The following is a 115,818-nucleotide window of genomic DNA, read 5'->3' as shown; positions in this document are numbered from 1 at the left end:
TTGGAGATCCAAAAGATGGGCAAGGAGAAATGATTAAAAAGGCATTAAAAAGGAACCAGAGGCATCATTACTGGAGGGTAATCATTGCTGGAGGGTAAAGGTTTCTGCCTGTTTGCGGAAGTCGACTGGCTCATTGCCTGGGCAAGCCACTCAAGTTCCCAGCCTCAGTTTCTTCATCTACCAATGGGGATAATAACAGCACCCACTCCTAGTAGTTATGAGGATTAAAGAAATTTGTGCAGATTGAATGCTTAAAATGGTGCCTGACGCACAGGCAAGAAACCTGTTGGCGGTCTTGACATTCACCTGAGTAAAATTTAAACGTTGTATTGGCTTTATTCAGCACTTCATGAACTGGGCAGCGTCCTGTCTAGCAGGTAGAAAGGAGCTCCAAAGACCTGTACAAAATAAAAGGCTTTTGGAGCGCCCGGATGGCTCAGTCAGTTGGTCATCCAACTCTCAGTTTCAGCTCAGGTCACGATCCCAGGGTCGTGGGACTGAGCCCAGTGCCAGGCTCTCTCTCTCCCTCTCTTTCTGCCCCTCTCCCCCACTTCCTCTCTCCAAAATATAGTAATCATACCGTATCATATCATATCATATCATATCAATGGATTTTATAGGGGGCGCCTGGGGGGCTCAGTCATTTAAGCACCGACTTTGGCTCAGGTCACGAACTCACGGTTCATGAGTTTGAACCCCGTGTCAGGCTCTGTGCTGACAGCTCAGAGCCTGGAGCCTGCTTCAGATTCTGTGTTTCCCTCTCTCTCTGTTCCTCCCCTGCTCACACTCTGGCTCGTGCTCTCTCTCTCTCCCTCTCTCTCTCAAAAATAAATAAAGATTAAAAAAAAAAGTAAAAAACAAATAAATAAAATGGCTTTAATAGGCAGAAGGGAGCAGGACAAGGAAGTTGCTAGCAAAGAGTGGATTATTTCCAGACAAGGTTACCTTCCTATGGAGGACACAAGGGGTGTCTTACCTTACTAGGGCTGAACAGGTAATTCCAGATTGACTGGTTAAAGTTCACATCCCTGGGAGACGCTGAAACAGCCATTAAGTTAGGTATTAAGTCTTGGTTTACTGACACCGGACTTAGCACAAGTAACTCCATTTTTGGCATTTGGGGGGCCTGTTGTTCTTTTTCTTTTCTTTCCTTTTTTGAGAGAGAGAGAGCACAAGTGGGGGAGAAGGAGAGAGAGAGAGAGAGAGAGGGAGAGAATCTTAAGCAGGCTGCACACTCAGCCTGGAGCCACACACAGCTCCATCCCAGGATCCTGGGATTATGACCTGAACCCAAATCAAGAGGCAGACATTCAACCAACTGAGCTACATGGGTGCCCCTGTTGTCTCTCTCTCTCTCTCTCTCTCTCTCTCTCTCTCTCTTTTTTTTTTTAACAGTGGTGTTGTTCATATTGTCCATTCATTCATCCACATCCGTTCATTCACATGAATGAGCTCCTGTGACATGACAGTTGTGACCCAGGGATAGAAAAGAGGGCACATTCCAATTCCTGAAGGGACCTCAGCTCACTGGGGGTGTCAGGGAAATGGATGTATAAAGAGGTCATTTCAAAATACAGTGGATGTGGTTGGAGGGAGTGTTAGCTAGTATAATCTCTTTGGAGGGCAGTTGGGTGGCACACATCCTTTTATAAAACGGGCATACCCTTTCATCCAGAAATTTCACTTTGAGTGACTGGATACCATAGAAATACTCACCGTAAGATGCTCAGGGGTATAGAGGAAGGTTTTCACTGCAGCACTGTTTATAGTCTCTTGGGGCACCAAGGTGGCTCGGTTAAGTGTCCAACTCTTGATTTTGGCTCGGGTCATGATCTCACGTGGGATCGAACCCTGCATAGGGCACCTCACTGAGCACAGAAACTGCTTAGGATTCTCTCTCCCTCTCTCTCTCTGTTCCCCCCCCCCCAAGATTAAGTAAAATGAACTTTAAAAAAATGAAGTAGATCTTTAATTTGCTGATTTTTTATTTATTATTATTTTTTTATTGCTGTATTACAATACATTAAGTGAAAATAGAAAGTTGCAGAGAAATATCCCATTGTCATATACATACATATGTATGAAAAATACATATATGTGAAAATATGAAGGTTCCTAAACCAGAGAGAGCATGGGGGGAGGGGGATTAGGGGAGACTCTCAATTTCTACTGTATACAATTCTGGGTGCTTTGAATATTATGCAACAAGCATCTATTACTTTTATAACCAGAAAAAGAACAATCAAGGTATATACTTTTTTCATTTCTAAAAGAAACTGCCACAGTAACGTGGGTGGTCTACAGTGTCCCAAGTCCTGGCACGACTCACTCTGGCTGTGTCCTTCAATATTGAGGCTTTTCCTCTGGCTTCCTTTCCACCCTTGGGGGGAAGTGAAGGGTTAATGAGGCTGGGGGAGGGGAAGAGGGAGTGAGGTCAGGAAAGAAGGGTGAGGGGCTCTCAGGCAATCCCCACCAAGGGCAGCTGGCCACTCCCCAGTGCTGAAAGCAGCCACCTGCTGGAGCAGAGCGAGTGAGCAGGGAAGGGAAGAGTGGGGGGGGGTGGGGGGGGAAGGAAGTGGCAAGGGTGGGGGGTGGAGCTGCCCCGTTCCTGGGAGCAAGGAGCACGAAAGATAAGAAGAACTTAATGTAAAGTCCGGTGGAGAGGAGAGGAGGATGTGGTTCGGTTTTCAAAGTGTGGCCCTCAGACCCAGAAGGGGGAAGGATGGGGTTATCCTGGAGGGCAAAACTGTTATCATAACGATACTGAGAAGTTACTTTCTCAGTGTTAATGTTTGCGCACCTGGAGAAAACTGCTGGCAATTTACCAGGAATCAGACACAGGCACCAAACTCTGGTAGCAGTGATTTGATTGCACACCGCATGCATTCTTTGGGTTTAAGAGGCAGTATGAAGGTATCCTTAATAAAGCAGTAAAAATTAATAACTATATTAAATATTTACTCATGGGTATACCTCTTTCAAATAGCCTAGATAATCAAAGTGGGAAGTGCGTAGAAAGGGCTGCTGGTGGAGACCCAGGTAAGATGGTTGTCTTCTGGAAAGGCATTTAAAGGCTTATTTGAGTTGCCTTTTTCATAGAACACCATTTTTTTAAAATATTTATTTATTTTTGAAAGGAGGAAGGGGCAAAGGGAGAGAGGGAGAGAAAGAATGCCAAGCAAGCTCCACAATGTCAGCACAGAGCCCCATATGGGGCTCAATCTCACGAAGCATGAGATTATGACCTGAGCCAAAATCGAAAGTCGGAAGCTTAACTGACTGAGCCACCCAGGCGCCCCCACAGATCACTATTTTATTTTATTTTATTTTTAATTTTTTTTAATGTTTATTTATTTTTGAAACAGAGAGACAGAGCATGAAGAGGGGAGGGTCAGAGAGAGGGAGACACAGAATCTGAAACAGGCTCCAGGCTCTGAGCCGTCAGCACAGAGCCCGACGCGGGGCTCGAACTCACGGACCGCGAGATCGTGACCTGAGCCGAAGTTGGACGCTCAACCGACTGAGCCACCCAGGCGCCCCAGATCACTATTTTAACTGGAAAGAACAACTGATAGAGAAACTATAGTTTTTCAGACTTCAATATCTGGCAGATGTTATCTCAAAAATGAATGAAATTAGTCATTTCAAGGAAGTAATGGACAGTATTTGTTGTCAATGATAACATATGAGCTTTTTTTTTTTTTTTTGTAATGTTTATTTTTGAGAGAGAGACGGAGCGTTAGCAGGGGAGGAGCAGAGAGAGAGGGAGACACAGAATCCGAAGCAGGCTCCAGGCTCCGAGCTGTCAGCACAGAGCCCAATGTGGGGCTCGAACCCACAACCAGCGAGATCATGACCTGAGCTGAAGTGGGATGCTCAACTAACTGAGCCACCCAGGGGCCCAACATTTAAGCTTTCAAGGTAAACTAAAATTTTGTAAAACTTGTACATATCCCCTGAACTTGAGAGCTTCCCAGTTCTTAAGGATGTTGCTAATGAGATTGGTGGCATTTCCAAATGTGATTTTTTTTTCATATTGTGTAGTGAAATGTATCAGTTTTTAGAAGATTTGTATAACTCAGCAATCCAGTATTTTCCAGGTGACCAGTAGTGATGTTAAAATGTTATGCATGGGTTAAAAAATCTGTCCAAGAATAAATTTGAGGGGCACCTAGGTGGTTCAGTCAGTTAAGCGCCCGACTCTTCGACTCTTGGTTTCTGCTCAGGTCATGATCTCATGGTTCGTGAGTTCCAGCCCTGCATCAGGCTCCACTCTGATAGCGCAGAGCGTGCTTGGGATTGTCTCTCTCCCTGTCTCTCTGCCCCTCCCCTGCTTGCTCTTTTTCTCTCTCTCAAAATAAATAAATAAGCTTAAAAATCTTTTTTAAATGAATGCATTTGAATGTAACAGATACGAATGTAACAGTAGGAGAGGCACATTGACGTTGTTCTGGAGTCCACGTTACAGTTAACTTTTAAGAAACTACCACTTGTATGTTTTGTTATAATAAAAGAATCCCCAGGTGGGGTCTCACCCAGTCTCAGGAACCAGGAAACACAGGAAACCAAGGCTGGGCAGTGGAGCGCCCAGATACGCAAAGCAGAAAGGCCACCTGGGCCTTTCTGGATCAAGGAGCCGGGTTGGCCGTGCAAGTTGGGGTGGCCCTGATGCTTGCCGTACCCACCCCCGGGGAAGGACCGTGGTGCAGGCCTAGCACAGAGGTGAGTCCCAGGATGACCCAGGGTGGCCTCACCGCCCAAGAGCCCGGTTGCTGGGTCAGTCCGGAGCCGCCATGCCAGCTCCGCGTCCTTTACTGGAAAGCTGACAAATGTGTGCATGACCCAGAATGAGAAGGGATCCAATAAGAGAAACTACTCTTGGATGCACGTGATAACCATATGCAAAGATAAACTGGAAGAAACAAAGAAAAGATGAAGGCACATGGTAAGGAGCCGTTGGGCTTGGGTGTAAGATTCACCGCCCCTCTGCTGTCAGTGGATACTTTGATGTAAGAGGTAAAGAGGACGAGGGGATCCAGGCTTTCATAGAAAATGACGACATTCCAATAACTCCTCCTGCAGGAATCTATCACTGCTTCACACAGGATGAAAACAAGCATGTGACAGTCACGAGGCTCTTGGTGGGAGGACCGGTGTGGACTCTATACAACCGGCCAGTTGACTGTTTTTCACGCTCAAGGACAGTACATAAAATTTTTGGCACAGACAACATAGCAGTGCTTCTGGGAACACTTCTTAAAAAGATCCTAAACCTGATAACTGGGCAGAAAATCTATCATTTTCTCTCTGCTTTCACGTCACAGCCTTGGAAACTAGGTTATCTTTCCTCTGCAAGATTATTTGATCAGAATGTGTTCTGGGGCACCTGGATGGCTCAGGCCACTTCGACTCAGGTCGTGATCTCACAGTTCATGAGTTCGAGCCCTACATCTGGCTCTGTGATGACGGCTCAGAGCCTGGAGCCTGCTTCAAATTCTGTGTCTCCCTCTCTCTCTGCCCCTCCCCTGCTTGCATTCTCTCTCTCTCTCTCTCAAGAATAAATAAACATTTAAAAAAAAAAAAAACATGTTTTAATGAAAGAAGCTATAAAGCTAATTTTTGACACAGAAGCAACTGTGGAAATTTGGAAAATCACAATCATTTTTCTCTAACCCAGTCAAGATCAGTGGTTGAGACACGCATTCAACTTTAACTCAAGTGGAAGTCTTATGTCCTGAAATGTAACTTCTTAGATGTTCTGTTCATGATTCTTCAACTCTAAGCCAGATGTATCCATCAATGCCTTACCTGTCTTATTAGAAAGTTGTGGTATAGAAATATTTTTGGTCTTTGTCCCCAGTCCCTGGCACAGAACTCCTAAACCCCTTGGAATTTGCTGAGTGACAGGAGTGTCTTTCATTATTTATAAACTGGGACAGAATCTCCTTTGCTCAGGACCTTCTGGACCTCACTCTAATGTACCTCTTCATCTGACTGTCCATCGGAATCCTTTAGATATCCCGTATAATAAGTCGATACATGTGAATCGGTATTTCCCTGAGATTTGTGGGCTATTCCAGCAGATGATGAACCCGAGGAGAGGGTCCTGGGAATCCCCAACTTATAGCCGATTGGTCCAAAGTGCAAGTGTCCCAGATCTGCAGCTGGCATCAGTCTGACAGGAAGGAGCCCTTCCCCCGTGGGATCTGATGCTGTCTCCAGGCAGGTGGTGTCAGAATTGAGTTAAATTGTAGGACATTCAGTCCTGCGAGGATTGCAGAATTGCTTGTGTGAAAACCAACTAGAAACGTGTACTAGTAGATACCATAACTAACTAGGTATAGCACACTTTTTTTTTCTCCCCAAATTGTACCTTCCGGTATGGAGCGGCAAGGGGGGGAAGAGCTGTCATATTAGAGGCACGCTCTCAGCTGCTGATGCCTCTTGCTGCTTTCTTGTTCAATATCAAGGACCTGCAACTGACTTAATTAAAAAAAAAAAAAAAAAAAGCCACCTGTGTCTGGTCTCCTTCCTGGTGCAGGGAAACCTGGGGAGCCTCAGACGGCATGCTGGCTCCTCTGACCTGTGTGTGCATGGCCCTGCTGTCTCATCTGTTCATTTTTTCAAACTCATGCTTTTGCTTTCTTCCACTCCATTGTCTGCTTTTGGTATTGTGGATCCTTAAAAATTTAATAGTTGGGGGGCACCCGGGTGGCTCAGTCGGTTGAGCGTCCGACTTCGGCTCAGGTCATGATCTCTCAGCTCCATGAGTTCGAGCCCCGCCTCAGACTGTGCTGACAGCTGAGAGCCTGGAGCCTGCTTCAGATTCTGTGTCTCCCTCTCTCTCTGCCCCAACCCACTCACATTCTGTCTCTGCCTCTGTCAAAAATAAATAAACATTAAAAAAAAAAAAATTAAACGGTTGGGGGATAAGTCCCTGGAATCTACTCCTGAAATCATTGTTGCACTATATGCTAACTAACTTGGATGTAAATTTTAAAATAAATAAAATTAATTTTTAAAAAATTAAAAATTAAATTAAAAATTAAACATTTGGGGTGCCTGGCTGGCTCAGTCAGAAGAGCATGTAATTCTTGATCTCTCGGTCATGAGTTCAAGCCCCATGTTGGGTGCAGTTTACTTAAAAAAATAAAATGATTTTTTAAAAATAAAGTAAGTTTAAAAAATAAAAATTAAGTGGTCTTTGATAATCGGAGGGGAGAGATTATCTGCAATATTCGAAAAGCTGTTAAAATCCTCCTTCGTGGCGTGCCTGGGTGGCTCAGTCGGTTAAGCAGCCAACTTCGGCTCAGGATATAATCTCAGGTTCATTATAATCTCAGGGCCCTGCATAGGGCTCTGTGCTGACAGCTCAGAGCCTGGAGCCTCCTTTGGATTCTGTGTCTCCCTCTCTCTCTGCCCCTCCCCTGCTGGTGCTCTTTCTCTCCAAAATAAGTAAACATTAAAAAAAAATTTTTTTTAATCCTCCTTCATTTTCCTTTTTCCAAATATAAATCTGTGTGTGGCCAGATCTCCTTCATATTCCTCAGGCAAAACATTCACAACAGACTGAATGCAGAAGCAGAGATGAGAATCCAGCTATTTCCATCAACTCAGCCAGGAAGAGATTTGCAAAAATGAAAACAAACAACCCTCCCCACTAAGTTTTTTTTTGGGGGGGGGAGGGGAATGTAGTGTTTTGTCTTTTTTTTTTTTTTAGGGAGAGAGCATGAGCAGGGGAGAGGGGGAGAGGAAGAGAGAGAGAGAGGGAATCTCAGGCAGACTCTATGCCCAGTGTGCAGAGTCCGACACAGGGCTCAATCCCACGACCCTGAGATTATGACCTGAGCTGAAATCCAGAGTCAGACACCCAACCGGCAGCCACCCAGGTGCCCCTGAATAAATAAACCTAAAAAATAAAAATAAAAAACTGCTTTAACTTTTAACTCAGTAAATGTAGTTTTGTATAACTCCTTTATATAAACAAAGCTTTTTGGAGTCCTCAACAACTCCCAAGAGTGTACAGGGTTCCGAAATCCCAAAAGTTTGAGAATTATGCTAGAGGAAAGCACCAGTGAGGCAACAAAAACGGGCACCACAGCATCATACACAAAAAATTTAACATTGATGCAATAATGCTATGTAACAGGTAGTCCATATTCCTTGTTCCAAGTTGTCTCAATTTCGTGAAATTTAGGGAGCAAGTCAGGGATCCAGAATCCAATAAAGATCATGCCTTGCTGTGGTTGTCATGCCTCATTAGTTTTCTCGAACCCAAAGCACTACCCTGTCCTTTTGTGTGTGGATGGGTGCGAGGTGTTTCTAACGCTGCTATTTTTGAAAAAGCCATGTCAGCTGTTTGGTAGAATATCCTCACAGTTACATTGTTTCTTTTGTCTGGTGGTCTCCTTATCACTGGATTCAAGTTAAACACCTTTAACAGGAATTTTACATAAATTGTGTCACTCCCAGTGCATCCCATCAGGAAGCCCGATGTTCATGCGTCCTATTTTAGTTATGACTAACTCTATGTTTGAGAATTTTTTGATTGTGATTTTATATATTTACTTTAATATTTAATTTTTTGAAGTTTATTTATTTTGAGAGGACGATCATTGGGGGAGGGGCAGAGAGAGAGCCCCAAGCAGGTTCCACACCGTCAGCGCAGAGCCCAATGTGGGGCTCGAATTCACAAACCGTGAGATCATGACCCTAGCTGAAGTTGGACGCTTAACTAACTGAGGCACCCAGGTGCCCCTTCAGACTTTATTTTTGAGAGAGAGAGTGAGAAGGGGAGAGGCAGAGAGAGAATCCCAGTCAGGCCCCACACTCAGTGCAAAGCCGGACATGGGACTCGAACTGATGAACCATGAGATCATGACCTAAGCTGAAATCAAGAGTTGGACACTTAACCGACTGAGCCACCCAGGTGCCCCTAAAAATTAAATTTTTTTTAAGTTTATTATTTATTTTTGAGAGAGAGACAGAGCATGAGCATGAGTAGGAGAGGGGCAGAGAGAGAGGGAGACACACAGAATCCGAAGCAGGCTCCAGGCTCTGAGCTGTCAGCACAGAGTCCGATGTGGGGCTTGAACTCGTGAACTGTGAGATCATGAACTGAGCCGTAGTCGGACGCTCAACCGACTGAGCCACCCAGGTGCCCCTGGAAATTAAATTCTTAACTTGACTTTACAAAGTTTAAAACTGATAATTTTTCTTTCTGGGTCTTACAAATACGAGAAACTTCTATGATTTCTCTCTAATTTCTTCTCTGCTATATTCCATGTTGTTATTCCATAGTATTTTAGTTCCAGTGAGTTTTCTAAGTTCCCTCATGTTTTTCCAATAGATTCATCAGCACGTTTTGCCAGTTTCTTAGCTCAGGGTAGTGTCTTGTATTCCATCATTGGACAGGCATCATTGAATGGGTCTTTCAACAAAGGTCTGTGAGTAATTAATATCCTCTGTCCAACTCTGTCTCTATCCTCCCTCCTTTTTTTTTTTTTTTAACTTTTTACCGGAGCATAATATATGTATTCACATATGCAGAAAAGTACACAAACTACTGATGTATAACTTATGAATGTTCCCCCAGTCACTGCCCAGCTCAGGAAACATAACATCACCAACACCCCAAAAACCCTCCTCATGCACCTCCTGGCACTGTTTTTCCCAATTTCTCCCAAAGTAACTGCCGTCCTAAATCCTACTAAAATGGACTGGTTTTTGCCTATTTTTGTTTTGATGGAAATGGAATCAGACGCATGTATTCTGCTGTGTCTTACTTCTCAACATTGCGTCTGTGAAACTCATCCATGCTTTTGCATAAAATAGTTATAATTTATTCTGTTGCTGTCTGACACTCCATTTTATGAATCTGCCACAATTTATGGATCTATTCTACTGGGGTTTTTTTTATTTTTTTTTAATGTTTATTTATTTTTCACAGAGAGAGAGAGAGAGAGAGAGAGAGACAGAGCATGAGTGGGGGAGGGGCAGAGAGAGAGGGAGACACAGAATCCGAAGCAGGCTCCAGGCTCCGAGCTGTCCGCACAGAGCCCGACACGGGGCTCGAACCCACAAACCGTGAGATCATGACCTGAGCTGAACTCGGTTGCTCAACCAACTGAGCCACCCAGGCGCCCCGGATCTGTTCTACTGTTGATGGACATTAGGGGTCTTTCTGGTTTGGGGCTATTTTAATGAGGCATGGTGAATGTTCTAGCCCTTGTCTTTTGCTCCATGTATGTATGAAATTCCGTTGGACGACACTTAGGAGTGAATTAATGGCTCACAAGTTACTGTGTAAGTGTTCATCTTTCACGAACACTGCCAAATGGTCTTCTAAGGGATTGGTTAATTTCTTTTCCACCAACAGCCTATGGGACCTTCAGTCTCTCATGTCAGTCTCGCCACATTTTCGCTAACCCTCAGCACTGTCGTTCTTTTCGATTTTGGTCATTCTTCTGGGTGTGCAGTGGTAACTCATGGAAGTTTTACCTTATGATTTTTTTAATGTTTATTTATTTATTTTTGAGAGAGAGAGAATGAGAGCATGAGCAGGGGAGGGACACAGAGAGACAGAATCTCGAGCTGGCCCCACATTGTCAGCACAGAGCCCCATGCAGGACTCGAACCCACAAACTGTGAGATCATGACCCGAGTCAAAATCAGAAGTTGACATTTAACAGCCTGAGTCACCCAGGCGCCCCTTGTGGTGGTTGTACATTTCATTTCCCTGGAAACTAAGGGGACTGCGCTCCTTATCGTATGCTTAATATTCATTTCATTATCCTCTTTTATGAAGTGCCTGTCTCAAGTCTTGTGCATTTTTTTTTTTTCCCATTGGATTCTGCCCGTTTGTGACTTGTAGGAGTTTGATATATATTCTGGTATGAGTTCCCTTTTTTGGATACATACGCTGTAAAAGTTTTCTCCTATTCAGTGGCTTTACTTTAATATTTATTTATTTATTTATTTACTTACTTACTTACTTACTTATTTATTTATTAATAGGCTCATGCCCAGTGTGAAGTCCAGTTCGAGGCTTGAACTCTGGAACCTGAGATCAAAACCTGAGCTGAGATCAAGATACGGATGCTTAACTGAGTGAGCCACCCACATGCCCCAGGGGCTTACCTTCTTATTTTCTTAATACGTCTTTTGATGCACAAAAATTCCTTAATTTTAATGTAGTCCAACTTATTGGCCTTTTATGGGTATGCTTTGTTTCCCGTTTCATTAATCTTTTCTTACCCCAAGACTATGAAGATATTCTCCTATAGTATCTTCTAGAAGCTTTATTGTTTCACCTTTCACATGAATATCTATAATTCACCTGGAATTGGTTTTTGATGTACCCTATTTCAGATGTTAAGAGGTGAAAAGCAACACGTATCCAAAATTGATAAAATACAGTAATGTGTTCACCTCCATTTTTTAACCAAATCCTTTATGGGCATTTTTCTCTGTGATTAAGTATTCTTCTATAAGAGGATTGTTTTTAAGATTATTTATTTCTTTTGAGGGGCAGGGAGAGAAGGAGAGATTGAATCCCAATCAGGCTGTGCACCATCAGCACAGAGACTAATGTGGGGCTCAATCCCATAAACCGTGAGATCATGACCTAAGCCAAAATCAAGAATCAGACACTAAACTGACCAGCTACCCAGGAGCCCCTATAAGAGTTTGCTATGTGTGTGTGTGTTGGTTTGTGGTTTTCTTTCCCCTTTATTTATTTCTTTAAAAATTTTTTTTAAGTTTATATCCAAGTTAGTTATAGTTGTTGCATATAGTGCAACAATGATTTCAGGAATAGATTTCTTGATGCCCCTTCCCCATTTAGCCCATCGCCCCCCCCCCCACAACCTCTCCAGCAACCCTCTGTTTGTTCTCCGTATTTATGAGTCTATGTTTGTCCCCCTCCCTGTTTTTATATTATTTTTGCTTCCCTTCCCTTATGTTCATCTGTTTTGTATCTTAAAGTCCTCCTATGAGTGAAGTCCTATGATATTTGTCTTTCTCTGACTAATTTCGCTTAGCATAATACCCTCCACTTCCATCCACGTAGTTGCAAATGGCAAGATTTCATTCTTTTCTATTGCTGAGTAATACTCCATTGTACATATACACCACATCTTCTTTATCCATTCATCCATCGATGGACATTTGGGCTCTTTCCATACTTTGGCTATTGTGGATAGTGCTGCTATAAACATTGGGGTGCATGTGCTCGTTCGAAAAACATGCCTATATCCCGTGGATAAATGCCTAGTGGTACAGTTCCTGGGTCGTAGGGTAGTTCTATTTTTAGTTTTTTGAGGAACCTCCATCCTGTTTTCCAGAGTGGCTGCGCCAGCTTGCATTCCCACCAACAATGCAAAAGAGATCCTCTTTCTCCGCATCCTTGCCAACACCTGTTGTTGCCTGAGTTGTTAATGTTGTTATGTGTTTTTTTAATGTTTATTTATTTATTTTTGGGAGAGAGATAGAGCGTGAGTGGAGGAGGGGCAGAGAGAGAGACGGAGAGAATCCCAAGCAGGCCCCGAGCCATCAGCTCAGAGCCCGACGTGGGGCTCCAACTCATGAACCATGAAGTCATGACCTGAGCTGAAATCAAGGCTGCTTAACCCACTGAGCCACCCAGGCGCCCCAAGAGGTGTTTTTAAATAGCTGCTGAATACTCATCACATGGCTCTCCCTGGCACAGGAGCTCTGGAATCAGACAAGCGTGGTGAATATCCTGTCCTAATCTCTTCCAAACTGTGTAACTTTCAACAAGCTATTTACACGCTCCGGGCTTTAGCTCTCATGGGAAGCGTCCAGATCTTGAACTGAGTTGGGTATGTAGTCAGATCTCAATTCCTAATTAATAATTGATTGACTTAGAAGCACGCCATCAACTGAAACAATGGATCATTAACTCTAGAACAGTCTTATTTACTCATTAAAGTCTCCTAAAGACCTGGGATGGGCCGAATTTTGTAAGTCCACTGTTTTATTGGATGTGACTAAGGACAGTACAAGTACATCAGAATCAATGCCCCGTGGTAGCTGGAAACTAAAGCCAGCATTGGCAGCTGTGAAGGAATGGTAACTGAGCCACTTAATCGCATCCCCTTATCGGCTCATTGGATTATTGTTCTTTATCTGTAGAGCTAGTGGTTGTGAGAGGGTTCCAACTTTTCTTGGCTGACGGCCTCAGGAGAGAGTTGCTTAACTTCTCTGTGGCTCACTTTGTCATCTATAAAATGGGTCAAGTCAAAGTTCAATACCAACCTGGCAGTGTTGTCAGAGTCAAGTGAACGCTTAGCTGAGGGAGGACGCAGGGAGGGCCAGGGTCCAGAGTAGCCACCAATGGTCACACCCCTGGTGGGGGACGGGTGAGACGTGGTCCTCTGGGCCGGCTGCCCCCAAACCTGGAGTCCAGAAACCCAAAAGGCTGGACTGTGTTTATCTGGCGCAGATCGAGAATGTTGGAACTGATGAGAAGACAGAATTCCTGACCCCGGTTTGTCCGGCGAGGTGCTGGCAGATGTTACTGACGACCAGCGCTATGGCGGGGGCAGTGTGTGTACGTGCCCTGATTTCCTGACGTAAATACTTCAGCCCCGGCGAATTTCAAATTCTAGATATGACAGCACTGATCAGAGTCGAATAGTGTTTCTGTTACGTGGTGTTTCTTTTTTTTTTTTAATTTTTTTTCAACGTTTTTTATTTATTTTTGGGACAGAGAGAGACAGAGCATGAACGGGGGAGGGGCAGAGAGAGAGGGAGACACAGAATCGGAAACAGGCTCCAGGCTCCGAGCCATCAGCCCAGAGCCTGACGCGGGGCTCGAACTCACGGACCGCGACTCGTGACCTGGCTGAAGTCGGACGCTTAACCGACTGTGCCACCCAGGCGCCCCTGTTACGTGGTGTTTCTATCATACAGATGTAACAGGTGTGAATGTCCTCAAGGGAATGGATACTAGTAAAATATAGGAAATTAAATAAGAAGCTATGAGTTTTGGGTTTTTTAACATAATTTTTAAAAACTTTTATGTTTATTTTTTGAGAGAGAGAGTGGGAGAGAGAGAGAGAGAGCTAGGGAGGGCCAGAGAGAGGGAGAGAGAAATCCCAAGCAGGCTTCGTGCTGTCAGCGCAGAGCCCTGATGCGGGGCTCAAACGCACAAACTGTGAGATCGTGACCGAAGCCGCAACCAAGCGTTCGGACGTTTAACTAAGCCACCCACATGCTTCCTAAATACAATTTATTTAATTATAAGTTTATATAACTTCTTTTTTTTTAATGAAGGTCTTTTTTTTGAGAGAGAGAGAGAAAGCACGAGTGAACACGAGGCAGAGAGAGAGAGAGAGAGAGAATCTCATGAAGGGCAAAGAGAGAGAGAAGGAAAGAGAGAGAATCCCACTCTGAAAGCATGGAGCCTGAATCGGGGCTCGAGCTCACCCGATGTGGGCTCGAACTCACGAACCTTGAAATTGTCACCTGAGCTGAAGTTGGATGCTTAACTAACTGAACCACCCAGGCACACCTATAACTTAATTTTATTTAAGTATATTTGAGGAATCTCTACACCCAACATGGGACTCGAACCCATGACCCTGAGATCAAGAGTCACTCACTCCTCCAACTGAACCAGCCAGGCGCCCCTGTGTAACTTAGTTTTTAACGATGGCTGTGTTTAACAACTGGCTTGCAAAATTCATGCACATTTAATAATTGACTCTCATGGGTCCGTGTAAACTGGGTCCAGCCACCACTGAACTAGTCCCCAGGGCTGGAGCCTATAATTATGGACAAAAAACATTCATGTTTAGTTCAGAACCTGGCCCTGGACAAGTGTTAAGAACAGGCTCAGTGTACTTCTTAAATACCAGTGCTCGTTCCCCTGGGAACTGTGTTCCCTCCCCCACGACACAGCCCAGTAGGTGACCTTTTGCTTCCCTGGCTCTAAGCTGTTTATCATCCCAAACCACCAGCAGCCCCCACACACACTTCAGGACAGACCGTCTCAGGAATGCCTGGGACGTGCACATAGGGCGCGATGGCAGCCATTCACTGAACCCAGGTCAGGTGCTCACAAGGTCATCCGGACGGCCGGAAGGAAAACAACAGCCTGCTCCTCGGCTCTCAGCCCATGACGTGGGTTAGGAATGCCCTCGACAAATAGACCTCACCAGTCCACTGCCCTTGTACGTTCCAAAACCTGGATCTAAACTACCATTTCTCATTTGACTCCTCTTCTCTCCATGGTGCCTCTACCCCTGCAAGTCACAGAGACCGTTGCAATGTTGACAAGTATGTGCTCTGGGAGCGTGCTCTTGAATTATCCCACGTAAGCCTCATAGCAACGCTATGAAGTAGGTACTATTCTTGTCCCAAGTCCTGTGGATGAGAAGTCAGAGCTTGGGGTGGTGTACTAACTTGCCCACGGTAGTCTGGAAAGGACCCGGTATTTTTCCTTTCTCCCTCAAATGTCTTCCTTCACATGGTATTCTCCTCAGTTCATGCACGATTATTTTACATTCTTTCACATACTGCTTACTACTAAGGATTCTCAGGCGTAGAGACAGTAGTAGGAGCCATGGGTCTGAAAAGATTGCTCAGGAGAAGGTGAGCTGCGGAATGGGGTGGGGGTGGGACCGTGATGAGACCCTGGGGGCCACCAACACTTAAGAGCCTCTGAGGAAGAGAGGACCCAGAAGGGCTGTCACAGATGTCCAGGCGATGGTCCGCGGTGGGGACCTACAAAGTGGAGGAGTAAATAGGCACCAAAATTCTGGATTTAGTGATCCAGAAACCATCGCTGATCTTGGCAGGGGACTTTTCTTTATTTCCATACCAGACGGTGAAGAGGCGGGACCAGGACAAGCAAGAACCCAATCACAGTGGGTTGAAGAAAGGCTGGGAGGTAGCAGTGAGGTCAGCCAGTATAGACCTCTCTTCCAGCAAGAACGCACGAGAGAGATGCTAGATGGAAGGAGGGCTTTTGGGGTGTGGCTTTTAGTTTGTTGTTTTTTAATGTTTATTTATTTTTGAGAGCAAGAGAGAGCAGGGGAGGGGCAGAGAATCCCAAGCAGGTTCTGCACTGTCAGCGCAGAACCCGACACGGGGCTCAAACCCACAAACTGCGAGATCATGACCTGAGCCCAAGTCAGACGCTTAACCGACTGAGCCACCCAGGCGCCCCTGTCGTTGTTGTTGTTGTTGTTGTTGTTGTTGTTGTTGTTGTTCTAAACTGGGAATATCCTTAGCAAATTTATATGCTGAACAAAAGGAGCTGGCAGAGGCGAGGCCGAAGATGCCAGCGAGAGAAGAGGGTGATGGCGGGAGATAGCGGAGGCCTCGCGCTGCAGGGTCCAGGCTGCAGATGGGGGAACATCCACCCCGGCGCCTGGGGAGGAGCAAGCTGCAGTGGGTGCTGCCTGGTGGCCTCTGGTCCTTCTGATAAGTGAGGGGGATGAATAGTTGGGGGCATCGAGGGGAGTGTTGGGGAGCACGGCGCAGGGAGGCTGCCAGGAGAGGCAGCTGAAGTAGGAAGTAATGCACATATGCAGCAGGACAGTCCCCCTAAGTGTCATTGCCCAGCAGCCCTATTCCTGGGCTTCCTTCGGGATGCTGTGTATGTCTATGGTCCGTAAGCTCATCAAACTCATTCTTCGCCTCCTTTCTGGCTGTTTTCGCCCCCAGGAGGTGACATTTTCTCCAGGTTCTAAGGACAGCTCACCACGGCCCCTCTGCAAGAATTCTTGGGCGCCTGGGTGGCTCAGTCAGTTGAGCGTCCAGCTTCCGACTTCTGCTCACGTCATGATCTCCCGGTTCTTGAGTTCGAGCCCTGCGTGGGGCTCTGGGCTGTCAGCGCAAAGCCTGCTTCAGATCCTCTGTCTCCCTCTCTCTCTCTACCTCTCACCACTCGTGCTCTCTCTCTCTCAAAAGTAAATAAACATTAAAAAAGTTAAAGAAGTGAGGATTTCTTTCCACCATGTGAGGTTACAAGAAGTTGGTGGGAGCTACCAGTCTGCAGCCTGGAAAAGGGCCCTCACTAGACACAGGATCCGTCTGTGGGCCTCCCTGCCTTCAGAACTGTGAGAAATCAATGTCTGTTGTTGCCGTCACCCAGTCTATGGTAACCCGCTGCAGCAGCCTGACCTGTAGCCCCGTGTGCACAATGAGGAAGTTAGTCGTTTTGCCCAGAACAGGGCAGGACTTCCAGCTCAAGGTCAGTGATTTTTCCACTGTGTCACGGGATGCACCACAAGGTGGTACTTGATCAAACAGAAAATACGTCCTTGGAACTGGCCTCCTGGTCTCAACCTAGATTCGGGACTTCACTTCATTGCAAGCACCGGCCCTTTTCCTCTGGAACAGATTTACCGCTTCGGTAATTTAGACCTGACTTTCAGGAAGAGGCCAAATAGGTTTCCCCCCTGATCTGTGGGGAGTGGCTACACAGGGGCCCATCTGGAAAGCGTTCTGGGATCAATTAGCCAGGTCTGCCAAGGGCAAGGCAGGGGGAGAGTTAATCCTGTATGCTAAATATTTGCCCAAACTAGTAAAGAGGTGGGGTGGGTGACAAACTGTAAAGATTAGCTTTGCAGAAAAGCCTGGGAGGGGAAGAGATTCCAGAGAAGTCTGGTTTCTGTCTCCTGGCTGAGCAGCCTGGAGGAGTATGGCTGCCGATTGAGAATAGTTATGCCTATTCAGGGAGTCAAGGCGGGGGTGGGGGTGGGGGGTCCAGAAGAGAGAAGGACATTCGGCAGCAGCTCTTGGGGTTTTATGTCCCCCACCCTGTGGAGCCCAGGGCCCAGTGAGCAGGGCAGTTACCAAGATTTCTGGGCAAGGCTTACTCTTGGCACCCAGGCCTGAGGAGATGGGGAGGGGGAGCGGGCAAGGGCCTGTCAAAATGGCTTGGCAGGAGGAATGCTGAGTTTGTCTTCCACCCAGAGGCAGGCACAGGGCGTCCCCAGTGCAGCCTAGTCCTCCGCTCTGGCTACAAAACGGACTTAGATTCCGTGAGACCTGAAGCTCGCACAGTTGGGTCAGCCAGGCAGAGGGCTCCTTTTAAGAAAAGAACACAAAATTAGGTACTGACCCTTGGAGGGGGCCCTGAAGCTTAAGCTTCAAAAAGGGGTGTGCGTGGAAAAGAGAATAAAATGGGATGTGGCGGGGCAGCGGGGGTGGGGGTCGGATACCTGGGCGGCTCAGTCGGTTGAATGTCCAGTTCTTGATTTCAGGCTCAGGTCACGATCTCACGGTTCGTGAGTTCGAGCCCCGCATCTGGCTCTGTGCTGACGGCTCAGAGCCTGGAGCCTGCTTCGGATTCTGTGTCTCCCTCTTTCTCTGCCTCTCCCCCGCTCGTGCTCTCTCTCTCTCTCAAAAATAAATAAATATTTAAAAATTTTAATAAATCAATAAACTTGAAAGAAAAAACTAGGATGAGGGGATAGAGCACAAGGGAAAGGAGAGTGCTCTAGACGGGGGTTGTCAGGGAAAGTGGACGAGCGACCAGCCATGGGGAGATCCGTGTGAAGAGCATTCTGAGCTGAAGGAACAGCAGTGCACAGGCCTCAGAGGCTGAGACAGGCTTGGGATGCGCCCGGCCCGGGAAGATCAGTGCACCTAGAGTGCAGTGAAGCCAGAGGAAAGGGAGACGTGGTGCCTCCAGTGGAATGGGCAGGGTTCACGCTGGGCCTCGAAGACCAGGTAAAGACACCATTACTCCGGGATCTGTAGGAAGTCCTCAAGGGCTTTTCCGTGAGGCTAACTATGAAAAGAGCAGTATGGTGGTATCTGGAGAATGGTTTGCACAAACTTCCAGAAAGAGCGGCAGGCGGAGGTGGGGGTGTGTCGGCAGAACCTGGTCCTGGATGAAGGACAGTCATCAGGGAAGGGCGGTGTCCCCCCGTGTCCTACAGAGCCTCCCTCGCATGAGCCTCCCGGCGTCACCCGCGCTCACCCCCCAGAGCACTTTGGGAACTAAAGGGCCAGTCCCTACTTGCGTCGCTGGGCTCCACGCATCTGGACAGCTTCAGGAGCCCCAGGTCACTGGGGCGCCTGCGTGGCTCAGTTGGTTATCAGCTAAGTGTCCAATTTCGGTTCAGGTCATGATCTCATGGTTCGTGAGTTCGAGCCCCACATCGGGCTCTCTGCTGTCAGCGCAGAGTCCCCTTTGGGTCCTAGGTCCCCCTCTCTCTGCCCCTCCCCCACCCTTGTGCATGCCTGCTCTCTTTCTCTCTCACTCTCAAAAATAAACATTAAAAGAAGGAGGAGGAGGAGTCTTCCCAGATCAAACCAACGTAGAGGATGTAGGGAACAAAGGCAGAAGGAAATGTAGATAAAATTAAATTTCTTTACAACCTGCAGCCCATTGACAAATACTTGAGGCAGGCAGAGTAGGATTTTCCTCCAGGAACTGCCAGCTGTCTTAATGTTAATGCTTGGCCGAGGGAAAAACGCCTCAGCTGGACCAGAGCTAGGCCTCGAGAATCCTCTTTGTCTTCTTAACATGTGGAACCTTTTGTTCTTTGTCTTGCCTCCGCAACTCCAAAGTGGATAACCAGTGTCTCTTCACAGCCCCAGGGCAGCTCTTTGTGCCCAGGGTCCTGTCCCTGTGCTACAATAAAAGCGCCTTGGGGCGTGGGCATCTGGGTGCCTCAGTCCATTAAGTATCTGGCTCAGATCGTGATCTCAACTTTCTGTTCCTGAGATTGAGCCCTGCGTCTCCTTGGGATTCTCTCTCTCCTTCTCTGTCTGCCTCTCCCCTGCTTGTGCATGTGCTCTCTCTCAAAACAAAACGAAACACCTACCTTTTTGCCCCGTAAACATCTCAAGAACTTTTTCTTCCTTCCTTCCTTCCTTCCTTCCTTCCTTCCTTCCTTCCTTCCTTCCTTCCTTCCTTGAGAGAGAGTGTGTGAAGGTGAGCGGAGCAGGGTCAGAGAGAGAGAGGGAGAGAGAGAATCCCAAGCAGACTTCACGCCCAGCATGGAGCCCAACTTGGGGCTCGATCTCATGACCGTGACAACCATGACCTGAGCCAAAATCAAGAGTCGGATGCTTAACCTGATGTGGGAAACAGAGGCAGAAGGAAGTGGCAGATAAGATTCAATTTCCTTATAACCTGCCGCCCATTAACAACTACTTGAGTCAGGCAGAGTAGAACGTCCCTACTGTCCCTACTGTCCAGGTTAATGCTTCGCTAGAGGGAAAAACAACCTTAGCTTGATAATAGCTGGGCCTCCAGGATCCTGGGAGTCCTCTTCAATATATGAAAATCTCTTTGGAAACTTCTTGCCTTTACTTCCCCCACCTCCCAAGTGTATAACCAGTCACTCCTCACAGCCCCAGAGCAGCTCTTTCTGCCCACGGGTCCTGTCCCCGTGCTTTCATAAACTCACTTTTCTGCACCAAGAATTCTTTCGTGGCCGTCAGCTCCAAACCCCCATCACCCCCCAAAAAACTCATCATTTTTGGCACCCCAACGTGAGGCGATGAGTCTTTTCATCTGGACTCTGAGCTTCGGTGCAAACTTGGTGAGTGCTTTCTCTTTTCTTCCTTAACTCTCATTTCAGGGGCCTTCTGAGAAGTATGGTCTTACAGGAACACTTTCATGTCTATCGCTCAGGCTGCAATCCTCTAGCCCGTGGCTCCTCTTCTGGGGAGGAGAAAGCCTGCCTTTTGGCTGGAAGTTAGGACCCCGGCCAGACCGGTAATAGGACCCAGAAACATGATGCCCTCTCTTTGTTCTGTCCTTATACCAAGCTGTTTGTCTTGGGCCTGGTAGCGGCACGGCTCCCAAATCTGACTCCCGTGTGAGGGGCGCCCGGGTGGCTGGCTCGGTTAGGGGTCACGCTTGGGCTCAGGTCATGGCCTCGCAGTTCATGGGTTCAAGCCCCATGTGGCGCCTGCTTGGGATTCTGTGTCTCCCTCTCTCTCTGTCCCTCCCCTGCTTGTGCTCTGTCTCTCCCTCAAAAATAAATAAACATTTGAAAGAAAGAAGGAAAGGAAGGAAGGAAGGAAGGAAGGAAGGAAGGAAGGAAGGAAGACAGACTTGTGAGGTTTCCTCCTGATTCGTCTACCACGATCCCCTCCACATCTCTGGTCTAGCCACTTGTGGCCGCTCGGAGCCGCCCAAGACCAGTACCAGATTGAATTAAAACTCAACTGGGGACCGTTTCCTAGGAAGGCGGCTGTAAGGACTACGTGTGTTGGAATGTTGCTTAGATCATGATGGATTTCTAGCTTTACTGTTTTCTGTCCTTGCCCTCATTTTGTAAAACTTCTCCAGTGTTTTCCATGGATTAAAAACAATGGATTTTTCGTGGCCTTCTCCGCAAGGCAAGCCACAGTGTGGCACAGCGTGGCCGCCAATGGCACAGTGCAGCTTCGAACCCCACCATCACCCCAAAACTTCACACCCACTGAGCCACCCCGGGGCCCCTAAAGAATTCTTCTTGGCCATTGGCTCCGAACCCCAACACTTCAAACCACATCAAAACCCATGGAATAGAGACAACCTCAAGATGCCCTAGCAACCCATAGGGACCTCAGGAATGAGCACTCTTGTTTCCAGAATAGCTGACAGCCACACCTGGAGTGGAAAGAAAGGTGAGTCCTCTCTGCGCCTTTCTGTGGTGTCCTTCCTCCTCAGGCTGATAAGTCCTGGGCATCCGGAAGGCTGATCTCTGTGGGAACCTTGGAGGTACCCAGTGAATAGGTCCGCCCTGTGAGGAAGGGGTGCAGGGCGGAAGGAGGTATGGAATGGTTAAGAGGGTCTTCAAGCCCAGGGAAAGGGGAGGAGGTGGGGGCCTGTGAGGGATGAGCCCCTCCACCACTCCCCACTCCCTATCCCCCCATCTCTTGCTGAATCTGAGGGAACTAAGGGCCTTCCCCTGGACAAGGCCAGGACAATAACTCTGTAGCCCCCTGGGGTCCTGTCTAAGGCAAGAAACCAATCAATACGGTGACCCACGTTCACTTCCCTGTCTGGGACCAGGGAATGGGAAGCCGGCAGATCCAGAGCTGGGTCTCCCGACAGTGCCTCCTGGTGGAGACTTTGAGCTTTAGCACTGAATTTGAGACATCAAAACAAAGGGCTTTGGGCCAAGTCATAGAAATTCCCAGGGAGGGGGAGGGGCAGGAGGAAAGAGCCCACAGTTGAGGTGAGAGAGAGAGAGAGAGAGGGAGGTAACGAACTGTAGAAGGGGAGGGAGAAAAACACCTTGACAAACTCCAGAGCCTGGTTAACCGGTCATGGGGATCCCAGCAAGCCTGCCTAGGAAGGAACAATAGTTGGGAGGTGCTGGGGATTTCTAGCAAAAACAACCCACCATCCAACAGAGAAACAATGGAGAAGGGCCTCAGCAGTGTTGTGACCCGGATGCCTCCCAGCCCAGCGGTCCCAGCCCCCCACAGTGAGGCCCTGCCCCTAATCAACTGAAAATTAAGGCAGATAAACCATCTGTGGAGAGGTAGTGAGGATTGTGTTAAGCCACCGATGGGAAGAGACCAAGGGATGACGCTTGAGACCAGCCAGACTCTAACGCAGGTGACCTGGGTGCAGCCCCAGGAGAAAAGGATTGTTAGCAGGTGAAGGCAACCTCGTTCCATCTTTTGTTTCTTGTTCAGGAGAAAGCTCTTCTTGGGATGGGGTGGGGCATTGGGTCAACAAAGAGCCAGAAGGTGGCAGTGTCTGCTCAGGGAGGGGCATGGGGGCGGGTGTACCTCACCCAACTGCAGCCAGACTCACCCGGGTACGCAGCCTCATGTGGCCTCTTGCCAAGATCCATGCTGCCCTGCCTTCCTCCCTGGGCCCCGGGCCCATGTGGTAAGGCCAGCTGGGGTGGCCCTGGCCTTTTGAGATCTAAATAGAATCTCCTCCCACTCCTGTCCCACGGGCAGTGGGACTCCCAGCTTCCTCCTTGCTGTTCCCAGGGTTCAGGAGGCCTTGTTTTCCAGTACCTCTGGCCAGAGCCGTGCGCCCCCGACCCCCTAAGACCCTGCCTCTCGCGTCCAGGTCCCTTCTCCTCCTTTCGCTGTGTGCCATCCTAGATTCGGCGTGAGTCTCAAGTTTGAGATCCCTCCTCACGCAAGATACAGCTTGGGGCAATAAAGGAGTACACCTAGTGGTACCAGTACAACCCGTTCGAAATGGAACCTAACAGACCCTGGCCTAAAAGTCCTGTAGTGCAGGTGCCTGGGCCCCTCAGTTGGTTAAGCATCCAACTCTTGATTTTGGCTCAGGTCATGATCTCACGGTTCATGAGCTTGAGCCTGAGGCCCACATTGGGCTCTGTGCTGACAGCATGGAACCTGCTTGGAATTCTCTCTCTCTCTCTCTCTCTCTCTCTCCCTCCCTCCCTCCCTCCCTCCCTCCCCCCCCTCCCCCGCTGGCGCATGAGCTCACTCTTGCTCTCTCTCTCTCTCAAAATAAATAAACATTAAAAAAAGAAAGAAAGAAAAAAACTCATCCTGGGGGGCACCTGGCTGGCTCAGTTAGTAGAGCATGTGACTCTTGATCTCAGGGTTGTAAGCTTGAGCCCTACAATGGGTATAAAGTTTATTTTAAAAAAATATTTAAGAAAAAGTAAATAAAAGGGCTGCCTGGGTGGTTAAGTTGGTTAAGTGTCTGACTTTTTTTTTTTTAATGTTTATTTATTTTGGGGGCACCTGGGTGGCTCAGTTGGTTAAGTGTACAACTTCGGTTCAGGTCATGGTCTCACAGTTCATGGGTTCGAGCCCCACGTCGAACAGCTGACAGCTGTTCTGTGCTGACAGCTCAGAGCCTGGAGCCTCTTTCGGATTCTGTGTCAACCTCTCTCTCTGCCCCTCCCCTGCTCACGCTCTGTCTCCCTCTCTCTCAAAAATAAGTAAGCATTAAAAAATAATAATAATAAATAAATAAATATTTATTTTTGAGAGAGAGAGAGCACACACATGTGCATGCTCAAGAGCAGGGGAGGGGCAGAGAGAGAGGGCGACAGAGGATCCAAAGTGGGCTCCATGATGGACCCCACTTTGGAGGGCTCAGACTCATGAATCAGGAGATCATGACCTGAGCTGATGTTGGTAAGCATCTGACTCTTGATTTTGGCTCAGCGTTCGTGAGAATGGTTCTTTCTCTCCCTCTTTCTGTCCCTTTCCTGGTCATGCTCTCTCTCTCAAAATAAATAAAAACAGTTTTAAAAAAGTAAAGAAAAGAAAAACCCATCCTAAAATTCATATGAAGTCTCAAAGGATACTGAATAGCCAAAATAATCTTGACAAAGAACAAAGTTGGAGTCTCACACTTCCTGATTTCAAAAGTTACTACAAAGCTATAGTAATCAAAACAACGTGTTACTGGCATAAAGACAGACATGTAGGCCGATGGATTAGAATAGAAAGCCTACAAATAACCCCTTGTGTGTGTGGTCAAATGATCTTCAACAAGAGTGCCAAGACCATGCAATGGGGAAAGGACAGGATTTTCAACAAATGGTGTTGGGAAAACTGGATATCCACATGCAAAAGAATGAAGTTGGACCCTTACCTCACACCATATACATAAATTAACTCAAAATGGATCAAAGACCTAAACATGAGAAGTAAAACTATAAAACTCTTTTTTTTTTTAATTTTAATGTGTATTTACTTTTTGAGAGAGAGAGAGAGAGAGAGACAGAGTGCAAGCAAGAGTGGGGCAGAGAGAGGGAGACACAGAATCCGAAGCAGTCTCCAGGCTCTGAGCTGTCAGCACAGAGCCCAATGCGGGGCTTGAACCCACGAACCCTGAGATCATGACTGGAGCCAAAGTTAGACACTTAACCAACTGAGCCACCCAGGCACCCAAAACTACTATAAAACTCGTAAAACAAACATAGCAGAGAAGGCTCATGACATTGGATTTGGTAGTGATTTCTTGGACATGACAGGACACAAAAGGAGAAATAGATAAATCAGATTACATCACAATTAAAATCTGTGCACTAAAGGAAACAATTAACAGAATGAAAAGGCACCTCACAGAATGGAATAAAATATCTAGAGATCAGAGATCTGATATGGGGTTAATAACCAGGGAACAGAAATAACTTCTACAATTCAACAGTGGGACAACAAACAACCGGTTAAAAAATGGGCAAAGGACTTGAATAGACAGTTCTCCAAAGACGATTTTTGTTCCTTGTTGAAATTGAAGTATAGACACACAACGTAACAATATTACATTAGTTTCAGGTGTACGACATAGTGATTCAGTGGCTCCATACATGATGTCGTGCTCACCACAAGTGTAGCTGTCACCCGTCCCACACAGCACTGCTACAATACCACTGACAGTATTCCCTGTGCTGTATCTTCCCTCCCGTGACCAGCTCATCCTGTAAGTGGAAGCCTGTACCTCCCGCTCCCCTTCACCCTTTAAAGATGATCTATAAGTGGCTAATAAGCAAAGAAAAAGTTGATCAACGTAAGTAGTCCCTGGGGAAATGCCACCGTGAGATAGCACTTCACAGTCATTAGAGTGGCTACAATTAGAAGAAGAAGACAGGGGCGCCTGGGGGGGGCTCAGTCGGTTAATCGTCCAGCTCTTGATTTCAGCTCAGGTCATGATCTCAAGGTTCATGAGTTCAAGTCCCACGTCGGGCTCTGCGCTGACGGTGCCTTCTTGGGATTCTCTCTCATTCTCTCTCTCTCTGCCCCTCCCCTGCCCCTGCTCACACTTGCTCTTTCTCTCTCTCTTTCTCTCTCTCAAAATAAGTAAACTTAAAATAAAAAAGAAAATTACCAAAAAAAAAAAAAAAAGAGGAAGACAAAAAACAGAAAATGACAAATGTTGGCAAGGATGTACAGAAACTAGAGTCTTCGTGTCCTGTTGGTGGGAATGTAAAACGGTGAATTATCATATGATTGAGCAGTTGCACTTTCGGCTGAATACCTAAAGGAGTTGAAGCAGGGTTTCAAAGAGATGTTCGGACGCTGTTCACAGTAGCATTGTTCCCAATAGCCGAAAGGTGGAAGCATCCAGTGTCTACCAACAGATGAACGGATACACAGAAGGCGGTATAAACATACGATGGAATATTATTCAGCCTCAAAAAGGAAGGCAACGTGGGCATCTGCTACAATATAGGTGAACCTTCAGGACACTATGCTAGGTGAAATGAACCAGATACCAAGGGACAAATACCGTATGATTCCACTTACATGACGTGCCCAGAGTTGTCAAATTCATAGAGACAGAAAGTAGAATGGTAGTTGTCAGCAGCTGGGGGGGGGGGGGGTAGAAAATGAGCAGTTAGTGTTTAATGCATACAGAGTTTCAATTTGGGAGATGAAGAAAGTTCTAGAGAAGGATGGTGGTAATGGATGCACAATAAGGAGAATGTACCTAAGGTCCCCGAAGTACACACCTAGAAATGATTAAGATGGTAAATTTTGTTATGTGTATTTTACCACAATTTTTTGAAGTTTATTTAGGAGAGGGAGAGAGAGAGAGCCTGAGTAGGGGAGGGATAGAGAGAGAGCGAGAATCCCCAGCCAACTTGGGGCTCGAACCTATGAACCATGAGATCACGACCTGAGTGGAAACTAAGAGCCGGATGCTCAACCGATTGAGCCACCCAGGTACTCCTACCACAATTAAACAAACAAAAAAAATCCTTTGGGGATTCTCAGCTGGCTCGGTCGATAAGCATGTGACTCTTGAGCTCAACGTCCTGAGCTCAGTCTCCACATTGGGTGTGGAGCCTGCTGAAAAATAAACAAATAAGGAAGTCCATCTGTCCTTCGGTGTCCCTGCCACTGGAAATTTCTCACTGGAATTCATGCCAGGCTGCGGCTCCTGCCATCTTGTTTTGTGCCCCCACCCACTTCATTTCATTTCTCTGACCTTCCCTGTCTTCTCTCTCCTTGGGGTCCCTTTTCTCTAAGCTCCCGTTATGACGCTAGTAAAGCCGTTGAGTCCCTCATGTATCTATTTAACCACGTCCCTTCAACCATGTCCCGGGCACCGCCCTCCCCTTCCTCGACCAAAGTGGCTCATCAAGATGTTTTCCTAAACAAAACTGTTCTCACCCTGCTAAATGCATGGAAAACATGCCATCTGCGGTATACGCTGGTCTCCTGAGAAATTGAGGAGTCCAAGCCCGCAGCTGAGACTCAGAGCTCCTCTCCACCAGCTGCCAGGCTGAGGCTAGACCCCGGGGTCCCAGGAGTGAATTTGTCAGAGTAAAGGCCGCTTTGGGCAGCCTCTTGGCAGCCTGCCGACAGCCCCTTCCCGAGCCACTCCGTCTCAAGCCTCAGATGTGCGGGCCCGAGGAGAAAACGGAGGATGACAGCAAGGACCGCTCGCCAAGCCGAGGTATGGTGACCTCAGTGGAACGGAGGTGCTTGGGGTCCAGAGCCACCGGGAGACGGGAGGGGTTGGAGGACTGGCTGTTGAGAAACTTTGCCTCTGCACAGAAGCCCTGCGTGTGTGTGTGCGCACGCGTGCGTGTACACGTAGGTGCACATGTGTGTGATGCGTCTAGGGAGGCCTCGGGGCTGGGGAAGATGAAAGGCAAGGCCAGGAGCTCTTGCTGTGGTTGAATAAGAATGACAAGGCAGGCGGGGAAACAGACGATGCTTTCTAGGCATAGATCTGCGTGCAGAGCCCAGAGAGGGCACAGCCAGGAGCCTTCGGGACAAAAACTGCCACCAGATAAGCACTTCCCGTGTGCCAGGCACTCGATGCTGATAGTAGTTAGTTACTCTTCCTACATGCCAGCACCCTCTAGTAAACACGACAGTGCCAGCCACATACATAATTGTGAATATTCTAGGAGCTGCGCTGTATTTTATTTGCTTATTAAAATACAGAGTATTTATTAAAATACAGATATTAACAAACAGAATGGTGCCTGGGTGCTCAGTTGGCCGAGTGGCCGACTCTTGATTTCGGCTCAGGTCATGATCCCAGAGTGGTGGGATTCAGCCCCACCTCAGGCTCCGTGCTAAGCACCGAGCATGGAACCGGCTTGAGATCCTGTCTCTCTCTCTCTCTCTCTCTCTGCTCCCCCACACACACACTCGTGTATGCTGTCTCCCAAATTAATGATGGAGGGGAGGAGGAGGAGGAGGAGAAGAAGAGAAAGAAGAAGAAGGAAATAAGATACCAACAAACACAAGTGCATTACATGTATACCTAATGTAACATGGGAGATAGTCCAGGGAGAAATGAGTAACTCCTGCATTTTAAAAAGTAAAAAAAAAATAGGGCCACCTGGGTGGCTCAGTCGGTTGAGCGTCTGACTTTTGACTTCGGTTCAGGTCATGATCTCGGGGTTCGTGAGTTCAAGCCCCGCGTCGGGCTCTGTGCTGACAGTGCAGAGCCTGCTTGGGATTTTCTGTCGCAAAATAAATAAATAAAATAAAAACCTATTAAGTAAAGTAAAAAATATACATATGTAGTGAACTTAATTATAAAATATATTCTATTTAACCTAACAGATGCAAATTTTTATTTCAACATGTAACCCATATAATTATTGGTGAGATACTTTACATTCTCCTTCCATATTAAGACTTCACAATCTGCCGTGAATTTACACTTAATGCACACCTCAGTTTGGATGAGCCACATTTCAGATGCACTCTAGGTACATGTGCCTGATGGCAATTCTATTAGAATAGTTTAGACACATTAATTCTAAATGTAAGCACTTTAGGGGAGCCTGGGTGGTTCAGTCAGTTGAGCGTCCGACTTCAGCTCAGGTCATGATCTCACAGTCTGTGAGTTCCAGCCCCGCATCAGGCTCTCTGCCGTCTCAGCACAGAACCCGCTTCCGATCTTCTGTCCCCCTCTCTCTTCCCCTCCTCCACTTGTTCTCTCTCTCTCCCTCAAATATAAACATTGAAGAAAAAGGACTAAAAACAATGTTGCACTGTATGTTAACTAGAATTTGAATAAAAATTTAAAAAATAAGGTAAATATAAGCACTTTAGATATATTAATTCAATATGCTTTTGGGTTTTTTTTAATGTTTATTGTGAGAGAGAGAGAGAGAGAGAGAGAGAGAGAGAGAGAGAGCTTGTTTGCCCATGCTTCAGCAGGGGAGGGGCAGAGAGAGAGAGAGAGAGAGAGAGAGAGAGAGAGAGAGAGAGAATCCCAAGCAGGGTCAGCACAACACGGGACTCAAACCCACAAACTGTAAGATCATGACCCGAGCTGAAATCAAGAGTCAGACGCCTAGCCGACTGAGCCCCACCACCCCCCCTCCGGGCACCCCATAACCATGCTTTTGTTATCCTCATTTTACAGATGAGAAAAATTAAACACGGAAAGAAAACGTCTGAGCTGGGGTCTGAATCACCGAGCGCAGCCAAGCGTGGGTCCGGAATCTGCTCTCCTAACCACCACTCCATGCTGCCACCACTATAGGGCTCCGCTCCCGTGAAAAATTCCACCTGCTATAGCTAACCTCTGTTTGACACAAGAGAAACTGAAGGTAAGAGAAGCTAAAAAGAACTTGCCCGGTAGATGGTCCCGCTGGGATTTGAACCCACGTGGAGTGAAAACTGGGTGGCCATCTCATACTTCAGTGAGTGCCAGGAAGGGCTGGGCATGGCTACCTGCATCCCACACTCAAGGTGAGGTCCACTTTGAAGAGTTCAAAGGAACAATGACCCCAAAGCTCGAACTGGGAGGGGAAAGAGGTGTTTGCACCATCTTCTACAACCAGCATCTTATTTTATTTATTTATTTTTTTTAAGTAGACTCTATGCCCAACGTGAGGCTTGAACTCACAACCCTGAGATCAAGAGTTGTATGCTTTACCGGCTGAGCCAGCCCGGAGCCTCTATAGTCTCTGAAACAACACATCGTAATTCATTTCAGCAGTCTCAATGCAAGGACAATGTTTCGCTATTATAAATAGCCCTGCAATGACCATTCTTGCAAATTATTGTTTCCAGTAATTCAATGTGCAGCCAAGAAGTTTTCATTCTCTGCCACTTTATTGTCTGGTGTTCAAAGAGTGTAGGAGAGGGGCGCCTGGGTGGCTCAGTCGGTTGAGCGTCTGACTTTGGCTCAGGTCATGATCTCATGGTTTACGAGTTTGAGCCCCGCATCGGGCTCTGTGCTGACAGCTCGGAGCCTGGAGCCTGCTTCCGATTCTGTGTCTCCCTCTCTCTCTGCCCCTTCCCTGCTCCTTCTCTCTCTCTCTCAATAAATAAATAAACATAAAAAAAAAAAACCCCAGAGTGTAGGAGAGAGCAGGCAAATACCCCCAAGCCTGACCCCAACTGCAGAGAAGAGTCCCTGAACGGGTCCCCCTAAACCCTGGTGCTTTAGGTTCATATGTTCACTTTCTTGTCATATGGGCCAAGTTCATCTGCACCCAACACTCGGTTCCACCTATCTTTCTTCCCTCTGATGAGCCTCTGCTCAGGAAGAAACAGTTCTGAGGCCACACCAGTTGGTTGGGGCTGACCCTCCTGGGCACGATTATGCAACAAGGTTTTTTTTCTTTTAAGTTTATTTATCTATCTGGAGAGAGAGAAGAGAGCACAGGAGGGATAGAGGGAGAGAGAGAGAATCCCAAGCAGCCTCAGCACTGTCAGCACAGAGCCCGATGAGGGGCTTGAACTCAAACCCTGAGGTCACCACCCGAGCCTAAACCAAGAGTCAGGTGCCCAGCCGCCTGAGCCACCCAGTCGCCCCAACGAGATGCTTCAGCTCCTCCGTCTGGCCTCTGCTCTCAGCAAAGTCCCATTTATTGCCCCGTGGAGCCTTCACCCTTCTGCTTCGTGGAAATGTTTGTGCAGATTCCTGGCTTCTTCCCAGGTTATATCTGACTGTCCTTTTACCTTCCGTTCGGTCTTCTCTCTTACTGGGGGCGTCGTGTTTGCCCTGCAAGAGTCCTACCGACACAGTCCCGTAAATTAACTTTTTACGTTTTCAACTGGAGCGGAGGTTTTTAATTTAGGGTCCACAAATGTTGGGAGTGGCGAGGACACAAAGCCCCGAAGGAGCGTGCGAAATCTATGCGTGTGCATCTTTGCAGGGAGAGGTTGCTTATTTTCATTCCGTTTGCAAAAGGGCCAGGGACCCACCTAGAGCACGTGCTGGGCCCGCATGGCCACCCGATTGGACACTGCACTGTCTGCTCCCTTGCAGACGTTTCTGGCCAAGAACCACCCCTTCTGACTCCTCCCCTCGTTCTTCCCTCGTGTAAGCGGTGGCTGGCGGCAGCTTAGGGCAGAGAGGCCTGGCCTTGGCTCGTATCCTCTGCTCACCCCCTGCCCCACAGGCTGGCGCTCAAGTTCTAGCTGCAAAGAGCAGGGGAGGGGGGTTACAAATTCCTTCCCGAACCCCTGGGTTTCTCGCGGCCAGCAAAAAGTTTCAGTGTGAAAACTTGAAATACCAAGAGCTTGTATCTGCTTGCCTGTGTCTTTTTAATTACATGGTGTTTTAGTGTGCTAGGCTGCCTAACAAAGAACTGTAGATTGGGTGGTTTAAACAGCAGGCATTTATTTCCTTACAGTTCTGGGCTCCGGAAGTCCAAGATCAAGGTGTCCACAGGGTCCTTCTTAGCTTGCACATGGTTGTCTTCTTTCTGGGTGTCTGTGTGTCCTAATCTCCTCTTATAAGGACATCGGACATACTGGGTTAGCACAGACCCTAACGTCCTCAGGTTAATCAAATCACCTCTTTAAAAACCCCGTCTCCAAATACAGTCACATTGAGGTATTGGGGGTTAGAATTTCAACATATGAATTTTGGGGGCACACAGTTTATCCCATAACACATATGTTAACATTTTTGTGATTATAAAAGTAACACACAAGGGGCACCTGGGTGGCTCAGGCTGTGGAGCGACCGACTTGAGCTCGGGTCACGATCTCGCGGTTTGTGGGTTCAAGCCCCGCGTCGGGCTCTGTGCTGATGGCTCAGAGCCTGGAGTCTGCCTCGGATTCTGTGTCTCCCTCTCTCTCTGCCCCTCTGCTGTTCATGCTCTCTCTCTGTCTCTCAAAAATAAATAAACGTTAAAAAATTTTTAATAACACATTTCCTGTAGAAAATGTAGAAACTTCAGAAATGGAGAAATTAATGAAAGAATCTCTGTAAAAATCATTCTCTTTCTCTAAGTGTGTACAGTAAAAAAAAAAAAAAGTGAAAACTTTCCTCTCTTTCCGCAGTTCCATTGCCTCCTCCCCAAAGAACACCTGTAATGAAGTTTCATAATAATAGGGTCATGTCTATTCAAACCTTTTCTGTGCTTGCACAAGCTGCTTCCGGGAACGTCCTTGTCCCCACACCCCTCTACCTGTTCATGCTGGCTTCCTAGGGAGCACACCTCTTGTGCTGTGAATTAAGTCCTTGTGCACCTTCGCACTGACTCAGTTGTTTTCTTGAAGGCTCCACAAAATGTGAACAATTAGAGCTCAGATTTAAGAGGAAATTCTAGGGACGCCTGGTAGGCTTAGTCGGTTAAGCGTCCGACTTCGGCTCAGGTCATGATCTTGCGGTCCGTGAGTTTGAGCCCCGCGTCGGGCTCTGTGCTGACAGCTGTGTGCTGACTTCCGATTCTGTGTCTCCCCCTCTCTCTGCCCCTCCCCCACTTGCACTCTGTCTCTCTCTCAAAAATAAATAGACATTAAAAAAATTTTTTTTAAATAAGAGGAAATTCTATAGTGATGTATTTAATGCCATTTTGTTACTTGTTTTATGGTTGTTTTTGTAGTTCTCTGTTTCTCTCTTCTTTTGCTCTCTTCTCGCACCCTTAGTTGTGTTAGGAAATTCTAAAAAGGAGGCGCTTTTAAGTAAACGAGACCCGTCAGAGTGGCTTCTGACACGTTAACCAGGCTTGAGCGTAGGCAACGGGGCAGAAAGTTATTTTTCTCACTTCATCTTCTTACTTAGTTGGATTTTCTACATTTTCTCTAATGAGCTTATATTACTTTTTAGAACGGGGGAAATAAAGAACTGTAATAGAACACTGCCAAAGGGGACGATCAAAAGGAACCTTGAGCTCCTTTCAGAGCCAGAGGAGGAAAGAAAGAGGGAGCCAGCTGCCACAGGAGCTGAGGGAGGGACGCTGGCGGGGGCCACAGGGGAAGACGGAAGCGCTCCGGGTCGCTGGCCCTGTGCCTCTCGGACGTGGCAGAGAAGAGTGCACGCGTGACAGGGAGAAGCCAGCTCTGAGCCCGTGCAAGGTGGCTTGCGAGTGTGCAAATGAGCTCCTGGCTACTTAAAATAAAGTCCTTTGGTCTGGACTAATTATATCCCAGCTGCTGAGAAGTAGATGGTGAGTCACTGCCCGTGGTCTTTGGAAACTTGCGGTGGAAACAAGCTGGAAGGTGGACGAGGGTCAAAAGGCCATTCTCGTCTTTTTGAAGGGGAAGGACGTGGAGACTTCAGACATTGGGCCAGAGAGCTGAACAAGGATAAAGGCGTGGTGGAGGGGGGGGATATGGACGCCCTGGAAAGAAAGTGATGGCTCCTGGGAATCAGAATGGGTTCACCAGCTCCAGATGAGGGTCGGCTGTGACCCTAGAGTCGAGATGGGGAAATATGGAGCAGCCATTAGCACAGTTAGGTCAGATGGTAGCAGACTGAGTTATCGTGACCACAAAACCAGGGGATCAGTGTCAAACGGGAGGCAGGTCTGTAGGTCTGTGTGGAAAGTTTCTGTCCTGTTCAAGGTTCCTTATCAATCGCTAAGGATTAGGGATGAAGTGGAAAGCAAGAAAAATATACGCCTGCCCTCATGGAGTTGATACTCTAGTGTCATCTATTCATTCATTAAAGCAAGTTTATTTCTATCTTAAAGGGAAAAAACCTATTCCTTGGACCCGATCGAGAGAGGAGTAGCTCTTGTCACCGTCCATTAGTGGTTTTGATGACCTTGTTGGCCCACAGGTAGGGCACTCGGTCACTGCGGGGCTCCCTGCTGGCTGTCTCCCCAGCAGCCATTTCTCACCTCTTCCTTTCTTTATCTTATTTTGTTATTAGTTTATTTTATTGTTTCATTATTTTTTTAATGTTTATTTATTTATTTTTGAGACAGAGAGCTAGAGTGTGAGCAGGGGAGAGGAAGAGACAGAGGGAGACAGAGACTCCCAAGCAGGATCTGCACTGTTAGCACGGAGCCCTACGCAGGGCTGGGACTCACGATTTGTGAGATCCTGACCTGAGCCAAAACCCAGAGTTGGACGCTCAACCGACTGAGCCACCCAGGCGCCCCCCCCCCCACCTTTTAAAATGTTATATATAGAGAGAGTGCAAGTGGGGGAGAGGGGTTCTTAAGCAGGTTTCATGCACAGTGTGGAGCCCGATGTGGGGCTCAATCCCTGGGATCATGACCTGAGCCTAATTCAAGAGTCAGATGCTCAACCAACGGAGCCACTCAGGCACCCCTCACCTCTTCCTTTCTACAAGTACCACATCTCCCCCCTACACCGAGCACTTTTCTTCCTTGCATCCATTTGTCTCAGGGAAAGTTGACCCCCATACCTCAAGAGTCACCCCATTGGCCTGAGGGGAATTCTGTTCCCCTTGAGGGCAGTTGGTTCAGGCAAAGGCATATGACCCAGTCTGACAAATATCCTGAGAAGTCCAGGGAGGACTGGGAAGTTTTCTCCCTCCTAAGAGAAAGCCATAGTATATCAGTTAGAAATGTTTTTATCAGCAAGTAACGGAACCACCCCCCATACACACACGCACGTGCGTGCACACACACACACACACACACACACACTGACAAATAACGGTTTAAGAGTGAAGATATTTAACGAGCTCAGTATAAAAGTCTGGAGGTAGGTGGTTCCTGGCATTGGTGTCTCAAATAATATTAGGATCAACATCTCTGTGATTCTCTTTTTCTTTCATTAATGGTGTTTAAAAGGCTGCCACTCCAGGGGTGCCTGGGTGACGCAGTCGGTTAAGCGTCCGACTTCAGCCAGGTCACGATCTCGCGGTCCGTGAGTTCAAGCCCCGCGTCAGGCTCTGGGCTGATGGCTCAGAGCCTGGAGCCTGTTTCCGATTCTGTGTCTCCCTCTCTCTCTGCCCCTCCCCCATTCATGCTCTGTCTCTCTCTGTCCCAAAAATAAATAAACGTTGAAAAAAAAAAAAAAAAGGCTGCCACTCCAGCCATTATGTCCATGTTGAGGCCTGGGAAGAAAGGAACTTTGTCAGGGACTGAAACCTGTCCCTTTTCTAATCAACGATTTCCCAGAAATGCCCTGGCTTTCTTTCACTTTCCTCTCATTGGGACAGGACTGTCACCTGGCCACTTCTAGCTGCAAGGCAGACTGGGAAGGTGAGTTTTTGGCTCTTCTTGTCTATAGAAGAAACAGGAAATGAAGAGGACGTTGGGTTGGGAAGTGGGACTAGGTTAGCTACACCCAGGAAGCAAGCCTCCGGTGTCTGGAACCACTGCTGCCATCTTGGTTCTGGCCGGAGCAGAGAGATAGAAGGAACCTACCTACAGCCCAGATGAAAAGTGAGCAAAGTAGGTGAAGACACCATTCACGGAGAAAGGAAACAGTAACCCTCAAGCATGTGAAAAAATGCCCAACTTCACTCATAAGAGCAATTAGAATCGAAATAACACCATGATACTACCTTTTTACCTATCAGATTGGCAAAAATCCAAATGTTTGACAACACATTCTGTTCATAAGGCTGTGGGGAAACAGGCATTCTCCTGCGTGAAGGGCAAAATAGCACAATCTCCTGTGGTGGCGAAAGAGTGGATAAAGGAACGCATGAACTAGGGTCTTCATGTCCTCACCAAGATGCCACATCAACTGACCTGGGGCCCAGCCTCCTGTGGGACTTCCTGGTAAGTGACACAATCAATGTCCTCACTGATTAAGCCCGTTTGAGCAGAGTTTTTGTTACCCAGAACCCACGATATCCCGAATGATGCCCCCGCCTCCCACCTGAAGCCCCAGGAGCAAAGGTATTCTGGCCAGAAGCCAGATCATGGAATCTCATTGGGTCACCCAGTGACTAGCCAAACCCAAGCAGGTACGGATCCAAAAGCTGAGCTCATTGCTGACAGAAGAATTCCTCCCAGAGAATGGGCCGTGAGCCTATTCCCAAATCAGTGGGTGGGTAACTGCCTAAGGTAATATCTAACCCGTGTGGTCATGAGAGGGGGCTGCATCTTGAGTGGTTGAAAGTCCTGTTGGAATCCAAATTGTAGGGAATGCCCTAAGGAGTTAGACCTCGAGGTGGTGAGAGGGCTGCCTTGGTCTTGCTTGACCCGATGTCCTAGCTTGCTATTTGGTTTCTTGGATTGCCTTTATTTGCATTTCTTATTCACGGGGCAACCTCCTGGTTCCTGAGTATTCCCAAATTGTGTGGCAAGTGAAGAAATTAGGATTCTGTTTGTCTTTTGAAAAATTGCTCGTGAAGAATGGACAGGCCCAGTGGAATCCCTTCATCCTCCCATCCAACATTCCTCACTAATGACCTTCCTAGTCTGAGATGCGGTTAAAGACGGATGGCTCGTGCCCTCAGGCTACACCACTTCATATGCTGCATTTCAAAATCCATGCCCTCTGTACTGAACACTAATGACTGGGACAAACTTCCAGGATATTCAGAGTAGATGGTAGCCACTCGTGAAGCCCTATACATGTGTAGGCCTGCACCAATTCTGCCCAGGTGTCAGGCAGGCGAGAGCCAGGATACCTGGCTTCTGAGGATGGGAGCCTTCATGGCCCTGGGGATCCAAAGGACTTGGTTTGTTCCCTTCTAAGGTGGAGTCAAGGCCAGAACAAAGGCATAAGCAAGAAAATCTCATTGAGGTCATACTGCCAACAGACATTCTGATGCCCACAGCTAGGGGCAGTAAGAGGTGGGTAAGTGGGCCAGTGTGATCCCTGGTGGGGTTCCTGTGTGATCACGTGGCAGCCGGACAGGAGCAGGGAGGTGGGTGGGAATGCAGGGTCTTCCGCAAGGACAGAACAGAAAGCAGGTGCCAAGAGCGCCACCATGCCTTGGGGGCGTGATGGCTGTATCTCCAAAGTTGGGTAGATGCTGGCCTCTTCCTTGGCATCCTTCTAGCCCCCAGAAGGGCTCAGTCTGTGGGCGTGGCAATCGTCCAGACTCCCCTCGAGCCGTATTTCCGGCAAGTGTCCCGCCACCAGCGTCATATGCACTCTGATCACTGCTCTCAGCACACGTATATTTAGTTTGTCCCCTGCTGTTCATTTGTGATTGTTTGCAGGTTGTGTCATGTGTGTATGTTATGTCTACGCTGGATACAGGCCCCTGAGACCAAGGTCTGTCTTCTAGTTTTTGTGAATCACCATCCCCCTCCTCCACAAACCACACCACCACCACCACCAATAAGAACTAGGACCTACTACGGGGCATTGCACAACACAGACAAAAATGCTTGTAAGTAAGTTGCCATTACTGACAGTCCGAGGTTCACCCCCACTGTGAACCAACACTGTGGAGGGAAAAGCTGAGGGTCAGAGCCGAGGAACATGTAGAGAGGGGCTCTTTGTTAAGAACAGACCAGGCATCTATTTGCCCCGAGAGGGCTGTCAGAATTACAAAAAAAAAAAAATTGGGAGGCATGTCCCATAGCCTCATGGGACACATGCACCTGGGAAGATTCTTCACAGACCTGGCCGATAGGGGGAACGACAATTGCCAGCCATCACATCACCCTGCCATAGCAGATCAGTGCACAAGAAATTAGAATCAGAACATTTTGCTATGGCTTGGCGAAATCTAAGGCAGCTTTTTTCCAGACAATCCAGTAAAACTCTAAGACAGCTTCTTACTATGAGATTCCTTGACATGGCGACCCGTCCAACTTAAAGGATTTATTCGGGTTGTCAGCTTTTCAGAAAGGTATTTCTTGAAACGAAACAACGAAAAACACCGACTTCGAAGGGAGGGCGCAAACTGCAGAGGTCGCGGGAACACCAAGGTGCGGGGTGGCTCCTGGCCACCAGGGGGCGTGGTCTCCCCGGTCCTCGGCTGCAAAGCCAACCGCGGCGTCCGCAGCCCGCCCCGCACTGTCACACGGCCCGCAGCCCCCTCCGCGAAGCCCGGGCCCGGGGATCCAGGTGGGCACCAGGCCTCTTCTCCCACTTGGGCATTTCCTGCAGCGGGTATGTCTGGGGTACCAGAAGGCCGGGAGCGGCCAGGCCGGGAGGAGGTCATGTTAAATTACAGGCTGGGCGGGAGTGCTGTGCTGGCGGCTTCGCCCAGGAGCCAGGAAGGCGGTGGTGTCTGGGGCATGACCTCGGGTGGCTGTGGTGCTGGATGGGCCGCTGGGCAGAGTCCCACCGGCGAGGCCACGGAGAGCGTGGGTGTGGCAACCACAACAGAGACGCGGGGGTGGGGGTGGGGGGCATCGTGTGGTGCGACCCGGGCGAAGTCCATGCTTTGCGGCGAGGTCCGCCCTGGTCTGGTCTGGTCTCCCTTCCTCAGCATTACCTTCTCTGGGAGGAGCTCTTCTCCTGCCCGGTGACCCGCTCCTCCCCCGGGGGACTTCCGTCCCTCTCCCATCCACGCACCCAACACTGGTGAGCGCCCGCTGTAGCCGCTAGTCTTACGCCTCCGTGGCTTTACTCATGCTTTTCTCCCCGCCCTTCTCAGCCCGTCCAGGTTTCACCATGCCTCAGTGAGGCCCTGGAGCCTCACCAGCTCCAGGAAGCCCCCTCTGATTACTCCAGAGTGAGGAAAAGGATCTAGTCGGCCCCATATACGGTTATATCCCCAGCGCCTAATACTATGCCTGGCACTAGTGGGGTCTCAGTAAGTATGTATTCACTTGAAGGAATGAGGCGATCTTGTGTGACGTCACAGCTTTTTTTAAAAGATTTTATTTTTTTAAGTTTATTTATTTTGAGAGAGAGAGAGAGAGAGAATACATGTGCACGAGCAGGGGAGGGGCAGAGAGAGAGGAGGACACAGAAACAGAAACAGGCTCCAGGCTCTGAGCCGTCAGCACAGAGCCTGATGAGGGGCTCCAATCCATGAACCACGAGATCATGACCTGAGCCAAAGTCAGACACTTAACCGACTGAGCCACCCAGGCGCCCCATTTTATTATTTTTTTACGTTTATTTATTTTGAGAGAGAGAGAGAGAAAGAGAGAGAGCACAAGCAGGGGAGGGGCAGAGAGAGAGGGAGAGAGAAGATCCCAAGCAGGCTCCACGACGAGAAGACTCAGGGCTCCGTCCCACAAGCTGCAAAACTGTGACCTGAGCCAAAATCAAGAGTCCCACACTCCACCAACTGAGCTAGCCAGGCACCCCTGATCTGACAGCTATGATTGCCCAAAACTTTCACTTGGCACATCGTCAAGTCCCGCCTGTGACATCTGTCCTACTGAACTGTTGTGTTTATTACCACTGGATGCTTGCTGGTTGGATTAGGCAGGGCTCTCGAGCTGGAAGGGCCAGAAAGGAATTTATTGGCTCATTGAACCACACCATCAGGGGAGAGGCAGGAAGGGTTGAGCCTGCTTCAGGGACAACAGGAACCTGGGATTATGTCAGGACGCCCTGCCGCTCATCATGGCTTCTCTCTTTGATGTCTTTATCCCTGCTTCTGCAAACTGGCTTTCTCCACCCAAAAAATGACTGTCAGCTAGCCCAGATTCACATCCTTTGCGCTCGCCAGTCCAAGAGGAATAGGATTTTCCTCCCTGGCTCCAATTTTATTTTATTTTATTTTATTTTATTTTATTTTATTTTATTTTATTTTATTTTAATTTCTTTTGTTAGTATTTGTTCATTTTTGAGACAGAGTGTGAGCGGGGGAGGGGCAGAGAGAGAGGGAGACACAGAATCCGAAGCAGGCTCCGGGCTCCGGGCTCCGCGCTGTCAGCACAGAGCCTGACCCCGGGCTTGAACTCACGAACCGTGAGATCATGACCAGAGCCAAAGTTGGAGGCTCAACTCACTGAGCCACCCAGGCACCCCTCCAGCTCCGATTTTAAAATCCTGACAAAAACTTCAATAGGGCTTGGTTTTTTGGGTTTTTTTTTTAATTTTCTTTTTAACATTTATTTATTTTTGAGACAGAGAGAGACCATGGACAGGGGAGGGTCAGAGAAAGACAGAGACGCAGAATCTGAAACAGGCTCCAGGCTCTGAGCTGTCAGCACAGAGCCCGACGCAGGGCTCAAACCCACGGACCGCGAGATCATGACCTGGGCTGAAGTCGGACGCCCAACCGACTGAGCCACCCAGGCGCCCCAATAGGGCTTGGTTTTTCTGGATCTCATGCCTTTTTCTTGCACCAACCACCGTGGCCAGAGGCAGACACGTAGAATAATCGGCAGCTCGTACCTGAATGGCAGAGTTGGATGAGAGAAGGAGCAGCTGAGCCCCAAAATGTGGATGAGAGAAACAGACGTGGCCACTCAGAAGAGCTGGGACCACCACCCTGATGTGTGTTTATGACAGTGGCTGCACATACGTTTTGTGATTATTCCCTGTTATTGAGGACAAGGACGGTATATGCCCATGGTGCCCTTGCTGAAGACAAGAACTTGATGAATACAGGCTGATTTATAGGAAAGGAAGGTGTGTGTGTGCGTGTGTGTGTGTGTGTGTGTGTGTGTGTGTGTGTGTGTGTCTGGGTGGTGGAATCTCGGGTGGATCTCCCCTGCACTTTGCATGAACCTACAACTGTCCTTCCTGTCCTGGCTGCTGTGGGTGAGGCCGTCTGTTCAGGGTGTGGATCTAGAGAGAATTATGGCTTAAGCTGTCGCTTCTGGATTTCTTCCTGAGAAAATCTTCTGAGCCCAGCAGCGTAATATTGGCTTTTTGTTTCACAGGGGGAATGGCTCTAAGGCTGGTTTTTCTGTTTGTGTTTTGTTGTTGTTTATTTCGGTAGAGAGCAAGAGGGAAGTTTTGGACGATGGCGTCTTCCTCGGACGGTCCCAGGAGTGTGGCTGTTTTGAAAAATCAGGCGTTCCTGCCAGAGGCGCTTCAGGCTTTCAACAGTCCTCTTAGGTAACACTATTCACCTAGTTTCTCTGATGAGGAAACTGAGGCTCAGAAGTACACGCCCAGGTCACGGAGCTATAGGAAGTAGGGAGGACAGAAAGACGCGTCTGGATTAGGAAGCATGCACCAGCGGCTTTGCCTGCCTCCGATCATTTCATCTACACAGCAGGTGACAGGCTTGCTAAAGTGTAAATGCCTTGCCCAAGGTCATAGAGGCCAGTGGGCCCTGGGATTTGTTGATTCCAAGTCCCTACTATTTTTTTTTTTTAGTGTTTATTTATATTTGAGAGAGAGAGAGGGAGACAGAGTGTGAGCGGGGGAGGGGCAGAGAGAGACAGAGACACGGAATCCGAAACGGGCTCCGGGCTCCGAGCTGTCAGCGCAGAGCCCGACTCAGGGCTCCAACTCACAAGCCGTGAGATCATGACCTGAGCTGAAGCCGGACGCTCAGCTGACTGAGCCACCCCAGCGTCCCTCTACTATTTTCACTTCCTTACACTTGTGGCTTTGGTCTCTGTTGTGCCTCCATTGCCGAATCTGTAAAATGGGGGTGATGACAGTACGTACCTCATGGTGTTGGTGGGGGGGTGGGTAAGAAAAATGACACCCGGCCTGCAGTAAGAGCTCTGTAAGTGGACGCTATTCTCACTGTTTTTGTAATTGCACTGCAAGACCTCCCTCAGGATCACGAGTCGGACCACTCCCTGTGGCGGGAGAACCAGATCCCGTGGGAGCCCCCTCCGGGGCCCAGGTGCTCCTGAGGCCCAGCCGCAGGTGCCTGGGAAAGTCTGCGACAGGAATAAAGGGAACAAAGGCTCCAGGTGCTCGGCTGAAGCTTTGTCTGGCTCAAGGCCTGTTTCCTGCTCGATCAGGTTGCTCTTGGCTGGCTGGGCTCCGGGAGCTGACCCCTCCCCCCTGCCCCTGCCCCTGCCGCTGCCCCTGCCAGCCGAGGGCTGAGGGCCAGGCCTGGTGATGCAGGACGGGGCCCAGCTGGGCAAAGCACTTCCTTTTTAGAGCCCAGCCTTGGAGTTTGGCTGGCTGAAGCAGGAAGCCTTGAGACACCAGGCCCTCCCTCCAGCTCTGTGGTTTCAGTGAGCCCCCCTCCCATCCTCCTTAGGTGGGGTGGCCCTGGGGGTAGAGCCTGGGGCTTGAATGCCAGCCCAAGAATGAAGCCCTAACCCGAGGCAACCTGTCTTTCTCTCTGCCTCTCGGTTTTCCCGGCAAGGATGTTCAGAAGGTTGTGCCGGTTCATGGAGAAAGCCCTTGCAAGCCCTAACAATTCCCTGGGGCCCCCAACACTGCCTGTAGGAGACGGAGCTTCAGACCCGGTGGCGGGTGATCCTAGTGTAACACAAACTGGGGCCTGTCTCCCTCTGCTTCACCCCTACCGCAACCCCCGGCTGCCCACCCCCGTCCCTGCGCGGCAGCTCTCGGTCAGGACCTTAAAGAAAGGTCCTTGACCGGGAGTTTATTCCTGCCTCAGGGCTTTTGCACTTGCTGTCCTGTTGCCCCGGAACACAGTGTGCTCCAGGTGTCCATGTGGCTGTCCTTGTCGCTCAGGTTTGAGCCCTTAGATGTTACCACCTTAGAGAGGCCTTCTTTGTCACCCTCTGAACCAGCCCCTGCCTTGTCCCTCACTTTCAACCTCATCCTGTTTTCTAACCCTCAGAGGACTCACCTCCGTCCCTCAGAATTTCTTTTTTCTTTTTTTAATGTTTATTTATTTGAGAGAGAGAGAGAGAGAGAGAGAGCACACGATGAGAGAGGGGCAGAGAGAGAGGGAGACACAGAATCTGAAGCAGGCTCCAGGCTCTGAGCTGTCAGCACAGAGCCTGATGCGGGGCTCGAGCCCATGAACCGTGAGGTCATGACCTGAGCCAAAGTGAGAACGCTCAACTGACTGAGCCACCCAAGCGCCCTTCTCAAAGTTTCTTGTTCTGATTTATCTCCCTTCTTTTTTTTTTGTATTTTCTTTAACTTATTTTTTTAATTTATATCCAAGTTAGTTAGCATCTAGTGCAACAATGATTTCAGAAGTAGATTCCTTGGTGCCCCTTTACCCATTTAGCCCATCCCCCCTCCCACAACCCCTCCAGTAACCCTCTGTTTGTTCTCTGTATTTAAAAATCTCTTCTGTTTTGTCCCCCTCCCTGTTTTTATATAATTTTTGCTTCCCTTCCCTTATGTTCATCTGTTTTGTCTCTTAAAGTCCTCCTATGAGTGAAGTCCTATGATACTTGTCTTTCTCTGACTAATTTCACTTAGCACAATACTCTCCAATTCCATCCACGTAGTTGCAAATGGCCTCCTTTTTTTTTTTTTAATTTTTTGAATGTTTGTTTTATTTTTGAGAGAGAGAGCATGTGTGCACAAGCAGGGGAGGGGCAGAGAAAGGGAGACAGAGGATCCGAAGCAGGCTCCGTGCTGACAGCAGAGGAGCCCAACGCAGGGCTCGAACTCATGGACCGCGAGATCATGACCTGAGCCCAAGCTGGGGGCTTAATCCTGACTGAGCCACCCGGGCGCCCCTATCTCCCTTTTTCTCGTCTGCCTCTTCGCTGGAATCTACGCCTCCTGAAGGGAGGGCCTCTCTGTCTTTCCTTCCACCGTCTCCAGAGCTGGGCCTAGCACTGGACAGCCGGGTACTCCCTGTAGCTGTCACCAACCGTGAGACCCGCCTTAGGATGAATGTCTTGGTGTCTGTTCCCGTCCGCACTTCTGTGGAGGCAGCTTTGCGGGTATGAACGCACTTCAGATTCCCAAAGCACTTTCAAATAAATGCACTGCCTCGTTGGTACCTCATCTCACAACTCAAACCCATTGTTCCACTGGGTCATGTTACAGATGTGCATATATTCAGACTCACTGCGTTGGGGTGTGGGGTGGTAGCACTCTCATCTCCGAGATTCTCGTAGGCTCTGGGTTGTTCTAGGACTCTGTTGATGCAGGTGTTACCTTTAGGTCTCAGCCAGGGAAACTCTTAAACGCTTGCTCTCTTCCATGGCTGGGACATCCCACTTTCTCTTCTGCTCTCGGGCCTTGGAATTAGAGCAGGACCTCTAAATAGCACAGAGTACTTAGTACCTAGCATTCTGCCCTCTCAGGTTCACGGATATTCGGCGGCAGGTGAGGCTTGGAGGCGAAGGGACCCAGCCGCCAGGAAAGTGGCGAAGGCGGGTCTAGAACTCCGCTGCAGAACCCTCCGCTCGCTCGGACTCCAACCCGACGGCCCGGCTCACCACGCGCATCTGTATGTGGATTCACTTCCAGCTGCCTGGGGGGTGGAGCTCTTCATGGTCTAAATTGTTAAAATCGTAATGGCATCTTTAGGTGCCTTTATTAAGCTCATTAAGGGCTTATGAGGTCTTGCCCTGGCTTTCCGCTGGATCCTGCAGCCGGAGAGGGAGGCGAGGCTCCCAGCTGTGCCCATGTGATGGCGTGCATGGAAACTCCTCAAAGGACAGCAGAGATCCATACTGACTGGGAACTTGGCAAAGATAAGCCTGCGTGGGTGTGCAGGGACACCTAGGCGCCGTCTGGAAGGATGTGCTTCAGAATGCCAGCAGGGACATGGGGCGCCTGGGTGGCTCAGGCGGTTAAGCATCTGACCCTTGGTTTCGGCTGGGGTCATGATCTCACGGCTTCGTGGGTTCGAGCCCCACATCGGGTTCCTCCGCGCTGAGGGTGCAGAGCCTGCCCGGGAGTCTCTGCCTCCTTCTGTCTCTGCCCCTCCCCCACTCACATTGTCTCTGTCTCTCTCAAAATAAATAAATAAACTTAAACAAGGGAAAAAAAAAGAAGAATGCCAATAGTGGCGTCCCTGGGGATGGCCTTCTGAGTGATCTTTCAGTCTCTTCTTTATGCTTTTTGGAACTGTCTGATTTTTTTTTTTTTTTTTATAATGAGCAAGCATTTCCTTTATAATCAGAAAAAGAAATAAATAGAGTCATTTTCATCTTGAAAAGGAATGGAAGACAGCCCCTGAATAGAAATAAAGGAAGGGGAAGAGTGCTTATGAAGTCGTGATCGGTGTTTTCAGTCGGATCACTCAGGGGGACGTCCCGCAGGTACAATCGGAGTCAGCCGCTGGGGGGGTGGGGGGGGCGTTCAAAATATTAACGTAACAAGGGCTGATTGGACTTCTTCTATGAATGAGGCCCATCATTATCATCCCCTCGGCCCCCTCTCTCTGGGCAGCGCTCCTCTCTCTCAGGATCCCAGTGATTAACGTCACAAGCCCTTCCCGGAGACTGTGCAGCGAGACGCTGGAGGAGATCCGAGAAGTGAGACGTCAGTGAGTCAGAACTCATTCAAAGCCCCGGAGTTTCCCGGCCGTTACCTTCCACGCCTGGACCTATGAGTCAGGGTCATCTCGCCCCCGTTGAGTGTGGTGCATACATGCTTCCCTGCCCTGCTCTTCCGGGGGCCCCATCCCAGCCTTCACGCGTGCACACACACCGCCCCGGCCGGCCGCGTCCCCTGCCGCGTGTCCTGGCGAGGGTGCGGGTGCAGGCGCGCCCGGCTTATTCACTCACCCCCGGGGGGTGTGCACGGGCCCCTTGGGTGCTGAGCTCAGGCTCTGCACGGCCAGAGACGAACCGAAAAAAGAAAAATAAATATTAGTACTTCCTTTCCCATAAATGTTGCAACAGTCTAGCTGTAGCTTAGAGCGTATATTTTTTTAAGTCCATTTATTTACTTGGGGGGTGGGAGGGGCAGAGCAGGAGAGAGAAAGAATCCTAAGCAGGCTCCATGCTCAGTGTGGAGCCCGAGGGGGGGGCTCCTATCCCACCACCCTGGGATCGTGACCTGGGCCGAAAGCAAGAGTTGGACACTCAACTGACTGAGCCACCCAAGTGCCCCTTAAGGCAGGTATTTTGTGAATAATCAGAATTAACCCACATGTCTGGCGTTAGTGGTCTGTACCCAGAGAACAGAATACTATGGAGGTACTAAAAAGAGTGAAGTAGATTATGTAAAGTGACATAGAAAATGGTCATTTTGGGGGTGTCTGGCTGGCTCAGTCAGGAGAGCATGCGACTCTTGATCTCGGGGTTGTGAGTTTGAGCCTCATGTTGGGTGGGGAGATTAGAGATTACTTAAAAGTAAAATTAGACATTCTTTTTTTTTTTTAATGTTTTTATTTATCTTTGAGAGAGCCCAAGCAGAAGAGGAGCAGAGAGAGGACAGAGGATCCAAAGCGGGCTCCACACCGACAGCAGCAAGTCCGATGGGCTCAAACTCATGAACGGTGAGATCAGAACCTGAGCCAAAGTCGGATGCTCAACCGACTGAGCCGCCCAGGCACCCCTCACAAGTGTTTTTAAAGAAATACATAGTCATTTCACAAAAATGAAATGTCATATACGGTAGGACAAAATTAAATATTATAAACCAGAAAAATTGTTTATGGTTCTGCATAGATATAAAAATATTATCAAAACATTCATATTATCCCTTCAAATAAAAAAATAAAATTAAACATTCTTTAAAAAATAATTTAAGAAAAAGAAAATGGTCAGTTTTAAGGCACAGCCATGTGTACATGATGTTCTTGTTTGTGTGAACCTGTATTATGACTTTTTTTTTTTAAATTTTAAATGTTTTTATTTATTTTTGAGACAGAGAGAGAAAGAGCATGAGCGGGGGAGGGGCAGAGAGAGAGGGAGACACGGAATCCGAAGCAGGCTCCAGGCTCCAGGCTCCAGAGCCTAAGCAGGGCTCGAACTCACAGACCGTGAGATCATGACCTGAGCTGAAGTCAGACGCTTCACCGACTGAGCCGCCCAGGCGCCCCGTGTTATGACTCATTTTAAAAAATGGATATCTTCCCATTGTAAAAAGATAAAACCTCCAGAAAAATTTAGACAAAGACCTGAAAAGCCCCCATCAGGACCCGCATCCATCAGGACAGGCCAGGTTATGCTCTAGTAACAAATACCTCTGAACATCTCAGTGACTTAAAATAACAAAGATTTATTCCTTGCCCACGCTTCATTCCCAGCAAGGCTCTCAAAGGCTCATCTCTTTGTAGTCATCAGAGCCCCACTGTCATTGTATGATGTCACTGTCCCCATGTGAGACTTCAGGGTTCACCACTGCAGGGGAAGAAAGCCTAAGAACCACACACGGGTTCTCCAATGCCTCCCCCAGAAGGGGCACATGTCACCCTTCCTCACATTTCATTGGCCAAAGCAAGTCACATGGCCACCTAACTTCCGGAGGAAGTATGATCCTCGGCAGTATACTCGGAAGAGAAGAAGAGAGCTGGAGGAGTCCGTGAGCCCTGGTGACGTCCACCGCCCATGGCAAACCGACTGCACCCTTCCAGGCCTTGTTCACACTGATACACAGAGTAGTTTTGCAGTAATTTCAAAATATAACCCAGATTCTGTAGTCAGACAGACCTGGGTTTGAATCCTAAGTAAGCTATCTACCTGCTGTGTTCCCTGAGATAAGATGCTCGATCCACCCAAAACTCAGGTTTCTCATTAGCACCTGCTTCCTGGATGAATGTAGCAATGAAATGCCCTAGTGTGAATCAAACCCTTAATAAGCGATGGCTTACAAAAGTAGTCATGTCTAACGAAGCACTAAGGAGTGCTGCAGGGTGGTTGTTTAGAAGACTGGAGATATCAATATGCACAAATCAATATGGAAAAAAAAAAAGCACTTATCCCTCCATCAGAGTTTTCTAGGGCGGTATCTGGAGGTTCTCTTGTATCCACAGCCCCAGCTGTGGATATGAGTAGTAGTTATTAACTCTGGGGAATGCAGACTGAGGGGGGGGGGGGGCATCTTTACAGCCGGGCAGAGGCTGCCAGTGAGAGAGCCGTGGGTCAGGTGCAAAACAGCCGCCCTGCGTCAACTGATCTGGGCTCTGCTCCTTTCTACTCTGTCTTTCCGAGCTGAGTGTCCTGTTAAAGAGAACGGTTTTCTTTTCTTTTCTTTTTTTAAATTTTTTAAACTTATGTTTATTTATTTTTGAGAGAGAGAGAGAGAGCGTGAGCGAGGGAGGTGCAGAGAGAAAAGGAGACACAGAATCCGAAGCAGGCTCCAGGCTCTGAGCTGTCAGCACAGAGCCTGACGTGGGACTCAAACCCATGAACCGTGAGATCATGACCTGAGCTGAAGTCGAATGCTTAACTGACTGAGCCACCCAGGCCCCCTAAAGAGAACAGTTTTCTAGTGAAAGGAGCAGTCTTCATATATAAATATGTTGTTTTAAGATGCAACAATCGTGACATTTCTAGAGGACAATCTGGCAGCATGCATCAGAAGCCTTAAAAATAGGGGCGCCTGGTGGCTCAGTGGGTTAAGCGTCCGACTTTGGCTCAGATCACAATCTCGTGGTCTGTGAGTCTGAGCCCCGTGTCAGGTTCTGTGCTGACAGCTCGGAGCCTGGAGCCTGCTTTGGATTCTGTGTCTCCCTCTCTCTCTGCCCCTCCCCTGTTTGCACTCTGTCTCTCTCTCTAAAAATAAAAGCATAAAAAAAAAATCTTTTCAAAGAAAGAAAAAAGAAAATCTTGGGGTACCTGGGTGGCTCAGTCAGTGAAGCATCCGACTTCAGCACAGTCATGATCTCACGGTTCGTGGGTTCGAGCCCCATCAGGCTCTGTGCTGACAGCTCAGAGCCTGGAGCCTGCTTTGGATTCTGTGCCTCCCCCTATCTCTGCTCCTCCCCTGCTCATGCTCTGTCTCTCTTTCAAAAATAAATAAACATTAAAAAAATAAAAATATATAGATCTTTCAGGGGCACCTGGCCAGCTCAGTTGGAGGTGCATGGGACTCATGATGTTGGGGTCTTGAGTTCAAGCCCCACACTGGGGGTAGAGATTACTTTATTTTTAGTTTATTTATTTATTGGGGGGAGGGGCAGAGAGAGAGAGAGAGAGAGAGAGAGAGAGAGGGAGAGAGAATTTCCAGCAGGCTTTGCACTGTCAGCAGAGCCTGACTCAGGGCTCAAATCCACAAACCGTGAGATCATGACCTGAGCCCAAATCAAGAGTCAGACACTTAACCAACTGAGCCACCCAGGCGTCCCAGGGGTGGAGATGACTTAAAGAAAAAAAAAATAGACCTTTTGATTCCACTGTCCCCTGAGACGAATTTATCTTGAGAAAATAAAACAAGTGAATAAAGGTAGAATTTTGTTGCTCATGACGAAAAATTAAAAACAGCCTACATGTCTAGCGAGAGGGGATTAAACAAATCATAGAATGCTTTGTTTGTCTCACTATGTCTAGACAAAAAATGCTGTAAATTGTCCAATGAAATGTTGTATAGAAAAGAGCGATGCGTATATAAAAATCTATATATTCTATGATCTTGTTGAAAAAAGCCTGAAAGTTTATACTCTATACATTGAAAATATGAACAAATGAATGCCAGAATATGAGTAGTAGTTATTAACTCTAGGGAATGGAGATATGAATTTTTTGTATGCTAATTTTTCTACAAAAGAATATGATTAAGTAACAAAAGCCAAAGGTCATTTAGATGTGTCTTTAGCTACTTTTTATTTTCTATCAATGCTCAAAGTAATCTGCTCAACTCTAGAGGGACCTGGGACCGGTGGCCAGGAGTCAGGAAACCTTTGTTGTGTTGTGTGTGACCTTTAGCAAGCTATCAGGAGTGAGAGGGTATTTGTACCCACTTTTTACTAATGGACACAGATACATAGAAAGGACCCACTCCGTGTCCAAGAGCCCACAGCTCATGGTCCCAGAACTGGATTGGGATTTTGAACACAGATTTCCTTCCTTCCTTCCTTCCTTCCTTCCTTCCTTCCTTCCTTCCTCCCTCCCTCCCTCCCTCCCTCCCTCCCTCCCTCTTCCTTCCTTCCTTCCTTCCTTCCTTCCTTCCTTCCTTCCTTCCTTCATCCCTCCCCTCCCTCTCTCTCTTTCTTTTTAAGTAGGCTTCATGCCCCACTTGGAGCCAAATACAGGGCTTGAACCCACAAACCGTGAGATTATGACCTGAGCCAAAACTGAGTTGGATGCGTAACCAACTGAGCCATCCAGGCGCCCATAAAGTATTTTTAAGCAATCTCTACACCCATTGTGGGGGCTTGAACTCCTGACCCCGAGATCAAGAGTCGCATCCTCCACGGACTGAGCCAGCCAGGCTCCCCTGAACACAGGTTTTCTGATTCCCGGTCCAGGATCTTCTATACGACATGACAACCACCACTGCCCGAGCCTCGTCACTAAATGACAGGGTCAGAATACAGTCCTTCCCACCGAAAATATTCAATGTCCACAGGAAATTGCCTCCCTGCCCCCATCATGCCTGATGCATCACAGGCCCAAGCAGTTGGTGTGTGTGCCCTGTTGGTCGGATGCCAGCCTTCGGCAGGCTGGCGGGACTCCAGGCCGGAGTTTGGAGAACTCTGGTCTGCCCATGGCCATCTCGAGGGGGAGGAAGGGCTTTCTGGCCGGCTGCCTTGCAGAACCGGGCAAGAACTGCCCGCGAAGGCTGGCAGAGGGCCGGGAACTCGTTGTCTTCCCTTTAAACAGACACAGGCTGTCTGTTGAGATGCTGGAAACATCTGACCTTTTGCAGAGCATCTCAAGAGTTGTCAGGGAGGGCCAGAGGGAGGTCCCTCCCTTTCTGTAAATGCCTTAACCCTTTGAACACGGCACTGAACAACAACAGAGAAACAGATCTGTCTTCAAGGAACTAGAAGGATTTGTTGCGCCTGTTTTCCTTTTGGGGGGTCAGTAATGGGCAGATCACCCCTGGAGATGTAGACATGTAGCCCATTTTCTCATTTCCTGGTCTCGGGGACAAGAGGCCCAGGGAGAGGAGAGGTGTTGAAAGGGGGAACAGACATCCCCACAAGCTCAGGGCAAAAGGCCCCCTGGAGGCCCCCACGCCCCACGTGAGAACAGGAGCAGTTCTGCACTTTTTTTTTTTAATTAAAAAAAAATTTTTTTAACGTTTATTTATTTTTGAGGAGGGGGGGGAAGGGCAGAGAGAGAGGCCTGAGCCGTTTGCACAGAGCCCGACGTGGGGCTTGAACGCACGAACCGTGAGATCATGACCTGAGCCAAAGTCGGATGCTTAACCAACTGAGACACCCAGGCACTCCAGTTCTGTCCCCCCTTTGACTGGTTAATGTATTCCTTCCTTATCCTACAGAGGTTTGTAGGGGGCCCGCCATGTGCCAGGCACTGTATGAGGCTCTGGTGACACCAGCATACCCAGATCGGTATGCCCCATGCTCGTTTCATGGGGGAGTAGACTGTGAACAAACAATGCCAAGCACAATTACCAAACGCAGTAGATAAGTGCTGGGAGAAACAGATCAGCAGAGCGGGACGGGGGAGGGGGGCGGGGGGGGAGCGGATTTAATCCCATCTGATGGGCAGATTTTATTTAGGGAGGTCTGGGGAGCTTTTCCGGAGGAGAGGATGTGAGCAGGGGTCGAAGCTTTGCCACTTGAAGTTGAGCACAATGAAGAGCCTTCCCACCCCAGACCTGCAGTACCTAAACCCGCGTTTTAACACGAATTCTCCCACATGATCTGTGCACACACTAAAGCAGTGCTAAGGGTTGAACGAGGAGTTACCAGTCTAGGTCCAGCTGGAGACCAGAAGAGAACCTTCTAGGTAAGAGCCCTGGGGTGGGAAGGGGCTCACAGCGCAATGTGGAAGTCAAGGAGTATTTGTGTGTGTGTGTGTGTGTGTGTGTGTGTGTGTGTGTGTGTATTTATTTTTTTAAATGGGAGAGATTTGGGTATATTGAAAAGCTTTTAGGAACAAACCAGTGGAGAGAGTGGGCGTGGGACACAAAGAACAGGGGAGGGGATGCCGGGAGGAGGAGCATTTCCTATAGGGCAGCTTGTCAATCTCAGCTGTCAGCTAGGGTCACCCAGGAGCTTGAGACAAGACTGATGTGGGCCTGCCCCCAAGGAGTCATATTTAAATGGTCTGCAGGTGGGGTGCCTGTCTGGCTCAGTGGGTAAAGCATATGACTCTTGATCTTGGGGTCTTGAGTTTAAGCTCTTATGTTGGCCGTAAAGCTTACTTTAGATAGATAGATAGATAGATAGATAGATAATAGAAATATAGATAGATGATAGACAAACACACTGACAGATAGATAGATAGATAGAAGAGTAGATGAAAGAAAGAAAGAAAGAAAGAAAGAAAGAAAGAAAGAAAGAAAGAAAGATTATAAATAGAAAGAAAGATAGATAGATAGGCAGATAGATAATAGATAGATGATATGTAGGCAGATAGATAGATAGGCAGACTGCAGGTGTAGCCAGCTTTCCAATGATGGCAACGGTGCGGCCAAGGTGAGCTCCTCCGCAGTGGTGGGGTAAAGGCCAGGAGAGAAAGTCCTGAAGAAGGTTGGAGGAAGAGGGAGCCTACCCAGCGTCCAGGAGGGCCCTTCAGCTAGTTCTCCCATTCAGCAAGGGCCTCAGCTTTAGACTTTGGATATTACGGTCGAGTGTATCTGTACCTATAGCCATTGGATTTGCGTGGTCGTGTTGAAAAGCACTGACTGTTGTGCCTGAACATTTAAAATAGCTGCAGTTTTCGTAACCTGGTTTTGGCGTGCTCTCTGTCCCAAGACCATCACCCTCTTCGTGAAAGTGGTCTGGGTCTTGCTCTCTGCAAATAGGAAAGAGATAAGGGAGACCCCCTCTGCTGACTTCTGTTTTGCACGTTGGAAGCAGGGGGAGGAGGGAGAGGTGTCGTTGTAGACGGCGGCACAGAGAAGTGAGCAGAGAATCCAGTAGGACAGCGGGCAGCGTGCACTTGCCCCTGGACTGGCAGCGGAGGCTCCCCTGTGAATGAAGCTCCTGGCTACCACTCAGGAAGAGGTAGCAGGAAGGTAGGGTCCACAGCCGATGCAGGGCTTTGGCCCAGCAGTGAAAATATGGCAGCGAGGGAGCTTGGGAAGGTTGTTGCAATGGTGAATCTAAGTTGGGTAGGGAGGGAATGGAAAAAGGGAAAGGCTAATGGGTCGGGAGAAGGCAGAGATGCTGGTGAGGTCCCAAAAAGGTGAGAGAGAGGGAGCATGTTGAAGCAGAAAGTTGGAAGGAACAGAGATTGTGGCCAGGGAGAGAGATGCCTGGCTTTGGGATCTTGGTGATGGAGCTGTTATTGATGGTAAAAGGGAGGTGGTGTTGGGGTGAGGTGGGGGAGGTCCCTGGAGACCTGAGAAACCAGACGTAGGACGTATCTTCCATGTGGACGCCGAAGTCACCCAAGACAGAGACAGGGCTTTAGTTGGAAACAAGGATGGGGAGCCATGTGCCGAAGTGTCCAGCGACTACAAGGGAGCGGCCAACCTTAAGGAGGCGGACAACCTTAAGGCTTTTGCCAGAGGTTGGAAGAGTGTGGTTCAGGAGGAGCACGGGGATGTGGTCGTAACATGTGTGGATGGAGCCCCACGTCCGGGGAGACCTGGGGAAGGTAGGGGAGGAGTGCCGGACGGAACATAGTCAAGAAGTAGGCCACTATGGGGATGCCAGTGAGCTGGAGAACAAAATCCATGAGGTTCAAGGTTTCTTGTCGAGGGCACTTGTTCTCCAAGTGTGCTTCCTCTGCCTCCACCAGTGGCGTCACCTCATTACCTGGGAACTTATTAGATATGCAGATTTTCAGGTCCCACCCCAGGTCTACTGAATCAGCTGGGTGGGGCCCAGCAATCTGTGCTTCAACAAGCTTTCTCCTGATTTTGATAGAGGCTCAAGTTTGAGGCCCACGGGACTCTAGCTTTGGGAAACGTGGTTCCCTTGGCAGAAAAAAATAAAAATTCCAAACTTAGCATCACATGAACAAAGCGGACCTCATATGGATTAAAAACCTAAATGTGTCCAGAAAACTCTGAAGTTAACAATGTAAAATGTTGAAGAATATGTTTGTGACCTTGGGGCAGGAATGAACTTCTTGAAATTTCAAAAACAGAAACTGCAAAGAGAAAAGATGGATCAGTTCGATTAATCCCAATTAAAGATTTCTGCCCGATGATGGATACACTGACAAGGTTAACAGGTGGCAAGTTTGGGAGAATATGTTTGTGACATCTAAAGCTGACCAGAGGGGGCGCCTGGCTGGCTCAGTCAGTACAGATGCAACTCTTGAACTTGGGGTTGTGGGTTCGAGCCCCATGTGGGGGTTAGAGATTACTTAAAAATAAAATCTGTAGGGGCGCCTGGGTGGCGCAGTCGGTTAAGCGGCCGACTTCAGCCAGGTCACGATCTCGCGATCCGTGAGTTCGAGCCCCGCGTCAGGCTCTGGGCTGATGGCTCGGAGCCTGGAGCCTGTTTCCGATTCTGTGTCTCCCTCTCTCTCTGCCCCTCCCCCGTTCATGCTCTGTCTCTCTCTGTCCCAAAAATAAATTTTAAAAATGTGGAAAAAAAATTAAAAAAATAAAATAAAATCTGTAAAGCTGACAAGGGACTAATGTCTAGATTCAGAATATGCCACAAACTTCTGCAAGTCAATAAGAAAAAGATGGGACTCAAATGGGGGAAAACAAATGTAAATAGGTGATTTACACAAGGAGAAATATAAAAGGCAATACACATAGGAGATGTTAAGATGTATTAGAAATCCAAGAAACACAGGGCCGCCTGGGTGGCTCAGTCGGTTAAACGTCTGACTTTGGCTCAGGCTGTGATCTAAAGGTTTGTGACTTCAACTCCTGTGTTAGGCTTTCCTGCTGTCAGTACAGAGCCTGCTTCAGATCCTCTGTCCCCCTCTCTCTGTCCTCCCTTGCTTGTGCTCTCTATCTCTCTCAAAAAACAAATAAATGTTAAAAATAAACAAGCAAGTAAATAAACATTAAAAAAAAAGAAATACAAATTAAAACAGTTGTTAGCAATGTTAGTCATAGGAGCCCATACCTCCTAAACTAAGAAACAACCCAAATACTCATCAATAGATGAAACAAATTAGTATTCATACAATAAATACTACTTAATGATATAAAAGAATGAATTACTGATACAACCCTGGACCTCTCGAAAATATTATGCTGAGTAGAAGCAGTCCCACACAAATGAGGACATACTGTATGGTCTCAGGGGTCCTCAGCTGGTGAGCTTGTGGAGAGGGTGGCCTGTGACCCCAGAGCAAGTCATACCCTATGAATGATGTCAAAGAAATTCTTGTAAGGTAGAGAAGCAAGAAGACATTCACTGTAGAGTTATTTTCAGGGTTGGGGAGTTGTAGACAGTTTGGGTGTCCATTCCTGGGGACATACACAGGTAAAAGGTGGATGGATACTTTGGGGTACCCTGCAGCAGCTAGGAGCAGTCGATTAGATGTACCCACAGCAGCATGGATGGGTCTGAGAAATAAAAAAAACTAAGAAACTGAATGAGGTCTATAACAAAATGTCATTTATGTAAATTAAAAATGCAAAACAGTCCAAGTGGAAGTGAGCCAAAGACATGAATAGACATTTCACCAAAGCAGAGATATGGATAGCAAATTAGTAATGAAAAGACATTCAACATCATCAGCCATCGGGGAAATGTAAATTAAAACCACAACGAGCTGTCACCATGCACCCATTAAAATGGCTGAAAAATAAAACAGTGATAACACCAAATGCTGGCAAGGATGTCGAAAAACTGGAACCTCTATACATTCCTGATGGGAATGTAACATGGTACAGCCACTCTGGAAAATAACGTGGTAATTTTTTATAAAACTGAACATGCACTTACCGCAAGACAGTGGCAGCCTTGGAGCATATATCCCAAAGAAATGAAGTGTTCATACAAAACCTGTACGTGAACGTTCAAATCAGCTTTATTTGTAATAGCCCCAAACTGGAAGCAACCCAACTATCCTTCGGGGGGCGGGGAGGGGGGGTGGATAGTTGCACCCTGGAATACCCATGCCATGGACTACTACTCAGCAAGAAAAAGGAAAGAACTATCCATATATAAAACAACCTGAATGCATTGTGAGGGCATTATGGTTGGTAAGAAAAGCCATTCTTAAAAGGTTTCGTTTATATAACATTCTTGAAATGACAAAACTATACAGGTGGTGGAGAGATTAGTGGTTGCCAGGGCTCAGGGACCAAGTGGGGGAGGGCATGTGACCGTGAAAGGTGCTACGAAAGGAGATCCTCTGTGGTGCTGGAACAGTTCTGTATCTTGACTGTGGTGGTGACCACACAAAGGCATTCATGGGGCCGAGTAGTGTAAAACTATGCACACGTACGCACACACACGCAAATAAGATCGTTTTAATAATCAGTGAGAACTGAATGGTAAGGTCTGTCCTCTATTTAGCAGTATTATATGGATGTCAGTTTCTTTGGTTTGGATCTTGTATACTACAGCCGTATAACATCACCATCGGGGGAAGTTGGGGGAAGTGTTCACAGGACCCTGTGTACTACTTTTGTCACTTTCTGTGAGTCTATGATCATTTCAAAATACGAATGTTTCTTAAAAAGCATATGCATACCATTCTACAATACATTTTGCAAGAATGCATAGGAACAAAGGCATGTATATTAAACACCTTGGTAGCCTGCGGGGTGGGGAGGGGAGGGAGGGGGAGGAGGAGTGCAGCGGATAAAGGGAAATGAACAGCTACATTAATCAAGGGACCATGTGCTGACCAATGGGGACCTTGTGCTGGGAACCGAGGTGATTAACTCAGGGCTTTCTGCACCTGAGGTCCCACAGCCAGGAAAGGGAGTGGGAGCGGGGCAGGCGGATCACTAACATTAAAGATAAGGTCTTTTCTCAATGCATTAAAGATTTTTCCCTTTTTTTCATTGGAAGGCTGGAAGAAGGTTGGAGATGAGGAGGCGGGGAAGGGGGATGGGGAGAAGGGGCAGAAAAGGGAGGAGGGAGAGGAAGTTAGAAGGGATGGTAGAGACAGAAAAGGAAGGGAGGGGAGGTGGTGGGGAGCATCCCTTTCCTGAGGGCTCAGGGCTGGTCTGGGGACCAAATGGGTCACCGTTGCCTAAGCCCTCTGGGGCTCTGAGGCCCCATGGGGGAGGCCTAGACTCCAGGAACTCCTCCCCTCTGCGCGGCCCTGGCTCAGCAGGATGCAAAGTGCTCTTGGTGCCGGTGGTGGGATTTTAGCACCTCCTCCTGCCCCGCCCCCCAGCTTGTTGGGAAGGCGGCGCTCATAAGACTAATGAACACGGTTTAAGGTCTTGCACAAATGAACTGCGCTACCTTCGCTATAAATGCAGCACGTTTTACTACTAAGTGGAGACTATGAGGAGGAAGGAAGAATACGAGACAAAAGGAAATTATTGAGGAAGTATATAGAGGTTTATTGACAAGGATGCTCATAGCACATTACTTACCAAAATGAACAAATTGGAAAGGAGATAGATACCCAGTAGTAGACCTGGTTAAAAATGTATGCTACATTCACATGATAGAATACACTGAAAATAAAGCTATGTCGGGGCGCCTGGGTGGCTCAGTCGGTTAAGCGTCCCACTTCGGCTCAGGTCATGATTTCCCGGTTCGAGGGTTCGAGTCCGCATCGGGCTCTGTGCCCAGACAGCTCGGAGCCTGGAGCCTGCTTCAGATTCTGTGTCTCCCTCTCTCTCTGCCCCTCCCCCACTCACACTCTGTCTCTCTCCTTCAAAAATAAACATTTAAAAAATAAATAAAAATATGGAAGGATTTTTTTTTTTAATGTTAGAGAAAAGTGTGATATACTGTCATCCTAGGAGAAATCACAGAAGAGTATGCAGGGCATAATCCTTTTACTAAAAGTTTTAAATGTAAACTGTGCATAGAAAAGAGCTAGGACAGTCACCAAAATATGAACACCAGTAGACTTAAGATTTGTGCACTTTATTACATACAAATTAAATCTTTATTACATAGAAATTAAATCTGAGCCTGGCTGGCTCAGTCGATTGAGCGACCAACTCTTGATTCCGGTTCAGGTCATGATCCCAAGGGCATGGGATTGAACCCCGGGTCTGGCTCCGCAGGGCTGATCGGCAAGCCTGCTTGGGATTCCCTCTCTGTCTCCCTCTGCCCCTCTCCCCCACTTACACTCTCACTCTAAAACTTAAAAAAAAAAACCAAAAAACCAAAAAACAACTTCAGAAAATATTAACCCTGGTGGTCTCCGGGCAGGTGAAATTATGGGTATTTTTCATTGTGTTTCTGTTTTCCATCATTTTTGCAGTAAATATGTGTTCACTTTTGTAGACAGACAACAAAATAACCACTCTATCTTTTTATGGGGGGGAGCACTGTCGGCGGGAGTCCGGCCGTCCCTTTGAGGGAAGACAAGGGAAGAGGTCAGAGGAGCAGTGCGCAGGCACTTGGGCCTGGCCTGGCCTCACCTGAAGGCGGAAAGGCTGGCACTTGTCTTCCTGTTTCCGCATCCCCTTGACTAGCCAGCTCTGGCCGGCTCAGCCACTTACACTCCCAGAACTGGTTATTTCAGGAACCGCCCTGAGAACTGCTCTTGCCTTCCTGGAAGACAGGACAGCCAGGATGCAAGGGCTGGAGAGGGACAGCCAAGGTCACTTGATAAATGCTGGCTATTTATAACCGTATCTCTCACCCCTCCTGCAGATCTCGTTTCTTTTCGTTTCCCTTGCATAGCGTGGCCCAAGGCAGGACAAGGGACGCTGCGAGCAGTATTTACCGCGGGCAGAGACGTGGGTGGTTTCGTGGAGGGTGGCTCTGCGCTGGGCTCTCTCTCACTTGCCTCTCGTTGGAAACAATACTGCCATTATTGAGAGCTGACCATGCGCCAGGTGTGTGCCTACATAAATGCACTTCTCACCACAACCCTGTGAGGTCTCTACTCAGAGAGGTTAAGGATCCCGTCCTAGGTAACACAGCCAGTTAGCTGGTAGTAGATCTAGGACCCCAACTCCCGCCCGTCGGTTTAGCTAGTGAGCCCGTCCCGGCGGGGCCCAGGACAAGCGAGGCCTGGCTTCCCAAGGTCAGGGAGGGCGCAATTCCGCCGACCCCGAAGCCCCCGCGGCCTCCTTGGGCTGACGAGCTGTAAGTAGAGGCATCCCGACCGGGGGAGACGGGTACAGCGGCGAGTCTAGAGTGACCGCCCCCGCCCCGGGGCGCGTGGCAGTGGCAGGGCCCCGCGGGGCAGCGGGCGATCCCCCGAGGGCGCCTCCGGACAGTTCCCATAAACAGGGGCGGGGCGGGGCGGGGCTTGGCCGCGGCCCCGCATTTCCGGGGACGCCGCGCGGGACGGAGGTGTTCGGGGGGTCACTCCGCGTCCGCGGGCAGTGCGTCGGCCCGGCCGGGCAGGAGGGGCGAGCCCGAGGGCGATTCGGGAAGAGGAGCCGCGGCACAGAGGTGGCCCTGCCGTGGGCGGTGGTCGCGCGGGGGCCGTGACCCTCGCAGGTAGGCGCAGGGGGCGGGGCGGCGGGGAGCCGCGGGCCCGGAGGGGGCGGGCCCGGGCGAGACCGAGAGGCCGCCGCCGCCCCCGCTTCCCGCCGGGCCCCTCTCCCGAGAGGGCGCCACCTGCACGCTCTGATGGGCACTGGCGCCGGCCACTGGGGGAGCGCGTTGCCATGGCAGCGCCGGAGGCTGGGCCCTCGTTCCCATGGCCACCCGGGGCCTTTGCGCGGAGGCTTTTTAATCGGTGTCCTACTCCTGCTCCCTGCTCCCAGATCTGGAATGGAAAGAGAGGCAGGAGCGCTGGCGGGAGGGAAGTCGTTTGGGATTTGGAAAAAGCCCGGGTCCCTCCTCAGAATGGAAGTCGTGGGGCCTTTGAGTTAGGGTTTTTGTCATGGCTGTTTCTGAGTGACACGTGGATGTGGGGGTTAGGAAGGAAAGACGGTTGGTTGGGATCCTGGAAATGAGGCGGCTCTGGTGGCCACCGTGCCGTCATTCTGGTCTGGCAAAAAGACCCAGGAGCTCTGGATCACCTGGGGAAGGTCGTGAGCCCACTGCTCACGTTTCCTAACACGAATGTGAGTAGGTAATTTGATTTCTGAGTCACAGGATTCTTGTAAGCCTCCAATGCCACAAGAGCGGTGAAGCTCGTGATTCAAAAAAAGTTATGTTTCCGATTGATGCTTTATTTTTTTTTTATTTTTATGTTTTTACGTTTTATTTATTTAAGTAATGTCTATACCCAACATGGGGCTCCAACTCATGACCCTGAGATCAGGAGTCACATGCTCCACCGACTGAGCCAGCCAGGCGCCCCCCATCCCCGTTGATGCTTTAGAACTGGAAGAGGTTTAGGAATCCATCTGATTCCATCTTCTCATTTTCATAAAAGAAACTGGACCCAGAGAAGTTAAACTACTTCCCCGGATGACAGCGGGTTGGGAAGGTCACCGTTTGAACCCAGTATCCTGACTTGCAGGCCCGTGGTTGTCGCCTTTGGTGGTTATTTTACCGAAGCTCAGGGAAATCTGGGATATGGGTCTTTGCAACCCAGGCCTCAAGCTTTTGTTGACAGGTGATCCAAACATGGACCACGGAGGCTGGAGCCTTGGGGAGAGTGGAAAGAGCTGCTCTCCACCTCGTGCATGTAGGTCCTGTGCCTTGGGCTCTTGTTTTAATGCGATATCTGACATGATTGCCTGAAATAAACCTCCAGGAGCCAAGCATTCAGCAGCTCTCCAAAATACCATGTCTTTTGAAGCCAACAAATCTGTTCAGACAGATGAGGAAGAAACCCTTTGGCTGCCCTAAAGCAGGGAAGTAAGACTTCCCACATCAGTGAGGTGCTTTTTCCTTTGAAAAGCCTGAGAGGAGGGTGGGAAAAGAGATCCAGGAAGGAACACTTGAATGAATCATTTGGAAGTGATTCGAGGCAGTCAGCTAGAGCAGAAAACTCATTTGTTCATTTATTAAACATTGACTGGGTACCCGCTGCTCCTGAGCTCTGCGCTGGGGCTCGAGATTAAAAACCTGAGTTAGGCAGGCCTGGCCCCTACATTCAAAAAGCTTGTAGAAGAGATGGCGAGAGAGGGATGCAATGTGCCGGTGAGCGTTTCACCACAGCACAGTGAGTGCCTTTTTGGAAAAGTGAGCACAGTGCAGCACGAGCCCAGAGGGGCAGCTCCGGAAATCAGCTGAAAATATCCAGGAGTCTAGCCTGGGCCTCCTGGGAGCACTTCTGGGGCTCTGCCAAGGGGGCCCTGGCTGATACCTTTGTTGGGAGACAAAGGAAGGAGTGAGTGAAAGTGTCTGGACAAATGTGGACCAGGATGGGTATTCCCTGGAAAGAACAGTTTAAGGGATCCTGGTAAACTGTAAGCAATATGAAGGCAGCAACCATGTCAGTTTCCTTCAGTGTCGTCAGCGCTGACAAGTAGCACGTGCGCAAGAAATACTTTGTTGAGTGAATGAAAGAAGGAGGGAAGGGAAGAGGGAAGGAAAAGGGGAGAGAGGAGGAAGGGAAAGGGACAGTGGCTTATATTATCAAGAGGAGAATGGCTGTACCTTGAGACAAAACCCTGGTTGCAATTCTAACTATAGGTAGAACTTGGCTTCACGTGGGAATAGTTTGCCACAAACAATTCGTGTCAAGGTTATAAAACTACTTCAAAATGAGATATAATTTCTTCTTACCTGATAAAGGCGGGTTTTGGAAGGTCCCTGTGTCTGCAGATTAGCACATCTTGTGGAAATGGTTCTTTTTTGTGTGCGGGGAGAGGGATTTTTTATTATTATATTTTGTTTTATTTTAGAGAGAGAGAATATAAGATAGGGACAGAGAGAGAGAGAGAGAGAGAGAGAACCTTAAGCAGGCTCCATGCTCTGGGCAGAGCCCAGCACCGAGCTCGATCCCACGACCCTGGGATCATGACCTGAGTCAAAATCAAGAGTCGGAGGCTCAACCAGCTGAGCCACACAGGTGCCCCAAGGGAATAGCGATCTTTTTAAAATCAGAGGAAAGCTCTGATCCCTCTCACCAGAAACAACGTTTCATTGTTGGGGTTCTCAGCTCCCTGAAGCCCACCCTTGGGGTTAAGGGGCCCCCCGCTCTGCTTTGCTGCTCATAGGCTGTAATGAAAGAACTAAGGCAACACTTATAGAACAAGCTCCTGGGAAGATCAAGGTGGGTCTTGCTCTCATTCAGGGGGTTTATGGGGTCCCTGTGGAAAGCACAGCTGGGGGAGCTGGGGCAATGCCTACGCAGCTGGGTGGTCCAGGCCCCAGGCCCAGGGCCCTCAGAAGCCCTCCTCTGCTTGGGACAAGATGGGCCCCCTGGGAGCCTCATAGCATACTCTAGCCCAGGGCTTACTCACAATGCATCAGTGGTTTTGCCGGGGTCATGGGCCGGGTGACTGGTATGCAAGATAACTGTCCAAGCGCGGATCTTTGCTTTCTGTGATGCTGTCTCCTGACACCACTGCTTTAGGGTGTGGTGGGTGGGTCCACCTCCCTCCCCCCGGGCAAAGCAGGGCAATGGTTCGGCCTTTGGAACTGCAGGTAATCTGTGGAAGCCACGGGTCCATCCCGCATCACCCTGGTGGGCTTGCCTGCCTCGGTCCACCCTGCAGGAAGCACGGGAACCAAGAGCAAGGTCGTCTCTCTGGGGGATAACTGGGTGACCTGAGGCGACTGGGAGACCACAGGGGTCAAAGAGCCCCTCATCTTTGGGAAGGGAGAGCCTTAGGCTTCTGGAAAGGAGGTTAGTTAGTTCCCTGGGGTGGAGGAAGGGCGCTGGCCCGGGCCGTTCTCTCCCTTCGTGGGCCGGTGGCCAGGAGTCTGGAGCCCAGAGTGGGATTCAAGGAGGAAGAACTTGGTTGCAAATGGGGAAATGGATTCCTGACTTCTTGGGATCTGGGGAAGGGAGGGGCCCCAGGCCTGACGAGTCAAACTGGAAACCAGACTTCCCTAGATCTTTAGAACAGCTACCTCCCACCTATGAGTGGCCACAGTGGTTTCAGAGAAGGAGGGTCCCTGTGCCCCTTCCGGGTGGCAGGTACCAAGCGTCCCCCAGGCCCTCCGGGCCCACTGTGTGAGCAGGCCCGCAGGCACAGGCACACAGCCCCTCCTGAACTTGTCGGGGGCAGGGCAGCGACAGTGGCAACTTCATGTTCTACCGTGTCAGGACTGGGACAGGTTGAGCCCTGCTGGTTGCACCACAGCCCCGTGGGGCAGGGGATCCCCTCCCAGGGAGTGGCCGACTCAGGCCCCAACAGGCCCCAGCGGGGCTGGCACCGGAGCGGGTGGCAGGCTTTTTGCCACAGCCGGCGCGGCCGGGGCCTGGGCTGGGCGGGCCAGTTCCTTCCCCCTTCGAGAGGTGCAGCCTCGGCTCTGGGCTTGCAGGAGGCAGCTGAGCCCAATGGGAGAGGCCAGAAAGGGGGTCCTCGGGCCTGGGCACATAAGGTGGTTAAAAGTGACCGAGGTCGTGCCAACTTTCAGGTAGAGCGAGGCGAGCTGCCCCCATAAGAGGCCTGGCTGTGTTCGCAGATTATTCACCGAGTGCCGCGCTGCCGGTCACTCCGTGTGCTCGCTCTCCCGCCGAGCCCCCTGAGGTTCTGTTAGTGCTGCCGTCTCACAGAGGAGGAAGCCGAGGTGCAGAGATGTCGGCGTGGGGTGTGGCCGTGCCCACAGCCCACAGGGTAATGGGTGGGGCCGAGATTCTCCTTGGGACAGAAGAGCTGGCGTGCTTGGCCACTGGGTTCTAGTACTTAACCGGAGCCAGAGAGACCCAGGCACCGGTGGAGGGGTCCGACTAGAGCGGGGAACGGCCACGGGCCCACCGGCATTTTTTGCCAGACTCTGGTTAAAGGCTGCCTAGGGGATCCGAAGGCAGTGTTGGCGCCCACCCTGTGAGTGGCCTCAGCCGCAGAGGCTGCGGCCCCCGGAGGACGCTCCCAGCCCCCAGGAGCTGGAGTCGTTGGCAGATTTGAAAGCACACGCAGGGTGTGCCGGCTGGTGTCGCTTCCTCATCCAAACGTATTGATGCCGCAGCTGAACCGCTGCCCAGCCCCCGGGGAGGTGCCCAGCCCCGGCAGGGGTGGGGGGAGGGGAAGCTGCAGCTGCAGGTTGGCACGAGAGGAGGGCCCAGGGCTACGAGGGGCTGGTGGCGGGGGGCCAAGGCCCCGGGGAGCTGGGCCGCAGCCAGTGCGTGTCTGTGAGGCCTGGCCGGGCGGCCTGCCAGCGGAACCCAGGACGGGGCGGAGCGCGGTGCCGCTCCGGGAGGGGCGGATGGGACCTCTGGGTTCAGGCTCCACTGGGCTTGGCGGGAGGCCCCTCCCCGTGGCCAGCAAACAAAGCAGTGACTCCCGGGGTAGAATTGTGGGAGCTGGAAAGCAAGGTTGCCCTGGGTGGGAATGAGAGCAGGCGGGCCTGGCCGCGGTGGGGGCGGGGGTGGGGGCCCCGGCGGGAGCTGTCGGTTCCCGAGGTCATGGACCGCCTGCACCTGCGCAGGCGCCGTACCGATAGATGATTAATGAACAGTGATTGCTGGGGAAGCCGGCTGTGCCCTGGGCTGACCACCCCACTGCCAGCGCTTGCCCTGTGCCTGCGGCCCCTGCCGTTTCCCTCTGTGCTGAGCGGGTTAGAGAGGCGGTGGGCACCTGGGTTCGTTCGCTTTGTGTTTTTACCCGGGCTTCCCTTTATTTCCTCCTTCTCTTGTAGCCTTTCTTATTTCTCTTCATTTTCTCCCTCTTCTGTCGCTCTTCTCACTTTGTTCTTCCCCCACTTGATCCTACAGGTGACTTGGGGTTTTTCTGAGAGAGGGGGAGAGAGAGAGGGGGGGGGGACTCACTCTTAAGCAGGCTCTATGCCCAGTGTGGAGCCCAGCTCGGGGCTTGATCTCATGACTGTGAGGTGATGACCTAAGCCAGAATCAAGCGTTGGACGCTTAACCCGACTGAGCCACCCAGGTGCCCCCCCCCCCAAGTTGTTTTGTTTAACCTTTTGGCCTCTTTGTGATTTTTTCCCCCATGAGAACAGGTGTAAGATATGAACTTACATACAGGAAAATACACACATCTTAAGTGTACAACTCAAAACATTTTAACATTTGTACACACTTAGGATACCGGCACCCAGCTTGAGACAGAGAATATTTGGGTCATCCCTAAAGTTTCCTCGTCTGCTTATACTAGGCACGTGCCCCCTTGTCCGAACATCTCTCACCATAGAGGAGTTTTGTTTGGCCCCTTTGTGTGTATTCCCACGCACAGTTTACCTTTCATTTGTGCGTTTTTGTCCTTCTCGTGTATGTGTGTGTGTGTCTGTGTGCTAGAGAGTGGGCGAGAAAGGGAGAGATTGAGAGGGAGGGAGAAACACAGAAGCAGAGAGAAGGGACCAGGGTCAGGATGGGAAGAGGAAGGGCCAGGGCTGTGTGAGTGTGGATGGGGAAAGAGAGGTCCAGGCTTGACGACTTCATCTTGCTGGCAGTGGGCGGGGGTGGGGGGGGGGGCCTACACAGAAGCATTGCTTTTCTCTTCTCTCTTTTTATGCTGTCGTTCCAAGCCACCCCTGAGCTCTTTATAAACACCGATGTACTGGCCGAGAAAGACTTGCCTACGTCCAAGAGTGGCATAGGGGAGCAGGAGACACAGCGTTGGCTTGGGAACCACTCTTGAGCCCACAGGAAGTCAGCTCAAATGAGGTTTTTCTCAGTCCATCGTCCTCCTGTTTTTTCCAGCCTGGGGAGAACAAATTAGCACGCTGATGGAAGACAGGGAAGCCCACGAGAGCCGAGGGTGGGGTGTGGATTGGAGGACACATCTCCGGGCCAAAGTTGGGCCCCTCATTTTGTCAGCCCTACCAGAGCGCCGTGCTAGGCGGTGGGGGTTCCAAAGACAAGACTGGTCACTCTCCCCAAGAGGCTTGCCACCCAGTTGGCATAAGATGTACTTGAAGCATTTCGGCAGCCGTGAGCAGGGCATAATTAACCACCCGGCGAGGCCTCGTTAGCCCCTGCCTCCTCTCCTCGGGGATGAGCAGAACAGGCAGACAACCCTTGTATTGCCAAGACACTAGGGCAAACCAGCCTTGCTGCCATCGGGGAGCTAGTTGACACGGGGATTTGGGCACTCAACAAATATCAACTGAGCACGTGCCGGTGCCCAGGCCCTGTTCTGGGTTAGAATGGTAGGCAGACGGTAGAAGGAAATGCTGCGCCAAGGTAGTTGGTACCTTGATGTCAACAAGATTTCTTGCAATTTTTTTTCATAATACTCTTGTGGATACTACGGAGAAGTGGGGGCTAAGGAGGGCACTTAGGACACAGCTCTTTGTTCAGCCCTCAAAGGATGTTGATCAGTTTCACCCTGCTAGAGGTCTGTAGTGGCGCTGGGCTCTGCTTTTGGCCCCATCTTACCCAGTTCCCACCCCCCCCCCCAAAACTTCCAAAACACTAATACACAAACACCTGTAACCTTTCTTTTCTTTTCTTTTTTTTTAATTTATTTATTTTGAGAGAGAGAGTGAGAGAGCGAGCATGTGTGTGAGCACTCCGGGGGGAAGGACAGAGAGAGAGGGAGAGAGAGAATCCCAAACAAGCTCCGCACTGTCAGCACAGAGTCTGACATGGGGCTCGACCTCCCGAACTGTGAGATCATGACCTGAGCTGAAATCAAGAGTCAGATGCTTGACTGACTGAGCCGCCCAGGCGCCCCACACCTGTAACTTTTCTATATTAATTAATGGTTAAAACTTTGTGACAGTTGCAGCCACACCGTTTCTAACACCCACCCATACACACACAGCACACTTATTTTTGCTGAATCATGTCAAAGTAGGTTGCAGACATCATGACACTTTACCTCTACAAAACCTCAGCAGGCATTTCTGGAGGATGATAATATTCTCCTGAAACCACAATGCCTTTATCATCCCTAAGAAAGTGACCACTAGTGCCATAATATCTGACACACGGTGCTTCGTAACATTTTCCCGATTCTGTTTGGCGTTCTGTTTTTCTCTTTCAAGATCCCATCAGTTTCACATATTTCATGTGATTATCATGCCTTGTTAGTTTCTTTTTTTTATTATTATTTAATTTTTTATTTGTCTTAATTTACATCCAAATTAGTGAGCCTAAAGTACAACAGTGATTTCAGGAGTAGATTCCTTAGTGCCCCTTCCCCATTTAGCCCATCCCCCCCTCCCAGGACCCCCTTCCAGTAACCCTCTGTTTGTTCTCCGTATTTATGAGTCTCTTCTGTTTTGTCCCCCTCCCTGTTTGTATATTACTTTTGCTTCCCTTCCCTTATGTTCATCTGTTTTGTCTCTTAAAGTCCTCACATGAGTGATTTTTGTCTTTCTCTGAACTGACTAATTTCACTTAGCATTATATCCTCCAGTTCCATCCATGTTGTTGCAAATGGCAGGATCTCATTCTTTTTCATCACCGAGTAGTGTTCCATTGTATATATACCACGTCTTTATCCGTTCATCAGTTGTTGGACATTTGGGCTCTTTCCATACTTGGGCTATTGTTTGGTTTTTGTTGTTGTTGTTGTTGTTGTTGTTTTAATTTTTTGTTTTAACGTTTATTTATTTTTGAGACAGACAGAGCATGAATGGGGGAGGGGCAGAGAGAGAGGGAGACGGAATCAGAAGCAGGCTCTAGGCTCTGAGCCATCAGCCCAGAGCCCGACGCAGGGCTCGAACTCACGGACTGCGAGATCGTGACCCGGGCCGAAGTCGGACACTTAACCGACTGAGCCACCCAGGCGCCCCTCTTGGGCTATTGTTGATAGCACTGCTATAAACATTGGGGTGCATGTGCCCCTTTGAATCAGCATTTTTTATCCTTTGGATAAATTCCTAGTAGTGCAATTGCTGGGTCATAGAGTAGTTCTATTTTTCATTTTTTGAGGAACCTCCATACTGTTTTCCAGAGGGGCTGCACCAGTTTGCATTCCCATGTCTTGTTAGTTTCTTAATCTAAAATAGTCCCCTTGTCTTTTTTGTCTTTCACCAGATTGACGTTATTTTTAAAACCTTTTTAAGTTTATTTTGAGAGAGACAGAGCACAAGCAAGGGAGGGGCAGAGAGAGGGGGGAAAGAGGATCTGAAGCAGGCTTCAGGCTCTGAGCTGTCAGCACAGAGTCCGACGCAGGGCTCGAACCCACGAACCATGAGATCATGACCTGAGCCGAAGTTGGACGCTTAACCGACTGAGCCACCTAGGTGCCCCTAAAAATTTTTTTAAGGTTTATTTTTGAGAGAGAGAGTGCGTGTGTGTGAGTGAGCATGAGCGGGGGAGGGGCAGAGAGAGAAGGGGACAGAGGATCTGAAGCAGGCCCTGAACTAACTGACAGCCGCAGGGCTGGAACTCATGAACCATGGGATCATGACCTGAGCCAAAGTCGGAAGCTCAACCAACTGAGCCCCCCAGGTGTCCCCAGACTGACCTTTTGGAAGAGTCCAACCTAGAATGTAGATGCTGGATGTATCATCAGTGTATCAGCATTGACCGATGTGCTCCGAGGACTGCTAATGTTTTGCATGTCTTACCGCATCATGCTGGGGGGGCAACTGTGTCAGCTAGTCGCCTTACTGGTGATGCTACTTTAGACCGCTTGGTTAGGATGGTGGCAGCCAGTGCTGTCCCTCAGAGATCCGATTTCCCTTCTGTAATTAGTAAAGTCGCTGTTACAACAGACTTTGAGACCTTGTTAACCCGCGGTTTCCTAACAATCTTCCACCCGATGGCTTAGCATCCATTGATTACCTTCGCTTGAATCAAGATTTTTCTGAAGTCTATTCTTCTTCATCAGCTAACGTTCCTTTGTAAAGACAAGCTTCCTTTCTTTTTCTCTCTGTGTGTTTTCCTCAGTTTCACTGTGGACTAATGGATTGTTTTCTTTTGATGCATTAGAACCCATTACTTCAGTATGCTTTTTGATTTTCAGATTATCTCAAGTTTAGTCATCAAGCGGGGTCAAAGTTTTTTTGACGCTATCCCATTAATCTTTAATAACTTCCTTGCTTTCTAGCCCAACGAAATGTCCCAGGCTCACCTTGTACTTTCCCATTCATTTCCCCAAGGAGTCCCGGTACCTTTTATAAATGAGTGTTATTTAGGAACCAGGAGCTGGGTGCTAGGATTGCTCACCCAATATATTTTTTTAAGATTTTATTTTTAAGTAATGTCTACACCCAGCATGGGGGTTGAACTTACAACCCCAAGATCAAGAACCTCATGTTCCACCAAATGAGCCAGCCAGGCATCACGACACCCAATATTTTTTATCAATGACTTGAATAAAGGCTAAGAAGTTATTATCAAATTTACAGATGATTCCGAACTGAAAAGAGAAGGCAAATGTGTGATAACAGAATTAATGCTCAAGATGACCTCAATAGGATGAAATCTGGACCAGAACCAGTAGATTCAAAGAGATCAATGTGGGTCGCCTGGGTGGCTCGGTCGTCTGGCTCAGCGTCTGGCTCAGGTCGTGATCTTGCAATTCCTGAGTTCGAGCCCTCCATCAGGCTCTGCGCCAACAGTGTAGAGACTGCTTGGGATTCTCTTTCTCTCTCCTTCTCTCTCGGTCCCTCCCCTGCTCGTGCTCTCTCTCTAAATAAATAAATAAACAAACTTTAAAAAAAAATTAAAGGAGGGGGCCTGGGTGACTCAGTCGGTTAAGCATCCAACTTCAGCTCAGGTCATGATCTCCCGGTTCGTGAGTTTGAGCCCCACGTCGGGCTCTGTGCTGACAGCTCGGAGCCTGGAGCCTGCTTCAGATTCTGTGTCTCCCCCTTTCTCTCTGCCCCTGCCCTGTTCACACTCTTGTCTCTCTCTCTCTCTCAAAAATAAATAAACCTTAAAAAAATTTTTTTAAACAATTAAAGGAGATCCATATGAAGTCCTGTGCTTAGGTTGAAAATGTTAAATTGCGTAATTTGAGGTTTGGGGGGAACTCTTTACTGGAGCAAAGTTGATATCAAAAAAGTAGCTCTGGTGGTTCGTTGACATGAGCCAGCAGTATTCTGTGACTCTTAGGTCATATTCATTCATTCATTCATGTAGCCACGACTTACTGAGGGTCTCCCATATGCCCGGCACTGCTTGGGCCGTGTTAGTTAATAACTAGCTCAATAAGCAAAACCGCTGCCTTCCTCAGGCAACATTCTTGGTGCTGGGGAGTGGGGGCAGCTGAGGATTCCAGACAATGAGGAAACACTAAACAAGAGTGATCAGCGCTTTGGAAAAAAAAAATCTCAGGGTCAAGGGAATCTGGGGAGAAGTTCAGATTCTTCCAAGAAGGTGATCTTTGAACAAAGATGTGAAGGAAGCAAGGGACTCAGTCACTGGCTGTCTGGGGGAAGAGTGTTCCAGGCAGAGGGAGTAGCCAGGGCCAAGGTCCTACCCTGAGTGTTTGGCCTGGGGGCGGGCCTGGCGTAAATGGTGGAGAGGTGGGGGTGAGGATGACACACGGCCTTGGAGACCACTGTTAAGTCTTGGGCTTTTTGTCTGAGCGAGACGGGGACTCACTGGAGGGTGTCGAGCAGAGGAGTGCCATGACCTGACTGTGGTTTCGAAAGACTCACTCTCGTTGCTGAGTTGAGAACAGGTTGCAGGGGAACCAGGGTGGAAGCAGAGGCAGCCATTAGGAGGACCTCAGAGTATCCAAGAGAAAGAGGGTGCTGACTGCAACCCCCCCACCCCCTGGGGAGGTGGTAAATGGTCAGATTATGGACTTGCTAGGGGGTCAAGTGTGAGGAACCAGAGGAAAGAAAGTAGTTTAAGGTTTTTAACCTGAGCAGCTTGAAGATGGAGTTCCTTTAAATGAGATGGAGAGGGGTGCCTGGGTGGCTCAGTCGGCTGAGCGTCCGACTTCAGCTCAGGTCATGATTTTATGGTTCGTGAGTTCGAGCCCTGCGTTGGGCTCTTTGCTGATGGCTCAGAGCCTGGAGCCTGCTTGGGATTCTATGTCTCCCTCTCTCTCTACCCTTTCCCCACTTGTGCTCTGTCTCTGTCTCTCAAAAATAAATATAAAAAAATTTAAATGAGATGGAGAAAGTTCATACAGGAGGGGCCCGTTTGGGGAGGGGGAGGGGAGAGGTCAGGAGCTTAGTGTAGGACATGCTGGATATGAGATGCCTGTCAGACAAGACAGCCCCGTAGAAACGTTGAGGCCATCTGGAGTTCGGGACAGAGGTCGTGGCTGCAGATAGAAGCTTGGACATAACATAACTGGCTACAGACAGACGGACACCATTAATAGAGGTGAAGTGTCCAAGGCTTGGGCAATGCTAGAGCCCCGAGTGGTAGGTGCTGTCCACACCCCGTGTGGAATTCTGTGTCCAGTGCTGGAAGCCCCTTTGTAAAAGGGGTGCTGTTAGCCTGGACCATGTCCACAGAAGGGTGTCGGGATGATGGGAGGTACAGAAATCATCACGGAGCATGAGGAAGGGCTGCCTTTGAGAGGAGACCTGGTGCTGTGTGAGTACTGTGCCCATCTCCTGACAGCCACCCTGTGGGAGAGGGTGCGGTGAGCCCTGGGGGTGGGCTGAGAGCAAAAGCTGGTGGCTCTGAGGAAGCTAGTTTTGGCGGGGGGTGAAGAGGAACTTTCCAGCTAATTCCTGGAGAAACCTGCACCACTGCCCTGGAAATGACCAGCCTGGCGGAGGTTTTCAAACTCCCTTTGACCTGAAGTACAGGAAGAATTCCATTTTACTGTGATCCTGTGCACATTTAGGAAAAGGTGAAACACGTTTCCCCACACCTTCTTATCCCTTCCGTCATCATTGCATTTCCATATTTGCTTTTCTTCTCCCCCCTTTCCCCCGCTGGAGCCCAAAAGAGGGCTGGAACTCAGGACCCTGAGATCGAAACCTGAGCTGAGATCAAGAGTCAGAAGTTAAAGCTGAGCCACCTAGGTGCCCCATCCGCTTCTTTTTTGATGCTAATAGGGACCGCTTAAATTGATTCCAGGGCCCACTGGGAGGTCCAGTCTGCAGCTTGACAGCCCTGGTCCCGGCAGAACTAAGCTCCATCCCTGAGGATGTTAGGAGCCAGGAGGATTGCGGGTGGGTGGACCTTGCCTCTTCCAAGTAGGTGCCTGTAGGATTCCACTCCAGTCTGAGGGAGTCTTGTCCCCTCCCAGGCAACGTGCGGGCTGTGGAGGAGCTCAGACGCCCCTGGCACTACCTTATACCCCGTTACCCCACTTAGGCTAATCTTGCCTCGCCCCCCCCCCCCCATCCGAGATGCGGCTTCGTGTGGGCAGAATCCTAGGCGTGGATGGCCGCGCAGGGTGCCTAGAGCGGGCGCTGAGCCTGTAGTGACCGCCCTGCCAAGACCCCAGGTGGGCTGACCGGTGCAGAAATTAGACTCGGAAGCAACCAGCCTGGTCGTCAGCACGAGCTCGGCCGATTCCTTTGGTGACGGGCAAGTGGGTGCTAGGAGCACTAGCGCGGGGGTGGGGTGTGAGGAGAGACCAAGGCTCGACCCTCGGGAGGCGCCCAGGGAGAGACCCACGCGTTTTCCCAACCCCACGCGCTCAGGGGGTCGTGGAAAAGCCGGAAGGGGGTGGGGCGGCGGCGGCAGGGCCTGCGGGGCGGGGGCCGGGTGGGACCGAGGGGTCCGCTCTGTTCCGCGCGCGCGCGCGCGGAGCAAGCTCTCGGGGCGCACAGAGCAGGGAGCAGCACGCGGCCGCCGCTCGGGCCTCCCGCGCCGGGAGGGAGGAGGGAACGGGGAGGTGGGAGGCGAGAGGTGGGAGGAGGGAGGCGAGAGGTGGGAGGAGGGAGGCGGGGCGGGTTGGGCCGGGAGCGGAGCGGGAGAGGCCGGGCCGGGCGCCCGACTTCCTCCTTCGGCCCCTCCCTCCGCTCGGGGGCTGGCTCCGTCCGGGAGGGGCCGGGTGGGGGGGGAGGGGGCTGGCGGCCCACGTGACCTCAGCTCCCCGCCCAGGTCGAGAGACCCGGGCAGTCTACGGCGGGGCGGGGCCGCCACCCGCGAGTCAAGTCGAGCCACCTGAGCCGGAGCCCCGAGGACGCCGTTGCTCCCCGCTGTCCGGAGCGCCGCGATGGGCCGGGGGAGCCGACCGCCCGCCCAGCGGAGAGCGCTGCCGCCCTGGCCGCCGCTGCTGCTTCTGCTGCTGCTGCTGCTGCCGCCGCCGCCGCCGACTCGGGCGCTCGTCCCTCGGATCAGCCTGCCGCTGGGTGAGCGCTGGGGCGACCCCACGGGGGCGCGGGCTGGGGTCGGAGGGAGGGGAGGCGGCCGGGAGGTGCCCGTACGGAGGCTGCCGTGACAAAGGAGGGAGGGAGGAGGGGGCCTGTCGGAGGCTTGGGGTCCATTACGACCCCTCCTCCTTTCGGAGCGCTGCGGGGAGGGAGAGAGCAGAGAGGGCAGCTGTGGGGCCGCGGGCCCCTTTCTTCCCTTTTGGTGGGCGGGGAGGGGGTCTTTCTCCAGCTCTGTTGTCCCAGCTCGCCCCTTGGTAGGGCGCCCTTTTCGGCGGTGGCGCCCCCCCCCCCCCCCCCCCCGCCAACCCTTTCGCTCCCCCCCCCCCTCGCCCGGTGCTGGCTACCCGCTGGTCCGCCTGCCCATCTGCTTGTCTTTGATGCTGACCAGAGCCAGCCGCTGGGCCGCCCCCGAGGGCGTCGCGGGGTGGAGGGGGCCGTACTTGCCGCCCCAGAAACACTGGGGTTCTGGTATTCCCAGCAAGTCGCAGCAGGACTCCTGAGCTGCGGCGGGACGGGAGTCCCTTCCCCACTCCCAGCCTTTCACCCTGGCCTACCCGCGCAGTCCCGGCCCCCAACAGGGTGGGAACCCTTCCGGGGGCCTGGGAGCGACCCCAGGGATGGGGTCAGCTCTGAGATACCCAAATCCAGGGAGAGACTCCTCCTTGGAGTGCTCTGGGAGTACCATCCTCATTGGTGGGGTCCCACACCTGGTGCTCACGCCTGCTTCAGTGGCCCCCTCCCTTTCCAGCCGTGGCTGTTCCCTCTTACCCCCTTGGATCTGCTTCTCCAACTCCTCTTTGAAATCAGAGGGACCTGGATTCTAAGTTCATTTCTACTATTGGCCAAATAATTCCCTTATTCCTGTGCTCGGGTTATGTCATCTGCAAAATGGGCACAGTCGTAGGTACCTTGCAAGGTTATCTTGGAGATTTCATAATACTAGGTGAGTTCTGTGGGCACAAGGTTTATAGGGGCTCAGTAAATGTTGTTTCTCTAAGCCCTTTAACTTGTTGTCACATTGGAAGAATTTGAATAAAAGGCATATAAATCAGAGGTTACAGATTGGAAGCGTACCAGACTTTCTTCTCTTTATGGCATCCCCACCCCTGAAAACATTCTGTGTACAAAAGGGAAGAGTAGCAGAGTCAGCACTTAGGTTAAGTCAGGGTCTCCTGGCCTTCAGTAACCCTGTCTGAAACGTTGCAAGATGGTATCCAGGAGATAGCTTGGGTTCAAATTCTCTCGGCCATTTAGTAACCATATGACCTTGAGCAAGCTACTGAACCTTTCTGGGCCTTGATTTCCTCATCTTTAAAATGGGATAATAATAAAGCACGTACCTCACAGTCGTGAGGTTTAAATACGTTTATGTTTGAAAAGTCCTCAGGACAGGGCTTGGTACATAGAAACCGCTCAGTAAGTGTTAGTCGTTGTTATTGTCAAGTGTTAAGCACAGGTTTCATTCTTGTACACGCTGCACAGAGGCAGGTGACTGCCTGCGGTGGGGGCGGCGCTGGTTTGTTAGTTTGACCACAGTCCCTTGGGTGCTCTGTCTCGTTAAGTGAGGATAAACAGGTGTATCCGGACCCAGGCCTACGGCCTTGCCACTTTGGGTTATGGCTACAATTGCCTTTACCCTTAGAACAAATACTCTGATGGACTCCGCTTATGGCCCTGAGCTAGCTCACAGAGTCATATCAGCTGCAGCAGGTCTGGTGTCCAGCTCTGGAACTGGATGGGGACCGCTCAGAGGATAACTGAGGGGCAGGATCGGTGAGCTCTGAGTGGGAACCGAGAGAATCTGCGTCTGAAGAGCAGCTAGAACACTTGGTGGTTGTTACCCACGTAGCTCCCAGCCCTGAGCCACTTCCACACATCTGACTGTTGCCAGGCTCCTGTCACATACCAGCACCCCCTTCGCAGGTCCCTCGGTGCTCCGGTCTGGAATGTCTGTGTCACCCACCTCCCCCCCCCCCCACCCGTATGTTAAAGTCCGAACTCCCAGGGGACTGAGACGCAGGTTCACCTGTTAGAACTGGCGCAGACGCACCGCACAAAGGTGCCCCCGTGAGAAGTTCAGAGGGCCTAGATATGCAGTCGATACTCTGCTCTCCAAGCTGCGGATCCTAGAGAAAAAGATGTCCTGCTGTGTTTTTGAGGCTGGGTCTGCCCGAGGGGACCTCTTTTTCTAGCCCCCCTCCAAAGCCCTGGAATAGGTTAGCAGCACCTCTACACCTGAATTTGTGAGCACACATCCACACTGCACCGATGTGCACCACAGCTCGGAGCGCTGGCCTCCCTAGACGTCCTCCTGGCCCCTGATACCCGACCCGGGATGGAAGCCCCAGAGAGGAATGCCCCGGTGACTGAACGGACTCCCCCTCTGAGCATGGCCGTAGGCAGTTTCCTGCCTCATCCCCCGGGGCTTGTTAGATGTTCCTGGCGGTGTGCCTATCCTGGGTAGGCCCATGGTGACCATGGGGACTCCTTCACGGAACCGGGAGACAGGCATGGAAGTAGAGACCGCACCCCCCTCCCCTGCTACCTGCCCTCTCCTGCTGAATTCCCACCCATGCTCCCGAGGGCCCAGATGCCTAGAGACAGTGGGCTATGTCTATGGTTTGGAACAAAATCTCCAGAAGTGGAGCATCCAGTTGATGACGGAACCCTCATTACTGTTGATCTACGGCGGATTCTTGGGACTGTCAAGGAGGGGATCCCCCATTTGTGGTCTCATCCAGTGGTCAGGAGGGGGAGGAGGACCGGGGGCTCCAGGGCCAGCTGGACGAGCAGAGAGGCCTTAAGAGGAAGTTACTTGTCTCTGTGGAAGGAATGCTTCAAGGAGGGTGTGGAATTTTGGTTCTCTTGCGCTGGAAACTGCGGTTTGGAGTTCCAAGACCGAAGGCTCGGAAGAGGAGAGATGCTGAGTGGAAATGATGGCCCCGGTGTGTGAGCTGCAAGGCCAGTGCAGCCTGGCCATGTGGAAAGGAACAAAGCAAACCTTCTCCTTTGGCTCATACGAGTCTTACTGAGTTCCCTTCTTTGGGCAATTAAAAGGAGTTATTAATTTCCTCCTGCCCCAGAAGTGCCTGTCTGGAAAGCTCTGGACACAGTGTTTCCAAACCAGATTGGAAATAAATAAAGCCACAGGCCTGCAGACGGCGCTCAACAAAACGCCATTGAGCTGAGGAACTGGGCATTGGCGCAGATCAGTCATTTGCCCTCTGACCCTGGAGCGGACCCCCCGGTGCAGGCTGCTGTCAGAGTCCTGCCAGCCGGTTACCGGCCTCCCTCCTTGATGTGGCCTCAGCTCCACATGAGCGTTTGTCTTCAGCTGTGGCCTGTGGCCTGTGGCCTGGCGTGTTCATGGCCCTTCAGAGCCAAGTGGAAAGAGCTGCAACTATGGGCGCTAATAGCCCAGCCTCGAAGCCTGGCCTGGCTCCTCGCTGCACCACCTGGGGCAGGCTGGGAGTAACGGCAGGACCCTCCTCACGGGGCTCTGGGAGGATTCCGTGAAATAACGTGTGGAAAGCGTTTGGCACCATGCCTGGCACGTGCTGTGTCCCCGGTAAGAAGGTAGCGGCCTCTCTTCTCTGGTGGAAATTCCCTGCCTGCCTTGCTTGGTGAGGTTATTTGCATCAGTTTGGTTGACCCCACGCTCGGCCTACACGCAGATCCTCGCCAGGGGATGGGATAGTGCAGATCCTACTCTCTGGTGTGGGGCCGGGGGGTTCCTGCTGAATTGGGTGCACTTTTCAAGTGTCTTGGTTCAGCTCTTTGAAATTCTTCTTTGCCCCAAGCACCTCCCCTGCCTGGGGCCGGACCGCACCTTTCCCTGCCCCCTGCCCCTCACCGCTTCCACGCTGCCCTGTGCATAACCCACATTCAGCAGAGTGTTGCAATGCCTGTATGCCAGCCCAGCAAAACTCTAAGCTTGCACAACTTTGGGGGCACATCTGGAGACACCTGCACGTTCATCCTCCACACAAGGGAGGCAGGATGACGCAGAGCCTGGAGAAAAGGCTGGACTCGGGTTAGGTTGTCAATCACTCTTTTCCTTTGTCCCCTTCTTAGAGGCCGTGGCCCGACCCCCACACCGCCATGGGTGCCCAGGATCTCAGGATTGGCCGAGAGGCCTCTGATGGGGCCCTCCCTGGGGTTGGTGGGTAGAGGAGCTTCTTCCGGACCCTCCCCAGCCCTCCCCACCCCTCCTCCTTGCATTCTGTCCTCCCGGCCGGGCCCCCCTCTGTCCAGGATGGAGCGTGGCTTACACTGTGGTAGCTGTCTTGGGACAGACGCCCGAGGTCCCGTAAAGGCTCCGCTCCATCTCCAGCCATTCTCAAAGCCACAGGCAAGCGTTTTCTCTGCCTAGCCCTGTGCAGTCTCCCTGGTCATTTTCTAGCTGCCACTCCTATGTGACCATCTCCACAGTATGGGGCAGGACCACCCCCCACCCTCAGGTGGCACAGCTGGTGTCCTCGTGTGTATGCTGCAGAGTTTAGTGCCTAGAGGAAGGTGGAAGGTAATAAGTATAGAGCTACTGTGGGCACTGGGCTTTTAGTTTTCTTGTGTCACCTACACAATAGGTGATGTTATCCCTATTTATAACATAAGACAGCTGAGGTTCCGAGAGGTGAAGTATTTTGTCCAAGGCATGTGGCTCTGCCCCCCTGGAATCTGACCTGTTCTCCATGGGATCTCTCCGGTCTGACTCATGGGTCCTCTGAAAAGACCATTTTGACATTTAGTAGGGTCCGGAGAGGTTGGCGGCCCGTGGTGAGGGCTTTTCAGTGGGGGTGGTAGACAGAAACCCCTCATGTTATCATAACTCTTGAACAGGGGCCAAATGAGCCCCCCTCTTTCCTGGCCTGCCTTGTTCATCCACTGATGAACGCTCCCAGGACGGAGCACCCGCTGTGTGCCGGGCTCTGGAGGTGATAATGTTCCATCTCGCACGTATGAGGGGATTGAGGCCTGGAGAAGCCAACTCACATCGTCAGGGTCACGCATCTAGAAAGGTTTGGGGTCAAGCCTTGGGCCACAGCTCTCTGACTCGAGAACCACATTCTCTCCATTAGAACAGCACCTCGTATTTCAGTTGTGAAGTGTACAAAAGCAGCAAAATGGCCCAGGCTCAGCCCTGGAATAATTGATAGGTTATGTATTTCCATCTGGTAAAGAGATATATTGAGGTCACTCCCTGGATGGGAGCAAGGGGCCGGGCTGAGCCCCTGATGGCGTGGCCACAGTTGCAAGTACAGCCTGCTTAGCACACCTGGCCAGGAATGTTGTGTGCAGGAGATGGGGGGGGGGGGGGGGAAACATCGGAGACACAGGTTTGGAAACTGGTGGGGGGCGGGAGGCAGCAGGCCAGAGCCAGCCTGGAGATAGATTTTCTTTGGCCTCCAAGTGTTGTAGGAAATTTTAATTAGTTGCTGATCTTTAAAGCTCAGGACACTTTAAGTAAAAATCCAATTTTCCAGCTCTTCTGAAGATCTGGCAAGGCTGGGCCTGCATTCCAGTTAGCGAAATGCACCCGGGGCTGAGCTGGAGCCACCTGGTCAGAGGGACTCCTGCCTCCAGGAGGCTGCAGCCCCACCTGCCCTCGTCCCCTCTTTCCTGCATCAGTGGGCGTCTGAGGTGGCCAGAGTGCTGGGTGTTTAGTCAGAGCAGAGGTGGGGAGGAAGGAAGACGGTAGGAAGAGCTGGGGGCACGGGTAGGGTCAGTCCTGACTGTGACCCCCTAACCTGGGAGCAGGGCTTGGCACTTCTACGTGCTGCATTTATGTGGTCTTTGCAGCAGCCGCGGTGAGGGCTCCCTGTCAGAGACGGCGGGTCCCTGTTCGGATTGCACAGCTGGTCAGTGATGAAAGTCAGAGCTCCCACGTGGGCATCGAGGCTCCCTATGCAGCCCTTGTGACCTCTCTTTTGTCTCCCTGTGGCACTTTTCAGCCGCCACACTTCTGTCCGGGCCCTGAGCTTGCAGGACTGAGTGGTCAGTGCTTTGGGGAGGGGGCAGAGCAGGGGCAAGTGCTTCGCAGACAGCACTCCCGTGAGCGAGAGGCTTCAGGACCTCTAGGCTGCCCTCTTTGAATCTAGGGCCTTTCCCTGGACCAGAGTACCCTGAATCGGATCTTAGCATTCTGTCAGTCATTCGTTCAGTCGCATGTTCATTGAACAGCTTGGGCCTTACCTGCCTGGACAGATGATACAAATATGACTAAGACCGTCCTGAGCCTCAGGAAGCTCTCAACTTGGTGGAGGAGACCGGCACAGAAAGCCCATCAGCAAACGATGTGACCGGTGGAGCCTTGAGAGGTGGGAAGAGGAAATGATGGGCACAGAGAAGGGGCCCTCGCCCAGCGGGGGATTCGGGAAGGCCTCCCAGAGGAGGTGAAACCCGGCTGAGTCTCACAGGAAGAGAAGGAGTTGGTGAGAAGGAAGGGCATTCCAGGCAGTGGGGCTGGCTGAGAGAGGAGACACAGGACCTTGAGTTGCAGCAGGGGAAGGAGACGTGGTGAGGGCTGGTGATTAGGGGCTTGGACAGTGGGGCACAGCTGAGGGTTTTATACAGGACAGTGACAGTTCCCAGAGAGACCTCTGGCTGCAGCATGGAGGCTGGGCTGCTGTGTCCTGGGTGGGAAAGGGTGGTGGCCTGGTCCAGGACCATGGGAGCAAGGATCATAAGGGGGATAGATTTGGAAAATATTGAGGAGTCAAAATGGGCAGGATTCGATTATGGATCAGATGTCCACGGGAGAGGGAGGAAGGAACCTGCCCGGGTTTCCCCTGGGTGAGTGATGCCCACAGAGATACAAGACGCCAGGCCCAAGTGTGCGTCTGGAAGGGGGCAGTGGTGGACGGTGCCCACGGTGGGGCTCCCACACAGCGGGCTCTGGCATGTTGGAGGAAGATCTGCCCTGGGTGGAGAGATTTGGGGGTTGCCAGCGTCCGGGTTGTTGAAGCGATGGGTGTGGGTGTGTGACCTAGAGGCCAAGGGCAGACCCCAGGGAACAGGAACATTCAAGAGGAAACCCTGGAGGGGCTGAAGGGAGGTTAAGAACACAAACGCTAGAGCTGCTAGCCCAGGTTCAAATCCCAGCTCCACACTCTTTGTGACCGGCTGACCGCGGGCCAGTCATATCACTTGTAACCCTCATCTGAAAGCCACAGGTGGTGAGACGGACGTCACAACAGCCTTGCCAGGATCTCATGCACTGATCCGTCTGAAATGCTTAGAGTAGGTGCTCCAGGAAATTAGCTCTTGGATGCCCAGAAGGAGTGTGAGGGAGACAGGAAGTGACCCTTGAGGCCGGTGTGGCTGACACCAGGGGAACAGGAGACCTCCGTGAGGCCGGGGGGCTGCGGAGGCCGTGCCCCCTCAGTGTCTGAGGTTTGGCAGTGAGGTGATGACTGGGCCCTGGCGAGCGTGGAGCTGGTTGAGGCCTGGCTCCCAGTCAAGGGGTGAGTGGGAGGTGAGCACTGGGTAGCTCTTCCCTTCAGGAGTTTGGCCGCGACAGGGAGGAGGGAGGCACAAAGATTTTTAGGAGGGATATTGAAGGAAAAAAATCTGCTTTCTGAGAGGCAGAGAGGTTGATGACACAGGACTTGTCCTCTGAGGAGATGGGGCGGCAGTGGGAGATTGAGGCTGTCTGTACCTGGTGGTCCCAGCTTCTTCAGAAGGAGGAAGGCGGACCCTGGAGCAGTCAGGAGAGAGGGGTGTTCCAGAAGAGCCGGTCCCTGAGCCCAGGCCTGGAGGAGCTGACCTTGGTCCTGGCGGAGGTCAAGCTCCCCAGGTGATGGCAGCTCAGACAGGTCCTGGGTGAGGGCTCTGGTGGCTAGATGGGTCCAAGGGGGGTGCGGCGGGGGGGGGGGGGTCGACTGTGAGGGGCTAGGGGCCACCTGGTGATTCTGGCAGGAGCTCTTGGCTTACTCGCTTGAAGCCACAGCAGTGGCCATCTGGGAAGTGGGCTTCCCTAAGTGCCTGCCCCAGGGACATGGGATGCTTCTAGGCTGGGTTCCCTTGACTTCTTACCTCTTTCTTAGTTCCTCAGCATGAGGAGAACTTTTGGCACACAACACCTCTTCCCCTGCTGAGAGTAATCCTTCCCTGGGTGGGGACTCTGCCCTGGCACTGGCCTGGTGACAGCGGTTGGGCCCTCCATTTCCAGTCCATCAGGCAGCCCTGGCACAGCACCAGGCGGTGTGGAGGGAGGGAGGGAGGATGTGCATCCAGGGCGTTGGACGTGCCCCAGTTTGCTGCAGAGTCAGCGCTCCCGCCCTAGGGGTGGTGCCCCCGCGGGTACAACTGGAACCGGGTCCAAGGGTCCAGTGTGACGTCTTGGGGAGGAGATGCTCCAGCAGAGCCTCTTAGGAGGCTCTCGGAGACTTGCCCGGAGCCCGGACCCCTTTCTGGGGACTTTGTGACTCGAGCTGAGGGGCAGCCAGCCACCTCCCTGCACTGGGGGGGGGGGGGGCGCCTTCCCGGCTCTTGACTCTGCAGAGAAGCTGGTGTCCCCTGGCCTGATCCTGCCGGGGCCTGTGGAGGGCAGGATGTTAGGGCCAGGTCAGCGTCAGCTGTGGTGCCAGGAGCCACCGTGGAGAGAAAGACAGGGTGGTGCTCTGAGTCATGGCCTTGCTGCAGCTCGCTGGCTGGACTGGGTGGGGAGGTGGGGACGGGGCCGAACCCTGTTCCCGTCTCACCTCAGAGAGCTCCAGGCTTCCGGCTGAGTCACAGGGAAGGGAAGAAACTCTAGCTGAGGCTGGGGGCTGAGTCGTTCCAGCATCACTTCCTGCTGAGAGCCCCAGGGGTAGGGGAGCGGGGACCCTGCAGGTAGTTCCCTCAGGCCCCGTCCAGCGTGCCCTCTCCAGCATCCTACCTTCCCGGAGTCCTGGAGAAGCCACCAGCTCGGGCCTGCCCGGCGTGGATGGAGAGGTTTCACCCTGTCCGGGGAGACCGGCCACAGCCTCAGGCAGCCCAGCTTTCTACGTCCTGGACTAACCCGCTGGGTAGAGGACGCAGAAGATGTCTGAGCAGCACAGGCGGCCGAGGAGAGCACACGGACGCTCTCTTTGCCACACAGAGAACAGCCTGGAAGCTAAGGCTGACCCTGAGGTATGGTTAAGGCTTCCAGGGAAAGGAGAACACAAACACCCTGCCAGTCACCTCTACACCAAAAGCAGCCCGGAGCGAACACACAAGCACGGACAAGCCTTGTGGTCGGGTGTGCAGACACACGCACACACACATGCACACAGGCAAGCCCAGGCAGGGCCCACACAGACAGACGTCTGTGCGGTGACTCTGGAGGTGACCCCAGGCACCTGGGCGGGAACCAGCTCATGCATGCAACACGTACACCGGTCCGGTTACAGAGCCCTTGGTCCCTGGTGAGACCCCCAAGTGACCGCGACAGACCTAGGTTAAAAACCACCCCGTGTGAGTTGTTTTTACCCTCGAGGACGAGGGAGGCCCAACTCTTCCAAACAGCCCTGCTCCTCTGGCAGCTCTTGCTGGGCTGGATTTTCCTGCAGGGCTTTTGGATTCTGGTTTTGACCCACTCAGGTGTTGATCGCGTGCCAGACGCCGTGCCAACACTCAGCTAATGTGTGCAGGGCTGTTCTGAGTAAAGCTCTCGGTAGACGTGGGTTATTATGTCTGTTATTTACACACACGGTCTCCTTTCTTTTCGTAACAACCCTATGAGGAAAGGGGTTATTATCCCCATTTTGCAGATAAGGAAAGTGAGGCTCCAAGATGTTAAGTGGCTTGTCCTGGTGGCAGGTGGCTCCTATGTGACAGGGGCAGTATTGGCACCCAAGTCTCTGAGTCCTGAGTCTGTACTTTTTTTTTTCTTTTTTCAATTAAAAAAAAAGTTTTTCTTTATTTTTGAGAGCGACAGAGTGTGAGTGGGGGAGGGGCAGAGAGAGAGGGAGACACAGAATCCGAAGGAGGCTCCAGGCTCTGAGCTGTCAGCACAGAGCCCGACGTGGGGCTCGAACCCACGAACCATGAGATCGTGACCTGAGCCGAAGTCGGACGCTCAACTGACTGAGCTGCCCAGGCGCCCCAGAAATGTTTTGTTTATTTATTTTTCTCTTTTTAATTTTTTTTCCTAAATTAAAAAATAATATCCCTTACTAATACTAGAGCAGACTTTAGTCTGTAGCTAAAACTACACTATTTGTGGCAAGAATCTGGCGTTAATAATATAAGCGGCCCCCCAGCGTTTTATTTATTTTCAAGAGAGAGAGAAAGAGCATAGGCAGGGGAGGGGCAGAGACAGGGAGACCCAGAATCGGAAGCAGACTCCAGGCTCTGAGCTGGAAGTACAGGGCCTGACGTGGGGCTTAAAACCACACACCGTGAGATCATGACCTGAGCTGAAGTTGGGCGCTTAACTGACTGAGACACCCAGGCGCCCCTGAGTCTGTTCTCTTCATCTCTGTCTCGTCGAGGCTCCCAGTTGGGGAGGCAGCCCCACTGACTAGCCCTGGCGAAGTCCACAGGGCAAGTGGGAGGTCGTCAGAAAGCAAGGCCTTCAGGACGCCATGGCTTTGAGTGTGAGAGGCTCAGGGCGGGGGACGAAGGAGGAGAATGCCCAGAAGGGGAATGGATAGTATAGGGGGCCCCTCACCCACATGTCAAGGCATTTTCTGTCTGCCATTTCCATGACCGTGTTCCCCGCATGACTAGAGGTGCAGCCCGGCGGGTCCTCGAGCAGCTGGCACCCTGGCTGTCCTTCCAACCTGGCTGCGCTCTGTCTGCGTGACCCTTGGCGGATTTCCTCTCCCTTCCAGGCCGGAGCGGGGCCGAGCTGCCACCTGGACGGCAACCTTATCTCTGACCTTTGGTGTTTCTGTTTCTGTACGGATTCCAAGCACAGCCTCCTGCCTAGACTTCCAGGCCCCGCCCGCGGGAACCGAGCCTCCTGGGAGGGCAGATAAGCATTGGCAAATCTGAGCCAGCCCTTGCTTTCAGAAAACCATGAAGGGGACGTGGAAGATGTTTGCCCTCGACTCTCTGACTCCTCGTGAGACCGCTGGGGGTTGTATTTTCTTTGTTATCCCCATGAAATGTAGGGGACCGCCAAAGGTCAGGCCGCCTACGCCGCCTGACGGGACCTACGTGGTATCCTTCATGGTCTTTGGGAGTCAATTCGTAAATGCACGTTCTCAGGCCATCCCAGGTCAGTGGCGGCAGCACCTCTGGGGGCAGGTCTGGACCTGGAGGTCAGACCTGGGAGACTTTGCACCCTCCTGGGAGTGGGAGCAGGCCTCTGCTGGCCAGTGGGAGGGGTCCCTTTACCGGCGTGACTTCCTAGGAGCAGAGCGTGGAAATGTCAGGCTCCTAAAGGCTCATCACCGCACAATACAAGCCGCATGATTGGACCCTGTTGCGTTTGGAAATTTCATGGTTGGGAGAACTGGGGGATTAGGACTAGAAACTTTCTTTGGGTCTCCCAGTGTGTAGAGTGCTGGTAAGCGATGAGGAGTTGGGCGTTTGAGGCAAAAAACCTAGAGTCTCAGGTGATTCTGGACTTAAGAGTTCAAAGAGAGGCCCTGACCTCTCCGGACCATAGCTGTCCTGCAGTCTCAGTGCCAGAGTTTGGACACCAGACGTGAGGCAGGACTTACCCCATGAATTCCCAGTGTCGCCCCAGTTTAGACTCTGCTGTATGACAAGACTCCTAGCTGCAGAGCCACACACGTTCCTGCACTGGCCACCTTGTGTCATCACTTTCCCTCACCAGGAGCCATTGTGAGGAGCAGCCTTGGGAACTCCGTCATCCCGTTTACTGGCGGGCTGCTATCCATCCCATGTCCCATGAGCTTTGCTGGAACGTCCCACCTGAGGGTTTCCTTTAGCATTAGTGGTGAGGCAGAAAGCTTAGTTTCTCCAGAAAGGCTGCTATGTGTACCTCTTCTTGGATAGTGAGAACAAGGTAACTTCATTTCCCTTTTCTCCCTGGCCACCAGGAGGCTCAGCCTTAAATGGGCACCCCATCCCTAGTAGCTGTTGTGAAGATCTCTCAGGACCTGCTTATGTGACTATGCCCTTACTTTCTGGCTTAGATGTTTTCTTCAGATGTGTGTGTTCTCCCTACTCCTGATTTTAGTGTTTCTGTTTCACTGTGTCCTTTTCTTTATTTTCTTGCCCTTGTGGAGCCAGGCCGGGGGTATGTAAAAACACTCACCACGTGAAAGCACGTGAAGCCATCTTCACAACTGCTTTGTTGGCATGTTGCATTTTTTGCTTCCTCAGCTTCACGAGACGATATTTGCGTGCGTGGTCATAACCGACTGGTCAGTTAGGAGATACCTGAGTTTGGGCAGGGTGGCTGAGTTCTGCCTGTTTTTCTTTTCTTATCAGCTGCTTAGAATTTTTAGAATAATTTCTCTTCAAATCCATGAGTCACTCAAAGCACAAACGGTACCCTGGTTGGATAGGTATGTGTGTTTCTTTCTTTTTCTTCTATTTCTTTCCCATTACACAAGAGGAACCGGCTTGTTGTAGAATCCAAAAAATGAGAAGGAAAAAGGAAAAGAAAATTACCTATACTCCCACCAGGGATACAAGTTTTCAGCACCCTGTGTGGTTCATCCTTCTGGATTTTTTTTTTCCTGTTTATATTTTTCCCACAAAAAAAAAAAATGGGATCTAACTAGGCATACTATTCTATAACCTTCATCTTCACTTGGTGGGAGATCATTAGAATCTTTCCTTGTGTTGCATACTTTATAACAATGAAAAAGAGTTAAAGTTTATATCCAGGACATGTGCACATAATTTGTTTTTAAGTATGGGAAGTACTTACCGTGAAAAGCAGCAAATGCCTCTGTCTTCCCCAGCCCCAGGCCTGGAGAAAGGGACACCTTTTCGTCATTTAGACCTTTTGTTAATACAGTGGTTTCCTCCACGTGGTGAAGTGCCTTACACCACTATTTCTTGGCTTGTCTAATTTACTGATTGGCTGCTGAGAAAAATAAGGCCTTCTCTATCCCATTACCCTTCACCTCCTCTGTTTTTCTACCACCGTATTGGGTTACTTCTGTAATTTAAAATATCATACTTCGGGGTGTCCGGCTGGCTCAGTCGGCTCTTGATCTCAGGGCCATGAGTTCGAGCCCCACATTGGGGGTAGAGGTTACTAAAAAAGTAATAAAATAAACCTAAAGAAAAATTTTATATTAAAAAATTGTTTAATGTTTTTTATATTTGAGAGACGGACAGACAGTGCATGAGTGGGGGAGGGGCAGAGAGAGACAGAGACAGAATCCGAAGCAGGCTCCAGGCTCTGGAGCTATCTGCACAGAGCCCCCACGTTGGGGCTTGAACTCATAAGCCACGAGATCATGACCTGAGCCAAAGTCAGACACTCAACCGACTGAGCCACCCAGGCGCCCCGAAAAATTTTATACTTGAGCCTCAGTTTCTTGTTGCATTAACCACTGGCATTATCTTGCGGCCCTCTTCGCTCTCAGAAGAAGATAGAGACTCCACTTTTCCCTTAACTCCCCTGGCAGCCAGCATCACCGTGTGTCTATTGTTCACTCAAGTTCCCGAGGTCAGGGTCAGTGACAATTTACATTCTATTTAAAATCCCGAATCTTCCACGAGTGACTGAGTGGGAGCAAAGAGGTAAAGACCGGTGCCCCATGTTTGCATCCCTCTGCCATTTTAAATGAGGCTCGCTGCAGGGGCAGGGGGCAGGTTCGCTGCAGGGGTAGGGGTGGGCTGTGTCCTGTAGATCCTTCTCCTTGGGTGTGATGCTACTCAAAGGCGGGTGTTCAACCTCCTTCCCTCTCTTTTGTTCTGTTACGTGCTCTATCTTCGTTTGCTTCATATCTGACCATGACTTTCTTGTATGCTTCTGTTTGCTTGTTTTCCTGGTGTTTCTAACACGACATCATTTTTTCCCAGCTACATTATACTCCATTGAGTGGAGTATTAATAGTGATATGTTTTCATCTAATCCCCTGTGGTTGGACACTTAGGTTGTTTCCAATTTTTCATTCATAGGGACAGTGCCATGATAAATGTTCTTTTACATTCATCTCCGTGCCTTTGTTTCTTATATAATGTTGGAGAGTCCAGGAATGGCGTTCCCCCTTAAGCCTGACCCCCTGTCCCCAGCCCCTTGCCGTGCGCTGCCTTGCTCACTCACCTTCAGATCGGCCCGTCCTAGAGGTTGGCAGAAGAGGTTTCTCGTGGGAGGTGTGGCCCCCAGGTTTATGTCTGTCTTCCTCTCCCAGGCTCTGAAAAGCGGCCATTCCTCAGATTTGAAGCTGAAAACATTTCCAACTACACGGCCCTTCTGCTGAGCAGGGATGGCAGGACTCTGTACGTGGGTGCCCGAGAGGCTCTCTTTGCTCTCAACAGTAGTTCCAGCTTCCTGCCAGGCGGGGAGTACCAAGAGGTGAGATGATGCCGGGGGCTGGCCAGGCTGGGCAGAGGATGGCAGAGGGGAAAACAGAAAAACTGACCCTCTGGGTGTGAAGACGATGCAGACAGGTGGGGGGGGGGGTGGTGCTGGGCACGTACATCCTCCACTCCCCCTCCCACACTCCCCTTCTTTCTTCCTGCAGCTGCTGTGGAGCGCAGATGCAGACAGGAAACAGCAGTGCAGCTTCAAGGGCAAGGACCCACAGGTGAGCTTGTACCTGGAGGCCACCTGGGCTGAAGGAAGGCTGGAGAGGTGCACTGGACCCGGCACGGAGGGAGGATGTGGGAGCCGCTGCGATAGAAAGAGCGTCGGCTTCTGAAGTGGCCGCCCCTGGGTTTGGCCCTGTCCTTGTTATCTCCGTGACCTTGAATGAGGAGATTTGCCTCTCTGAGCCTTAGTGTCTCCACCTGTAAAGTGGGGCTAGTGATGCCTACCTATCTCAGGTCTTGCTGTGAGGATTCAGCTAGCTGATACATACGAGGCACCTGGCACCTAATCAGTGCCAAATAAATGTCAGCTTCCAGCAAGAGCAACGATTGGGTGGGGTGGGAGTCCTGTCCCCCCACAGGTGGTGTGATGGAGCAGAGCTGACAGATCCTGGTGGGGTTTTGGCCAGACCACTGCGTATGGGGTCTGGTCCAGCCTGGGAGTTCTCCTGGAGGGTTCCCCACTATTCCCAGAGACCTCCCTACCCTGCGTGCAGCAGAGGGTGGCTGAGGTGAAGGGGAGAGAGCACCAGAGTGGAGTTCAGACACAAGTTCAAGTCCTGACTGCCCGTGACTTCTTTTATTTGACAAACATTTACTTATTAAGCACTTGGTCCATGCCCGAGTACTTTTTTTTTGAACAAAAAAAAAGTTTATTTTTTAATGTTTATTTTTATTTTTGAAGGGGAGAGAGAGAGAGAGAGAGACAGAATCCGAAGCAGGCTCCAGGCTCTGAGCGGTCAGCACAGAGCCCCACGCGGGGCTCAAACTGGAGAATGACAAGATCATGACCTGGGCCCAAGTCGGATGCTCAGCCGACTGAGCCACCCCGGTGGCCCCCCCTTTTTTTCTTTTTTAAATTTATTTATTTATTTCGAGAGAGAATGAGCATGAGCGGGGGAGTGGCAGAGAGAGAGAGGGAGAGAGAGGGAATCAGAATCAGGTCCCGCGCTGTCAGCACAGAGCCTGATGTGGGACTCGAACTCACGAGCTGAGATCACAACCTGAGCCGAAATCAAGAGTCGGACGTTTAACAGACTGCACCACCCAGGCGCCCCTGTGCCCAAGTACTTTTAGACACTGGCAATGTAACAGTGAAAAAGAAGAAAGAACAACAGGCAAAAGTGAGCCGCTTGAACAGGTAGTCAGGCCACAGCTCATTAAGAAAGGGACATTTGCATCAGGACTGGACAGTGCTGAGGGAGTTAGCTGTGGGATTCCTGCAGAAGGGGCAGGACTGGACTTACTCTGAGCGAGGTGTTTGGGGAGCCACCAAAGGGCTGGGCAGGGGAGTGACATGGTGGCATCTGTTTTGAAAGGGTTGCTCTGGGGGCACCTGAGCGGCTCAGTTGGTTAAGCGTCTGACTCTTGGTTTCGGCTCCGGTCACGATCTCACGGTTCATGAGACCGAACCCTGTGTCACGCTCCGCGTGGTCAGTGCAGAGCCTGCTTGGGACTCTCTCTCCCTTCCTGTGCCCCTCCCCTGCTCTCTCTCCCTGTCTCTCAAAGTAAATAAACTTTAAAAAAAAAAAAAAAAGGGGGAAGAGTCCCTCTGGCTGCCATGGTGGAGAGTGGTCTCCTTGGGGCAGGGGCAGAGGGAGGGAGACCAGACCGGGGTGGTACCAGTAAAGGGAGTGAACAATGGTCAAATTTTGGATGTATTTTGAAGATGGACCCACCAGGATTTCCTGGTGGGGAAATGGGAGGTGTGAGGGATGAGTTGGGGCTGACGGCCGTGAGCTTTGGAGCCTGAACAGCTGAGGGGGAGAGGTCTGAGAGGAGGAAGTTTTGGGGGAACGACAGGATGCTTGGTCGGAGACACCCGTCAGACACCCTTACAGAGGCAATCCATCAGTCTGGGGTCCAGGGTCCTGCTCTGGGCTGTGGCTTCCTCACGAGGTGGTGGGGAGGACCAGAGGTTTTCCCCGAGGTTCCAAAGAAGACCCTCAGGGGCCAAGACAGCGCAAGAGGGAGGGATCCTGTGCCTTCACTCTCAGGCTGGAGAGAAGTTTCCGGAACACAGATCTAGTGGAGCCCCTGGGTTCCCCTCCAGTGCACACTGTCCGTGGTCCTCAGTCTACCCTGCCCTGGGAGGCTGCTGGGTTCTCTTTTGCTCTGGGATTTGAGGAGCACCCGAGAGCAGAGGCTTTACCCACCACGCCCCCGCCCCCACCAACTGGTGGTGAGGGCCTGGCGGTGCCCCCTGGTGGCATGCTTGGGCCTGACAACCTCCTCCCTCCTCCCCCAGCGCGACTGTCAAAACTACGTCAAGATCCTCCTTCCGCTCAACAGCAGCCACCTGTTCACCTGCGGCACAGCAGCCTTCAGCCCCGTGTGCACCTACATCGTGAGTGTCCCCCTCCGCGCCAGGAGCCGTTCTCCAGCACCGATCCCTGGTCAAGGGCAGGACCCAGGGCCAAGCTTCTAGGGAACAGTGGGCTCTGAGAGCCCTGAGGCCCCGCCCCACATCTGGTGGCCGGGTTGGCCTGCAGGGGGAAGGAGGGGTGCCTGTGAACACCCTGGCTGACCCAGGACACCACCCCTTGCTTCCTCTAGCCGTCCCCTGCCCTCACTCCGCTCCGGAGCCCACCTCGTGCACCCCTCCTCGCACACACTCTTGCGTTTCTGCTTTTCACCCGCCTGTGGCGGAGGGCGGCACTTTGAGGCAGCGGGTTGCAGCACGGGAGTCAGACATGCCCGGGTGTGAATCGCATTGCTGCCCTTCGAGTCCCGTCTAGTCTCCTCTGTGGCCCCTGGGGCCGGTAGGGCCCACCACACAGGGCCACTGCCAGGCGGTGCCAGCACTGTGCCCCCGGTGCAGAGATGAGGGTGGTCTGCCTCCCACCTCTCCCCCCACAGAGCTGCCTTCTGGGGCACACCTCCCTCCTTTCCCTCCAGGGCCGCGGGCTCCTTGGTGAGCCCCTGAGCTCTCCTGTCTGCTTCCCTGCAGAGTGTGGAGAACTTCACTCTGGCACAGGACGAGGCGGGGAACGTCCTCCTGGAAGATGGCAAGGGCCGATGTCCCTTTGACCCCAATTTCAAGTCTACGGCCCTGGTGGTTGGTGAGTGTTGGGGGCAGAGTGGCAGGATGGGCTCGCTGAGGCTCCATGTGCGGGGCGGGGGTGGGGGGGTGGCCCCCAGGCCTGAGCTGGTGGGTTCACGCCATGCTGATTCCCAGGGGGCACGGGGCGACCCTTGGCTGCCCTTGCTTTGGCTGTTCCCAGTTGCCGCTCTCTTCCCTGTCCACCTCAGGCGCGGTGGGCAGTGCTGGGGTCACTCCGGGCCCTGAGCAGGCGGAAGGGGCCGTGCCGAGGGGCCATTCCCATGGGAACGTTCTCTTGGCAGACGGTGAGCTGTACACTGGAACAGTCAGCAGCTTCCAAGGCAATGACCCGGCCATCTCCCGGAGCCAGAGCCTCCGCCCGACCAAGACCGAGAGCTCCCTCAACTGGCTCCAAGGTGAAGTCCTCCCCATGCACCCGGTGGGCAGTCCCCGGAGCCCAGGGAGGGGCGCGCTCTCCCTGCAGGGCCGAGAACACTCTCCCGCCTGTCCGGGATGCCCGGGCTGACTCCGTGCTCCCCGTCGGCCCCCAGACCCAGCGTTTGTGGCCTCAGCCTACGTTCCCGAGAGCCTGGGCAGTTTGCAGGGGGACGATGACAAGATCTACTTCTTCTTCAGCGAGACTGGCCAGGAGTTTGAGTTTTTCGAGAACACCATCGTGTCCCGCATTGCCCGCATCTGCAAGGTGAGGGACGGGCCGCCCCGGAGACCCCAAAGGCTCCTCGGGTACAGGATCAGGAAACGCCAGGAGATGGCATCTCCTGTCCTCCAGGAGGAACAGCTTGGCTAACTGCTTTCCTCTCTCTCCTTTTAAATGAGAATAGCTCGTAATGGTTTTTTTCCTACTTAAGAAAATGTGGAAATACAGAAAAGCGTGCACAACAGTCACTTACAAGGTCAAGAGGCAGCGGACCATCGCGATCCAGAGCATAGTCTCAAACCAGGCTGCCTCGGTTCAAACCCCACTGGGTCCTGTGACCTTGGGCAAGTCCCGTGCCCTCTCAGCGTCCTCGTCCGTTCAGTGATGTTGCGTGGGTAAAACCCATCCACAGAAAGCTCTCAGGAGCGTGGTACGCAACAACTAGATGTGGACCGGGTTAGCGTTAGAACCCTGCTGCCTCACCACAAGTGACCACGCTGTTAACGTTTTAGAACGCCCCTTGGGAATCTTTTTTTGTATGTGCGTAAATATATACGTATTTGCGTTATTAAAACACCGCTTACAAAGCAAGAGTTCTACTGTAATGCGGGTATTTAGGTGTTTGCTGGGAATCGTGACCTCTTTCCCTGCGTGTAGGCAGACCCCTCTCTGTTTCTGGCTGTTCCACAGTGAGGGAACCGTCCTTTACTCGGCCGGCCTCCTGGACATTGCCATCAAGTCCTCTTGATTTGATTTATTTATTTTGTATATTTAAAGTTTCTTTATTTATTTTGAGACAGAGAGACAGCACGAGTGGGGGAGGGAGAGAGGGAGAATCCCAAGCAGGCTCCGCACTTGTCAGCGCAGAGCCCCTGTGCGTTGCTCGAACTCACGAACCTCAGGATCACGACCTGAGCCGAAGTCGGACGCTCAACCGACTGAGTCCCCCGGGCGCCCCGCTTCTTGCTTTTAAATGGAACTCGGCCCCAGCCGAGTGGCTTCCCAGGGTCTGGGTCAGCTACCACTACCACTGGGGAGGAGCCGCAAGGGGCACCAGGCTCCCCCTGCCTCCCAGCCCCCGCCCAGGCTGAGCCCAGTGTCTCTCTCCCTCCCCCTCCCCCAGGGTGACGAGGGTGGCGAGCGGGTCCTGCAGCAACGCTGGACGTCCTTCCTCAAGGCCCAGCTGCTCTGCTCGCGGCCCGACGACGGCTTCCCGTTCAACGTGCTGCAGGACGTCTTCACGCTGAGCCCCAGCCCCCAGGACTGGCGGGACACCCTCTTCTATGGGGTCTTCACATCCCAGTGGTACGGCCCCTGGGGACCTAACCAGAGATGGGACGGCTGGGGGGTGACGGGACTGGGGCCCAAAGCCGGCCTTGGGGCTAAGCCGGCCTCATGCGGAGCCCCGGGGCTCCTGGGTTAATCCAGCCATTTCCACGGTAGGCACAGGGGGACCACGGAGGGCTCCGCCCTCTGTGTCTTCACCATGAAAGACGTGCAGAAGGCCTTCAACGGCCTGTACAAGGAGGTGAACCGGGAGACACAGCAGTGGTACACTGTGACCCACCCAGTGCCCACACCCCGTCCCGGAGCGGTAAGTGCTGCTCTCTGCACCCGGGTGGGGTGCGGATGACAAAGGTCCCCACACCGTGCTGGGCTCCTTGGGCTTCTCTGAGCCTGTTTTCTTGAATGTGGGGATAAGAGCCAGGCCTGCTTGTCTTACTGGGTTACACGTGGCTACAAATGCTGGAATGCCGTAGCCCTATCTAGAGTGAGCAGGTGTGTGCCCATCGGGACACTTAGCGCACGCTTCTGTCATTGTCCCTGCACGCACGTCTCTCCCCTGCCCAGCTGTGAGCTCCTCCTCTAGCTGTTGAGTGGCGAGCGGCCCGGCCGCGGGGATATCGTCCTTCTTTCCATCCAGCTTAATAGGCTGCCCATAATGGCAGCCTATTGCCATTGGACCTTGAAACAGGGATTTGAGTGCCGGGGGTTCATAAGGGAGGTGATTCAGGAAGCACCGTGGGGGAATAGGAAAGCCAGAGGAGGAAGCAGAGCCAAGGGAGGGCGTCCCCGAGCTGTCACCGTCGTGGGCACCTGGGGCCCTGGGAGGGCACCTTCATGCCCCCCCGCACTAGGAGACCCTGGTTAGCCTAGGCTTCCTTCCGGCACTGGTGAAAGGTTGCTGAAGCAGCAGAAGCGTGGCATGCTTCCTGAGGCCTGGGGGAGGGCGAGGGGCCTGGGCAGGGAGGGGAACCCTGCCGGCCAGGGCCCCTGGGTACCCCACACCCAGGCTTCGCCCCGGGGCCTCCCGATCGGTGTGCTGGCTCCCTGCAGCACCGCGGGTGACGTGCAGTGGCATCTGCAGGGCGGGCGGGTGGCCCTGCCGTCCACCGCGGGGGCAGGGCCTGGCAATCCTGGCGGTGGCCACGCGGTTCCCGCCCTGCTGGCCGCTCTAAGCGGCACCGGCCTCACGCCGCCGCCTTCTCCTTCAGTGCATCACCGACAGTGCCCGGGAGAGGAAGATCAGCTCGTCCCTGCAACTCCCAGACCGTGTGCTGAACTTCCTCAAGGACCACTTCCTGATGGACGGGCAGGTCCGCAGCCGCCTGCTGCTGCTGCAGCCCCGCGCCCGCTACCAGCGCGTGGCCGTGCACCGCGTGTCCGGCCTGCACCACACCTACGACGTGCTCTTCCTGGGCACCGGTAAGTGCCCACGGCGGGGCGGGCTCGGGCTCGGGGGACGCGGCTGTGGGGCTGTGGGCCTGAGCGCTGTCCGTGTTCCAGGCGATGGCCGGCTGCACAAGGCGGTGGGCGTGGGCCCCAGGGTGCACATCGTTGAGGAGCTCCAGATCTTCTCGCCAGGACAGCCCGTGCAGAACCTGCTGCTGGACGCCAGCAGGGTGAGCTGGAGGAGGAGCCCGGGGAGCACGCCTGGGTGCCCCTCGTTACCGATAAGTGGGCCCCAGCCAGCTTCTCCCTGGCGCCTGCAGGATGGAAAGTTCCAGTCTCGTGGCATGAGCCAACGGAAAGTGGGGTGCCCGGGGGCGTAAGAGGAGGCCCCCTGGGGAGTGGCTCTGGTGGGCACGCGAGCCAGGTGCAGCTGTGCGAGGCGGCCCTGGCCGCCCGTGCCCGCCTCTCACCCCCCCGCCCCGTGTCTGTGCAGGGACTGCTCTACGCTGCCTCCCACTCAGGCGTAGTCCAGGTGCCTGTGGCCAACTGCAGCCTGTACCAGAGCTGTGGGGACTGTGTCCTCGCCCGGGACCCCTACTGTGCTTGGAGTGGTTCCAGCTGCAGACACGTCAGCCTCTACCAACCTGAGGCGGCCTCCAGGTGAGAGCTTCTGCAGGCCCTTCCCATTGTCCCATTTGTCCATCCTGTGCCCTTGCCCTTGGCCTCAGAGTACCTTCCACAGGCCCTCCTTTTTTTTTTTCTTTTTTTTTAAACATTACCCTTCTGACTCTCAAAAGGGTTCTGGCTTAGGCAAGAAATTATGTTTGCCTTACCCATTCGGTAGTGTGAAGTGTCACAGCAATGAAAAATTAGCGTACAAATTTTTCTTTAACAAAAAATAAGGGCTACGCAACAATCCGTTAACAAAACCCATTAAAAATGGCTTTCAAGAGAACGAAGGTTGTAAAACGTTCATACGGAAAACCTAAAAAGTGGAGAGAAGCGTAAACAAAATAAAAACTGTCGCTAATCCCACCACCTAGAGAGAATCCCAGTGAGATTTTGATGGAAATATAGCCTCCCAGACTTTTCTCTATATATGTAAAATACAAATACACATGTTTTATTTATTTTAATTTTTTTAATGTTTTTTTAAGAGCAAGGGGGAGAGAGAGAAAGAGCGAGGGCGAGAGAGAGTGCTAGTGGGGGAGGGGCAGAGAGAGAGAGAGGAAGCTAGAATCCGAAGCAGGCCCCAGACTCCGAGCTGTCAGCACAGAGCCCAACGTGGGCCTCAACCTCAACAAACTGTGAGATCATGACCTGAGCCGCAGTCGGACACCCAACCAACTGAGTCACCCAGGCGCTCCAAAATACATGTATTTTATTTTATTATTTTTTAATGTTTTAATGTTTATCTTTGAGAGAGACAGAGACAGAGCATGAGTGAGGGAGGGGCAGAGAGAGAGGGAGACACAGAATCCGAAGCAGGCTCCGGACTCCGAGCTGTCAGCACAGACCCCAACGTGGGACTCGAACCCACGAACCTGAGATCATGACCTGAGCCAAAGTCTGGCTCTTAACTGACTGAGCCACCCAGGTGCCCCTACATGTATTTTAAATAAAGATGGAATCTGTCCCCCTTGTAGTGACCTTGCTTCACACACATGGAGACCTGGTGCTGATTTTATATTTCAGAGAATCACATACGAGTACACATATGTCCACCTGGAAGGATGCACCACAAATACTCCCCATCACGGCTACCAGATGGTGGGTTGTGTGTGGCTTCCGTAGTGTTTTCAGGCTTTGTACTTGGTTGAGTTTTTAGGTTTTCTGAGTGTATCAAGAATGACTTTTAAGGGGCTTCTGGGTGGCTCAGTCGGTTAAGCGTCCAACTTTGGCTCAGGTCATGATTTCAAGGTTTGCGAGTTCAAGCCCCGTGTCAGGCTCTGTGCTGACAGCTCAGACCCTGGAGCCTGCTTCAGAGTCTGTGTCTCCCTCTCCCTCTGCCCCTCCCCCACTCGTGCTCTGTCTCTATCTGTCTCTCAAAAATAAATAAAACCATTAAAAATTTTTATAACAGGTTAGAAAAAAGGATGACTTTTATTTTTTATTACGTTTTATTAAAGTCAGTGCATGTGCATTAAGACAGACGGACCCATGCATATAGATCCAGCTGTCCTTCCAGATGTTTTCTAAAAGCTCATACTGCTTTTGTAATTCAGGGGAGTGTGACGGTAACTTGTATTTAGAATAGATAATGTATAAACAGAGGAGGTGCTGGCTCAGAACCTGCAGGTGGGGAATCAGCATGGGGAAGCTGCCTTTTTACTCCTGCTTTGGTCCTGGTGGTCCCTGAGCCCCCCTAGGCCCTTGGCCAGGCCTGGGTCTGCAGGGCCACGTGACGGCCTGGCTGCACTGAGGAGGGCGGGGGGGGGGGGGGGGGGGGGGGGCGGTTGCGGGGAGGGGCAATGCAGGCTCACAGTGGTTTCCTGGCTTATCCCAGACTGTCTCTTGGTCCCCAGGCCGTGGATCCAGGACATTGAGGGGGCGAACGCCAGGGGCCTCTGCAACACGTCCTCAGCCCGGCTTCCGGCTCCCGTACTAACAGGTAAACTGCCCTGTCCAAGCTGGAGAGGTGGGGGCCAAGTCCGCTGAGAAGCCTTCTGCAGGCAACGGTGGGTATAAATGCCCTTCCTTCTGTCCACGTCCCAGACTCAGAGTCCCCCGAGTTTTCCATCATGGTACAAGGATCACAGTCCAGGGAGAGGCGGGTGAGCTCGGGGCCACCGTGGATGCCGGGCCCCTGCTCACCCCGTGCGTCTTCTGTCTGTAGGCGAGAAGCCGTGTGAGCGGGTCCAGTTTCAGCCCAACACGGTGAACACGTTGGCCTGCCCCCTCCTCTCCAACCTGGCCACCCGGCTCTGGCTCCACGACGGGGCCCCTGTCAACGCCTCGGCCTCCTGCCGCGTGTTGCCTACTGGGGACCTGCTGCTGGTGGGCAGCCAGCAGGAACTGGGGGTGTTCCAGTGCTGGTCGCTGGAGGAGGGCTTCTGGCAGCTGGTGGCCAATTACTGCCCAAAGGTAGCAGAGGACCTGATCGCGGACCGAGCAGACCGGAGCGGCGGCGTGCCCGTCGTCATCAGCACGTCGCGGGTGAGCGCGCCGGCCGGCGGCAAGGCTAGCTGGGGTGCGGACAAGTCCTACTGGACCGAGTTCCTGGTGATGTGCGCGCTCTTCGTGTTCGCTGTGGTGCTCCTGATTTTATTCTTCCTCTACCGGCACCGGGGCGGCATGAAAGTCTTCCTGAAGCAGGGGGAGTGTGCCAGTGTGCACCCCAAGACCCGCCCTACAGCGCTGCCACCTGAGACCCGGCCGCTTAACGGCGTAGGCCCCCCTAGCACCCCTCTCGACCACCGAGGCTACCAGGCCCTGTCAGACAGCCCCCCGGGGCCCCGCGTCTTCACGGAGTCCGAGAAGAGGCCGCTCAGCATCCAGGACAGCTTTGTGGAGGTGTCCCCGGTGTGCCCCAGGCCCCGGGTCCGCCTGGGCTCTGAGATCCGGGACTCCGTGGTATGAGAGCTGACTTCTAGAGGAGTCCACCTTGGCTTCAGAGGCCGTGAGTGCTAAGAGGGGGTCAGCCGGGCCTCCGCTTCTCGCGGAACACAACTGTGGCGCCCGACCCTCGGGAGCGATGGAGCGGGCCACGTAGCGAGGCCCCCTCCGACCCACAGCCGCGGCCCCGGAGGTCCCAGCTGAAGATGGGGGCCTGTCTCGATGGACAGAAGAGCGCTCCCTGTGTAAACTGAGCCCTTTGTTTAAACAACGGAAAATGTGAAACAGGAGTGAGGAGGAGACAGCCCAGAGCCCCAGGCGCGCACGCAGCCCCTCCCGCAGCCTCAGCCTCGGAGGCGTGGGAATTCGCCCAAAGTGGTTGTCTGAGACAGAGCTGGGCACCCCCACCGGCTGGCCTCTTCCACCTTCTGCCTTAGCTGCCGCCACCGGCTGCCCCTGGTCTCTGCCGAGGCAAGGGCCGGCTCGGGCTCCGTGCGTCCTGCCTCGACGGCTGGCCGGCCCTTTACAGCCATCATCCCATCACCTCAGGGACCAGGGGGAGGGGGGGGTGCCACACCGCCCCCGCAGCCGTCCCAAGGCCCTGGGCTCCGGCTCACCTGCTGGACCTTTCCAGCCTGTATCAGGCTGTGGCCACGTGTGAGAGGGGGCAGCGCGAGCCCGGGAAAGAGTTTGTGACGATGGACGCCTTTCTCTCGGAAGCCTGCCTTCCTCCACCCCAGCCTGCAAACCTGTGTCCCTTTTCCCCACATCTACCCCAGACTCCCCCCTAAACCTAGTCCTCCCCAGAGTCCATCCCCTGTACCTTGCCTGCCCCCATTCTAAGGTATATGGACACTGCCCAACACAGGGGCCCTGAGTTTATGTGGGTTTTATATTTTTTTTTAATGAGATGCACTTTACTTTTTTTTTCTTTTTTAAAATAAAATCTAAAGAATAGAAACAATCATGGCCTTTCCTCTTAAAGGACTGTGACTTAAAAAAAATTTTTTTTTAATGTTTATTTATTTTTTGAGAGAGACAGAGTGTGAGGGGGGAGGGGCAGAGAGAGAGGGAGACAGAGAATCCAAAACAGGCTCCAGGCTCTGAGCTGTCAGCACAGAGCCCAACTCGGGCTCAAACTCATGAACGGTGAGATCATGACCTGGCTCATGACCTGAGCCACCCAGGGGATCCTACTTTTTTTTTTTTTTTTTTAATGTTTGTTTATTTTGAGAGCGAGGGAGAGAGAGAGCATGCACACATGCACACAAGAAGGAGAGGGACAGAGAGAATCCTAAGCAGGTTCTGCCCTGTCAGTGCAGAGCCTGATGCAGGGCTCAAACTCACGAACTGCAAGATCATAACCTGAGCCAAAATGGAGAGTCGGGACACTCCACCCAGGCACCCCAAAGGACTGTTATTTTTTGAGGTTGGTCTAGTTCTCTGAGTTCTGAAAGGTTCTGAACCTCCTCGTTCCAGGGGCTAGTGGGCCAGAACCAGCCTGGCCTGGCTAACTCCATCTCTCAGTGGAGTATGGTCCTTAAGGTGGGAAGTGTAATGCCCTGATGGGTTGGGGACAAGGAGCTCATTTGCTTTCCCTCAGCCCCTTTACTCTGCACCTTCCCCAGTCCATTCAGGGTGACAGCACAGGGGATCAGGGGTTTTGTCATTTTCTTAGTTTTCAAAATTTTTTTACGATTTTTTTTTTGTGTAAAAAAGTTTTTTTTAACATTTTATTTTTGAGAGAGAAAGAGTGCGAGTGGGGGAAGGACAGAGAGAGAATCGCAGAATCCGAAGCAGGCTCCAGGCTCCGAGCTGCCAGCACAGAGCCCGATGCAGGGCTGGAACTCATGAACCGTGAGATCATCACCTGAGCCGAAGTCGGACGCTTAACCGATGGAGCCACCCAGGTGCCCCAAAATTTTATTTTGAACGATCATACAGTAAAACTGATGTTTTTTTTTTCTTTTGGCACACAGTTGTGTAAATTCTCACACGTGTAGAAATTCATGTAACCACCACCACCACCATGAGGATACAGAGGGGTTCCATCTGTCCTGCTACCCTTTATACTCACACCCTCAGTGGAGGGTGGGCCAGGTGAGCTACAGTCTCACTTCCTCTTGCCCCTTTAAAAAACTTTTTTTTCATGTCTGTTTATTTTTGAGAGAGAGAGAGAGCAGAGGAGGGGCAGAGAGAGAGGGAGACAAAATCTGAAGCAGGCTCCAGGCTCTGCACAGAGCCCGATGTGAGGCTTGAACCCACGAAATGCAAGATCATGACCTGAGCTGAAGTCGAAAGCTCAACCGACTGAGCCACCCAGCCCCCCACCCCCACCCCCACTGGCCCTTTAAATCCTGTTGTTCCCAGTATGAGCAAAGGTTCCTGGAAGTCCAGTCCTGTCCCATACCTGTGTTTCTAGTATCACGCAAAGGGTCAAAACATCTACACCTTTATTACAGATTAGTAGAACACAAATAGAGCGATGACAGTGACAGGAGAGGCCCCGCCATGGAGGGCCTTCCCCTGCCTGGAGCAGGACTGCACAGTGCCAGCTCTGGGCTAGGCCAGCTCAGCCGGCCCTGGCAACACAGGCACGACCTCGGCCACAGCTCAGCAGTGGAAAGGCTCTTGGGCAGGGTGCTTGCTGGGACACATGGCTGTGGCTCCTGTCACAGGACAATCTTAAAGGAGCTGAACAAGAGAAAAGTGGCTCGGGTTTTCTGCTGGAAGAGGAGGGGAGACACTAAGCCCAAACTTACCCACATCTTCCCTAAGACCCTTTGGAATGGGCTGACCCACGTCTGTCCGTCCCCTTTGGAAGAGCTGCCCTGAGACGCTGAGAGGAACTGGGGCCTTCTCAGCCCGGCTGCCACCTCCCATCCCAACATCCCAGGCCCAGCTGCAGCAGGCGGGGACCCAGGGGTAACCAGAACGCAGGCGGACCATGACCCTCATACCTGGCGAAGTCTGGTGAGCGGGAGATGACGTGCTGGAACTCTGAGAGGTTGATGGTGCCATCCCGATCGATGTCGGACTCTTCCAGGATCTGGGAAAGGACAGCTTCAGGCCAGGTCCTAGCCCTCCCCTCCCGCTCCCTGGCCCGGCCCGGCCCGGCTACTCACGTTGTCAATGAGTTGTTTCATCTCTGAAGCACTAAGCTGCGTGTCCTCGCCCGGGCCCGTGAGGCAGTTCACGAGCTGGCTCAGGTCTTCTCGGTTCAGGGTTCCATCATCATCGAAGTCTATGGACAGACGCAGGAAGCCAGAAAGAATGTGGTCAGTGTGAGTTCCAAGGCCCCACAGAGACCCCCGGCTCCCGAGCAGGAACACCACCACCAGGACCATGTGGGAGCAGGCCGTGTCAGGCCATGCCAGGCTGCTCCTGGCCCTCACCGAAGATGCGGAAGGCATAGTGGGACTTGAGGTCTGGAGTCGCTGTGTCACTGAACACACTGAGGAGGTCCAGGAAGTCCTCGAAGCTCAGGCTGTCCCTCGCTGGCGATGTGGAGAAGACTCTGCAGATTCGTTCCTTGAACGGGTTGGCCTAGGCAAGAGAGCCTTCTGTGAACACCATGGGATGTAGCCCAGGTCACACACTCCTCAAACCCTGCCAGGAACTGGAGGGAGCAGGTCACGGTACCATGAGCTTGGGCTCACGGGAGAGCATGCTCAGTGTTTTGGGACCAGCATGGAGGGTGGGAGAGCCAACTGACTGAGGAAGGGACAGGGACGGCTGTAACCGAGTCAGTTTGACCCAACAGCAGGCCTAGGGGCAGAGAAGGAAGATGAAAGCATCCTAAGCAGAGAACAAGATGGGCTGGTTACTATAAAACACGTTTACTTGAACACTCACTGTGTTATAGGCACCAGGCCAGGCCCTTTGCCTAAAAATTTTCACAGCAACCCTGTGGAGAGGCATTTGGCCTCTGGAATAGAGCTTCTCAAACCTTAATACAGTAACTTAACTCCTTTTATTTATTATTATTTTTAGGCTTATTTAGAGAGAGACAGACAGACAGACAAAGCTAGAACAGGGGAGGGACAGAGAGAGAGAGGGAGAGAGAGAGAATCCCAAGCAGGCTCTGCACTGTCAGGACAGAGCCCGATGCAGGGCTTGAACTCACAAATTGTGAGATGACCTGAGCCAAAATCAAGAGCGGACGCTAAACCAACTGAGCCACCCAGGCGCCCCTCAACTCCTTTTAAAGGACAAAACTTAGGGGTGCCTGGGTGGCTGAGTTGGTTAAGCGGCCAACTTCGGCCCAGGTCATGATCTCACAATCCATGGGTTCGAGCCCCGCATCAGGTTCTGTGCTGACAGCTCAGAGCCTGGAGCCTGCTTTGGATTCTGTGACTTGCTCTCTCTCTGCAACCCCCCCCCCCGCCCCCCTGTCCTGCTCATACTCTATCTGTCTCTCTCTCAAAAATGAATAAACATTAAAAAATAATAAAATTAAAAAATATAATAAAGGGCAAAACTTACTTGACTCTCCAATAATATGTCCAAGAATCCCAGTTTGAAAAACACCATTCTAGTTAATTCCACTGGGTGATTTTGATAAAGCCCTTGTCCCCAGGAAATTGGGACTAAATGGAGGAAAGACCAGAATGGGGGACTAGGGACCACATGATCTCAAGATGAATAGCAGAGGCAGGGTGGGAGACTGGCACCTTGAGCTCTGGAAGGCTGAGGATCTGCTCCAAGGACACTCGTGTGTGCAGTGACTCCTCCGTGCTCCGGTGCTCCTGAGGAAGCAGCTCACAAAACCGCCTGTGGGCTCTGGCAGAAGGAGAGGAACCTGTTGGCAAACCTTCCTGTGTGTATCACATCCCCACTCCTTGCCTTGCTACCCATTATAAACCAGGTGACAAGCTAAGCCATATACACAGAGCTTCTCAGCCATCAGGCATAAGCCAAAGGGAGATATGTCACAAGACTACAGGCTGGGAGTCCATTCATGCAATGGGTATTTACTGAGGGCCTACTGTGTGCCAGGCACTGTACTGGGACTGGCTCTAGAGCTCCCAGAGGGATGGTGAGGGTGCAGAAGGAGCCAGCAGTTGGCCCTGAAAAACAGTGAGAAAAGAGTAAAGTCGAAACCTCACTTTCATTTCACTCCAGGGATCTCCAGCTCCTCAAAGCCTTCCATTTTAGCAGCTACCTAAACGATCTCTTCCTCCGCCCCCAGCTCCTTCCCACTGGGATTATTTTTGCCAAGAGAAGCCAAGGAATCGCCCCACTCAAGCGCCTTCACCACAAAAAGCTGGCACACGGCTAGGAAGGGGTTTCCAGCCCGAATTCAAATCCTCTCACTTGGAGCGTACTCTTAGGCAAGTAAACAAACTTTTCGGAAACCTGATTCATTGTCCCCGCACCTCCCTCCTAAGGATTGAATTAGGTAATATAGGCAAGCACTTCGCACAGTTGCTGGCGCACGACGAGTGCTCAATAAGCGTTAACGGTTACTGTATATATTCAGGTCAAGTTACGAGGCGCCGGGCTCCCGGTAGGCGAAGTCCGCCGAGCCCCCGCCGGGCTGGGGCAGGAAGTTCGATAACGCAGGAGCCAGGGAGCGCAGGCCCCGGAGCGCCCAGCCCGGGCGGAGGCTTCGAGGTGGCTCTGCGGTGCGCATCGGGGCCCCCCGAGCCGGCGGGGAGGGCTCGCGGCCGGGGCGCGGGCACCTGCTCGGCCGCGGGCCCCGTCCCTCCCCCTGGGGGACCCTTTGTTAAACAGAGCCCCCCGAAGTCGCCTCTAGAAGATCCGGGAGCTGAGGTTCGAGACGGCACTTACAGGAGGATCTCCTGCTTGGTCAGGAACGTCAAGTCCTGGAAAGCAAAACGGGAGGGGTTCAGCGGGCCTCCCGGAGGCCGCGCCCGCCCTACCGCCCGCCCCGGGAGCCAGCCCCGGGACCCCGCTCCGCAGCGCAGGCCCGTGCGCAAACTCCCCGGGGACCGGCGTCCCGCGCACCTGGTACTCGGCCAGCAGCTCCTTGGACAGGCGACTGCCCGAGCCCCCCATCGCCGCGCCGCACGCAGAACTCCGCCAACTCGTCTCGGGGCGCCGGCAACTTTTTCACTTCCGCCCTCGGGCCGCGTCACCGCCCCGTTCCCGCGGCAACCGCTCCTGGGGCCACCGCCCCCGGGCCCGCCCCCTCCTTAAAGCGCCCAGGCGCTCCCGGCCGGGTTCAGCGGGCCCGCTTCGGGAGGTCCGCGGCTAGCTGGAGGCGGGGCCCGGAGCGGGGCCGGACGCTCCGGGGGCGGAGCCCAGCCCGCACGGCCCCGCCTCTGAGGCGGACGGGGCGGGGCCCGCCGCGCGCGGGCGTGCAGACTGCGCATGCGTTCGACACGCCACTGCCTCGCCATGGCTGGGATAGGAGCTTGCGGCGAGTGTCGCGTTGCGTCTGGTTCAACTGCAGTCGGTGATGGCGGAGGCTTTGGGTGCGGTCCGGTAGGGGCATCAGGGAAGTACCTGGTGCCTGGATATCCGGGAAGCCTCGAGAATCGCTACGTGGCCGAAGGCTGCCGGCCAAGCATCCGCTCGGCGAGGGCTTTTTCATTCAGCTCGTACCACTGTGCCCTCGCCGCACGTGTTGCAGCCCGCATGCCACCTCCAGAAATCACAGAACCTTGTGGCCCACTGAGGCTGTACGCAGAGTGCCGGGAGCCGTGCTTAGTGATCTTCGATTTTCACAAGGGCCCTGCAGGGTAGGTTCCCATTTTACAAATGGGGAGAACAGATCCGGTGCGGGGGGGGGGGGGTCCGTGACTTGTCTAAGCTCCATTTTGAAAGAGGTCACCCCAGTCTAAGTCTCTTTTCACGGCTCTCCATGGCCATACTGCTTACTCCAGCCGACGTGCTCTCTTCTGACCCACGTCGCTTCCAGAGGCGGTAAGGACCGAGGGTGACCTGTTTGCTCTTGTCCCCTCTCAATCTCTAGGAAAACGCTTGGCAGGTAGAAAGCTTCAACGAATTGGATGCATGCATGCATGAACGAACCTACACTAGTCCAGAAGGTGAGGATTACAGGTTCCTGAGAGGAGGAGGTGGGAGTTTTCAGCTTTATTGAGGTATAATTGACACACTTGTTGGAATTCGTTCTTGACTCTCCTGATTTATTCTGCTTGCTGACTTTTGTGAAGTCTAAGCCTGATCATGTTGATTTCAGCTTAAAACTAATGATTAAAAACCAGTCTAGGACCCTCTGAAATCTGACTTCAGCCTCTGTCCCTTTCTCTTGGCTTTCTGGGCTCTCAGTTCCTCTTCCATCTTAGCCTCAGGGAAGCCTTTCCTGCTTCCCTAGACTAGGTTAGGAATCTTATACTTACAGAATCCCCAGAGCAGTTTATGTTGACTTGGCTTATTTGTCTGTAAGCCCCGTGAGGAGCTAAGAGAATTGCGATCTACAGGATCTGAGAGGTGGCAGTTGTTGAGTAAATGTTGCTGAGTGACTTCCCCAGCACTGAATAAGGCCTTCATCTATCTGAGAGTAACTTTAGTAAGACTCACTATATCAGCATGTGAGTCCCACCATTGTGGAAATGTTCTCTTCCAAGAAGCGGGGCTGCAGAGCAGTGAGAACACCAAAACCAGTCGAGGTGAGTGGAGTGTAGCCCAGTCCCAACCTGATCATCCTGACAGTAGGCTGGCTCTTCCTGTGCAAGAAAGGATTTTTCGGGCACCTAGGTGGCTCAGTTCATTAAGCATCCGACCTCAATTCAGGTCATGCTCTCGCAGTCTGTGAGTTCGAGCCCTGCGTTGGGCTCTGTGCTGACAGCTCAGAACCTGGAGTGCTCTTCGGATTCTGTGTCTCCCTCCATCTCTGCCCCTCTCCCACTCATGCTCTGTCTCTCTCTCTTTCTCTCTCTCTCTCTCTCTCTCTCTCTCTCTCTGTATCTCAAAAATGAATAAACGTTGAAAAAAATTTAAAAAAAAAAAAGGATTCATCTTTGGGTAGTAAAAGGATAGACAGGAAACAGGAAGCTGTCATAGTGTCTCCTGTACTAGACTGAGGGGAGGGAGCACTGGCCAGCCAAGGCCAGTCCCTGGACTTCATGGTGAGACTATCTCTTCACAGTGAAGATGTGGAAATAGGCCCTGTGCCATGGTGACCATCAGTGACATAGATCTCCCAGCCACCTCACTTGGTGCTAAGCCCTTCTTTGAACAGCCTTCTGATTATAATGTTGCTTCCTGGTACATTTTTATATAGAGGAGGGACTATACTGATTAGCCAATATGAACATTTTGTGCCGTTTGGCACGTTTTTCATTGTAAGTTATTAAATAGGCGTTCTGAGCCTGGTCAGCATACCGTCCTGCCTTGCCTGATCAACTCTTGAAACAGTGTAAAACCTGAGTTGCTGATAATGCTTTTAATAACAATAGCTTCTAGGGGCGCCTGGGTGGCTCGGTTGAAAGTCCGACTTCTTGGCTCAGCTCATGATCTCGTGGTTCGTGAGTTCAAGCCCCACATTGGGCTTGCTACCATCAGCCTGTCAGTGAGGAACCCAGTTTGGATCCTCATCCCCCTGTCTCTCTGCCCTTCCCCTGCTTGCACACGCATACGTGCTCTCTCTCTCTCTCTGTCTCTCTCAAAATATAAATTTTTTAAAAAGTAGCTTCTAGTGTTTCCTGTGAAATTATTTTATTTATTTACTTATTTATGAGAGAGAAAGAATCTTTTTTTAAACAATTTTTTTATATGTTTTATTTTTGAGAGAAAGAGAGAGCACAAGTGGGGGAGGGGCAGAGGGAGAGGGAGACACAGAATCCGAAGCAGGCTCCAGGCTCTGAGCTGTCAGCACAGAGCCCGACATGGGGCTCGAACTCACAAACCGTGAGATCATGACCTGAGCCCAAGTCAGATGCTTAACTGACTGAGCCACCCAGGCGCCCCAAGAAAGAGACAATCTTAAGCTCCACACCCAGCACGGAGACCGATGCAGGGCTGGATCTCATGACCTTGGGATCATGACCTGAGCTGAACCACCAGGCTCCCTTAGTTGAATCTTTTTTTTTTTTTTTAAAGTTATTTTCAGGGGCGCCTGGGTGGCTCAGTTGGTTGGGCATCCGACTTCAGCTCAGGTCATGATCTCACAGTCCGTGCGTTCTGGCCCCACGTCGGGCTCTGTGCTGACAGCTCGGAGCCTGGAGCCTGCTTCAGATTCTGTGTTTCCTTCTGTCTCTGTCCCTACCCTGCTCATGCTCTGTCTCTAAATTTAAAAAAAATTTTTTTTAAATTTTAAAGTTATGTTCATAACTACTAACTCATGGATTTGAATTCCATTTTTTTGTTGTTGTTGTTGTGGTTGTTTTCCAGGACATTTATTTCCCTGCTTATAATACTATTTCTTTCTTCCTATTTCCCTTGGGACATTAGATAGGATGGCCACACAAGCTTTCTCTGAGGCAGTGACATTTGATCTGAGACCTGAAAAAGCCAGCCATGTGAAGAAAATCTGGGAAAAGTGTGTTGTAGGCAGGAAGCACAGAAGACACCAAGGCCCTGAGCAGGAACAAGTCCAGTAAGAGTGAAGAGCAGACAGAGGTGTGAAAGAGAGAGGCACAGCTAAGGTTTGAGAGCCCAGAGCCCGCGGTGAGGAAATGGACTTCATTCTCAGGGCTCAAGGTCACATTCCTAGTGAATGCTAGGGCTGGAATTCAAGCACCTCGTCAGCCTGTAAAACCTAATCTCTCACCTTTGTCCTAGGATGATACCCACCTCACAGACTCGTCCAGGTCACTAGAGAAAACTTAGAACGTGCCTGGCGCAAGATAGACGTGCAACCGGTGTCCCCTTTCTCCTGGTTTTCCTATAAAGGTTTGATCCTGTCACACGCTCACTACTAATTGATCACTCTAAATTATTCTTCTTTATTCGTCCATAATGCTTTTTGCCTACTGGTTCACTTTAGTGTAAATATGACCAAATGCATTTTCTATTGATTCAACTGATCAGTATATCTTTACTTGTATTTTTAGCCCTCTGGTGTCATCTTAGCCCTGGGTCCTTTGTCCTAGCCCCTGGCTTTACATGTTATTCCAAATTTGTATCTCGCCCACACCTTACCCTTGACCTCCAGGTTTGACTGTCAGCTGTCTACACCATGTCTCGGATGCCCAGGTTCCTCCTGGGCTCCTCCTCTTCAGTCCTCCCGTTTTCTAATCAGCCTGTGCCCACCCCCCACCCCACCATCAGCTCCACCAGCTCTGTAAATGCCACTGCAGTGTACCTTGTCCCTGAAGCTAGGTCCCTCCTACGTCTTCCCCGTGCCTCAGTGCCCCTAGCCAGCCTGTCCGCGGGCCCTGTTGGTTGGGCCCTGCAGGCAGGGCCCACGTCCCCTGCTCCTCTCCATCTGTTGCCACCTGTGCCAGCCAGTCTGCCTCTTCGCCCACCTGGCCGTCAGGGTCGCCTCCCGAATGGTCCCCTTCCGCTTTGCTCCCCTGCATCCACTTCCCCCACAGCATTTGGGAAAAAGATTTATAAAGTATCAGATGGTCCTTCTGCCTAGAACCTCCCAGGGATTTCTTTTTCCATTTAGAATAAAACCCAAGCTCCTGACCATGATGCATAAGGCCCTACAGCTAATCTGGCCCCTGCCTTCCTCTCCAGCCTCATTCCACCACCACCACCACCACCACCACCTGTTGGCCATGTTCTAGTTAATAGTGGCTTCCTTTCGCTCTTGAATAGACCAAGCACCTGCCTGACTCAGGACCTTGGACTTGCTATTTCCTTTCCTAGAATACACTTTCCTCGACTCTTCATTGCAGGGTTTTTCTCATTCTGCGTGTCTTCACTCTGCTGTCACCTCAAAGAGCTGAGCCCTGCCCTATTATTGAAGTCCGATGCCCTGATCCCACCTTTTGGTTACCGTCTCTTGTATCATGTTTATTTCCCACAGAATACTATCACCGTGTTCATTTTGCTTGTTGTCTGACTCTACCACAGGATATAAATTCTATGACAATAGGGACCCTTTTTACCTTATTTGCTCCTATGTCCTCATTGCCTCATATGTAGCAGTTACTTTTTTTTTTTTAGGTAGGCTTCATGCCCAGCGTGCAGCCCAACACTGGGCTTGAACTCAGGACCCTGAGATCAAGACCTGAGCTGAGATCAAGAGTTGGACACTTAACCAGCTGAGCCGCTCAGGTGCCCCTGTAGTGGTTACTTTAAATAGTTGGATTTTGTGGCTCAGCTGAACATGGAGGAGGTGCGTGGAAGAGGTGCCCCCAGAATATCGGGAGTGGGTGTGAGGTGGCCGTTGACCCTGAATAAATGAATGAAGGAGAGAGTAAGCGAATAGTCTTAAGTATAGCTCAAATAAATAGCAAAGTGTTGGATTTCTTAAATCTCTTCTGAGACTCACTTAAAATTATTTTTAATTGTGGCAAAATATGCATAAAATTTCACATCTTGACTTTTTTTAATGTTTTGTTTTTTTTTTTTTAATTTCTATTTTTGAGAGAGAGAGACAGAGTGCAAGCAAGGGAGGGGCAGAGAGAGAGGGAGACAGGATCCGAAGCAGACTCTAGGCTCTGAGCTGTCAGCACAGAGCCTGATGCGGGGCTCTAACCCATGAACCCTGAGATCATGACCGGAGCCAAAGTCAGACACTCAACCGACTGAGCCCCACAGGTGCCCCGATGTCTTAACTGTTTCTAAGTGTATTGTACGGTAGTGTTAAATATACCACATTATTGATTCTTTTCATCTTGCAACAGTGAAACTCTGTACCATTAAACACCAAAAAACTCCCTCTTCCCTCTCCCGGCCCCTGACAGCCACCATTCTACTTTCTGTCTCTCTGAATTTGGCTGCTCTCAGTACTTAATATAGATGGGATCATATGGTAGTGTTCATCCTTTTATTCCTGGCTTATTTCACTGAACATGACGTCCTCCAGGTTCATCCATGTTGTGACGTGTGCCAGCATTTCCTTCCTTTGTAAGACTCAATAATCCTCCACTGTGTGAATGTACCACATTTTGTTTAGCCTTTCATCTGTCAATGGACACTTGGGTGGTTTCTGCCTTTGGCTGCTGTGAAAAATGCTGCTATGAACACAGGTGTACAAATGTCTGTTTGAGCCTCTACTTTGAGTTGTAATCTCTACACTCAATGTGGGGCTCAAACTTACAACCCCAGGATCAAGAATCACATGCTCCAGGGGCACCTGGGTGGTGTTTGACTTGGGCTCAGGTCGTGATCTCATGGTTCGTGAATTGGAGGCCCATTTAGGGTCCTTTGTCCCCCTCTCTCTCTGCCCCTCCCCCGCTCATTCTCTCTTTCAAAAATAAATTAAAACGGGGGCTCCTGGGTGGCTCAGTCGGTTGAGTGTCCGACTTCGGCTCAGCTCATGATCTTGTGGTCCATGAGTTTGAACCCCTCATCGGGCTCTGTGCTGACAGGTCAGAGCCTGGAGCCTGCTTCAGAGTGTGTCTCCCTCTCTCTCTCTGCCCCTCCCCTGCTCATGGGCTCTATCTCTTGCTCTCTCTCTCTCTCTCTCTCCTCTCAAATAAATAAATTTAAAAAAAAAGATTTGTTATTGTGGTGGGAGGCCTGGGTGGCTCAGTTGGTTAACCTTCTGACTCTTAATTTCACCTCAGGTCATGATCTCACGGTTCATGGGTTCTAGCCTCATTTCAGGCTCTGCTATGTTTCTCTCTCTCAAAGTAATCAACTTAAGAAAAAAAAAAGACGTTATTGTGGTAACAGCATAAGATTTACCATCTTAACCATTTCTTTTTTTTTTTTTAATTGTCAAATTGGCTAACATACAGTGTGTAAAGTGTGCTCTTGGTTTCTGGGGTAGATTTCAATTTTCTCATCTACAAAATTGAAATTCTAGACCTATTAAGCTTGACCTTTTTTTTAAGTTTATTTATTTATTTTGAGAGAGAGAGAGAGTGCACGTGTGCATCTGTGAGCAGGAGAAGGGCAGAGAGAGAATCCCAAGCAGGTTCTCTGCATCAGCTCAGAGCCCTTGAACTGTGAGATCATGACCTGAGCCGCAATCAGGAGTCAGACACCTGACTGAGGCACCCTGGCGCCCCTGAACTAGACCTTTGGTATGTGATTTTGTATGTTTTTTAATGTTTCCTTTCTGTTTCATTAGTATGAAGTTTCTGGACCAGAAGAGCTGAGGAAGCCCAAACTTGAGCTGAAGCAACTCTACTGAGGTAAGCCTCCTTGTGAGGTCCTGTCTGAGCCAACACCTGGGTCCACAGGGCTCCAAGGGCCGCGTGGGAGATGGGAGACAACCATGCATTTCCCCCTTGAAGAATCAACCCTGGTGCTTACGCACGTCCACACCCAAATGGCTCTCTACGTGGCCATTTGGAATCACTACTGAACAGTGGAAAGGCTGTTCTTGTAAAAGGAGTGGTCAGCTTTGAAACCTTGGCCATTCTTATACAAAAGAATGCTGTTTCAATTTTCTCTAGGGCCCTTTGATAATGTATCAAAAGCCTGAGCCATGCACGGGCCTACTCTGACCCAGTAGTTTATTGTGATTTTATCTTAAAGGAAAATAAAAACATGTCTGGAAACAGATACACAGGATGTTCGTTGCAACAGGTATGAAATTAGCAACAACCTATATGTATAATTAAGATTGGTTAAAAATCGAAGTTCATCTATATATGAAAATAAGGCTGAATGTAAATGGTGATTTTTTCCCCCCAGGTGTTGGAATCAAGTGTTGTATTTTAGCTCTGTTTGCTTCTCTACTCAAGAAAGTTGACAAGACGCTTGGGTGGCTGAGTCAGTTAACATCTGACTCTTGATCTCAGGGTCATGAGTCCAATTCCCACATTGGGACTTGAAAGAGAGAAAGAGAGCCCAGGTTGTGCCTTGTGACTGCCACCTGGGTGGCTCAGTTGGTTAAGCCTCCTACATGGGGTCAGGTCATGATCTCGCAGTTTGTGAGTTAGAGCCCCACGTCAGGCTCTGTGCTCAGAGCCTGGAGCCTGCTTCGGGTTCTGTGTCTCTCTCTCTCTCTTGGCCCCTCCCTTACTCACACTCTGTCTCTCTCTCTCAAAAATAAAAAACAAAAGAAACATAAAAAAAGGAGGGGGAGGGAGAAAGTTTATTCAATATACGTAACTTTTAGAAAAGAACATGTATATTTTAATGCAGCAAAAATGAATGCTAACGTGTAGGCGATGGAATCATGAGTGATTTCGTGTTTTCGACATCTTTTCCCAAAGGCATCTATTAGTTTTGTAATCAGAACAAAAAGTGAAATTTCTTTGAAAATAAAAATACAATCTCTGGAGATGGGTTAGCATCATGTATCTTTCACCTCTTATGACTGTTACAGGTCAGCCCCATGGCTGTTCCACACGATTCACACGAGACTTCCTATTTGCTGCCTCCAAACAGTAAGGACTGGGAAGGGCATGGCATTCCTGACTTTGTCTACGGGCAGGAGGAGCTGGTGCTGGAAGGGATTCAGTGGCCGAGGGACGCGCCTGGCCTCCCGGAGGACTCCGTACCACCGTCTCGCTTCGACTCTGTGCTCTGCTCTGCCTGGAGGCAGCGGGTGGAGCTGGGGCTGTTCCGCTACCGCCTGGGGGAGCTGCAGACCCAAACCCTCCCCGGTGCCGTGGGTTTTGTGGCTCAGCTGAACGTGGAGCGAGGTGCGCAGAGGAGGCGCCCCCAGAGCATCAGTAGTGTGAAGCAGGCGTTTGACCCTGCACTGTTTAACTTCAACAAGATCCGGCCAGGAGAAGTCCTCTTCCGTCTGCTCCGGGAGCCCGATCTGCCAGGCGCTCCCCAGCAAGAGGACATCCTCGTAATGATCAATGTCAGCCCCTTGGAGTGGGGCCACGTGCTGCTGGTGCCCGAGCCCACCCGTGGGCTTCCCCAGCGCCTGCTGCCCGGTGCGCTGCGGGCCGGGGTCGAGGCTGTGCTGCTGAGCTCACACCCAGGCTTCCGCGTCGGCTTCAACAGCCTGGGTGGCTTGGCCTCAGTGAACCACCTCCACCTGCACGGGTATTACCTGGCCCACAGACTGCCTGTGGAGGGAGCACCGAGCGAGCCCCTGGACCCCGGGGGGCATCTGCACCTCCTCCAGGCCGTCCCAGTGCCCGGCTTCCTCTTTTACACTAGCAGGCCGGGGCCTGACTTGGAAGCCTTGATAGGCAGGGTATGTCGGGCCACCGACTATCTGACTGACCGCGAGATCGCCCATAATTTGTTTGTGACCCGGGGGGCCCCACCTGGAAAGACATCACCCTCCTCGGCTCTCACGGGGGTCCGAGTGATTCTGTGGGCCCGGAAGTCCAGTTTTGGGGTAAAGGAAGGCGAGGCGTTCAATGTTGCCCTCTGTGAGCTGGCCGGGCACCTCCCTGTCAAGACGTCCCAGGATTTCAGCAGTCTGACAGAGGCCGCTGCTCTGGCCCTCATTCAGGACTGTCTGCTGCCCCCCGCCCAGGCAGAAGAGGTCCAGGCAGCGCTAGTGGCCTTGATAGCCCAGGACGAGCAGTAATCCTTCCGGAAGTATTTATTTTCTACCCGGTCTAAGTCCCTTTCCAGAAAGCCGTCCACAGGGTCCACAGGGGTCGTTTGGGCATTTCTGTGACTGCCTTCTTACCTGTCTCAGCCTAAGGGGACGGGTAAAGAATTGACAAGTGGCCTCTTTAAAGAGAAGAAACGTTAGAATAGACCGAACAAATGAGCCTTCGTGATGTATCTGCTTCTCACCTTCCGTCTTGGACAAGCCTCAGGGATGTCAAACCTGTCACTGAGAAGGGAGTATGCGCAAGAGTTCTGTACTCCTGACTTTGTATCTGGACTTTTCCCTTCCGGGCACGTCTTGGCAGTGATAGTTCATGTGCCTCTGGCACTGTGCCCTCGTTTCCTCTGCTCTCGCTTCTCTGCTTATTCTCCCATTGTCCACCCCCCACTGGTTATCATTTCTTCATCCCTCCCGTCTGTTCGGCCCTGCTTGCAGCACCTTCCCCTCCCAGGCCACCCTTGAATTTTCCTCCAGCCCTCAGCCCTGAGTTGAATATTCCTCATCTACATCATAAGGTGTCCTCACAACTTGAGTACCGCCATTTAACACTTAACAGACGAGGAGCTGGAGGTTGACAGGTTTTGCAACTTGCCCAAGGCCAGATAGCTCTCCAGGAGTGGAGTGGGGACTGTAACACGGGGGGTCAGGTGCCAGAAGCCCGGGTTGTGCCCTTGTGACTGCCTCTCTAGGCAACTGCTCCCTTAATGGTGTCGTCCTTAGCAGTTGACAGGCCAGGCGCTGAGCTGAGGTTCCCGTCCCTGGATAGTTGGCTTCCTCTGTTCAGGCCTGTATGAAGCTTTTACGTAGAACTTTCGGTGTTTTATATCCCAAAAGATGTTATAAAGTCTCATTGAGATAAGGCAGAATATGCACAAGTAAAAGTCCGTAAGAAGAACAGTTTAGGGGCGCCTAGGGGGCTCAGTTAAGCGTCTGACTTCAGCTCAAGTCATGATCTCGCAGTTCGTGAGTTCGAGCCCCGCATAGAGCTATGTGCTGACAGCTGGGAGCCTGGACCCTGCTTCAGATTTTGTGTCTCCCACTCTCCCTCCCCTGCTCATTCTCTCTCTCTCTCTCTCTCTCTCTCTCTCTCTCTCTCAAAAATAAATAAACATTAAAAAAAATTTTTTTAGGGGCGCCTGGGTGGCCCAGTTGGTTAAGCATCTGACTTCAGCTCAGGTCATGATCTCACAGTTCGTGAGTTTGAGCCACACATCGGGCTGTCTGTTGTCAGCACAGAGCACCTTTCGGGTCCTCTGTCCCCCCTCTCTCTCTGCCTCTCCCCTGCTCACTCACTGTCTCTAAATAAATAAATAAATATATTTTTAATTTTGTGAAAGAACTGTTTAACATTTAAATTTAAATATTACATGTTTAACATTTAAATTCCTATAGAATTTGGGTCGGCTTCCTCTTTTTAGCACCTTGCCGTAATTTTAGCTTGTGCTTCTTTCTTTCTGCAAGCCTTTGCCTGTGCAAACTCCAAGAGCGCCACCTGGCTTTGCTTGCCCAGTCTGAAGGAAGTACAGATGGCCGTTAGCACAGAGTGGATTTTGTGTCCCAGGTGATGCGCCCAAATACCAGGGTTTTCCCCCAGGACGGCTGTTCAGAGGAATGCCTTCTCAGGCCAAACCAAGTTTTTCCTTGAGAAGGGGGGAGAAAGTCAGATAGGTTTCTTTATGGCGGTACTTCTCAGCTGTTTATGGAGTTCATGAATTGTCAGGGAAGGGACTTAGAAGCTTTTTCTCAGCTTAAGTGTGGAACACTTAGGGGCCATTTTGTACTCCGCCCTGGGCTTTGTGCACACCATAGATAGGAAGGGATGGTCCAGCCCAGGACTTCCATCTCTGCTTGCTTTTTGATGACCTGTGTAATGAAGGGGTTGGGGATTTGATCTAATGGGAAACCTTGAAGAGTTTTAAACTGGGGAGTAACAAATTTGCATTTTAGCAAGAATACTTAAGCTGAACGGATGGATGCGGGGTGGCGGGGGGGGGGGGAGAACAATTGGGAGTCCGATTAAGAGGTTGCTGCGTGGTTGGTCAGTCCGTTGAGCATGGATTCTTGATCTCCCCCTCAGGTCATGATCTCAGTTCATGAGTTTGAGCCCCGCGTGGGGCTCAGCACTGGCAGTGAGAAGCCATTTGGGATTTGTGTCTCCCTCTCTCTGTCCCTCCTCTGATGCTTTCTCAAAAAAAAAAGAAAAGAAAAAAGTGCTGCCTGGTGGCAATTCAGGCAAGACACGTTCAAGTCCTAGAATAGTGCCTGGAACGCTAAATATTTGGAAAGAATGAGAAAAAATGATAGTCCTGGAAGCCAAGAGCCTCCAAATCATTTCAAGAAGGGAGTAATAGAATATTCTGTGCTGAAGGAACAGCAAGAAATGTGTCATTCAGAAAATGTCCACGTCTCTCTAAGGGAAGGAGACTGAAGTGTCCCCCAGATTTAGGCACACGGGACAGCCTTACAGTGACAAATTGGACTGGGTTCGGTGGGGGTGGCGAGCAGAAGTCAGCGTGAGGACGCCAGGAAGAGCAGTGAAGGAGCGCTACGAGGAGGAGGCCGTTCTGTCACTCGGCGGAGCTGGCTCAGCCCGCCAGGGTGGGCACTAAGCACGCCCGCCCCTCCGGAGGGCGGGGACGGCGCGACACACGCTTACTAAAGCTCAGGGAAGGCCAGCAGGT

General features: G+C 51.3%; 3 protein-coding genes and 3 long non-coding RNA genes across 23 annotated transcripts; 5 read left to right on the top strand and 1 right to left on the bottom strand.

Annotated features, from left to right (window-relative positions):
* Positions 1 to 3,548: 3,548 nt before the first annotated feature.
* LOC106965879 (uncharacterized) lies at positions 3,549 to 17,717 on the top strand. Of its 2 annotated transcripts, none has more exons than XR_008298955.1 (3): positions 3,549 to 11,109; positions 12,345 to 13,659; positions 13,903 to 16,205. It is a non-coding gene; the product is annotated as an uncharacterized LOC106965879 (long non-coding RNA). The 2 variants fall into 2 exon arrangements; XR_008298954.1 differs by lacking the exon at positions 3,549 to 11,109 and adding an exon at positions 16,696 to 17,717 and having other exon boundaries at positions 11,355 to 13,659; positions 13,903 to 15,618.
* An 18,102-nt stretch (positions 17,718 to 35,819) lies between these two features.
* On the top strand, positions 35,820 to 46,455 carry LOC106965880 (uncharacterized). 2 transcript variants are annotated; one of them, XR_008298952.1, is made up of 5 exons: positions 35,820 to 38,103; positions 38,594 to 38,752; positions 40,844 to 45,023; positions 45,154 to 45,250; positions 46,112 to 46,455. It is a non-coding gene; the product is annotated as an uncharacterized LOC106965880 (long non-coding RNA). The 2 variants fall into 2 exon arrangements; XR_008298951.1 differs by having other exon boundaries at positions 45,154 to 46,455.
* Positions 46,456 to 59,145: 12,690 nt separating this feature from the next.
* Positions 59,146 to 98,572, top strand: SEMA4B (semaphorin 4B). Of its 2 annotated transcripts, none has more exons than XM_027068082.2 (15): positions 59,146 to 59,302; positions 72,756 to 73,006; positions 87,283 to 87,446; positions 87,616 to 87,678; positions 89,928 to 90,026; positions 90,630 to 90,741; positions 91,025 to 91,138; positions 91,274 to 91,425; positions 92,504 to 92,685; positions 92,824 to 92,974; positions 93,876 to 94,086; positions 94,168 to 94,283; positions 94,547 to 94,713; positions 96,579 to 96,664; positions 96,890 to 98,572. In XM_027068082.2, the coding sequence occupies exons 2-15, from the start codon at positions 72,871 to 72,873 to the stop codon at positions 97,630 to 97,632; spliced, it is 2,496 nt and encodes an 831-aa protein (XP_026923883.1). In that variant the 5' UTR covers positions 59,146 to 59,302; positions 72,756 to 72,870; the 3' UTR covers positions 97,633 to 98,572. The 2 variants fall into 2 exon arrangements, with proteins under 2 accessions (XP_026923883.1, XP_026923882.1); XM_027068081.2 differs by lacking the exon at positions 59,146 to 59,302 and adding an exon at positions 71,973 to 72,153.
* On the top strand, positions 73,026 to 76,098 carry LOC128315855 (uncharacterized). Its single transcript, XR_008298953.1, has 2 exons — positions 73,026 to 73,544; positions 73,590 to 76,098. It is a non-coding gene; the product is annotated as an uncharacterized LOC128315855 (long non-coding RNA).
* Positions 98,573 to 100,044: 1,472 nt separating the features above from the next.
* Positions 100,045 to 103,799, bottom strand: CIB1 (calcium and integrin binding 1). Its single transcript, XM_027068096.2, has 7 exons — positions 103,579 to 103,799; positions 103,402 to 103,436; positions 102,282 to 102,390; positions 101,004 to 101,154; positions 100,734 to 100,852; positions 100,569 to 100,657; positions 100,045 to 100,302 (listed from the first exon to the last, which is right to left on the bottom strand). Exons 1-7 carry the CDS (start codon positions 103,627 to 103,629, stop codon positions 100,281 to 100,283), a joined length of 576 nt encoding a protein of 191 aa, XP_026923897.1. The 5' UTR covers positions 103,630 to 103,799; the 3' UTR covers positions 100,045 to 100,280.
* Positions 103,800 to 103,930: 131 nt separating this feature from the next.
* On the top strand, positions 103,931 to 114,217 carry GDPGP1 (GDP-D-glucose phosphorylase 1). Of its 15 annotated transcripts, XM_053223539.1 has the most exons (8): positions 103,931 to 104,315; positions 104,549 to 104,624; positions 106,990 to 107,205; positions 107,320 to 107,430; positions 108,655 to 108,826; positions 110,739 to 110,795; positions 111,142 to 111,192; positions 111,938 to 114,217. In XM_053223539.1, exons 7-8 carry the CDS (start codon positions 111,154 to 111,156, stop codon positions 113,105 to 113,107), a joined length of 1,209 nt encoding a protein of 402 aa, XP_053079514.1. In that variant the 5' UTR covers positions 103,931 to 104,315; positions 104,549 to 104,624; positions 106,990 to 107,205; positions 107,320 to 107,430; positions 108,655 to 108,826; positions 110,739 to 110,795; positions 111,142 to 111,153; the 3' UTR covers positions 113,108 to 114,217. The 15 variants fall into 15 exon arrangements, with proteins under 15 accessions (XP_053079514.1, XP_053079515.1, XP_053079513.1 ...); XM_053223540.1 differs by lacking the exon at positions 106,990 to 107,205; XM_053223538.1 differs by lacking the exon at positions 106,990 to 107,205 and having other exon boundaries at positions 104,549 to 104,678.
* Positions 114,218 to 115,818: the final 1,601 nt, after the last annotated feature.

Source organism: Acinonyx jubatus, chromosome B3, assembly GCF_027475565.1.
Source record: "Acinonyx jubatus isolate Ajub_Pintada_27869175 chromosome B3, VMU_Ajub_asm_v1.0, whole genome shotgun sequence".
NCBI classification, from domain to species: Eukaryota; Metazoa; Chordata; class Mammalia; order Carnivora; family Felidae; genus Acinonyx; species Acinonyx jubatus.
This window is presented reverse-complemented; position numbering and strand designations above follow the sequence as displayed.

Excerpts from the sequence above, each read along its gene's own strand:
- SEMA4B (XM_027068082.2), top strand. The coding sequence starts at position 72,871 with ATGGGCCGGGGGAGCCGACCGCCCGCCCAGCGGAGAGCGCTGCCGCCC. Across the intron at positions 92,975-93,875 it reads CCACACCCCGTCCCGGAGCG|TGCATCACCGACAGTGCCCG; the intron begins GTAAGTGCTGCT and ends CTTCTCCTTCAG. Across the intron at positions 94,714-96,578 it reads CAACCTGAGGCGGCCTCCAG|GCCGTGGATCCAGGACATTG; the intron begins GTGAGAGCTTCT and ends CTTGGTCCCCAG.
- CIB1 (XM_027068096.2), bottom strand. The coding sequence starts at position 103,629 with ATGGGGGGCTCGGGCAGTCGCCTGTCCAAGGAGCTGCTGGCCGAGTAC. Across the intron at positions 101,155-102,281 it reads TCAGCCTTCCAGAGCTCAAG|GCCAACCCGTTCAAGGAACG; the intron begins GTGCCAGTCTCC and ends TCTCTTGCCTAG. Across the intron at positions 100,303-100,568 it reads CGCTCACCAGACTTCGCCAG|CTCCTTTAAGATTGTCCTGT; the intron begins GTATGAGGGTCA and ends TCTCTTGTTCAG.
- GDPGP1 (XM_027068089.2), top strand. The coding sequence starts at position 111,154 with ATGTCTGGAAACAGATACACAGGATGTTCGTTGCAACAG. Across the intron at positions 111,193-111,937 it reads CAGGATGTTCGTTGCAACAG|GTCAGCCCCATGGCTGTTCC; the intron begins GTATGAAATTAG and ends TGACTGTTACAG.